The sequence below is a fragment of the Gouania willdenowi genome, chromosome 8, assembly GCF_900634775.1.
Source record: "Gouania willdenowi chromosome 8, fGouWil2.1, whole genome shotgun sequence".
In the NCBI taxonomy this organism is placed as follows: Eukaryota; Metazoa; Chordata; class Actinopteri; order Blenniiformes; family Gobiesocidae; genus Gouania; species Gouania willdenowi.
The window spans coordinates 13,768,319-13,902,627 of NC_041051.1; the positions used below are offsets into that span (position 1 = coordinate 13,768,319).

At 37.2% G+C, this 134,309-nt stretch overlaps 10 protein-coding genes and 1 long non-coding RNA gene across 11 annotated transcripts in view; 5 read left to right on the forward strand and 6 right to left on the reverse strand.

The window, feature by feature from the left end:
• Positions 1-24,711: 24,711 nt before the first annotated feature.
• mosmoa (modulator of smoothened a) lies at positions 24,712-44,958 on the reverse strand. Its single transcript, XM_028456131.1, has 3 exons — positions 43,968-44,958; positions 31,777-31,989; positions 24,712-26,556 (listed from the first exon to the last, which is right to left on the reverse strand). Exons 1-3 carry the CDS (start codon positions 44,071-44,073, stop codon positions 26,372-26,374), a joined length of 504 nt encoding a protein of 167 aa, XP_028311932.1. The 5' UTR covers positions 44,074-44,958; the 3' UTR covers positions 24,712-26,371.
• A 2,845-nt stretch (positions 44,959-47,803) lies between these two features.
• uqcrc2a (ubiquinol-cytochrome c reductase core protein 2a) lies at positions 47,804-62,303 on the reverse strand. The gene is made up of 14 exons (XM_028455059.1): positions 62,183-62,303; positions 59,292-59,396; positions 59,034-59,183; positions 57,850-57,914; positions 57,677-57,733; positions 57,461-57,585; positions 55,101-55,198; positions 54,888-54,945; positions 52,841-52,936; positions 52,570-52,769; positions 51,118-51,198; positions 50,963-51,039; positions 49,634-49,787; positions 47,804-48,473 (listed from the first exon to the last, which is right to left on the reverse strand). Exons 1-14 carry the CDS (start codon positions 62,213-62,215, stop codon positions 48,390-48,392), a joined length of 1,383 nt encoding a protein of 460 aa, XP_028310860.1. The 5' UTR covers positions 62,216-62,303; the 3' UTR covers positions 47,804-48,389.
• Positions 52,111-74,453, forward strand: LOC114468271 (uncharacterized). Its single transcript, XR_003674626.1, has 3 exons — positions 52,111-52,236; positions 71,934-71,944; positions 74,443-74,453. It is a non-coding gene; the product is annotated as an uncharacterized LOC114468271 (long non-coding RNA).
• Positions 63,904-74,352, reverse strand: LOC114468269 (kelch-like protein 20). Its single transcript, XM_028455058.1, has 12 exons — positions 74,218-74,352; positions 73,674-73,978; positions 71,585-71,719; positions 71,310-71,501; positions 69,699-69,842; positions 68,232-68,418; positions 67,870-68,016; positions 67,640-67,768; positions 67,318-67,494; positions 65,969-66,115; positions 65,725-65,890; positions 63,904-64,551 (listed from the first exon to the last, which is right to left on the reverse strand). Exons 2-12 carry the CDS (start codon positions 73,965-73,967, stop codon positions 64,398-64,400), a joined length of 1,872 nt encoding a protein of 623 aa, XP_028310859.1. The 5' UTR covers positions 73,968-73,978; positions 74,218-74,352; the 3' UTR covers positions 63,904-64,397.
• A 1,962-nt stretch (positions 74,454-76,415) lies between the features above and the next one.
• On the reverse strand, positions 76,416-79,837 carry anks4b (ankyrin repeat and sterile alpha motif domain containing 4B). Its single transcript, XM_028455509.1, has 2 exons — positions 79,546-79,837; positions 76,416-77,708 (listed from the first exon to the last, which is right to left on the reverse strand). Exons 1-2 carry the CDS (start codon positions 79,704-79,706, stop codon positions 76,574-76,576), a joined length of 1,296 nt encoding a protein of 431 aa, XP_028311310.1. The 5' UTR covers positions 79,707-79,837; the 3' UTR covers positions 76,416-76,573.
• Positions 79,838-83,440: 3,603 nt separating this feature from the next.
• slc25a17l (solute carrier family 25 member 17-like) lies at positions 83,441-92,064 on the forward strand. Its single transcript, XM_028455694.1, has 9 exons — positions 83,441-83,700; positions 83,889-83,949; positions 85,188-85,254; positions 85,351-85,508; positions 86,136-86,252; positions 86,325-86,470; positions 87,174-87,269; positions 90,242-90,324; positions 90,403-92,064. The coding sequence occupies exons 1-9, from the start codon at positions 83,626-83,628 to the stop codon at positions 90,548-90,550; spliced, it is 951 nt and encodes a 316-aa protein (XP_028311495.1). The 5' UTR covers positions 83,441-83,625; the 3' UTR covers positions 90,551-92,064.
• A 114-nt stretch (positions 92,065-92,178) lies between these two features.
• On the reverse strand, positions 92,179-98,061 carry dxo (decapping exoribonuclease). Its single transcript, XM_028455693.1, has 7 exons — positions 97,989-98,061; positions 96,418-96,865; positions 96,112-96,338; positions 94,319-94,538; positions 94,105-94,240; positions 93,912-94,006; positions 92,179-92,405 (listed from the first exon to the last, which is right to left on the reverse strand). The coding sequence occupies exons 2-7, from the start codon at positions 96,861-96,863 to the stop codon at positions 92,273-92,275; spliced, it is 1,257 nt and encodes a 418-aa protein (XP_028311494.1). The 5' UTR covers positions 96,864-96,865; positions 97,989-98,061; the 3' UTR covers positions 92,179-92,272.
• Positions 98,062-98,433: 372 nt separating this feature from the next.
• On the forward strand, positions 98,434-103,347 carry whr1 (winged helix repair factor 1). Its single transcript, XM_028454346.1, has 7 exons — positions 98,434-98,560; positions 99,891-99,986; positions 100,069-100,211; positions 101,321-101,556; positions 101,674-101,771; positions 101,879-102,026; positions 102,884-103,347. The coding sequence occupies exons 2-7, from the start codon at positions 99,893-99,895 to the stop codon at positions 102,927-102,929; spliced, it is 765 nt and encodes a 254-aa protein (XP_028310147.1). The 5' UTR covers positions 98,434-98,560; positions 99,891-99,892; the 3' UTR covers positions 102,930-103,347.
• A 1,738-nt stretch (positions 103,348-105,085) lies between these two features.
• On the reverse strand, positions 105,086-114,514 carry LOC114467862 (ras-related C3 botulinum toxin substrate 1-like). The gene is made up of 6 exons (XM_028454347.1): positions 114,190-114,514; positions 109,744-109,815; positions 108,564-108,681; positions 108,385-108,447; positions 106,138-106,297; positions 105,086-106,053 (listed from the first exon to the last, which is right to left on the reverse strand). Exons 1-6 carry the CDS (start codon positions 114,222-114,224, stop codon positions 105,923-105,925), a joined length of 579 nt encoding a protein of 192 aa, XP_028310148.1. The 5' UTR covers positions 114,225-114,514; the 3' UTR covers positions 105,086-105,922.
• Positions 114,515-115,296: 782 nt separating this feature from the next.
• Positions 115,297-118,193, forward strand: smim10l3 (small integral membrane protein 10 like 3). Its single transcript, XM_028455541.1, has 2 exons — positions 115,297-115,674; positions 117,352-118,193. Exons 1-2 carry the CDS (start codon positions 115,495-115,497, stop codon positions 117,370-117,372), a joined length of 201 nt encoding a protein of 66 aa, XP_028311342.1. The 5' UTR covers positions 115,297-115,494; the 3' UTR covers positions 117,373-118,193.
• Positions 118,194-126,214: 8,021 nt separating this feature from the next.
• Positions 126,215-134,309, forward strand: part of cyth3b (cytohesin 3b) — a 67,946-nt gene continuing 59,851 nt past the window's right edge. The window contains 2 exon segments of the mRNA XM_028455734.1: positions 126,215-126,549; positions 129,694-129,732. Coding sequence (XP_028311535.1) covers positions 126,531-126,549; positions 129,694-129,732 — 58 coding nt within the window. The 5' untranslated portion in view covers positions 126,215-126,530.

A 134,309-nucleotide genomic window follows, 5' to 3' on the forward strand; every position in this document is an offset into this window, starting at 1 on the left:
TTTGGCAGAATCTTTGACAAACCAAGTCATTAAAGTGAATATTTATTTATTCATTTCGAACAATTCAATACAAAGAGAAAAAAGCTTAAGTGTACATACATTTTTCCATTTGTAGCCTTCATGGCTAATATACGCGCTGACATTTGGGAATAATTCAGAGGCATAAGTCATATCTTTCTGCACTGATAAAAAATAGAACATTTACTGGGTAATTTGCCTTTACTTTAAGGAAGAAACAGTAAAAACAAGGAACATCATCATTATTTTCATTATTAAAATGCTCATTGTAACATGGTATTAAAGTTATTAATCACCTATTTCAAAGCATGCACCTGATTAGTCTGAAGTGAGAAACAAACCGTCTGCTGCTCATTTGTCATTTCAGCAAATGGTGCAACAAAAGCCCTGAGTTACTCCCTCATTACCACTGATGATTACCCACTGCTGCTGTGATTTATTACTTATATTGGAGGAACACCTCTAATATATGTATAAGTATTTATATTAGAGGAACACCTATATATGTATATGTAATTATATTAGAGGAACACATATATGTATATGTAATTATATTAGAGGGACACCTATATATGTACAGTATATGTAATTATATTAGAGGAATACCTATATATGTACAGTATATGTAATTATATTAGAGGAACACCTATATATGTATATGTAATTATATTAGAGGAACACCTCTAATATATGTATATGTAATTATATTAGAGGAACACCTATATATGTGTCAAGTTTGTATGCGTTTGTAACACCACTCCCCAACTTGAAGGGCCAGAGAGGAAGACAGAGAACGCTGAGAACAACTCTGTGCTTGGTTGATAGTTTATTTTAACTGTTCCTTGGTTAAGCAGGTTTAAGCAGGTTGTTAACCTGGACAAAGGAAGAAGAGGGAAAGTTAGAATCAAAGCATAAACAATTTTCTCATGCTGGGATGTTATATTTGCAATTAAATTAAAGAATGTAAGTCTACCAGCACTGTTTTTTTTAGTTAACTTGATCCATTTTCCTGATTTAAAGTAAATGTTTTTGTAATATTAAACAGGATGCTCAAATTATACTCACCTAATAAAGCAATACACAACTAAAAATCAAACCTAAAATGTACTTAATTTATAAATAGTTATAAATCCTTAGTTTGAAATTTACTTGATCTATGAAATATTTGAATTCTCAATTACATTTTCTCAAATTGCATTTATTTATTTATTTTATTAATTAAACTGTAAACACACATTTCACTAAGTGTTAAGTATTAATATCAATCACTTTAAACAAACTATAATAATTTTCAACTTATGACATCACCTGGAACTTTTCTTTATCTTTAACTAAAGACTTACTTTTAATCATTTTTACTTTAGTTATTTAACCACATAGTCCTTTTATTAACTTAAACACTACTCAAATCAAATTATTCTAATAAGAAAGGATGACGTCTCACTGATTTGACCATCCTATCTGCTGCGCAGTTTAGTGCACTGCGCACGCGCACCTGTCCCACATGCGCTGACCTGTCTGTCAAACAAATACCTTCCCCGAGCATTTTATCCAAAACGCACATTAACCAATGATTAACATACCGGTGGCGTCTCTGCTCCTCTCTTTTACACTGCACTCTCGTGTCAGCTGGATGGCTCTGCTCGCGCTGTGCGCCCTGCTGTTCTGAGGTGATGTCCTCTGCTCATTACGCAGCGTCTCCAGCTGATCCAACCCGACCTGATGGTGCACCGCCCTTTTAAGGCCCTGCCCCACGCAACTAGACAGCCCAGCATAATAAAATTATTTACTTTATAAAAAAGATGAGAAGCAAAAGGCGGAAATAAGAAAGTAAATATTTTTAATTCTTTTTTGGATGGTTTGGACTTCACACCTCCCACTTGACCGGCTGGTTTTTTAACCTAAGGCGGTCATAAGTCTTTCAAGTTCCCTCTTGTTCTTCTATTGGTAGTATCACAACAAGACGTCTCACATCCCTGTGGAGAATTATGCTTGGGATTTTGGGATTGCATGTTCCTTTCCTTTGTTCTTTCTGCTTTCCCTCAATTTTAATGATCGGTACCGTATAATTGGGGAAGGTCCGTACGTGGACGTCTCTGACAACACCCTTTTCATCTGTGTTGACTTTTACAACTCTCGCCAATTTATACTGCCCCCTTAGAGTATTTTGGTCTGCAAGCCAAACAATGTCACCAATAGCAACATTCCGTTTTCTGGTGTGCCACTTGTTTCTGACGAAAAGGTTTGGACCCGCGAATTGACACCAATTCTTCCAAAACTTGCTGACCTCAGATTGAATAATTTGGATTCTTTTATATGGATAACCATCAAATTGGAAGTTGCCGGGATCGCCGCGGGGACTAGCTCGTCCCAACAAGAGAGAGTTTGGGCTGATGTACTCTACGCAATCTTCTCGGCTTTGTACCCTAGCATCTATCGGCCTCTGGTTTGCTAGATTTGCTGCCATAAAAAGGAATGTCTGGAATTCCCCCCATGTCAATTCTCCTCTTCCTCCAAGATTGTTGAGGGCTTTCTTCACCACCTTAACAGCTGCCTCTGCTGATCCATTTCTGTTGGGGGAATCTGCTGGGTAAATTTCCCAAAACCATTCTGTTCCATTTTTGGAGGCTTCTTCCTCAATCTTTGATTTATCAAGTTTTTCTAGAAAGGCATAGAGTTCGATGAGGGCAGGTTTTGCGCCTACAAAGTTTGTACCAGGGTCTGACCACAATCTCTGGGGATGTCCTCTCAGCGCAGTGAATCTCTTATAGGCTAGCAGAAAAGCTTCAGATGATTGGTTACTGACAAGATCTGTATGAATGGCCCGAGAAGCCATGCAGCTGAAGACTACTCCCCAGAGTTTTACCCTCTTTTTGACTTCATCTCTTACTTCATAAGGGCCAAAGAGATCAAGACATGTATACTGAAATGGGTTTGCAGGATTTGTTCGTTCAGGTGGGAGGTCACTCATGACTTGTTGGCAGTATTTTGCCCTCATCTTTCTGCAGACACAACATGAGCTTACTACATGTTTAGCTAGTCTTCTCCCTTTAATCACCCAGGCTTTTTTCCTCATTCTCAGTAGTGTTCCTGCAATTCACTCATGATTGGCGTTGTGAGCTTCCCAGGCCAACAATGTTGAGACCCAAGCCTCATGTGATAAAATTGGGACGCAGGTTTTATCTTCATTAAACCATTGTACTCTCCCTCCACACATCAAGAGTCCAGTATTCTTATCTTTATATACAACCAACCTGTTTAAGGTTGTAGCAGGGAAAATTACATTTTCCTGAGCTGCAAGGAAAAGATCTCTCATCACATCTTCACGTTCTCCCGTAGTAAGCACAACTTTTTTGGCACTTTCTTTGAGCGTTTTGGCCTCCCACTTTGGCTGAGCACTACCTTGTCTTGTTTTCATTGCTTGCCATTTTTTTGCGGCACGCCAAACAAGACCAACCACCTTGACCAATCTTGCCAAGCTACTGAATTTCCTCACATCTACAAGGTTCGGAATTGCATGACCAGCGGGCTGTCGTCTGGTTAGGAGATAATATTTCTCTGTTTTTGCAGAAATGTTTTCGGGATACATTTGCTCTGAAGCCTTTGGGAACACCTTTACTTTCTCACTCGTCAATGTGGCAGAACATGTTTTCCTCTGGAGCTTGTTTACCTCTTCCCTGGCTTGTGCTGCAACCTCCCGAGCCGATTTTATGGGCCACTCCTCTACCGGTACTTTAAGGAATTCTGGCCCATTTTGCCAAGTGGAGTGATCTTTTAATTCATCGAGGATGCTTCCTCTCGTGATGATGTCTGCAATGTTGTATTTGCCAGGAATCCACCACCAATCTTCTACTGGGCAAATTCTTTGGATTTCACCCACCCTGTTGGCAAAGAAAGTTTGGTACCCATAGCTTTCCCTTTGAATTGCCCCCAGGATGGTTTGGCTGTCAACTAAATGGAACCATCTGCCTATCTTCATCCGACTTTGTTTCTCCACATACTTTCTCAGCCTGGCTGCGAAGACTGCTCCACAAATTTTGGCTTTGACAGCATCTCCTTTTTGATTGAGGGGTGTCAGCTTGGCCTTTGATTCTACCAATCGCACTTTAACACCTGTCTTTGTGTTCCATCTTAGATAAATCACAGCTCCATATGTCTTATCGCTCCCATCTGAGAATGTGACTCCAAAAGGCTCCCCTTCCCAGTCATTTGGCGTGATACACCTGTGGAACATTATCTGTTCAAGCTGCACGTACTCTTCAAATAGTTGAAGAGCCTTGTCCCATGTTTCACAGTTTAGTTTTCCTGCGCCTGCTTCTTGAAAAGCTTTTCTGACGAGAAATGCACCCTTTTGTTTGGTAGGTGTAACGAAGCCAATGGGGTCGTACAGTCCAGCAATTTGGCTCAAAAGCTGCCTCCTTGTCAGTGGGTTTGGTGTCTGGTCTCTGATTTCTTCTTGAAGAAGATTTTTCCCCGTTGTCATTTTCTTTTTCCTTTTGGAAAAGTTAATTGTTGACATTATGTACAATTTGTCAAGTTCAACATGGTAACCTATTCCCAGAGCTTTGTTATCTTCGTCCCTCATTTGGTTTGGGAGGATGTATCTTTGACTTTCATCTCTCTTTTCTGCAGCTCTCTGGGTCTCTATGTTCAGTTGTGGCCTCCCACTTTGCCTTGATTGTAGCCAGGGTTTGAGAAAGAACCCTCCAGCCCTCAGTATTTCTTCAACTCCTTCTATGATTTTACTCAGTTCTTCTTGGCTGTTGTGGGAGGTTAAAATATCATCAACGTAGCTGTCCTCCTCAAGGACTCTGCGTTCCACCACCATGTGACCAAATGCAGGTAGTCTTGCCGTTTCCCGCATGGCTAACTGGGCAATAGAGCCAGCTGGACGGTCCCCCATGTTGACTCTTGTGATAGCATATTCTTGAACGGGTTCCTCCTCACTGTCTCTCCAGAGGAATCTATGGAGGTGCATTTCACGCTCTTCCAACCACACAGAGTTATACATTTTCTTAATATCTCCTAATGCAGCATACACACCTTTTCGGAATCTTAAAAGGACAGCTCTGATTGGGTTGAGAACATCCGGCCCTTTAAGTAGAATGTCATTCATGCTCAGCCCTCTAAACTTCTGACTGCTGTTCCAAACCAATCGGACCGGTGTTGTAACTGAATTAGGGTTCGGTGCCAACAAGTGACTAACGTACCATACAGGGCCCTTCCAATTGTCAACCATTTCGCTCGTAAGTTTTACAGCTGCTCCGCGCTTCACCATGTCATGGACTTGGGTAGCATATGCACACTTCCACTGTGGCTGACTGCGCAATCTTCTTTCCGTTCTCCGAAAGGTAGCTTCCACAGCGCATTTGTTGTTGGGGAGCAAGGCTGGATCTTCAGTCCATGGATATTTGACATCCCAGTGTGGAGATGATGCATGCTCATCCTCCTTGACATAGGTGAGACCTTTTATTATTTCCAACTCTCGTTCCTCTGCCAAAGTCATCTCCTTTCCTCCTGGTTGACAATTGCCACAGCGACATCCTCCACATTTGGGTTCACAGCCTGCCCCAATGCTATCCCACTTCCACCAATCTAGGAACTCACGACCAGTAGCAGATGTAGTTGTCGCTTCCGCAGTATTTTAGTCCAGGTCTGATCCCATGGTCAGGGTCACCGGTTCACAAATTACTTCACTGTACTTTATTGCTGCCGTTCTCATTGACTTTGCAAAGTGCGTTTTGGATCCACTAGCTGTAACCTCTATGTCCTCAAACAGGTCTGGATGTGCTCCACCTACTGTTTTTCCAAGTGGGCTTTTCCACAACACCAGATCTCCAATGACTTTAAGTCTTTGAGGGGCAAGCCTCCCCTCCCTGTGGCTGATGAGAAGCTCTACTTTTCCAGGCCTCTTTAGTTCTTCCAGCTCGACCTCTGGGAAAAACAGCTTCAGCTTTTCTGGAGTTATGTTTCGATGCACCCGGGCAATTTCATTTAGGCCGTAACAAATGAGTTCATGGGCACGCTCTGTTCCCCTGGGAGTCTTAACACGGACTTTTAGGTGGTAGCGTTTAGTATTGACTTTCATGGCCATGCCTCCCACACCTTGCACGATCAGGGTTACTTTCTCACCTCGTAGCTTCAGTCTACTTGCAGCCTTGTGAGTAATGTAATTTGTGTCGGAAGCAAGATCAATTAGTGTTCCAATTTTTTGGCCAGCATTTGCAGTTACATCCAGTAACATCATGATGACAGGTAGCTCCTTTGGGCTGTTTAGCAACTTTGAACTGTCCTTGATGATTATTTTTGTAGCTCTGGCTTTGTTGCTATTTGTAAATGCTCTTTTGCACTATTCTGGCGTCAGCTGAGACAAAAACTTCTCCTGTTCGTCAGTAAACTTGCCTTTTTCCCTCCTGGTTTTTGTTTCTTTAGGTGCTACTCCAAGCTCTCCCCACGGACAGAGTAAGTAATGATGATCTCTTTTGCAGTCTTCTTTTCTGCAAAGGTAATTGGTTGTGCAGTAATCATCATCCCTATGACACTCAAGGCATATTTTACAGGCTTTAAGGTTTCTTAAAACTTCTCTCTTCTCATGCAGGTCCATCTTTTTAAATTTCCTGCAGAAGAAGATTTTTCCAGGGTGTCGTTCTTCACCACACACAATACAAGAAGCTGCTGTACTTTCACTTTTTGAGGCTTTCGAGAAGGCATGTTTGTTTTCAAAATTCCGCTCATGCCAGTTTGGCTTGTCTGTAACTTTGAGCTGTTCAAGCCTTTCCAAGATGTCCTCTTGATTTTTGAGGTATGCAAGAAGCTTGTCAAAATGATTTTCTGCTGTAACGTTGTTACTCTGATCCACCATGCACATCAACCAGTCTCTTTTTACAAAGTCTGGTAATTCGCTCTCTATCGATTTTATGACGAGTGGGTTGTTCATTGGCCCAGAGTTTCCCAGGTCTGTTAAATCTGTCAGAGCTTTTTCCACAACCTGGATTAGTTCAATCACCTTGCGTGGATGGCTCCCTCTTACCGGTGGGAGTCTATTGAGCTCTTCAAGGATTTCAATGACAATGCTTGATTTATTCCCGTATCTGCTCTTTAAGACTCTAAAAACATCTTCCGCAGTGTTGTAGGATGACAGTCTGAGCCCCTTCGAGATGTTTCCATCTATGCTCTCTAAAAGTTGTATCTTTTTTACTTCTACAGATCCAGAAGGCTCACCCTGTCTCTGTAGGTTTTCCCAGTCTCTTTTCCCCCTGTGGAACTCTCTTTTACAGCCACTGAAGATGGGGCGACTCGTCGCTTTAATCCTTACGGGTTGAGGTACTGGTGATGGGGCCCCTCTTAGAAAGCCCCCTGCTGAAGCTTCTCCAGCAAGTGTTTCTGCTGCAATCCGACGTGCTGTTACAAACTCTGCTTTTCTTAGTTGGAGTCTGTTATTATTTGCTTTGAGGGCGGTTATTCGGCCATCGAGGTCCTTCTTCATCTCAATGGATATCCACCTTTCCCACGCTTGCATTGTATTGGCGATTTCGTCCATATATCCCGCGAGGAGCTTCAGATGCACTTCGTAGCCCTCTAAATTTGTTCCGACAACACTTACATCCCCACTCTTGTTACAGCTTCTCTCTGCATTCAAGATTGCCAACATCAGCTCGCCTTCCCCATATCTTGACCACAGGTTTAAACGGACAATTTCTTGTACTTCTCTAAACTTCGCCTCACTTTCATTTGAGGTCTTTTCAATGTCTTTCTCTAGGTGCTCACCTAGTTTTATTTCTTCATCTTCTTCAGACTCTTGAAACTCAAGCAACAGCCCGTCCCTATAATCATCATTTGCTTCAAGAATCTTGTCAAAACAGTCTTTAAGTTTGATGAACTCTTCTCTCAGCTCTGCTTCAACCATGTGGTCTGCCCCTTTCCAGATACGGTTTGATCAGCTGGAGACGCTGCGTAATGAGCAGAGGACATCACCTCAGAGCAGCAGGGCGCACAGCGCGAGCAGAGCCATCCAGCTGACACGAGAGTGCAGTGTAAGAGAGAGGAGCAGAGACGCCACCGGTTAACAACTGTCAAGTTTGTATGTGTTTGTAACACCACTGCCCAACTTGAAGGGCCAGAGAGGAAGACAGAGAACGCTGAGAACAACTCTGTGCTTGGTTGACAGTTTATTTTAACTGTTCCTTGGTTAAGCAGGTTTAAGCAGGTTGTTAACCTGGACAAAGGAAGAAGAGGGAAAGTTAGAATCAAAGCATAAACAATTTTCTCATGTTGGGATGTTATATTTGCAATTAAATTAAAGAATCTAAGTCTACCAGCACTGTTATTTTTAGTTAATTTGATCCATTTTCCTGATTTAAAGTAAATGTTTTTGTAATATTAAACAGGATGCTCAAATTATACTCACCTAATAAAGCAATACACAAATAAAAATCAAACCTAAAATGTACTTAATTTATAATAGTTATTATAAATCCTTAGTTTGAAATTTACTTGATCTATGAAATATTTGAATTCTCAATTACATTTTCTCAAATTGCATTGCATTTATTTATTTATTTTATTATTTAAACTGTAAACACACATTTCACTAAGTGTTAAGTATTAATATCAATCACTTTAAACAAACTATAATAATTTTCAACTTATGACATCACCTGGAACTTTTCTTTATCTTTAACTAAAGACTTACTTTTAATCATTTTTACTTTAGTTATTTAACCACATAGTCCTTTTATTAACTTAAACACTACTCAAATCAAATTATTCTAATAAGAAAGGATGACGTCTCACTGATTTGACCATCCTATCTGCTGCGCAGTTTAGTGCATTGCACACGCGCACCTGTCCCACATGCGCTGACCTGTCTGTCAAACAAATACCTTCCCCGAGCATTTCATCCAAAACGCACATTAACCAATGATTAACATACCGGTGGCGTCTCTGCTCCTCTCTCTTACACTGCACTCTCGTGTCAGCTGGATGGCTCTGCTCGCGCTGTGCGCCCTGCTGCTCTGAGGTGATGTCCTCTGCTCATTACGCAGCGTCTCCAGCTGATCCAACCCGACCTGATGGTGCACCGCCCTTTTAAGGCCCTGCCCCACGCAACTAGACAGCCCAGCATAATAAAATTATTTACTTTATAAAAAAGATGAGAAGCAAAAGGCGGAAATAAGAAAGTAAATATTTTTAATTCTTTTTTGGATGGTTTGGACTTCACAATATGTATATGTAATTATATTAGAGGAACACCTCTATTATATGTATATGTAATTATTTTAGAGGAATACCTATATATGTACAGTATATGTAATTGTATTAGAGGAACATCTCTAATATATGTAACATAAGGTATACAGCACAGGATTCAACCCAATACAAGACATTAGAAGTGTAGAAAATACCCTAAAGAATCCACTTGTTTGAAGTGAATTGAAGTGAATTTGATTGAAAAAGGAAAGAAAGAAAGACAAGAGGGAAAAGGAAGAAAGAATAAAGAGAAAAAAGAGGAAGAGAAAGAAAGAAGAAAAAAGAGAAAAAAGGTAAAAAGAAAGAAGAAAGAAAAAGAAAAAAGAGATAAAAGGAAAGAAAGAAAGAAAGAAAGAAAGAAAGAAAGGAAAAGGAGAAAGGAAGAAAAAAGAGAAAGAAAGAAAAAGAGAAAGGAAGAAAGAATAAAGAGAAAAAAGAGGAAGAGAAAGAAAGAAGAAAAAAGAGAAAAAAAGGGGAAAAAAAGAACAAAGAAAGCAAGAAAAAAAGAAAAAGAGAATGAAGGAATGAAAGAAAGAAGGAAAAAAGAGAAAGAAATTAAGAAAGAAAGAAAGAAAGAAAGAAAGAAAGAAAGAAAGAAAGAAAGAAAGAAAGAATGAAAGAAAGAAAGAAAGAAAGAAAGAAACTGTGGGGTATTACAAACAGCAGGGGGCGCTAAATGACAATGATTAATAAACAGCTAGTTTTGAATGGTGTGTTTGGGTTTTGTTAAGTTTTATGTCTTCTAGTGAGAAATCAGACCAGATATTAGATAATTCAACAATAATCCTCTCACATGATCAAAATGAAGAACAGCATACACTGTCTATGATAGATAGATAGATAGATAGATAGATAGATAGATAGATAGATAGATAGATAGATAGATAGATTGCGTGTGTGTGTGTGTGTGTGTGTGTGTGTGTGTGTGTGTGTGTGTGTGTGCGCGTGTGTGTGTGTGTGTGTGTGTGTGTGTTGCTTTTAACCAGATTTACAGCAATACTTGTGACATTTGTGTTTTTTTTTTTTTTCTCTTAAAAATATAATGTCAAATGTAAATAGTAAATATTAAATCTAAATGTTTTATCTAAGTATAAATGTTAAATTGAAATAGAAATTTTAAATCGAAATCTAAATGTTAAATCTAAATGTCACAAGTGAAATTAATATTTAGCTAATATGCAACTTTACTGGTGTGGTTTACTGGGATTGCATCGTAGTGAGATTGTATACAGTATGTATACAAATTATTTTTTGCACGAAAAAAATATTTCCATTTTGTGTATTTTTGTTTTCAAAGTGAACGGACATGTGTTTTATTTGTTTATTGGATTAGGTTAGGGTTAGGTTACAATCTCAGTACAGTTACAAACTCAGTAAGTGACACCGAAATGAGCTTTTATTTTGGTATTTACGGTGAATTTGCATATTAGCATGACATTTAGATTTAACATTTAACATTTAGATTTAAGATTCAGATTGAGATTTAGATTTAACATTTTAGATTTAAGATTCAGATTTAGATTTAGATTTAGATTTAACATTTAGATTTAAGATTCAGATTTAGATTTAGATTTAACATTGACACTATATTTTTATGAGAAAAAAATCACAAATTTCGCAAATGTTGCTTTAAATCTGGTCAAACGTAATGTCAAAAAATTCACATGTGTTTTTAAATGTGGTTTGTTGCTAAATGTTGCAAAAAGTTGCTGTTTGTTTTTAGCATGTGTAACTTTACAATCTGCTCCCCATATCTGTCAGGTATTGTTGAGGTTGGAGGCTTTGCATGTGATCAATGCTTGGCGTGCTACCTTTCAGTCTATCGCCCCAGTAACCAATCAATCAATCTGTGCAGATGCACCTGATGTTAGGATGGGATAAAGCTCTGCATCTGAACCCTGAGATGTACAAAACAAACAAAGAATCATAAAACGCACAGCGGGGCGGGTGAACAGTGTGGGAGTGTCTTTGTTGTCCTGTGGCTCTGCCCTCATGCACACACTGCTGTGACACAACAACAGCTTAAATGTTTCATTGAAAGCCAACAACATGCGGCAGGCTTTTATTTCTCTATCCAAACCAGACCTACATTAATCATTCATGTCCAATAGCAGGAAAACAATATATTCGTTGTTTATTGTTTGTGACACTGGGGTCAGCATTCCCAGCATGCAGCGGCCTAGTGTGGTGCTGCTGCTGCTGCTGGAGGCAGCTGAGGACAGAATAATTAGTGGAGTGATGGGAGAGAGAGAGAAACAGAGAGGAAACATAAAAGAAGAAATGGGGAACAAAATGTTCTTCAAGCGTCTCATCAGTAATCGGATGTATTGTTTAACACTCAGGCTCATCAAAGGAAAACAGTTCCATTTCTAATGGTTTCAGAGAACAACTACTACAGAATAAACCTCCCTGTTGCGTTGCCACCCTGCAGGTTTCTCCTTTGACTCAGTGGTAATATTCCTGGCCTCAAGTGTCTAAAAATAAAAGCGTCTCACTCTCACAGCAGGATGCAGCGTGTTCGAACACACGCACACACACACGTACACACACATACGCATATCCTGTTTTGTCTTACACGTGTGTATTTTGTCGTCATCAAGCAGGCACAGTCTGTTTTCACATGTACCCACACGTTCCCCAGTGAGTCGTCAAAAAAACAAGAGTGGTATGAAAATAGATACTGAAAGATGAACCATGGGGACTGGCAGAGACAAACATCGCTCTCTGGGTCGTGAGATCCAGTACTTCTGAACATGTTCCTCCACATCTTCTGCTTCTCCAGCACACAGTTGTTGTCTTTGCTTTTTTTTTTTTTTTTCCACCAAAAGAAACTCTGAGGGCTATACATGATTCAGCCGCCGTGGAGGAATGAACAAGCAGCAAAAAGAAAAACAAAGCTTTCATTGTAACAATTACTATTTCTATTTACTGGGAAATTAGTTCCCAGTTGTGAGACATGACTGTATCACATGAGATGTGTGACATTCCATTGTTCCTTTGTGTTGCTTTGGGGGGTTGCTGTATAGACACCTTGATTTATATGATGGTAAGCCAAAAGGCAAGTGTGAACATCACCCAGCCAATCGCCAGCAACATGCTGGGGTTCGGGGATGAAAAACCCAAGAAGTTATCTGAACTGCTTGAAGTTGGTAGAGAGTCTTCCTAGAGCAGGGGCCTGCAGCCTTTACTCTACAAGGAACCATTTTGCCTCATCTCACCTGGATTAAAGTCCTCCTGGAGCCAAAAAAATACCTTCTCAGTGAAGACAATACAGTGAATTCAATTCTATAAAGTTTAATTCATTAATTAAATTGACATCAAGAAATAAAACAGTATCTTGCATCTTCAAATTCTTACACATCTCAGTTTACATGAGCACAATGTTATATAAAATATATTTTTTATTTATTTTTTTGTTAAGGCCTACAAAAAGTAACTTGAATTTGATAATACATGCTAATTGCTAATTTCTTGCCATCTTACCAGGGATTTAAAACTTAAGGTTCGCCACAGGTGCAGGAGAAGTTGATGGTCTGTAGATGTTGCAGGAGGTGAAGTAGGAAGGTGCTGAGTCATTGCACAACGTGATTTATTTTAGGTTAACAAATTGTTATATCTTGATGTAAATTGTCATGAATCATTAATAGCCTCGGTGAAAAATATATATATATATATACAGTATATATATTTATTTCAATAGTTTTTTTTTTTTAAAGCTATTGGGAGCCATTGCATAAGAGTCAAAGAGCCACATTAGGCTCCAGAGCGACAGGTTGCAGACCCCTGTGCTAGAGCCTGGAGAGCATGGAGAGCAGCATGCTGTCCTCAGCCCAGAACTCTCCCAGCTTCCTTAGAAATACCCTTGTCATCTTTCCTTGAAGCTGATCATCAAAGAACTGGGAAGGTAAAGGTAACAAAAACCTCACACATCTTTGGACCAACCAAATAACGTGACGAGGGTTCACTGCACACATGGTTGAAACAGACATGTCATTGTTTAATGACGTCGGGATGATGTATACTGGGTATGATCAATAGGACAACGATGAGTCAACAGTAGCAGCAGGATGAATTGATTATTTAATGAATCCAAAAATTAAAAAAAAAAAAATGTGAGCAAATCAAAGGTTGTTTTTTGAATCTAACGAAAAACCTCGAACTGAGTGTCTGCAAACAAACATCTTATGATAGTGGCTCACCAGAATAAGAGCCTGATTAAAGAGTCCTTGTTCAAACCAACCACCTGATTGTACATGACTTTAATGTTAATTCTGTTATCTTATGTTCACCATGATGGAGTAAATCAAATTAGTCTTTTTTTTCAACTGGAAATGCGTTGAGTGTTTTCTCTTTTGTATCACATGATGTCACTAGTTATTATGTGTTTATATGTTTGTCTGTTTGCAGGATTAGATGCTAAACAGATTTTGACATAATTTTAACCATTGATAGTCCTCACGCCATGACAGTTTCCATTGCATTTTGGAGGGAATCCGGATCAATATACTGATTCTGTATAAGTATTGAAACTGAAGAATCCCTATCTCTTGTCATGGGCGAAAATTCAAAAATTAATATCTTGGTTCATGACCGATTGACAGATCTCTATGAAAATTGACTCAGTTATGGTTCCTCAATAACTTCAACAAGTTTTGAATCCAGATTGCGCATTTTATTGTGATTTTTCAAAGAAATGGCGGTGCCCATACATTTAGATCTACTGTATTGTTATTAATAGGGGTGTATGTTTCTTTCAAGCCTTTAAAGTATGAATGACCCTGGTACCCTGATGAGAATCACTGATCCAGATAACTGCCATATCTGGCATAGAGGAAATGTGGCACTTGGTGGAGGTTTGTTTTCTTGTTTTCCAATATGATGTTACTTATGATCAGATAAAAATCCAGGATTAACCGAGAGAACAATTATTTGAAGCGTATGAGTTGCAGCTGGAATCTTTTTACGATTCTAACATCTTGGAGCAGCTCCAGGTTTAAACCCAGCAAACCTATTTCCCTCTTTGCCCGACCGTCTCATAGATTACTGCAACAAATCAGTTTGGATCTATTGCTTTATGGTGTCAAGAAGATCCATGGTTTAATTTCTATTTCCTCCTGAAGCTATTGGTGAGAATTTGGAGAGGATTTATTGATGTTTTCTCTGTAAATTGTTTTTCCAACCACTAAAACATGGGAGTGACTTTGATATAGGTTTGATGACTTTGATGTTGCACTGCAGTTCAACCCTCCATTCTGATTTGCATTTTTGTCGAGCAGTCAGCATGTAAGAGGAAGTAAAGCTCTGTTTCTCAACAAATTCACAGTAAGTGGTGGATTAGTAGCCAAAGTGGTGTCCTATAACTTAGAGAAGGTGAATCTAATTCTGATCGCTGATTACGGTTGTATATGGAGGACTGTAGTCTGAAAAGCCCAACATGCATTTTACTAAATATAGGATTGCATGGTTCTATCTCTTAGCTTTTGGATATTCAATCATTTTTGTTACCATAATTATAGTGTGTACTCATATCTGTAGAGTAAGTCCAACAACAAACTTTCCCTTCACCAACAATCAGTGTTTTGACTTTAAAATGTATTTAAAACTTCTAAAAGAAGCAGAACTGATAACAGCTTGAAGGTCATGATGCTAATAATGGCCAGGCTGGAAAGACATTTTAATATATATTTATGTATATTGTAAAGAGCAGTAGTTTTCAAATATTATTTTTGGCTCAAGTACCCCTTTTCTCTTATTTCTGAATCTAAGTTCCCCCTTTGTCCAACTAAAACATTTTAAACGATTTAAAAACAACTATAGAGCATAATATTTGTTCATTTTCCACTCTCCCTCTCTCCCCCCTGTGCCATCGCAGATCCCAAGGAGTACACGTACCCTCATTTGAGAAACACTGGTATAGAGCAAGACTTTTGCTCTTTTGCAAAAACATGTGTGTTGAATAGCACATCTTGTTGGAGTCTTCCTGTTACATTTGATGAAGAGTTGGGCTATAAATGGATGTATTCTAGTGTCTGTTGTGTTCCTCCTCAGCTATAAACAGTCATGTGACGTGTGAAAAACTGACCCTGGGGCCACCACTCAGGTGCAGATGGTTTTTTCTGTCATTTCCAATTACATCTGGTGAGCTTTAATGAACAAGATATAAAGCAGTGTTTGTAAGTGTCAGAGCAACCAACAACATGCATTGCACGTGTACCAGCCAAAACGAGAGAAATAGTCCACTGAGGGTGCACGTGTGTGTGTGTGTGTGTGTGTGTGTGTGTGTGTGTGTGTGTGTGTGTGTGTGTGTGTGTGTGTGTGTGTGTGTGTGTGTGTGTGTGTGTGTGCCTCAATTTTGTGGATTAACTTAAAAGTCCAAATTTTCCAGAACTTAAAAGGTTGGCTGACTGGCTACTTGTAATTTATGACAGTGCTGTATGATTTAAGTTACATTTTTTTTTAAATAATCCCTATTTGAAACAACAGAAATAACACAACTCTATAATTCTTAGCATGTAATTACTTAATTCTATTAAGTTGTACTGAAGTTGTGTTTTTAAGTTATGCTTACTTATAAACAATATAGTTCCATTTACTCAAAAAAAAAAATTAGTTAAATGCTACACAAAAAAGAAGATTGACATAATTAAGATAGAACTTCTATAGCTTCGAATATTAGCTACTTAATCTATTTTAATTACATTGTGGTTAACAGTTCAGTGTTGCATGTTTTCAAATAAGTATTTTGGTTTATTTAAAAATAAGTTTTATTTCAATCATTATCATTCTGCTGTTTAATGTTTTGTAGCGTTTTTACTTTTCATGTTGATTTTAGACCTAAAAAGCATATTGATTACATGACATTACAGCTTATTTTTTGTAATATTCTAATGTTGATATCACTTATAACCCAATATTCTATCAACACCTATGTTTTTTGTTTTTTTTAAAGCTCAGGTTTAATCTCAAACTCTGTGATATCTAGCAACTCTTCCTCTTTGTTCACTCATTCACATTCATCCCTCCTCTGGTTCCCAGAAAGTGCTGTAAAGTGAGTTCAAAGGATCTTTATGGCAGAGCACACCTGGCTGCTGTGACAAGAAATGAATGAGATGAGCTGATGAGGGGATGGTAGTAAAAAGCTAGAGTGTGCAAGCTCATAAAAGATCAGGGAGAAGGCAAAATAGGAAAATACAGCGATTAGTGGCCACAGGTGAGCCATTACACAGGGAGATAAACATGTGATCCATTACTGCAGGAATTAGTTCACCAAAGGGTTACATAATAACATCATTTGTATTAGCAATATAGTGGCAAATATTTATTTTCACCCGTCACATTTATATTTAACATTTTGATTTAGATTTAATATTTAATATTTTGATTTACATTTAACATTTTGATTTACATTTAACATTTTGATTTACATTTAACATTCAATATTTTGATTTACATTTATATTTAACATTTTGATTTACATTTAACATTCAATATTTTGATTTACATTTATATTTAACATTTTGATTTAGATTTAATATTTAATATTTTGATTTACATTTATAATTAACATTTTAATTTAGATTTAATATTTAACATTTTGATTTACATTTACCATTTAACATTTAGATTTACATTTATCAATTTGATTTAGATTTAATATTTAACATTTTGATTTAGATTTGACATTTTAATTTAGATTTGACATTTTGATTTAGATTTGACATTTAGATTTAGATTTAACGTTTTGATTTTGATTTAATATTTAACATTTTGATTTAGATTTAACATTTTGATTTAGATTTAACATTTTGATTTAGATTTAACATTTAGATTTAGATTTAACATTTTGATTTTGATTTAACATTTTGATTTAGATTTAATATATAGCATTCTGATTTAGATTTAACATTTTGATTTAGATTTAACATTTAGATTTAGATTTAACATTTAGATCTAGATTTAACATTTAGATTTAGATTTAACATTTTGATTTTGATTTAATATTTAACATTTAACATTTTGATTTAGATTTAACATTTAGATTTAGAGTTAACATTTTGATTTTGATTTAATATTTAACATTTTGATTTGGATTTAACATTTAACAATTTGATTTAAATTTAGCATTTTGATTTAGATTTAATATTTAACATTTTGATTTAGATTTAACATTTAGATTTAGATTTAACATTTTGATTTTGAATTAACATTTAACATTTTGATTTAACATTTAGATTTAGATTTAACATTTTCATTTAGATTTAATATTTTCATTTAGATTTAATATTTAACATTTTGATTTAGATTTACAATTTTAATTTAAATTTACCATTTACCATTTAGATTTAACATTTTGATTTAGATTTAATATTTAACATTTTGATTTAGATTTACCATTTTGATTTAAATTTACCATTTAACATTTAGATTTAACATTTTGATTTAGATTTAACATTTTGATTTTGATTTAATATTTAACATTTAACATTTTGATTTAGATTTAACATTTAGATTTAGAGTTAACATTTTGATTTTGATTTAATATTTAACATTTTGATTTAGATTTAACATTTAACAATTTGATTTAAATTTAGCATTTTGATTTAGATTTAATATTTAACATTTTGATTTAGATTTAGATTTAACATTTAGATTTAGATTTAACATTTTGATTTTGAATTAACATTTAACATTTTGATTTAACATTTAGATTTAGATTTAACATTTTCATTTAGATTTAATATTTTCATTTAGATTTAATATTTAACATTTTGATTTAGATTTACAATTTTAGTTTAAATTTACCATTTACCATTTACCATTTAGATTTAACATTTTGATTTAGATTTAATATTTAACATTTTGATTTAGATTTACCATTTTGATTTAAATTTACCATTTAACATTTAGATTGAACATTTTGATTTAGATTTGATATCTAACATTTATATCACAAATTTCACAAATATTGCTGTAAATCTGGTCAAAAGTAACAAAGGAATAAAAAAAAATTCACGTGCATTTTTTAAACATTTTTTGTTGCTAAACGTTGCAAAAAGTTGCTGTTTATTTTTATCTACTTTACTTTACAATCGGCGCCCCATAGCATCATGTTCACATATCACATGAACAAACTCACCTCAAACATTATTTAGTTCATAACACTGAGGATTATGTGCTGATGCTGCTTTTACCACAGCAGCTGTGATTTAGATTTTTTTTTATTATTATTCCACACAGCTGAAGTCACATTGGAGCTCCTTTTGATGTTAGCTGCAGTGAAAGGAAAGGAAAAGAACTTCATCTGTGAATGTTCATTTGCAACAAAGAAACATGATGAAAGAAACAGATACAGCACTGATACAGGCTGATCTCATCAATCACATGTTGTACAGATTGGTTCAGGTTCACTAAAGGACTTAAAAGAGTGTTTTATGTTCAACATTAGGATGAAAAATTATTCTGCTGACTTGGTCAATAGCATATATTTCCTGCAAATGGGTCAAGAATACTTGGTTGATGGACTATTATACTATTAATATATATCTATCAAAGCTGTGAGAACACATTTTCACATTAAAATACAGCAAAAACAAGTTATTTATTCCATCATTTGCATCAACATGTCACAGAGCTTCTGTGTTAATGTGCACAATGTTGAGACAGGCTCATGGAAATATATAGCAACTTTATACTATAGATATTGACATGCATTGGATAGTACATGTTGAAATCCTGAATAAATAATTTTGTTATATATATAGCATCATTTCTAAGCTAAAGACACGTTCCATGTTTTAATGGCTAATATATCACATGGTTTTGGGGGAACTTTGATGGAGACACTTTTGGGTAAAAAATGTTGCAGCTGATCTGTTCTTCAATATCTAACCATCAGACATCATCTGTTGAAACTCTTCCTAGCTTTGGTTTTTTTTTTTTACTTCACTTTAGTTCTCTGTGTACAGTTTGGTCTTTGCACTCCTGAGCAAAGTGAGCTTAGGAAATTTCAAAATGTTCATTCATTTTAAACAAGGTGATTATGATATTGTGAAGATGCTGCAAGAGCTGCTGTGACCCAGAATGAAGCCTTTGCATGAGCGTTTTGGTTAAATATTCATCAGCAGCCCTTTTCCTTCTCCCTGCTGTACTCCAGTGCTGTCGTCAGACGCAGGACTGATGTGAGCCACTGAGCTGAATTACTGTGACCTTGTGAAATCCTAAATAGAAACATCACTCAGGCTTAACTGAGCTGCAGGTCACTGAGAGGCTAATGAAGTGCAGGCTTTTTATCTGCTGAAAAAAAGAAGAAAAAACTAATACAGGAAATGTGTCTTATTAGTGAATAAGACAAGTGGTTACGATGGGCCTCACTTGTGTGGAGTTTTCATGTTTTCCCTGCAGCTTTAAATGGAGTGTCCAAATTGCCTGAATGAGGGGAAAAAAAGGTTTAAAATTTGTTTGTTTAGGGCAGGGGTTCCCAAACTTTTCACAGTCCCATACCCCTTCAGATATGTACCCCCTACAACTTCACTTAAAAAACATAATCATGTAATGTCATATACAATGTAGCCCTACAGTGAATTTCACCTATCCTGTTGAGGAAAGTGAGTTCAAAGGATCTTGATATAAATAAATATATATATATATATATATATATATATATATATATATATATATATATATATATATATATATATATATATAATAATAATAATAACTTAATAACTATAATATTTGCATTTCCTGAATGCAAGTGCGTTCAAAGGATCTTGATTGGCTTAGCATTTGCATGAGCACTATCTAGCATTAGCATTAGCCTAGCAATAGCATAAACTGAGCATCAATATTAACATTAGCACAGCAATAGCATTAGTTTAGCATTAACATTAGCTTATCATTAATATGTTCATGTTCATGGACATTATATTTCCATTTAAATGTTCACCTGCACTACTAATCAATGCACTACTGCACTATTATCTTATTATTATTATTGTATTTTTGTATTTTTATTTTATTTCGTTATTATTATTATTATTATTATTATTATTATTATTATTATTATTATTATTATTATTATTATTATTATCTTGTTATTTTATTTAGTTTGCACATATTAGTCTAACTACTCTTCTTTTTTTATTTATTTTTATTTATTCTAGTTGATTGTTATTATTTAATGTTACACTATCTGAGAGAGCACAGGTCACCAAGACAAATTCCTCGTGTGTATTCATACACTCTTGGTCAATAAAGTTGATTCTGATTCTGATTCTGATATTGAAGTAGTATTAGCTTTAACATAGCATTATCATTAGCCTAGCTATAGCATTGGCATTAACCTAGCATTAGAAATAAGCTAGGAATAGCATTAACCTAGCAATAACATTAACATAGCAATAGAATTAGCCTAGCATTAGCCTTAGCCTCACATTAACATTGACTTAGCTTAGCCTAGCATTAGCATTAACCTAGCATTAGAAATAACCTAGCAATAGCATTAACCTAGCATTAACATTAACATACCAATATAATTAGCCTAGCATTAACGTTAGCCTCGCATTAACATTGTCCAAGCATTAGCCTAACAATAGCATTAGCATTAACCTAGCATGAACCTGTTAATAACAATAACCGAGCAATAGCATTAGCCTAGCATTAACATTAACTGCTCTATTTATATTCTAGTTTCTAATGTTCACGTATCCCCTATGACAATTTGCGTACCCCTGGGGTACCCGTACCCCACTTTGGGAACTTAGGGTTTTGGGTTATGTCTGTTGAGCCTTCCTCGATATTTGTAGACCTTTAATTATTAAGTTATATAAGTTGATCATTTCTATGGTAAATGTATATTTTTCTGATACTATTACCGCAAATTTACAACATCGACCTGGATACTTCACAACTATTTTATTTGCTTTTATTTTGAAATGCTACCATATTCAATTCAATTTGAATTGTACATATACAGTATGTTCTTAGTTATTCCCAAAAGATTAGAAATTATTTTTGTAACCCCAGCATCAAAAATACTAATCTAAGTATAGTTGGAGGTCAGGAATCTGAAACCCAATCTCCATCTCAGTTCCTGTGGGAACTCCCCTCTCTCAACGTTATCAATAGCAACGCGCTGGAGTGACATTCAGGCATATGAGACAAAAATCTGAGAATGTGTGTCATGGTTGACTTTAAGCATAAATGTAGAACAAGACAGTCACACCCATGGAAAACGTCTGAATATATACCCTGACATGATCAATACTACTGAACGTATTGATTATTGCTACTTTACACATACTGTACAATTAATAGCGGATATGTTTGTACACTAACATGACTTTGACCTTTATCAGTGGGAGACGTGACAAAAACCACATCTCTACCAGAGAGCTGTTAGATCTAAAACCAGGATGGAGTCACTGTTTTTGTTCAGTGATCACATTTAAATTGAGTCGATTGAAAGCATCTATTGAACTTTTGGTGGCGAAAGTCGTGTCCACAGGAGGATTTTTGTCTACATCCAAGTATATAATCAATAAACACTCATTTTTGCACGACATGCAGGTCTGCCATGAGCACTCAAAACAATGACATGCCAGAATACATGTCATTTTATTAATTAAAAAGCAGCAATACCTTACAGGTTTATAATGAATGGCAGTTGAATACCTTTAGTATATAAAATAGTTGCAGTTTTAATGGTGTGCCAATCATTTATGTTAGGGTGTTTCGCTGCAACAATGTCAGATATCGGTCCGATATCAGCAAAAAAAACCTTTATTGAGGTTATATTTAAGGGTCTTCTAGTTTTATTTAAATATAGAATATTCGTTAAAGGTTAAAATTTATGTAACCCATTGGTTAATAATAAATGTGTTGGATTTTGTCATACCTACTGTTGCTTAATATTGTCACTAGGGGTGTCTTGGTCCGATATCAGTTAGAAAACGAATCTCAGATTTCATCGGACTGCATCTAAAACCTGCGACATATGTTATATTATATTAGTTCAATTGTAGAATACTCTAGATATTATGTTGAAGGTTAAAATGTATGTAATAATAAATGGGTCAGTTTTTCTCATCCCTACTTTTGTTGACCATTGTTCTCTGTTTGAGTAACATCACTTGATCAAGCCTTTTCTAACATTCCACACTACAAAATAAGTAATAAAAGTAAGTATGATTTGTGAGGTTATCGCACCGTATCGGTATCGGCCAACACTCAAGGCCGCAATATCGGCATCATATCGGAAGTGAAAAAGTTGAATCGGGACATCCCTAATTATCACTTGATCAAGCCTTTTCTAGCATTCCACATTACAAAATAAGTCGTAAAAAGTATGCATGATTCATGCTGATATCGTATCGGATCGATATCCACCAAAACTCAAGGATGCAATATCGGTATCGTGTCGAAAGTGAAAAAAGTTACATCGGGACAACCCTAGTTTTATGTGTGTTGTGGATAGAATCAGATTGAAGAGTATAGTTGCACTTCCATCCACTTAAAGCCAATATACAATGTATTGGTTGTCATAGTCAATCAGAATGTATAGCCTCAAAACCAGTAAATATTAGGGGACCAATCAAATAATAAATATAATATAATATATTATGTAATATAAGTATGTGTAGTAGAAGGATCAGCAAAACACAAACTTTTGCTAAACAATAATGTGCAGCTTATAGCAGTCACAGTTACAAAGCACTCTGTAAATGCCATTTATTTTCTCTGTTAATAGTCATCTTAAAGATAAATGAATGAAAGTAATGCTGAGATGCAATAGAAATATATATAGTATTATAATTGTACTTTTTTAAGGGAAAAAAACACAATACAGACAGTGTCAGAGTCACACACCCGAATTTTTCTCTTTTTATTCAGTGATAAATAATTTCCTATGATCACAGGCTTTATGTGTAGACACCCAATCAAGGCAAGAGACAAATTAGGGGGCACACATGGTGCCACCATTAGAAAATAATAAGAAACCAAAAAAACAAAAAAAAAAAAAAAACAATGAGGTAAGAAGTTCTCTTTTCTTTTATACATTTGCGGTGCTTCTATGTCTGTTACCTATACTGTTGAATGCACAGTGCTTCCTAATACACAGAAATCCTGCTTTTTGTGTGTCTGTACATTATGAAACAAAAACAGGTCATGGCACAATACTGAATGGACCAGGTTAGGCCACTGCAGTGTGTGCAGATTAACCGTATACGTCGTCAGATAGAAGAAGAAATGCTGAGCAGGAAAACAGAAGAAAAAAAACGGAAACTAAGACTTATCCACTCGCAGACTGTGAATGACACAACACACACACACATTGATAACCTATGTGTTGCCTTCATTTTTTAGTGTCCATGTATATAATGTTATGAATACACCAAATACTGCAACTATTGGGATCATAGAGTGGGGAAAAACATATATAAATAATTCATCAGCTTCCTGAACTGTGACTTTTAAATTACTTTGTTCTCCAAAGGATGCGATAAGGTCACAATTATACATTTATGCAAGAATTCTGAGGTTCAGAATAAGGCTGAAATAATACAGATCTGAGTGCTTTGCTAAATCCGAAGTTTATGATTATTTCTATTGAGAAATGCTGAGTCAATCTAATATCATCCTACACTTTTTGAGATAAAACAATTATTTATATCCTTTGGCCTACCCTCATTTCCTGACTCAAGCCTAAATGGGCTTATAAATCCATTAAAGCCATGCACGACACATATTAATTTCAGAGCCTGCCTGAAAATAATTTCTTATTAAGCTTTCCTCAGTGTGACAGAAGCTGCTAAAGGCTTATTATGTTCCCTACTTAGTGGCACTGCATTTATAAATTAGAATATAAGCTTACAAAAAATATAAACCTTTAAAATGTTCCGTCTTAAACGTTTGCCAATTAGAAATAAACAAAAAAGTCAAAGCTCAATCACTGAGACAACTCTATCAACTTATTTAGCCAAACATTTGTACGAAAAAATATGTTTACTCCTTATATTTGACCAAGTTAGTTTTTAACTTAAACGTCATTTTTTATCTATTTTTTCAGATTTCAAACATGTTTTCCTTTGTCTGCAGTTACATTGTAGCTTTGTAAAGTCACTGAGATAAAGTAAATGTAATACATTTGAAATATGTGAAGGTTTTGTCTATTCAGGAAGAAAAAATGTATCTCCTAGACATAGAACTCATAGGGACACATGAAAGCCATCAGAAGATGCTTTGAAGCTTTCCTTATGCCAGAACTTGTATATCAAAGCAATCACCTATGAAGAAGACTGGCAGTTGACAGTCATAACCTGTCAGGAGATTAAAAAAAATAAATAAATCCTGAAAAACCTTGTTTGAATAAACGAAACCTTAACATATATTTTTTTTTTTTTAAAAAAAAAAAAAAAAAAAAAAAAAAAAGAAAATGAACTTGCTGGAATTATGCAATAAATATGAGTTGCAGAAGAATATCTAACATTCTGCAAACTAAAAGAAGCTTTTCTGTAGAAATGATATTGCATCAATGAATAAAGTATCTTAAAGAACTGAAAGCCCTCACAAGGACCAGGAAAAATAAACCAATGTGTTTTTTCTGCAATTAAAAACCAAAAAAATAAAGAAAAAGGCAGCTGTGTATCATTCACTGTTGCATCAGTGTGACGTAGAGTTCTGTGTGTGTGTGTGTGTGTGTGTGTGTGTGTGTGTGTGTGTGTGTGTGTGTGTGTGTGTTTCATTCACAGTCCTCCAGCAGCACACCGAGGTTTAACCCCACGCATGGACCCGACCTGCAGTCCCAGTGCTTCGACATTTGCACAAAACACACAAAAACAAAAAAAATCTTAATTAAAATCAAAGAACTATCTCACCATGCTCACCGACTTCCTGTCCGACATTAAAGGAGAATACCACCGATTTCAGCATTTACATTTGTTTTTACACTTTATGTAACTTCACTCTCTACCTATGAAATTCAATACTGTCTATTTAATACTGTCTGTTGATGTTGTGATGCACAGGTTTATCTTCACTCCCCGGCATCCCAGTGGTGTCCATACTAGGAGAATACTTTAAATAACCCAAAGTGGCTCTTTCTGGGTATTACTACAAACACATGAGGCGTGTAAATTCACAGTCTTATAGTTATTGGCAAATGTATATCAGTATGTTGGTGAAGCTGCTGTCTACACTCTGATTGGACGACACAATGCCAGGCCCTACTACGTGAAGTGGCATTCTCCTTAATGGTGCGGGAGCTGCTCTGCTGCTACCTAAGACACGGGGAAAGCACACTTGAGTCTTTCTGTCTTCACATTCACTGTCGCCTGTGTGTGTACGCGCTCTGACGGAGAGAATCACATCTGTTTACACACACAAACACCTTGGGTCGAGTGTGACGTGACGGCAGAGAATTAATCCTGCTCCGAAGCCAAACTTTTAAATAAGAAAATAAAAGATAGAGAGCAAAACCTTAAATTCTCATTGTTCAGTTCAGTGAACCTGAATATCGTGGACTACTAAAAGTGACGGGGATGGAAGGGAAGAAATAAACAAATTCTACCACAGCGGAAAAAAACAAAAGAAACTGAAAATAGCTGCGAGAAGCCAAAAATAGCAACAGGAGTAGAAACGGAGCAGATGTGTGCCGGGGATTTGGCGGAAGGCTGGGAATCAAGTCGAGGAGTGGTTCTAATGGTGCTCAAGAAATGCGCTCCAGCATTGTGGCCCCCGTTGCCATGGCAGCTGCACATTAAGCACCCTTCCCAACAGAACAACAACAGGGAGACGGCCATATTGTAAATCAACAGTGGCAGGGCGCTGTGGCGTCCTCGGCTGCCCTCGCTCACACTCCTCTACGCCTCCGTGCCCGCGTCCCCTTTAGTGTTTATTCATCCATTTTCATCTTTTCCAAGTTCGAGCTCCTCCAGTCCGAGGAACTGTGGTCCACTCGACGCTTCAGCTGAGGCTTGCTTGTTTGAGGCGTCTGGCCAGAGTTTGTTGTTTTTTTTTAATTTTCAGTCATTGTCTGTTGTCTGTAAATCCTATAACATTTTTCACAGCCTCTCGTGGCAGTCCAGAGGCGAGCGCCGTGGTGCCTTCACCCCGGAAGGCACACCTTTCCTGCAAACAGCAGTCCCACTATGGTGAAGAAGATGGAGAGGACGAAGAGCACATACGAGGAGCCCACCACCGTGTTGTTGGGAAGCTTGTACGGCTGACCTCCGACCTCGTTAATGTAGAAGCCTATTGGGAAGATGAGCGCCGCCATGCAGAACAGGATCACTGAAGGAGGAAGAACAGGATATTACATTAGAAAATACTTCTCCAGGACAAGAACAATGTTTGAACTCGTAGCTTGCTGAATATCTCAATGTTACCATGAATGAATGAAAAAACACAAGCAATTATCTTAACCCCTATGCACATGAGTAAGAATGAATGACTTTTTTGGAGTGTGGAAAGGGAGTAACGACACATTCGCGGGCAGTCCCCCCCAGCTGACATACTGTGCCCCCCCCCCGACACACACGCACACGGACACAGACACAGACACAGACACAGACACAGAGACACAGAGACACAGAGACACAGAGACACACAGACACACAGACACACAGACACACAGACACACAGACACACACACACACACACACACACACACACACACACTCTCTCTCTCTTCCCACTACAGGTGAGATTTTTATTAATCAAAAATATCTGATTGGCTATCGCAACTGACTGTGTCCATTCGTACGTACCCTAGAGCTGTTGTTAGGATCAGCCAATAGAATGTGTATATGTCTATGGCCTGCTCTGTCGATTCACAAAACAACGCCGTAAAGAGTGGATGGTTTTTGCCCCCCCCCCCCCCCGAATAAACCCGTTTTCCAGGTAAACCTCAATTCGGAATTACTTTTTAAAGTTGATAATTCCGAATAATTTAATTTGGAATAATTAATTCAGAATTAAAAAACATCATGTAACCGTGGCCAATAAATAAGAAATAAATGACAATAGGCTCAAATGATTGACTATTCTCTCACTGTGAACATTGGCTTCAATAATCTTTTCCTACTTCTGCCTTAATAACACAGTGCAGTCGCTGTAAATTTGACATTGTAAATTACTCATTTGGTTTTCTATAAGAAGCAAAGCGGAGCTCTATTTTTGATCATGTAATGAGCTTTGAGGGGAAGAAAACCATGTGTGTGAAAATATAAAGCACGCCAAAACACGAGAGGCAGCAATAAACCTTCACAATCTACGACACAAAAGACGCAAACCTCAAACAGTCAGACAGTGTTTGCTTTAACTGGACTTGAGTTTTCTACTTTAAGCTCCTCGCGCTACTACGAGTGGTAGACTTTCAAGGAAAAAATGAAAGGTCTAGATAATATAACTTGAGAAAGAATTATTGTGCTTTCAAAATGAAATCAATCATCATGGGAATAAATGCAAAATACTCCACATTAAGGTGTAATCTAATGTAACCATGGGGCATGGTAATGGCCCTCCAGTTCTCCTGCTGACTTTCATGTGGGAACATAATGGACTCACTGGAGGATTCAGAAGTCAGAAGCATCTCAATCCCAGGGGGATCAATTAGCTCAGTGTGTCGCCCACATGCTGAGCGTCATTAGACGTGTAACAGGCCACCCCTCAACAGCAGCGTGCACGCTGAGATCTTCTCCTCAGCGCATGTTTGAAGTGGAACAGAACGCTGAGGGAAACGCATTACGGCGTCCAGATAGCAAGCTTGCACTTTTGTGTATAAGTGATAAATACACTATGTAAGGCACCTACAGTATCCAAGCGATACATTACAGATAACAGTCCATGTAGGATCGTTACTTCAAAACTCCTTCTCTGAGAAAAATTTCAGAATTTTAAAAAATTGTAGAGCACCTTTTGACAGTTTGCATTTAACTACTGTATGACTGCAGTAATGTGATTTAGACAAAGCCCCTGAAAAATATTGTGGAGTCTCATTGAATTTATGGATTTAGAGGGACTGAATTATTGATACTGAAGTATTTGGTATTTTTGTAATTTTTACTTCCCAAGGCAGGTCAATTTAGTTGCTCTGAAGGGCCGGATGCGGCCCCCGGGTCTTATGTTTGACACGTGCTTTAAGTCAACATGACAACCAATCCAAAAATGAAGCCGTCTTCAACAAAGGGTGACACAACAAAATACAGTTGCTAAGTAACCAGTAACACTGGGTGGCATTTAGATTTATTTTGCAACCATAACGAAATCTGTCATTGGCTACGTTTGTTTTATTTGATTTATTAACACCTATATAGTCTTTAAACTTAATTCACACTTATCTAGTCATATAAACGCTTATTTAGTCCTATTAACACCTATGCAGTCTTATTAATGCTTTTATAGTCTTATAAAGGCTTACATAGTTATGAGCATTATTAACACTCATGAGGTCCTAAATTTGATAAACGACATTCATATGATAAGATCATATACACCTTATTCATCCTTATTCATCTTATTATTGGTTATAAACCAGTAAAAATTCATTAAGTAATTATTAGATTACTATGATGGACTGGCACCCTGTACAGGATGTATCCACCGCCTAGCGACCCTGAAAAAAGAAGCAAACGGGTCAGAAAATGAATGGATGACATTATTAGATGATGATTTTAAGTGAAGATTCTGCAGGGACTGATATTGAAAACTAGGGCACAATAATATAAAAATTGCTATTTTTTCTGCCTAGAACCCGTTGATCAAAAACGAGTTGACACCCCTGCTTTAAAGTGTTAACTGACGTCAATCCCTAAAAATAATTTTAATAAGTAGCAATTTTTTGCCACTGCCACCTTATTTTTATGTACTTCTTCAAGGAAAACCATTCTTCTGAACACATGAATAAAAAGAAAAAGAAGTAAAAATGCAGACGAGTAGACAGTCAAAGCTGAATGATGGATAGAGTGGGAAAGGGGACAATGGCTGGCAGTTACCATGGTAACGTATTTACTTTGTGTGCATTGCTAAACAGTGACTTAATGCCATTTGATTTAGCTTATGAAATAAATTTCTTAAATCATATTACATTTGTTCAGAAGTGATCTAACACTGGACTCTGAGGCTGGTGTAAGTGCACAGTAAGAAGAACTGACACACACCAGTGTATCAAACTGATTACAGGAAAAACAATGTCTATAAAAAGCTGTAAATGGACTGATGTGCAGATTTGGTGCAGTGAGAAGGTGAGCTCATGTATAGATGGAAACTCATCAAAATACACCTTAATCTCCAGAATCAGAACCTGCACACGCCCTGATTGATCAGTCAATAGAGTGCAGCCTATGTGAGGGAGGGGCTTATACACGAATTGTTCCAGGAATTAAGGCTGTGCAATTAATCGAAATTTGATTACAATTTTGATTATTGCACGCAGCGATTACAAAAACAACAATCGAGAAAGAGTGATTATTTAAATTATTATTATTATTTTTTAATTATACATACATTTATTTGCTAAATAAAACAAACTCCCACGATTTACGATATCGACAAAGGACAAAGCTTGGCACACTTGAGAAAAAACGATTAATATTAATAACTTTAAGTTGTTTAATGCATGCACATGCAAGCTCCTCCTTCCCGCCCCTCTCAGAGCTAAAGCTAATGCTAGCCTGCAGGACAACACAAGGAAAGTTGTTGCTCGCGGCCTTGAAACATGGCGAAACGCAGCAAAAACACTTGGTAATGAAGAAAGAATAATTTATACTTTACACCTTCTTGTTTATTTGCATTCAAACAATATATGTATTTGTACAAAAGTGAACATGAATTTAGTGTTTTAAGGATTGTATTTACGTTTAAAGAATATACTAGTAGAGTGCCCATCGGACGTATGTATTCATATAGTGGGGGCTTAAGTAGAGTTGTCAATTATGGCCAAATGAGTATGTGTTTGATGGTTGGGTGTACAATAAGGTGTACATACTCTGTAGTGTTATAAAGAGGTATATTTGCGGGTGCAATGTAAAATAGCATGTGCGATTTCCCTGGTTTATCTCTTTTTTTTTTTTTGATGCACACATGCTTTTCTGTTTTTTTTTGGTTTATTTCTATGGGACATGCGCATGATGAATTGATAAATAAAGTTTTCACCAATGCGGCGGTTGAGGTAGAATCTGATAAAAGACATAAATTCGTACAAATAAAAATATCTATTTAGCATTTAACATTTTTTAATGCAGGGGTGCTTATCATGTGTGTGTGTGTGTGCGTGCGTGGGCTCAGTCTCACACGCGTGCGCATCAGCCGTGTGCATGCACTCACTACTCACATCAGGTTGAAATGCTCGTTTTTACATTGTTTTGTACAAAATAAATACCTTCAGTTGACAAATAATCGTTTGAATAATCAGGATTTCAATTGTGACTAAAATAATCGTGATTATTATTTTTTCATTAATCGAGTCGTCCTACCAGGAATATTGCAAAGCGGCTAATACGCTAGCGCGCACTATACCCCGGATAATACGGTATTTGCAAGTATTTAGGAACAAACCCACACAAGGGTGAAAAAGAAACAACCACATTAACTTAGAGCAGTGATCCTCAAATGGGGGTACATGTACCCCTAGAGAGAGTGGAAAACTGAAAAAATAAAACAAAACAAAAAATAATGGGATTTTGGTTTGATAGTGACCTATTCAGAAGGCACTAAATACTGTTTCATTTCACTTCTTTAAAAAATATGTGTTAACACGCATTCATCCCAACATTATGCTATGTATTTGTTTTGAATTATAGTATTATAAAATTATAGTAAAATGTTGTAGTCAGAAAAAGTGGGTACTTTGATTCAGGAATAGGAGAACTGCTAACTTAAAAATCTTAATCATCTTTAAGCCACATAGATCTGTAAAAATGGTAAACTTCTATTTATCTGTATCTATCTAAATGTGCTCAGGGCTGTTGTTCTCCTCAGCTAACAGACCAATCACAGCCCACACTCCTACACAGTCTTATGAAACCCAGTCACAGAGCAAGATATGGATGCCGAGTTATTATAAAATGCTGCACCGTAAAAGTGCATCTACAAGAGAATCTTTTCTAGAAAAACAGAAGGAGACATGGACTGAAAAGTCAAGAGGAAGATTAAACACAAGATCAATTATGAGGCAGAGAAGCCACTGATTTAGACCAACCCGGCTTTGTTAGTCACTGAAACAGCTTAAGAGGAGTCATTAAGTAATCAAACAAAACCCATTTAAATTTAGAAACATGTAAGCACCCACACTATAAACAATGTTCCACACTTCTGTGACTGATCCTGCTCTTTTCTGGCTTCAATGGTCTAAACAAACAGTAAGTAGGTTTGTATAGATAATGAGCCAAAGGTGATCATTGAGAAGTCATACAGGGAGACAGAGAGGACAGACACATCTCTGGGGAGAATGTGCTGACAGGAAGTCTAGTGATAGTGAGCTGAATGCATTCACAGTGTCATCGTCTTGCTTACTGCCAGTGAAGGCGATCCATCGGGCGTATTTGGTGGCTTCTCGGCGCCAGTGTGATGCCACCAGCAGTCCGCAGGTCACTGTGAGAGAGATAATGCCCATGATGATGAAGAAAAGCGTGGTGACCCACTCGGGCGGCAGCCGCGGTGGGATGCAGGTTCTGTCACGTCCGTGGATAGTCTGGCACTGCCGGACCAGTCCAACTGTGAGGGCGCCTGCAGAGCGACACCATGGTTAGTAACAATTTGAAAGCGAGGCAGTTTGGTTTGTAACCTTTTCACTTTGGTCAAGGTAGAATGAAACCGAGTCAAGTCAAATATACACATGTATCAAAGTGTTTATCACTAGTTATAGCTCCAGTTACCCTTCGCTTTCTGTAACAAAGAAATGCAATAACGCAAACTAAAAATAGCAAAAACAACATTTACCTAACACTAAATTTGCTTTCTACATCAAGTACTTATCAAACATTTCAGTTATTCTTCAGTCTGTGGCTGATTCATCATTCATGGACAACTGCGAGTTCAAAACGCTCCAACTTCAATCATCATTACTAAATATAGCACAACTGATAAAAAAGCCCACGCAGATCCTTGACACACTTGTACCTGTTGCAGCCTCACATGGTTCATTTGAAAAATCGCCGACTACCGATGGTAAAAGGCTTTAGCATTTACATTTCCTCTGTAAACATAAATCAAATGGATTCTTTCATGCGTGCAAATATCTTACATGCTGATCGATTTTTTTCTCAAAATGGCGATACACGATATAAATCTTAATATTTTTATTCCAAGAAAGCTAGACCAGAAAGACAATTTTTGGTTAAATTTGATGATGCAAAATGCCACACAGGCACATTTATTAACAAATAGCTGGACAATATATGCCACCTTTGGCTTTTTCTCTTATAAGGAACAGCATGTGTGAGAGTTCTGTAGTCAGAAATCCACCAACTGTGAAATAACAAAAGCAAGAATTTCAATAGAAAATAAGCTATAATATATATCAATATAGGCAATATTATAGTTTTCTGAATCACCAAAATAGAAAAATCAACATATCTTAAATCTCAATATATATATAGAGATATACATACTGCATCATGTACTGTATATGCTAATAAATTTAAAGACAGACTGAGTGATGACAAGATATATGATAAAAAAAAATGAAAGCTTCCACTCCCTGGGAACAGAGGCTGAGGACCAAAGGCACTCTGCCATTTGTTAAGCGTTTCCCACGCAGATGTGATGAATAACAAACACAGAGTCTTTGACAAACTACGGAACCACTGTAAAAATGTTCCATACTCAGATTTATTTTCCTTTCTTAGCTTTAACATACAGAGCTAGAGGCTTCTACCTTCATCATCCTCTGAGTGATCTATGCTAGACCTCTAAGAAAGAAAATGCATGCCTGCTTTCAAAAATATGATACGACTTTGATTCTTCACTATACCCATCCATCATTAATCAGACAGGAAGACAAATGGACTCATGCCCTAGACTGAGTCAAGAGCAAATCCTCTGCTAGAGTGTGAAGGCCGGATGTCAGAGCCAGATCATGCTCCAGCGGCACAGGCACTCCAGAGATAAGCCATTCAATTAAAGCCCGTCCTCAAGGGGATTTTCTACCTGAGTAAGCAAAGCAGCACCGCACGGCTCAGGTCTCAGGCAATAAAAGGCAAGACTATTAGTGAGAGAATGCATGGAGGTGGAGTGCCCATTAGAAAAATAAAAAGTGGGGTTGGGGCGAGGGGCTTTCAGAGCACAATGTTGATGCAGGCAGGTTTGTGGAATGCTTTCCTATAACTTCGTGTTTTAAGGCTTATACATACAACACCGTTTATCACCGAGAGCACCTGCTGAGGTTCAACTATTTAAAGCTGCGAGATATTACATTTTTAATTACATTAAGACTCAGTGTAGGCCTCATTGATCAATAAATAAAAGATAATTTGCATGAAAAAATACGTAAAAAGTTGAAATGGCCTTTTGACAGTTTGTTTTCAGCTCCTCCGTAAACACTCTTACAGCACGTTTCCACTGGTGGTATCGGCTCTGCTTTACTCTGTTTTTTACCGTTTCCATTGGGAAAAATTTCCTCCTCCATAGCACCTGGTGCTGCTTTTTTTAGTACCTCCTTTGTTGAGGTTCCAAAAAAGCAACCCTGGTCTGAAAATGTGACATAAGCAGTTTCGCGTGTCAGGTGTGTGGACCCGAGTAAAGCCGATACCGGCAGTGGGAACGCGCCATTAGACATTGTCGGAAAAGTAAGAAGTAAAACGGAAAGAATGAAGTAAAAACACTTCTGTGCATCAGTCTACGGGACTCTATATCCCACAATGCAATGTGTGAAAATTTTCCAACAATGTTGATGAACTTAAGTGTTTACGGTAGAGGAGATCAAAACAAACTTAGAGTGTCACATTTAACCTTTTACGTCCTTTTTCTTCGAAGCAACTGATGTTTGATTTCTCTATATATGGGGCCTACATTGTGACTTTATGTGATAAAAAAATGTGCATCTCTATCAGTTTTAAGGTATTAATGCTATTCGAGTAATGGAATATGTGTGGACAAGTGGCTGAACAAAAGTGTTCCTGTTACCCTGCACGGTTGGTTTGTACAGGCCATCAACAAAGGAAATCCTGTGGCTGAGTAACGCACAAAGAAAAGCACTACTTTCACATCATCAGCCGAATACTACCCCAGCCCTTCTCTCAAAAAACAATTCACTTCAAAGGCTCCAGAAACAATATTTACCTATGTAGACTCATAAATGTATACAGTCTGTACTTTGTATATTATTGTAATATATCAACTTTTGAAACCATTGGAGAAAAGCCGGTGAGAGGCAGAAAAACTGGAAGAAAATGGGAACATTAGACGACCCTTGATAGCCACAGTTCTATGGGTTAATGACCATTTTCCCTGGATCCTCCGGCCTCCTGCTGTTTCACTGGCTCACTAAAGAATTCCTTTCCAACAACAGGCAGGCACGCGATGGTACACAGATACATGTAATCACTTCAGCCAAGGAGCGTCAACACTGTTGTAGTTAAAAGCAAAACAGATGAATTATTTTTTCACAAAAACAACCACTGATAAAATCCATACTAAAAGCAGGAGTTATTCTGTATCATAGTTTACTTTACTGCAGTGCTAGGGTAAACAGTAACACTCATTAAATCTGTACGTTGATTTTACATCGAAATAGGAAGACAGCATTTATTAATTTTGCTTATGCGTAAACAATCGTGTAGGTTGGAGTTAGAAGCTTTAGGGCACAATCATTAAAGGTGTTAAGAGTACTGATATATCCTACTCAAGTAGAACGACTGTTACTTGATTGAAATTGTACTCAAGTACAAGTACAAGTAAGTCATACACAAAATACTCAAGTATAAGTAAAAAGTAGCTCCATTAAATAGTACTCAAAGTAAAACATACTAGTTACTTTCACCCCCCACGTCTATTTTTGGTATTAAATCTTCCCACGGTTCCATAGCATACAGTAAACATCTCAAATATAAACTTAAAAAGGAAGAGGCCACATCTTGCTCACTTGGAACTTCATTTATTTTTCCACAAAGTAGGGCCGGGACAACGCGTCGACGTAATCAATGACGCTGACGCAAAATATGCGCAAAGATGTGTCGTCCGACCTAAACAAAGATGGCAGCGCCGGAGAATAAGTAGCGCGAGTGGTTCCTCCGAATTTCAAAAGTACAAGGCAGTGAAGACACGCACTCGTTCGTCTAAGGTAGCTGTTCCCCGTAACCCTCGTCCTTTATCCCGGGTGTGACTGGACGGCGAGCGTCGACGGGACACGCATGCATGCACACAATAAAGAGCAATAAACATATATTGCAATGTTAAGGAATTCATGTTTTTTTTCCCATTTGCAATATGTAAATCAACATGTATAAATTACTTTTAGTCAATAAATGGGGAGATAATCGATAACCGAATGGAGTCGAATCGAATCGAACTGGAAAAATTAATCGTTAGCTCAATCAATGCATCAAAAAAGGCATCTGAATAAAATAAAATAAAAGGTTGCTCAAAACGTACAATTATTTTCTAGATAAAATGACACCAATTAATTCATTTAAAAATAAAAACATTCTCAGGCTCCACATATAGCTACATTTATGAACTCTAAAAGAGCGCCATGTCAAATGTGCCATGTGTTTAGCAACAGGTACAAATGCCAAACTGAACGGAAGAAAGTGATAAAATAACCGGCATTCGATGGTGTTTTGGCGCGGTGCATTACGTTTAATCTGGTTGGTCAACTATGATGTGATGCATTTGATTGTTTTCTGGTCATTTAATTTTTTGTAGTTTCACAATGTCTGTTGATCATTTTAAAACAAAAAAAAAATTATAATTTACTCAAAAACGGTTGGTTGAAGAAATGTAACTAATTACTTTTTCAAAATGTTCTTAAGTACAAATAAAATAGCTGATTTTGGAATTTACTCAAAAAAGTACAAGTACCCATCAAAGCAACTCAATTACAGTAATGCAAGTACTTGTAATCCGTTACTTTCACCTCTGACAATCATAAGCTAATTCTGTATGCGTGTATTTAAAAAGGAAGCACATGTGACTTGTTGATAAGACAGAATGATATGCAAATACGCCGACTAATAGCCAGAACATATGCATGGTGTGTATGTGTGAGCGTTTTCGCTGTTTGGCTTTTTTTTTTGTCTCATACAACAGAGATCCCTTTATTTTAGAATGATTTAATCTTCTTATTGAGCATTCCAACACTTTTAATGTATTATTCATATTTTTGATTTATGAACAAGACCGAGTGACAAGACTCTCAGCAAATCAGTTGTTTCTTTCTCAGTTTATCTAGAATCATTCTCGCTGAAGTTTGCTTGTGCCAACAAACAGTGTGAAAGAATGCTGCCATAGTCCTGTCTCCAGAAAGGTACGAAGGCATCCATACATAACACACACTCCCCCGTGTTGTGCTAGTTGCTACATTCAGTTATAATTGGGTAGCAAATCTAAAAACTGCTCAATGACAGGCGGTACAGTATATATCTGCAATAATTCTCTGCTCTCCATGTATTAGGTGTTACTGCTACAGTTTGAGCTCTGCTTTTCTGTAAAAACTACCCCTGTCCTCTTGGATCATGTCTTCTTTTCAAGGAAAGCATTTGTCTTTTCTCGTCAGACCAGAGTTTTGGCAAAAAAAAATACACTTGCAGAGCAAAACTACTGGCACTGCAGCCTTGATTTATAATGGCTATGGCTTGTTTCTTTAAAACACCATCTCTGCCCTTGTGCTTTGAAAAGAGATATCTAAAATAAACCATTTAAAAGGCGGCCACTTCTAATCTATTGTTGATGATCTAAGATCAAGAATAAAAAGGTAGTACAACAGTTATTTGGCACTATTCATACTGTCATTATGGGAAATAAGTGCTTCTAAACTGCCATTACAGACAAAATCAGCCTGAAAACGATGTCTAATGTAATGACAAACACAGACTACTTATTTAACACAGTAACAAAATGCTAGTCCGTGGGTGGGATGTTATTAAGCAGCCAGATAACATTTGATATTTTTTTTTAGCAATGATGTGTTGGGGGCCTGAAAATGATGCAAGCAGTAAGATTTTTTTTTGAGTTTGACAAGGACCAAATGTTGAAGGCTAAAAATGTGGGTCAGAGCTTCGCCAAATCTGCAGCTCTTATGGGAGTCTGCATTTTTCAGAGTATTTTAAATTAAATCAAAGGAAAGAAGACTTGTGAACCAGCAACTTATCACTATTGATTAGGGATGTAGCGATTCACTCAACTCCCGATTCACGATACTGGGTTCACGATACGATTCTCTCACAATTTATTTTACAAAATGGGACTGTAGACAAATGACTGAAAAATATTCCTTTATTTTTTTTTGGGAAAAATTTTCCTTTTATTTTTCATTGTCAAAAGAATCCCTTGATAAACTATTCAAAACAATGCAATTTAACTAAAAATAAATCTTGAATGAACTAAATAAAAGAATAATACAACTGAAGAAGAAGCCTATTAATTTAAATTCTGGTTCTATAGTAAACAATGCAAAACTGCATAATAGTTCTTTTTCTTTTTAAAAGTGCAACTGAAAATGTATTTTGTTTCTTAAAAAACAGTCATTGCATTGTATTTAGGTCAGATATTTGTATGGACCAGCAGAGGGCGCCGGTAACCCAGTGGTCGGTTGGCATGCAGATATTATTGCAGTGAAGAAGAGATGCTATGCTAGCAGACAGAGCTAATAGAAGAACGTGACTCTTACAGATATTCACGTAATATTACAGATATTCTTTCGGTGCTAAAGGGGTAAGGAATAATTTATGAACATGTTTAAGAGTAAAAGGCGGCCAGAAAGAGAGTAGTAGCAGATTCCGCCCGCCGCTAACACTTCTGGACAAGAGAAGGATAAATAGATATAGCGCCCTCTGCTGTTGAAAAAAAAGTACTGCGATTCAATTTTCACAGCATCGATGTGAACCGTGATACCTATGAATCGATTTTTAACTGCCTTATGGTTAATCGTTACATCCCTACTATTGATTAATGTGATGATGGCACAAATGCTGTCCACTGTGGTCTAGCCAACAATAAGCTTTCTTGCAGATTTTTCTGGCAGAAAAAGTGAAAATAAAACAATTGCAGTCTATTTTGGTTTACCTAACTATTACATCTGTACTAATGAGAATCTATCACAATATCGCTCGCACCAAGAAAAGGAATAAGAGGGATTTGCACCTACATACATAACAGTCTCAGTCACATAATCGACCTCAGTAGGAATGAAGCGTTGCCACAATCACAAGAGCCCTTGAAAAACGCTGAAGTCAAAAATAGATTTTGTAAACAAGCCACCTATTCCACTTTGATGCAGACATCACAATTATAATCAGGGTGGTGTGGCAGACATTTGATGGCATCGTTCAGAAGGTGCTGAATAATATTCACTGAAGGGACGAGTATCTGCAGGAGAGCAGTTGTAGGCCGACCTGCTAGAAATCACAGTTTGTCTCACACTGCCACAGCTTTGTGTTGCACTCAGCACAGTAAAACCTGCTTTCGTCACATTGCCCAAAATATCACACGCCGGGTCTTAGTGCTGCATCATAGTCACTTTGTCCCTCTATATCATTTCAAATACAGCAGTGTAATAATTGTCTCTTTGAAGCACTGTTTTTTTGTGTTTATTTGAATTTTGAATTGCAAAAATGCAACAGTAAGCCAAACCCTAGGGGCCTATGCTACAAATCTAGATAATTACATCCTGGATTAATCTCTGTTAGCGGGCTTCACCTAACAAAACATTCCCCGTCAGAGAGAAGCTGTGTTACGATGGTCTATCACGACACGCTAATTTAAGCCAAGTGTTTTCAGCCTCGGTACGTGCGCAATCACATAAACGGGTGGAAATTGCAGTAGGGATGTCCCGATACAACCTTTTTACTTCAGATATGATACCAATATTGCAGCCTTGCTTATCGGCCGATACCAATATTGATCAGATACAATATCAGCATGAATCATACATACTTTTATTACTTACTTTGTAGTGTGGAATGTTAAAAAAAAAAGGCTTAATCAAGTGATGTTACTCAAACAGAGAACAATAGTCAGCAACAGTAGGTTACTTTGTTGGAGTGTGAACCACAGTCACCTATGGATAGAAGTGCTGGAGTGGAAAATTTTATCAGAGAGCTTATATCGGTGATTTTAGATGCAGTCCGATAAAATCCGATATTCGTTTTCTAGTTGATATCTGACCGATATCCGATATCAGATCGGGACACCTCTAGATTGCAGCATCTGACAAATCAATGGAGAACCTGGCAGAGCGACCATCTTTACAATGGAGGAACAGCTTATGATCTTAAACAAATATTATTCATTTAAATCCATGATGACAGCAAAGCGTAACAGTGTTAGTGCAGCGCACCAGGAGCCGGAGCTTTTATACTCGCTCAGATCTGATCCACTTCATAACCTGGTCCCGACCAAGTTAGGTGTTGCTTAAGTTTAAAATTATGAATAACTAAAATCCATAATTCAGACCAAAAACAAACACTGTTACAGAAAAGGCAGGAATGAAAGAACCCAAGCAGGAAGCTGCTGGCACTGTTAATGGGCTCTAAACAGTTAAACTTTATTACAGCACACACATTTTTCTATTCAAGTCGACCTACTGTATTTATCACACACACTGGGATGAGAGCACATTGTTTCACAGTCTGTAGTATGTTCCTGTTGATGCGGTCAGCCTCACTATAGCGTATGAATGAATGAATTAATTAATGACTTCACCCGCCCAGGCATACGAAGACACAGGCTTCACCAACTGATCAGTCCATCAGATATAAATCTATAGCTTTCCTAAAGGACATTAACGTGATTGTTATGGTTCGTTATCAAAGGAGTCAGACGGAATGATGATGTAAAATTAGTTAGGAACAATTAAACAAACGTGGAGATTATTATCGGGTGTTGAAAAACAAACTTCAAAAAGGAAGGCTGCTGCCAACACAGGGTAAAATGAAGATAAAAGAGGATCTGAAAAGAGGTTAGTACTTGATTTTTTTCTTTCTAACTTCAAACGGTGTACCAGGAATCCAATTTTTATCTGAGTTAAGTTTGTTTATTAAGTTATGAGAATATACTTTATAAAGGGTTCACTTCTCCGACACACCCAATGTTCCACATTGCACCTTTTAGGCATTGTTACAACATTGTTATTAAATTAAATGTATATATTTTTACCATTTTAATGTATTTCTGCAATCAACTAAATTACAAACTATTTTAAAAAACATGAATGTTTAAATCTATTCTGTGGCACTCATAATGTAGTTTATTTTTGCTGGTAAAAATTTGGCTGGTGGAAAATCTGGTTGGTTGGTAACTTTAAGAATCTACTAACCACGCTGGCTGGTGATCTAAAAAGGTCCATTTAAAGCCCTGCTACTAACCAACAAAGGGTATAAATAAAGCTTTTTCCTATAATGTTTATAAAAAATATAGTGGCTCTCAAAGTGATAAATGGTATTAAACAGTAGACACTTTTTATCTTATAAAGCCATCAAGAAAGAGAGATTACATACAAGCAGGAAAAGAGAAATAAGGAAAATAAGGAGTGAAAAAGTCACAGCACATCAAAGCTAATAGCAAAATGCACAGACACAACAATGCTGTGGTATAAATATAGCACAGGTTCAACTTTCATTACATGCAGGTACTAAACTGACAATCTGGGCGTTAATCCTCTGGCTGGACCGCAGTCTGCTATCTTTAGAAAAATCCAAAGGAGAGACCAACCTTTTTAATAACATGAAAGCTCTTATTGTTGAATGTCCTCGTTCTGTGTGCTTCCTGTTAGTTTTTTGTAGTTAATTCTGTGTGGACGTGTGCTGGTGAATGATGAACTCTCCCTGACCCAGTTACTAAGCTGTCATCCTACAAAAAGGGAACAAAAGAGTAGCAGCTGTTGGTCAATAGCCTAAATGTGTCTGTCTGTCAGAGACAAATAGAACTGGAGACCTGAACTACATGTAACTGTCCAAGTGAAAACAGAAGCCAACACATGAATAAACACTTATTTCAATCACTGATCACCTAACAGTCTCTTTCTCTGTCAATAGACATCAACTCTGACCTTTTCTGTGTTACAAATCACTTGGACTTTGACAAGGTAAACATTGTGTTATCCTGTCACTTGACATAAAAATAAGGCAGTGGCCATCCGTACAGTTGCCGTATCAATATACCAACATTCTATAAGTACGCAGCGCCCCTAATTGGCCAGCTTAGGTCACGTGACTAAAGGCTGGGATACACTGTGCGATTTTTTCAATCGTTGCACTCAGCTCCAGCTCAAACTGTGCGACTCAGACGCAGAGCTCGAATGTGCGCAGCTCACGATGCATGTTCTCACACTGTACGAACCGACACTCTGACACAATCTGACTGCTCACACTGTACGTTCATACACGGCACGTCGGGGTCTTGTTTCCAGAAATGCAACGTACAAATTAGAGGAAGAAGAAAAAGAAGAACGCTGAAGCGCCGCCATTAAAACAGACGAAGAAAAAAAAAACGGAAGTGAAGAGACGCTCGTGAATCTCAGCAAAAAGAGCTTTAAAAAAGAAAAGTTGGCAATGTGATGGACCAGGAGCTGGCTGGACAGACGTGGGCAGTACAGTCCGTCAATTTTACAGCGGTCCTACGGTGTTCGTGCATGTGCAGTGTGAACGTTTACAGTAAGCCGGTCCGTGGCACTGCTTCAACTGTGAGATACCCTCACGAGGAGCGACTGGATTTCAAACATGTTAGATATCCTCACGACCCTACGATTGCTGATCGTCAGCTGGTCGTAAGGTGTTAATTGCTTCTCGTGACCCCATGTATACTACACGATGCACGACACACGATCTAGCAGAGACTAACACGATCCCACAAAACAGTCGAAAATCGCCTCAAAATGGACCAAAAATTGCACAGTGTATGCCTGCCTTAAGACTTATCCTTATCCTAAACCTAACCCTAAAAATTGTTGCGATATTGGGTTATAACCTAACCCGCTACGTACTTGTACTTCGGTAACCGGACCAATAGCACCGCGGGTTGTCCATACGGCAACCATACAAATAGACATTATCTAAAAATAAGAGTCAGCAATTAAGGTCTAATTTATGTTTAGGTGACTTTTGACTTGACATTTGACTTAATAAATGAAAAATGTGTTGTTCCGGCATAATTAATAAGAATTTCAAAATCTCAAAAGTACAGCTCAAAGTAATACACACAAAGAAAAAGAGAAGCACTAAATCATGCCCTGCAGTGTAAATTCCACAGAGTTATACCGCCGCCAATAACCTGGCTGGTTTCATAGTGTGCTTTTTTAATCATCACTTTACCACAATATGAAACACTTTTCAGTAGCTTGTCCTGATCCTGATAGTTGTAACTGACAGTGTTCTAATGATTAGCAAAAACCAAGATCCTACTGGAAGCCAGTTATATGCTGAATTACGTCCTCCCAATGTTTTATGGATTTTTCTCTAGGTACTCTGGTTTCACCTCCATGAAAAGATGGATATCAGGTCAAGAATGGTCAAAATTCTGCTGTACGGTTATGTAATAATGACCTTCTACAGAGTATTTTTTTTTTGTGCATCAATAAAGATCATATTTAGCCTCACCTAATTGGCTTTGTTAACTGTTCCATTCTGTGTTCCTTTGTCTAATGATGCTTGAGAACAGCCTTTAGTCCATTTAATTATTTGATCCAGTCCATAATTTAATCAATTTACCTTAAATGCATTTCTCTGATGTAGGCCTAGGCAATACATCGAGATTTCTATTTAGGTGATAAAGAAAATTACAATATCGCCTATAACAATACATTTTTATTTTGTATTACAATACTTGTTTTAGGAATCGCTGCTGGTGTTATTTCTCAGAACATGAAAAGCTAAGTTAGATGAACTCACTCACACGTCTGTCTTTTAGCAGAGAAAAAGACTAAACTGATACATATTGTGCAACGGTTTGTTAATAAATGTGTCTGCGTGGCATTTTTCATCAGCAAATTTAACCCAGATTTGTCTTTTTGGTAAGACTTTGTTAATTTAAAAATATTGGGATCCATATCGTATACTGACATTTTGAGAAAAACTATCGAGATATGAGCTTTGGTCAGTATCACCCAGCTCTACTTTGATGACATGATTAACAAGCTGATTTACTGATTAATGGTGGCGTTCATTAACTGTTCTTGATTTTCATGACAGGTAAAAACAGGTAGTTTTTTTTTTTTTTTTTTTTTTTTATCAATTACTAGTTTACTTTATTTTTTGAATTTCTATGTTGTGTGTGTTTCAGTTAATGTTATGTATTATGTATGCTTTGGTTTTTGCGTTTTATTTGGGTTATATTTGATTTTCTGTCTGAAAGCTATTTTTTACATTTTATCTAATCCGTTTGTTGTACTTCGCAACTGTCATGCATATAATATATGATTGATAGATAGATAGTCTGTGATGTAGACCCCAGGAAGAATAGCTACAGCTTTTACAGTAGAGCTAATGGAGATTTAAATAAAGTAAACAAACATAAAGAAGGAGCATTGCTACTGGTTGCCTACTGGGGTTTACCTGCTGATTCCCCGGTGTTTATCCAGTCTGGGTTGGCGATGCTGGCTATTGCAAATATATCTGCAGCCAGAAAGAGGCACCCTGAAATGATCGTTAGTTTATCCATAGTGGAGGACGAGGCGCTGAACGATGAGAGAGGAACAGCGGCGGTGGCTGTCCAAGTGTGACCCCGGCCACGGAGAGCCGAGAGCCGGGGCAGCTTTCAGTCTAGCGTGGTCCCCTTCAACGGCAGCCCGCTGCTGAAGCTCTGCTGGACATTGTTCAGCAACGTTAGCTCCAGCGCGTCGAGCCTCCAGCGACAAAAGGCTCAAAGAGGACCCACAGAAGCATCACATCTCCGCTGCCCTCTGCTTCCAGTCTCTGCGGAGGAACAAAGGCTCTCCTTGATCCGATGCTGTTGTCTTTCTGATCCGTTTAGCAGCAGCAGCAGCCGCAGCGGCATCAGCATCGGGTACAGCTGCGGCTAGCTAGCTAGCTACTTCCCAGATTCGGGCTCGGTAAGCCGAGCTGCGGCCCAGCAGCTGCCCGACGGCCGGGACCGAGACCCAGCTCGCATTTTCAAACACAACGGAGGCCAGAGCAGACTGGAGTCCCCCTCACTGTGAAGTATCCGTGCGTCCCACCCAGCCCTGCGTTGACCCGTCAGGAAAAGGAGAAGCCATCACCCTCTGTTGTTGTTGCTGCTGCTGCGAAGCCCCTGATCTTCTCCGCATCTGGTTCTTTGACTGAGTCCGTTAGCCAGATAGATCCCCTCCTTCCCCCTCCTCTGGTCCTGCTGCTCCGGACTGCGGCGCGTCTGTCCGTTCGTTCCAGTTCCAGAGAGCCACAGCCAGGCACAGTAAACGGGTATTGTTATGGTTTCCACTCGTAGCCCCACCGCTAGCTCAGCCTCCCCTTCTGCCAAATGACATCAGGCGGACACCCCCACGCAGCGTCACGCACACCCACAGCGCGAGCGCACACACACAAAAAGCCCAGTGTCTTCACGTGTTCGCTCTGTTCTCGCGATACGGACTAGAAACTGGGCTCTTGTTGTCACGAGTCAACAAATACTGGCGAACCTAAAATACACCACACTCCAGGGTTGTGGTCAATTACATTATTCAATTACAATAACGTCTTCAATTATCCATGTTTAATTACAACTCAATTACTATGACAGTTACCAGCATTTCTTCCAATTACAATTATTATGTCTTCCCCTGAAAGTCAATTACAATTACTCTCAATCAGGGTTGGGGTCAGTTACATTTTTCAATTACAATAACGTCTTCAATTATCCATGTTTAATTACATTTCAATTTCCATTACAGTGACCAGTATTTTTTCCAATTACAATTATGTTTCCCCTTGAGAGTCAATTACAATTACTCTCAATCAGGGTCGGGGTCAATTACATTATTCAGTTACAATTACCCCTTCAATTATCCATGTTCCAACCATTACAACTCAATTATGATTAAGGTAACCAGCATTTTTTTTTCCAATTACAATTAGAGCTAATATTTCCCCTGAAAGTCAATTACAATTACGTTCTCAATGACTAAAGTTTAAATTCAATTAATCACAATTACCGAGCCTAAAAGAAATATCTTTATAAAACTTGACCGTCCTCCTGTGTTAGCTTTGTGTTATGTGTAAGATATAGAATTGTCACATGGTTCCACAGTTTTGCATTTCATGAAATTGTAATTGACAGTTTTTATAGAATTTCCATCCCAATTACAATTACAGTCAATTATCTGAGCTCAATTACAATTTACTTATGATTAAAACAGCAAGAGGTTTTTTCCAATTACAATTAGAGTTATGTTTTGTATGGACGCTGAGTCTGAAATAAATCTATCTATCTTATAATTATTCCTAATTGTGATTAAATTGAAATTATGCAATTACAGTTAGAATTGACCCCACCCCTGCTTTAATCACAATTACTGAGCCTTGAATAAATAACCCCATAAAACATATATCATTCCTCTTATGTTAGCTTTCAATGTCTTAAATCAGCTGTAAAATACACAAAAAATTATTATCTATCATCTAATTTGTTTGTGAACCTCAAAAGAAATGACAGCCAGTGGGAAAAGTTTATATGAAACACCTTTTAATAATTGTTAACTTACGTACAGTATGTATAAGTAATAGAACTGTAACACATGGTTCCCCAGGTTTGTGGTTAATTTAATTGTAATTTACATTTTTTTTTCTTATAAAATTACAATTACAATTAAAAAGTCAATTATCTGAACTCAATTACAATTTCATTATGATTACAACAGCAACAGATTCTTTTTCAATTGCAATTATCATTACACCATAATTGTATGTAATTATCAATCATAACTGACCCCAACCGCCACAATAAAAATGCTACTTTGAAAGTGAAAAACATATATTTATATATTCTAAATTATAAGAGTTCAAAATAGAGCAAAAGTATGGAGAACAATTGTAATGCAATACATATGTGCTGCTCTCCCCTTTAACCTCTCCATTTTTGTTTTATTGTCATTTGTATACATTTGTATGTATTGTTCATTTTGCATGAATTCATTAAAAGACTATTGTCTTAAAGAAATATTAAAGAATTAGTTAAACAACATAAGGGAAGCATATCTAACAAAGATTAGACCGAGATTGAAGAAAGTCAGTTAAAAATCCAAAAACACCCGTTATAATGTAAAAATACATTAAAATATATCATACTAAACCTTGCAAAATATGCATGATTGCACCTAAATATGACTCAAAATCTGACTCATTTTCAGATCACGTCTTATTCATTCTTTATTGTCGTATCATTTTCTGCAGCTACTGTAATGTAATGTATTGAGTACAGTAGCAGTAGTCACCAATAAAGCAATAGTCCTCTTTATTGCCTCATGTTGATACTGTATGCAACTGTCAATTACTTGGAGCCACTTATTTGAGGATTTGCAATGTTTTGACCATCTTTTGATTTTTCTTCACACAGCCAAGTTACATTAATGCAGTGGCTCCCTTCATTTTTTTTTTTTTTTTTTTTGTTGTGACCCCAGATAGTTTCTAAGTTTTTTGATCATGTTTGTTATACTGTGTTACAAATACAAAGTTATTTTCATACTGATTTTTATTTGACCTAGATTTATATTTGAGAAAGTTAAAGTATATAATACAGTACATGGTGTTTTAATTTGAAAAAAATCATCATTTAAGTTTGCCCCTTCCTGCACTCTATATCTATTTATGTTATATTATTGTCACTGTTTTGTATTATTGTCTATTTGTATTATTGGTGTTTTTTTTCATATTTATATTATTTAATCTATTATTCTTTAAGGGAACTTGGGAAATTTATGTACATAACCATGTACATAATGACAAATAAAAATCCTTAAAGTTGATAGTTTTTTTTTTTTTTTTTTTAAATGTGCTAATTAATAAATTAATAAGTACATGTAAAAAACATTTTTTAAATTATTTTAATCAGTATATTTTTATATTCTATTTTTACTAGACATTTTAGGTGACACCATTTTATGGGGGCACAACCCCAAGATTGAAAAATTGATAGCATTTTTTTTTTTTTTTTTGGAATAGGCTTGTAAAATTACTTTTCTTTGAGTTCTTGAGGTAGAATTTAAAGTGAAGATTTGAAGTTCAAAAGTTCCATCCATCCTTCCATTTTCACACCTGCTTTGTCCTGTTGTCACGGTCGTTGGGGGAAGTTCTAAAGGTAAAGTTCTTAAAGGTCTTAAGTTCTAAAGTTCTAGGCCCCTATTTTGTGTGTTCAGGTTTACACCCAGGTACTGTATAACAGTAGAACTATATATGAATCAGTGATTTTTGACACCAGCACAAGAACATAGCCAGATATTTTATTTCTTTATGTACATTTGCTGGTTTCACAGTCAATTCTATACTCTCTAATCTGCAGGATGCGCAAAAAGACAAAAAATAAAATAAAAGTGCTCTGGAACAATATGGCTTCTTATGCTTTTTAAAATAGTCTACATTTGTGGTTCTGGGTCCCCCTACTGGCTGGGGGATGAAACAACTCTTTCCAATGTTTTTATATTTTCATTTCCACCTAAACAACCCTGGTGTTGTGCATTTGGGGATTAAAAACACATTTACACTCCATACACTCTGTAGCAAAGCTTTTAGACTCTTTCGGAGAAGTAAAATTACAGTGACTGCAACCCATTAATAGCACCATTACTTTAATTTACATAGATATACAGCAAATCAGCAGAAGCCTCACAACATCAACTTTGTTATTTTCTGGTGTTCACACAATCTGCAGAGCCACCTACAAAACACTGGTGACTTTCACTGAAGCGTTGCATGAAGGTCCTTTTTTTTTTAAAATTACTTTCTTTTTCTTTTTATAGCGAGGCTTGGCTTATTCAGCGCGTTTCCAGCTGTTCTTGTGTTTCAGATTCATAATTCATCCACAAATGGTGTATTAATGAGATGTCCACAGGATGCCATTGTCTTCTTACCATCCACAAATTGTTTTGCAGCCTGTAAAAAAAAAAAAAAAAAACACAGACGGAGAAAAACTTTGTTTATAGCTTAATTTTCTGAAAGGCATGGCATGATTATAAATTAAATGCAAAATAAAAAAAATAATTTAAAGTTAGAGATTAAAGGCAGCTATAAATTACAAAAAGAATCACTGTAATCTTAATATTACCAGTACTTAATGTTATAAAACTAATATACAGTAGCTTTTAGAAGGAAAAAAATTCATATTTACAATATTGCCTTTATTAGTTTCACTGTTACCATTGATTATCATATTGAATGATCTTCAGTAAATTAATTTTTTGAAAAACAATTATTCTGAGCCAGGACTTGGTTTTTTTGGTTTGTAAACTAACGGCGTTTCGCAGCAGGGTTCCAGATTCAAGACTTTTAGGAGTTTTTATTGCCATTCGAAATTAAGTTTAAGACCAACTTCACAGTTAATACTATTGAGAGGGAAAAAATGCCACATTAATTACATAAGGTTAGGTAAGAAAATTCTCAGTGTCTAGTGCAGATGTGCAACTGGACCCCAGAGAAACCCACAAAAATACACAAAATTACAGTAAAATACAAAAATTTACCAGCTAAAACAATCAAAATCACTCTAAAAAACACAAAATGAAAATAAAAAGTCAGAAATCTATTAAACAACAAAAAATAAAAACCATTAAGAAAAATCTTCGTTAGATAGGCAATTTTTGTCAAATTTACATTTCCACATGTTGAAAGTCCCGCTGCACACGCCACTGTTGTGTAGTTGGTTCTGCTGTCGTGATTGTACAATGTTACGGTAAATTATTAGAAAAAAAATGTAAAAACAAATTTTATTATTTATTTTGAAATGTGAGACTAATTACAAACATAAAACCATACTTGCGTGTTAAAATTTAAGACTTTCGAAACAGTGATTTAAGATATTTTAATGACAATTAATGGCTTATTTTTAGATTCATGAATTTAATGCCTTTTAAGACTTTTTAAAGATCTGCAGGAACCCTGTGTAGTATGTTACACTTATGTTATTGTGACAACAAATGTCAAGGTATTCATATTTGTAAACATAAAAAAGAAAAAAGTTCTCCAACATTAATGTTTAATGGTTTTAATTTTATTAATAAATAAAATGAGGGCATTCACATGTTGAAAGTGCTCACCTTAACCACGTCTGCCTGGGTGATTGCATCTACACCCTGGAGGACGGACTCAGGGGCCTGGTACGCTGCAGTGGAGAGAGCCTGAGCACCGATCTCCTCCATCAGGCTTTCTGAGGTCTCTAATGACATCAGGTACTCTGCTTTCACCTGGTTCCTTTAAACAACACAGTCAAGCACAACTAAATACTGGTGCAGTAGTAATCAATCAATGTGACATTAGAGATCATCAAGTGTGCCATACTAAACTGTTTAATCATCTCACCAGGGAAATTACAATTACCTCGACTGACTTTTTTTCTAATTAAAATGACTATTATTTCCCCCTGAAAGTCAATTACAATTACATTACCAATGACAATGATAAAATTCAATTACAATTAATCACAATTACTGAGCCTTTAGTAAAACAGCCCATAAAATGCAACCTACCTCTTGTGTTATCATCTCTTATGATAACAGGTCAGTTTTGACCCATGTCTTAAATCAGCTGTAAAATACACACACAAAATTATTTATCATCTAATTTATTTCTTTTGTTCTGTTTTTGTCTGTTTTGTATTGTAAAAAAAAATGCAGTGTACTTTTGATGACAGCTGTCTGTGGAATTTACATTTTGTTTGTTAATTAATGCAACAAAGTATTAAAAAATAATCACAAGTTGTTTCTCATCTCTTGGTTACCTTGTTAGGCTTCCTTATCCATGAAAACATTGGTTTTAATGTTTTTGGTTTGGGCGTCTGAGCCTTTTTTGGTCAGTTTACCACTAGATTTTATTTTTTTTTAATGCTATATTGATCCTTAAGAGAAGTGACAGGTAAACCTGATAGGAAACATATTTTAATGATTATTAACTACGTATGTGTAAGCTACAGAACTATAACATGGTTCCCCAGTTTTGCATTTAAATTATAATTGACAGCTTTTATAGAATTTTTATGCCAATTACAATTACAAAGTAAATTATTTGAACTCAATTACATTTCAATTATAAATGCAACAGCGACACATTTTTCCAGTTACAATTACAAGTATGTTATAATTCTAATTGATCATCAATTACACAATTACATTTATAATTGACCCAAATTCCGACTTTGGTTTTGAGCAACAAATGTACATATACAGTAATTGTAATTGAACTTTTGAGAATTGAGAATGTACCGTTAATTTACTTTCAGGGGAAAATAAATGTGAGCTGTTCATCTGAGTGAATATAGAGAATAGAATTTAACACTTTTTTTTTTTTTGACGCTATGCTGTGGCTGAAAAATTAAAAAGGATACATTGTTTTTTACATAATATACAGTATATGACAGTTAGTGAACTCACTTTGCTCGTGTGATGTCAGCCTCTGAGACACTGCCCTCTGCCACAGCCCTCACCTGAGTGACAGCAGCTTTGATCACCTGCACAAAGAAACACAAAGGTGACTCTATAGAAAGATACGCTGAATAAAGCGACACGTAGAGGGAACAGGTAATCACCTCTCCTGCTGAGTCAGCGTGTGCGATGGTGTAGACACCAAACAGGCCAGAGTCAGAATAAGAGGAATTAAAGGCAGTGGCCTGAAAAACACAGGTGAGACGGCCATCAGGCATGGTTAATATGCAATTAGTGAAGATAAGTATTGTTCATAAGAACATAATTTTTCTAAGTTTAGCAAACCAAGAAAAGTCATAGTAAGAGATGTGCATTAAAGCTGCACTACCTGAATCTAGAACCATGACAGAGGGGCATGGCTGAACTCGAACCGTAAATCCCGCCCCCCCCACTCTGATAATCCCTCCCAGTCTCTTCCTCTGGAAGTGCGCGAAGTCGCACAAGAGCGCTGAACGTGCACACGCATAGGTTGACAATCTGAAGTTGCATCCAAGCATCTCTTTCTTTTCTTCCTTTGATTTGATCTTTTTGGGTTTTTTAGCAGAATATGCAGTAACAATAAGCGCAGTGATCTTTCCTAGTGGGCGTTTTCAGCAACCATGCTTTACTGAAAACAAGTTTGCACCGTGCACGCGCTTCACTATATATCGTGGCAGCCAATGAGGAGGCTCCTTCGTGGGCTCTGCTCACCCCACCTTTCTCTAAATCCTGTGATTGGAGCTGGAGAGGTTTTGTCTTCTGGGGTTTTAATAATTAAAATGCTTAATTATAAGGCACAGACAGCACGCAGAAGTATGATTTTTTCAGAAATGATTACTTTTACGATATACTATATGATGCTAATAAGTATCTTTTTTTTAAATTAAATAAAATATTTTGGGTACCCCAGCTTTAATAGAATATGTCTGACATATGGCTGAGCAATATGGACCAAAACCCATATCTTAATATTTATCCCTAAAATGCCAATATATGACATTAATCTTGATATTTTTTAACTTAAAAATGTACCAAAAAGACAATTCTGGGTTATATTTGCTGATGCAAAATGCCACACAGGTATATTTACTAAAACAGCTGTACAATAAGTTTTACATAAGTCTTTTCTCCTCTAAGGGACAGCATGTGTGAGTGAGTTCTGTAGTGCAGCTTGTTTAGGGAAAGGACTGGGTGAGGACGCACTCACTAATCCATCCAACTGTGCTTTTTGTTCTGTTCTAAAAGTAGTGAAAGCAGTTACTCTTAAAACGAGTATTAATACAAAATAACCAATAAAATAAAAATATATAGTTATAGGAAATATTGTAATTTTCTGCATCACCATATTAGAAATCTCAATATATTACCCAGCCCTAGTCTGACATCGTAATTTAAAGGAAAAAGTTTCTGAATGTAGTTCCTCTGCATCAGAAAAAAATGAAGAATAAGTCTGAAATCACTATAGTGCAACACAACGAGTAGCAGACAGGAACAGCTGTACGATAAGGGTTGAACTGCACTAAATAAACCTTCTTGTCCTGCTTACACAACATCATCCTTCAGTCTCTGGTGCTTACATCAAATGGCTGTGTGGTAGCTTTGGCAATACCCTGGCTTAGCTTGCTGGTGCTGCTTGTGCCCCTTTTCACATGAGGGCCAGCACCCAGAATCCTTTGCAGCACGCTAAAAGCATTAGCCTCAGCACTTCCCGTCATTGCGGCCTCACTGACGACAAGCGAGTGGACCAGGTCGTCACTGTTCTGCAGTCGCATCTCACCTGCAAACAAACACGTCCGTCTGAGTGTAAAAGAAATTATTCATCGACAAAGAGTGAAAAGAAGCTTTTACCTCCACGGTACACAGCTTTAGCTCCAGGAGCTCCAGGGCCACTGCGGACACTGAGGAGACCCTCTCCCACCTGCCTCAAGATGGAGTGATTTACACCTGAAGGACAGAAAAAAAGATTCATCATGCAGCACAGGGAGCAACAGCTGCATCTTATTACATTCAATTATCGCTGTGGTTTAACCAGGGTTGGGGTCAAATATAATTGTAATTGCCTATTTGATAATTTTAAAAATCTGTTGCTGTTGTAATCATAATTGGATTGTAATTGAGTTCAGATAACTGACTTTATGAAAATTATGTAAAAATTGTCAATAATAATGTAACTAAACTCAAAGTGGAACCATGATACAGTTCTATGTCTTACACATACGTACCGGTAGTTAACAATTATTAAAATATGTTTCATATCAACTTTTCCCACAACCTGTCACTTCTCTTGAGGATCATTTTACCATTTAGAAAAAATATATTAATCTCGGGCAGAGATGGGCAACTCTATCACAGCGAGGGCCACAAAAATGTGATTGTATCTGATCTAAGGACCACATGATCAACAATTACGTTAAAATAATGACCAATCAGAGCATTAATACAGGGGGAAAAATGGTTTTGTGTTTTTTTTGTTATTGTCTTAATTCGTGGTTTTAATGTTATCTCAGTCATTTTCTGTGAATCAATATTACAAATTTGTAAATAAAAAGAGAATCAATAATAAAAATGCTGAAATATAAAGAGAATCAATGATGAAAAAATATACAAATGTAGTATATTCTTTTTCCATTCTGTTTTTGCTTTTTCCATTTTGCTTTATCTGCTTTGCTATTGCTTTTTCTGTTTTTTCCATTTGCGTTTTGACATTGCTTTTACTTCATGACTCAAGCAGTTGGTAAAAGCAATGTCAAAGTAATGACTTTCGGTCCAGGCTGACTAGTTAATACCTGTTCACACGATTCCTGCTTGCAGTCGCTATGCATTAGCAGGCTCAGGGAGTAACGGATTACAAGTAACAGTGTTACGCAATCAGTATACAAAAAACATGTAACTGTAATCTGTGACAGTATATTAAAAAACGTGTAATCAGATTACGCACACTGTGTGTTGATGCACTGATGCATATTCTGCTTGCTTTTAAAATGTAATCCCTCGAAATAATCCCCGTTTTTATAAAAAAAATAAAATAAAAAAAAAGCAACCTGTAATCTGACTACACGTTTTTTAATATACTACTTTTGTATACTGATTACGTAACACTGTTACTTGTAATCCGTTACTCCCCGAGCCTGCTAATACATAGCGACTGCAAGCACGTATCGTGTGAACAGGTATCAACTAATCAGTCTGGACCGAAAGACCCGCCCACAGTCATTACTTTGACATTGCTTTTACTGACCACTTGAGTCATGAAGTAAAAGCAATGTCAAAACGCAAATGGAAAAAACAAAAAACAAAACAGAAAAAGCAATGACAAAATGGAAAAAGAATATACTACATTTGTATATTTTTTCATTATTGATTCTCTTTATATTTCCACATGCATTTCCTTTTAATTTCGGCACTCCTGTGATTCCATAGAGGAGTAGCAATTTTAACTAGTGTACACAAGAAGAAGAACAAAGTGAGTGGTGTTTTAATCAGGTAGTCCGGCCTAAAAATTAGATGACAGATAATATTTTTAGTGTATTTTACAGCTGATTTAGGACATCAGAAATGATAAAAGAATGCGAACACAAGACGAAGGTTACGTTTTATGAGCTTATGTATTAAAGGCTCAGTAATTTTGATTAATTGTAATTGAACTTTAGTAACTGAGAATGTAATTGACTTTCAGGGGGAAAATTGGAAAAAAAAATGCCATTCAGCATATTCGTAATAGAGTTGGATAATTCAAGATGTAACTGTAGTTGAAAAATATAATTGATCCCAACCCTGTGTTTAAATAACAAAATAAAAATCAGCACCAACAACGAGAAGAAACACGTGTATTAAAAGTCAAAGGTATCTGAAAGGAAAGCAGAGGAAGAGCTGTGATGAAGCCACGTAGACTCACCGAGTCCAACAAGAGCCATTCTGCTGGTGGTGAAATTGTCCTCAACAAACATCTGAAGCTGCAGAAGGGAAAACAAAGGAATGTAAGAGTCAAATAAAGTGTGATATCAAAGGAAGTCAGGAAGAATGTAATTATAAGGCATTATAATCCTTACAATTACATTTAAATATGATTCATTACATGAAAAAACACAGAACAAAACTACATCTCTACCTGCTGAGAGGAGATATGGCCAACCATGTAGTCTGGGCAGTACAGAGAGTTGGAAAGCGCATTTTTGTACGCTGCTTCATGCAACTTTTCAATCACAGCTGTGGGAAAACACAACAAGACTGGATGAAGAATGGTTCAAATGTCCATCAATTGGTAAAGGGGCTCCATTGAAAACATGGCTGATGTTAGAAAATAATTAACTTATTTAGAATTAAGCATTTCATTAGTGTTGAATAAATAAAATATTCATTATCCAAAAAAGGAGCAATTTTAACAATGTTTGCTACACTGCTGACCCAGAGTCTGCATTCTGCTTTTAAATGGCCTTAACCTCAACGTCATTTTATAGAGAAACACACAACCTTTATTTTCAAACATTGATGGCGACGGCACTCATTTAGGTAAAAGACAAATTTATTGCCTTGGGAAAATCACTACAAATGCTTTTCAAGACCGTGTAAAGCAAATTCAGCCATTTTCTTCTAAACACATTAAATAGGTCATAAATGTATTCCTTAAAACATGTAAAAACCCATTTAACCATTTATAATGTAAGCTAGGCTTCACAAAATGTGTTTCAAATTTCTGTGTTCAAGATTTAATGGGTGGGTCAGAAATCATAGCTGCGTTATGTAACGGAGCCATCGTTAGCATGAACCCGGCCCTGCTGCTGAAGCACACCAAACTTCCGCGGCCTCCAGCGGGTGCAATTCAGCCCCTAGCTAAAAACAAACCACATATTTGGACTCAGGGGAATAAAACGCGTTCGCTGGTGCCACATTTTTTATTACATGAGCACTTTTTTTGCACCACAATTGTGTGTTTTGCCTCTAGCGGGCGCAGTTCTGACTGTACCCAGAAGAGATGCACATATTCAGACTCGGGTGGAGCAGACCTTTCCGCTGATGCCTCGTTTGGCCCGATCCGAGCACTTTTGGAAAACCAATGGGAGAAGCACTATGGATGTGGGAGCCACTTTTACGCTGCTCTCTCCCATAGACACAGTACAGGAGGCGGCGCCCTTCCCGCATGTGGGCGTGGTTCCAGCACTTCTAACAGACCCGCCCCCAGCGTCCCAGAGCAGAGAGAAGTGCTTGTTTTTCCATGATTCTGAGACCTAATTTTATATACTTAGCGTTTATTTTTCATCTTTCAAATTAGGCTCAGTGGTCAATGACACACGTTTCTGTGGTGTGACAAACTCATAACACACATTTATTTCTGCTTTACACTGACTTTAACCACTCTCAGGGAGAATACCAACAAACACTGACTCCCATTGAGAAGATAATGAAAAATGTGAATGTGAGAGAGGAAGAGATGAACAGATGCAATTATCTGAACTGCTTACATATAGACTAAACAGCAGTGTTTTCCTCTAGCAAAACAGGCACTTATTATTATTGGATTGTTTGCTCCTACTTCAGGGTTTCTGCTGAAGTGAGCCAGTCATATTTTTTTTTTTTTAAAGGATTTTTTGGGCTCTAGTGGCCTTTATATGACAGTTGCTTGATAGGAAAGGGATCAGAGAGAGCAGGGAATGACACGCAGCAAAGGGTCCCAGGCCGGGAATCGAACCTGGACCGGCTGCAGGTGAGGAACTACAGCCTCTGTACATGGGGCGGGCACTCAACCCACTGAGCTACACAACACCCCGAGCCAGTCATATTTAATGCTTTTTAATTCCATTTTAAAGAATAAAATAAAATGTAATGTCATGACAGTGAACAAGAAAAATTACACAGGGTTTTTTATGTTGTAAAACATTCATTTTATATGAAAACTGCAGCTACAAATATATCATCTTTAACATATCAGAACCTCTGGAGCTGGGAGAAAACTTATATTACACAGGACAATGACCACGAGTTCCCCTTTAAAGCATGTGCCTTATTTGGTAAAGTGAATTAGCTCATTTTTAAAGTGTGGGGAAGAGTCCGAATTTTAACATGTAGCTAGTTTTTGTCTAAATTAATTCAGAAATGTTTTCATTGGACGCGTATTGTATTCCACGATTTCTAACCATTTTTGCTGGAATTTACATTTCCCTATTTTCCTTCTATTCCTCCACCTAGTCCAGCCTGTTGGCCACATTCAGTGTTACGGCAATTGTACCCGACGAGCCAAAAATAACTATCAAAATGGTTTCACATGTTTACGTAAATGTACACACCTGATGAATCACAGTTTATATTCATAGATTAAATGTTTTTCCTGCAAACAACAGAAAAAGTTTACTCCCTTAACCCTAACTGCTCATGTTGTACGTCGCTTTGGATAAAAGCGTCTGCTGAATGTAAAAATGTAATAAAAACCATTATTAATTGATTTAAGGCCTTAAAGCTTTTTAATGTACTTACATATCTGAGGACACTGCTCAGCCAAAGCCTTGTCAACTTTCACTCTGGACGTCAGCTCATCAACCTCCCACGGCCGGAACTCCTGCGCAGTGGTCACGTTGACGAGAAAGTCCAATAGTGAGTCTCTGGAAAACGCACGAGATGATGAGAACACATAGAGGCTGGAGTGACCAAACAGATGATCTATAGATGAACATAGGAATAAGTCTCACTTACACGTCGTTCCTCAAACACTCTGCACTGAAGACCATGGTCTCTCTAGATGAGGTCACACTGCATCAAAACAAAAACAAATGCTTCATCATGGTGTACAATGTTTTCACAACAGGACAACGACTCTAAGTGTGCATGTGTGCGTGTGTGTGCATGCGTGTGTGCCCACTCGTTACCTCAGGCTGCCGCCCATTGACTCCACACTGCGACACAGCTTGAACGCAGACACACCTTTTGTCGTCTATGAAAGCAAAACAGATGAGCAGATGTGCTGAGTCATTGGAAGGAAACTTTATTTTTAACTTTATTTTATTAGTATACCCAGGGCCCTATAATCTCCACGTTAACACAATAGTGGGCAGAATCACGAAATCGACCACTGAAAACGGAATCCACAGTTGAACGTGGAAATCAACAGAAAGTGGATGAAACGCCGTTAGGGGAAATGTTTCAAGGGACCACTCATAAGGTGCACTGTTTTTGTCTCACCATTATGGTCTGCAATGATGTCATCAGGACAATTTAAATGAAGTTCATCAAAACGTAATCAATAAACCTGCTCAGATTCAGTACATCATTGATCCCTGAGGGGGAAACTGGGTGACATTAACGCTGCTCTTATACATCTTTATATGACATAAATCATTAAAAAGGAGGAGTCAAAATAATCCATGTCAGTACAGTACTTTTAATTGTATCTTACTCATTATTTTTCAATTTATTTTTTTACATATCATACTTAAAATCCTTTAATTTTCTCAAAAATCGACAGTGCGCCTTATAATCAGGTGCGCCTTATGTATGAAATTAACTACTGTGCTTCAACATACTGAACTGAAAAAGTGAGTGTATTCTGTATTTTATGTGTTAAACCTGAACAATGTTGAGTTATTGTTAATGAGTTGAATAAATTTTATTTCGCTTAATGCATCTTAATAATAATAATAATAATAATAATAACAACAACAACAAACCGGTGCACCTTATAGTCCGGTACGCCTTATGTGTGAAAATAGACCCAGTCAGACCCATTCATTGATAGTGCGCCTTATAATCCGGTGCGCCTTATAGTCCGAAAAATACGGTACATTTTTGTTTATTTATGGTTTTCTTTTTTATTAGTATTTATTTTGTATCCTCACAGGAGTTAAAAACTACTATTTTCTGAAGAAATGTATTAATATTTCTAAAAAAAAAAACCCCCAGAATTAAAAAAAAAATCAAAAATGAATGAGGAAAACAGAATTTGGAGAAAAAAATTAAACGAAATTTGGAAAAAAAATAAAAATGATATTATAGGGCCCATTTAATGCCAGCTTCACTATAAGACATCACTCCTTCACACTCAAGCATAAGTTACCAGATTGGCTGCCAGACGCAACACATGAGAAACTCCCTGGCTCTCCAAACCCTCGTAGCGACTTCCGGCTTTTACGAACACGCCGACACTGGACATCGGGGAGTAGTTCTCCAGCGATGCGATAACCAGACCGTTGGGGAGCTTAGACACCTGAACCAGCACAGAACAAAGGAACAAGACTTTAGACGTCAAACTATAAATTGAAAACAGGACTAAGTCATGTCATTTTTCAGTGTCTTTATTGAGACCAGCTCTTACCTGCACATTCTGAGGAGTGATGGGTGCAGCAGCAGTGGACGTTTTTTGCAGCGCTAGAGGTTCAGTCAGAGCATCAGTCCTCCTGGCTGCAGCGTAGCAGCGTTTCTATGAAAACAGCGACAGTAATATTTAGCATAGTTTTACTGCCTTTGGATTCCAAACACGTGAAAGTAAATGTCACACACGTGACGTACGTAACATCAACACAGCAAGATCAGCTCTGATCCAAATCACGATTCTCTAAACCCAGGAGGTTTTTGGTGAACGGTGAATTCAAGTTTAAGAAGAAGAACAATAAACATGACCCCCTAAATGATACTGTTGTTGCTGTTCGGATTGTTCTGTAGTTTTTATTTGTGCGATACAACTGTATAATTGTGTGACATTACAGAGCTGTTCTAAACCCTTTGATAATTGCTGTGAAAAATAAAAATAGTTGGGATTTTTTTTGGGTTTTTTTTAAAATTGAACATTACTGTCAGATATTCAGATTAGGGCTGGGCAATTTTGAATCAATTTTGAATTTTTTTTTTTCAAATGCACTTAAATAGCTACATATTTTATAACATATAACATTACAAAAATTAATAAACTCTCCCCTTAGCATCTCAGCATAGTGCAAATAAAAAATTAAACATGCCTGTGGCACACATATAGCCAAAGGGTAAACAAATGTAAACAAAGAGGGGGCTGGCTCACATCGCGCTAAGGAAACCCACAAGGACAGAATGCGAAAAAAGTCCAAAAAAAAACTGTGTTGGAAAAATAAAAAAATAATAATTTTAAAATATTTTAAAAAATAAATAAAATTTAAACTTGAATTTGCAAAATAAAAATCGTTTTTTTTCCACAAATTTGAAAAAAATCAATTTTTTTGCCCAGCCCTAATTCAGATTGGTGATATTTTTTATTTTTAATAAACACAACAGTGGCAAATTCCTAATGTAAAATATTATTTGAAAAGGAGGTTTGGGAAACGTAAAAAACAAACTTATTGCATGGTTTCTGTGTGAGTATTATATTGCATTGAATGTTTTCAAAATGTTAATAAAGTGCTATTGTTTTAGTTAGGAGGTGTAGAAAAAATGAAAGGGGTACGATTAGTTCAGTTTATACTTCCTACTCCTTTTCCTTCGTGTAAACTGAGATGCAAGACACAGTTTTGTTGTTTTTTCTTGATGTTAAATAATTTTATTTTAGTTTTTAAGTTGTCATTTATATGATTGAAATAAAATCAATGAAATCAAATATCAAAAGTTTACTTAACATGCCACAGTTCACGTGAAATAACTAACGTCTGTGTTTTCCAAACAGACTTCAGACATTGTATCGTATTGTACACAGCAAATATATAAACATATGCTATTATAGTACTCTGTATATGTAACTGCTTTTAGATTTGCTTAGCATCCCAGCTTGGACCCGAGTTAGGTTGAGGTTATTATTGGAGTTTTAAACTACCATTTTATTTTGTTTACCAAGTTGTTTTGTCTAAACTACGCAGCAATGGTGTAACGTCAAATGCATTCATAATATAAGCAATATACGACTTTGTTTGCCTAATACTGTATTTATACAATATTGTCATCAGGTTTTCTGATTTGATCAATAAATTCCTCACGTAAAGCAATTTCTATTTCACATAGTAATTCCAGACACTGTCCGTTTTGCTTATTTTGAATTAGGGGTGTCCAGATCCAATATTGATATCGGTCCGATATCAGCCAGAAAACGAATATTGTTTTTTTATCGGCCTGCATCTAAAATCTCTGATATATATATTAAATGTATTCAATTGTAGAATACTGTAGATATTATGTTGAAAATTAAAATGTACGTAACCAATTGGTTAATAATAAATGGGTCAGTTTTTCTCATCCCTACTGTTATTGACTATTGTTCTCTGTTTGTATAACATTACTTGATCAAGCCTTTTCTAACATTACACACTACAAAATAAGTCATAAACGTATGTATGATTTGTGCTGAGGTCGTATTGTATCGATATCGGCCATCAGTCAAGGCTGCAATATCGGTATCTTTATCGGAAGTGAAAAAATTGCATCAGGACATCTCTCTTTTGAATGGAAAACTTGACTCTACATTAGACCTGGGCAATATATCCAGATTCAAGATATATTGAGTTTCCATTTTGAGGATATAAAATACTCATTTTAGGATTCACTGCTTTTGCTACTTCTTAGAACTTCTGTTTATTACTAAGTGTGCCTGTGTGGCATTTTGCATCAACAAATTTAATCCACAATGGTCTTTCTGGGAAAAATATTGACATTTATATTGTATATCGCCTTATATAGAACAAACACTGAGATAAGCATTTTGGTCCGTATTGCCCAGCTCTACTTTACATAGTATCCAGTTTGTCCACACACTGAGCAGCCTAGAACAGTGTCCTGAAATGACCCGCTCTGATACATAACACCCCGGCCACACACAGCCAGTCATCAAAGGCCACGGTTACTTTATTTTTTAGTGAACCAAGCTATGAAGCACACAGTTGTCTGCTGACTGTCACTGTAATAGAGACGGTCATTAATCAAACACACCTAGTTCACAATAAAGTAGTGAATGACCTTCAGGTTCCACCCAGTAGAGCGTTATGTACACACATACAGACAAACTTAACCATTCACTTCTTTATCTAGTGGCTATAAAAGGGTATGTAGACATTATGATGAGACGTCAGCCATTGACTCAGCTGTTATACTGTTTAAATCTGCCTGTAGTGAGAAAAAACCTGCATTAGCTGCATATTAGCCGGTTTGTCCTGCAGTGAGCTAACAGCTAACCATAGCTTCACATTTAGCCGCCATGTTAAAGAACAAACGAGCAGCACAGACACAAACAACAGACACAGACCACAGACTCACAGAGAAACAGCTCAGAGAGCGGACTCCTCTCATGTTTCTGATCCTCTCCTTCAGATGAACTGAAGCACAGTGATGGCGGCAGACTGACGTCCTTCCCACAATGCAACGCGCGTCGAGCACGACAACGTGCTTCCTTGTGTTGCCAGGTTGGGCAAAAACACATTTTTTTTAAGTAATTTTTGAACGATTTCATATCTGAAAATACAATCTAAAAAATAATAAAGCAAATAATTTGTTAAACATGATTGAAGAATTTACACTGACAGGAAAAAACATAGCCCTCTTTAAATCTGTATTCTACTGTACCTTTGATGTATTCCCTTTAAAAGACCCCATGTATGTATGTTTTTTATTTTACATTTTTCTTCATGTATTTATGTTTGTTATTTTTTCTCTCGCTTTATTTTGCTCCTCTGTGTAGAGATTGAACTTGTGGGTTTGACTTTAGTATTCTATTCTAACTTCTGTTATTTCGAACTTTGTATGGCATGCAAGTGCCTTGTTATATGTATTTCGTAACCAAGTTCTATTTAATTAAGACAAATACTATGTATTAATTTGAGGAAAATTTAAGGATTTTGTAAGAATCTTGTGGGAACAGTTTAACATTGAAAATGCAATATAGTATACACACGAGGAAAACTGTGAGCCCCTGGGTATATTCAGTATCATTTACAAAATGTCATTTTTACTTTCTCCTGCAGGCCAAAATGGATGCTCCAAAGGACCAGATTTGGACCCCCGGGCCATGAGTTTGATGGGCATCTGAGTTGAGCATAGTCACTTGAGATGGGACAATACACAATACGAGACAATATTGACCAAAAGTTTAAAAAAAGAAAAAGACCACCATGCGATTAATTTATTAACTCTGAGCATACTTATATATTTTATGGGTATAACCTTTTTAAATGAAATAAAATCTAACAAACATTAGTTTCCCATCTATTTATAGTGCATATAAAATAACACAAAAACAGACTGACAATTCATTCCAATCCTGTTTAAAAATAAAATCGTCAATTTTCAAAAAAAAAAAAAAAAAAAAAAAGTCTGTGCATTAACTTTGCATAACATGCTTCATCATCAAACTAGAACAAGAACACAGCCTAGAAATGGACATGTTGTTTTCCAACAATATTAGCATGTCTAAATGTTCTTAAGACATTGACGATGTCTCCTGCTGTTGAAAAGAAGCTTGGGACATATGCAGCAAGGATGGAAAGGTATACTCAATATCATGATACCATTATTATATATGTTGAGATGTTTTAATATTCCAATATCTGTTTTTGTTTGATACTAACTTGCCTTTTGGCATCATTGTAGTTACTGAAAACTTTAAATTTCCCACAGGATTAATAAAGTATATATCGCTATCTCGTGACACAATATATAATCCAAGACCAAGTGGCCACCGTGTTTCCTGGGTGATCCAGCTTTCTTTCTTTTTTTTTTTTAACTCCTGACTGCTCGACAAGGACTTACTAAAATTAAACCTTGATTATTCTATAAAATCTCTTGATTAGGCTAGCAATTAAAATTCACTACAGGTATCCTGTCATTTACACGTTTGAGTTAATCTTTAATTTGGCTGACTAACCTTAACCCGAGGGAAACGCTATCACTCTGAGAAAAGTTATTTCCGTAGCAAAATCATGTCAAGCTTTAGGATGTACATTCACCTTTTTTGCAGAAAGAACTGAAGAACCTAAACCGTAAAGAATTAAACTTCTTTATTACAAGCCAATGCAGCTAAAATTGCAATGTACACGATACAAAAATATGCTTAACATAACACAGGAAGTAAAGACAACTTACAATTGCAAGATGGCTAACAGATTTTCACAGGTTTCCTTCGAAAATGTTAGGCCAACAGGATGCTTTCACACAAATGTTTTCCTTTAGATTCGTTTGCTTTTGTTTTTTTTTTTAATCTCTCATTGTTAATAAACCTTGAATAAATAGCTACATCACAGGACAATACAAAAATACACTACATTGGCAAGGAACGTCTTCAGTCGAGGGTGCCAGAAAGAAAAACAAGCTCACACCTCAGTGTCACCTGTTCAGATGTGGTTCACAGTTGCCAGTAATGCTTACACAGGCATTACATACAACAGGCTTTTTTCAGTCTGCTGGCTTCCACAGTTCTGAGCTTTTAAGTGCACCATAAGTTAATGGGAGTAACTGTTGTACCACATGAACATGGATTTCAAACGTCACGTGTGGTCTCACAAATGTTTATGTAGAGGTCCTTCCTCAGCTGGAGAGAGACACAGCTGAGCCAGCTGCGACTGGTGGGCATCTCCCCAACGATTTCCCACGTGTCCGTGTCATCACAGTACCTCTCAATAGTGTCATGATATCTGCATGTAAAAGATGAAAAGCATTAAGTTACTTTGTCATCAAAAATACCCCACAACTACTGTTATTTATCTTTAAAATAAAATCATTCTTAAGCAATGTCCGTACTTATTTTTTTCTATAGAATCAGGTTTACATGCGTTTTTGGTCATCTCACTTTATTGATCAACATTTTATTCCTAATATTAATTGGAAGTGCATTTTTATCCAATTTTATTTTCCAGGAAGTTTTTGTGCATTGAGAATTTCTTCGTTGCGTAAGCCCCGCCTGGCTGAGTCTTTGAAAATTGTAGAACTTAACATTCAATTTTCAGTCAACTGCAGGAATATAAAGCCATCTTTCATTTTAAACGATATACAGTAGAGGTGTAAGGATACACCCAACCAATGATTTTAATCCCACGTTTTTATTTTAAAGAAATTCAAATCAAAGATTGGGACGTAATGATGCACTTAACTCCTTTAAATTTCATATTTTGAAGAAAAAAATAAACAGATAATCAAAATACAAATTCTCATATTAGTTTGATTTAAATAAAAGAGTATTTTCTTCTTATAACCTCATTACAATCTTTTTAACTCTTAAACCAAAATAAACTGCACTTTTTTTTTTTTATTTGTCACCATGTAAAGAAATGTTTTTTTTAAAACAGAATAAAAATATAAGAATTGTAGAACTGTTTCAAATCATAAATGCAGTATAGAAAAAAAACAGTTTGTGTGTGTGTGTGTGTGTGAGTCGCGTGTGCGTGTCACTCTGTGCTGACGGTTCTGGTTTAATTACGATCGTTACACTACGGGCTCGGGCTGTGTTCAGACGTTGCACGGTAAATCAGGTGATCCGTTTCTATTAGCGTGAGACAGAGGCACATGGATGCCGACTCGCCTCCATATGCGCACAAACGGACGTGAATAATGTCTGGTTGAAACGGGCTTGGGCTTAAAGAGACATTGGCTACATTCCGGTCAGACAAGTTAGGGCCGGGTCATCTTTTTCTGGCCCAATTAAAGCTCTTCGTCAGCCCCTATTGTTTAAGCAGAGGTTCAATGCACAAACTGTGCTGTATCAATTTGAATCCGGATTGTTTGCATAGATTGTCAGCCAAATTAGGATATATCCTTACATCCCTAATATACAGTATATTTAAACTTTCTCCGTAGTCTTGTGTGCTCACCTGTCCCAGCCTTCCTCTCCTCCCAACACGTAGATCTTTCCATCTACTACAGCAGCTCCAGGTCGGTAGCGTCGCTCCTTCATGGGAGCACACATGGTCCACTGGTTTGTTTTAGGATTGTAACATTCCACTTTGTCTGTATTCTCAATTGAAGCATGCCATCCCCCTAAAAATAAATAAATGAAAATAAGTCAGTAGGTGTCTCTTTCATTCATAACCAATGACAGTTAAGATTGGGAGTTACCAATGACGTAGAGCTTTCCTTTAAGCGTGCAAGCAGCAGAACCAGAGCGAGCAATCTGCATAGGAGCAATTTCAGTCCAGACGCAAGTTTTCGGGTTGTACACTTGTGCAAGGTCTGTGCCGTCCCCGTCCTCTAATACGGCACCACCTACAGGAAACAAAACACATCTGCAAATTTACTACCTCTCCGTCAGGAATGCCAGATTTACTGCATGTATGCAGAGGTGAAAGTCACAGATTACAAGTACTGTAATTGAGTTGCTTTTATGGGTACTTGTACAGTATATTTCTAAATCAGTACGTTTCCTTATGTACGTTTTAAAATAAGTAAAGTAATTCATTACATTTCTACAATTAACTGTTACCGAGTAAATTATTATTTGTGTTTTAAAAAGATCAACATCACAGCCGACCAATCAGATTAAATATCGTGCACCATGCCAAAACTTTGAATGCTGGGTATTAGAAGAAGAATTAGCTACTGCTGCTTATGTGGACTACAGTGAACGGTATAGGAGAAAACACCATGAGAGAGAGGCTGATGATGGTGAAAATCCCTGGTCGCATCTTTCTGACATATTTGCATTTGAACATAGGAAAGGTGACAGTATCATAATGCAATGTAAACATTGCCTACCCAAGCAAATAGATGTTGCCGCATTCAGGACTTCTGCATCAAACATGTAAAGGTAAGAAACACTCACAGCTAATGTTGAGCAACAAATATATAGACTCGCTCCCAGGATTACAACAGTGTTGGACACAAGAACGTTTAAGTTGTTGTGTTGTTGAAATAACACAAGTTGTGTTTCTTAGTTTAAACAGATGAATGTAAAATTGCTGTATTCCAGGCAACCAGACTCTGTTAGAAGAACGTTAATTTTGCTTGCATTGCTCGTCAACTGCTGCCTCGTCACTTTTCATTAGCTAAAACCTTAATTGAGAATGTTTCTAACAGTTAATTTAAAAAAAAAGAAATAAAAAAAAAAAAAAAGAATTGTACATTTTGACAAAGTTATATACAGATGTCTGTGGAAAATAAATCAAGCTCCAATTGTTTTAAAGTTTAAACATGAGATGTTTACTGTATGCAATGAAACCGTGGCAAGACTTACCAAAAACAAACATGGGGGGTGAAAGTAACTAGTACATTTTACTTTGAGTACTATTTAATTGAGCTACTTTTTACTTGTACCTGATTGTAAAAGTAAGGCATACATAAAATACTCAAGTAACAGTTCTTCTACTTGAGGACAATATATCAGTACTTGTTACACCTCTGCCAGTCAGTTGATGGATTTAAAACTAAGGAGGACAAACGTGCTTGTGTGTGAATATCTTAAGCCCTACCGGTAACATACAGCAGACCGTTCAGGGCTACCACAGCAGGACTAGTAACAGCCATTTTTACTGATGCTGTAAACTGCCAGGAGTTGGTGCGAGGGTTGAAGCACTCCACGGTGTCGAGCCGAGAGCGTCCCTCCCAACCTCCCACTGCATAAACAAAGCCATCCAGCATCACGAGGCCTAAGAAGAGAAAACTCAGTGAGCAGAAACAAACCCTCCCCCCAAACACTTCATTGTTTAGCCCCTACTTTAAAAGGAAATTAGCTTGTGCTCTGTACAAAACTCCACAATAAAAAAAACGGGGCCAGCATATTGACAGTCTTACCCAACTCAGACCGAGCTACATTCATGGGGGCCATCTCCATCCAAGAGTTGAAGCAAGGGTTGTAACACCACATCTCTCTGCTGGCTGAGCCATCAGGAAACTCCCCTCCTGCCAAATAAAGGGTTGAATCTGCAGCAGAAGAGGGAAATGTTGGACAAATTAAAGATCTTGGCACATATCTGATGTAAACGTGCTTGGAACCGTTCCCCTTTATTAGGACTGAGTCTCACCTGACACGACCAGCCCATGTTTGCTCACAGCAAAGGGAAGAGATGCCAGATTCCTCCACTGATTGGTCACAGGATCAAAGCTTTCCACACTGCGCAGCACCACCTTGTCGTCCTCTCCTCCGACTGTCACTATCACATCAGCTGTCCCTGTTACCATAGCAACAAAAGGAAATGAGCCATTGACTTAATGGTTGAAAACAAAGTATTTTGTATGGAACCTGGTTTTACTTAAAAGGTTTCTCTACTACGACAGGACTATTCAAATTAACGACTGCCTTTTTTTTTTTCAAACATGAGTTTCCCTTGCAGGGAATGAAAAACAAAACAAATAAGCGAGTGATATTGATATAGATGTACTCTACCCAGGGAACTGCGAGGCCTGGCTCTGGGACAGTACAGCTCTCCTCTACGGTCCTTCAGCAGCAGGTAGTCCTTGGCCTCAGAGATGAGCCTCTGACAGGCCTGGTTCTCCTTCACCACATCCAGAGACTCGATAACGTCATGGAGGTAGTAAGGACTGATGAGAGGAAGGCGGATGTGCTCGAGGACCTTCAAGGAAGAAAGTGCTGCTTTAACTCTCTATTACATTATCTTTGTCTCTTTAATTTCTTGCAGGAATATCGACTCTTTTAATCCACCAGGTATAGATTAATAATATATACAATACATTAAACTTTGGCTACAAACATTTGAGAACAGTTACAGTGCTCCTTTTGAACTTAAACAACTTGATACAAAACTAATTCAGACATAAAACAAATAATTCTTCAGTAAAAAAAGAACATATTAACCAAAAGTACAGCTGCACTTGTTATGTATTTAAACGGAAAAGCTTTAATTAATTGCCTTTTTTTTTTAACATTTCTATAAATGGGACTTCAGAGACGCCGTCCCCTGGTTGTTACATGTCACGTCATCAGCCGTGTGTGTGAACGTGTGAAAGAGCAAACTTAAAAAACATAAATAAATAAAAAGAAAGAGTAAACTAAAGACAACGATTAGTACCAGTCCAACTCCCATAATTGATTACTTGTTATGAGGACATAAACTGGCGACGAGGTGTGTGTGTGTTGTTTTCAGAAGAAAAGTCCGTGCAAGAAGGAACTTTTGCGCAAGTGTACAGAACCCGGAAGCGAGTAGCGTAGCAACAGAGACGCTACAAACACAGCACCGAGGACAGCAAACAACTATATGGTGGAAGAAGCTCCACTTGGTGCTAGCATTAACACAATACACAGGACCTGGAGGAGTTTATCGTTACGTATTTGTGACGTAAGAGGAACCGATAAGCAGAATTGAAATACAAGCAAATCAATGATTCCTAGGAATTGGATTACTGGGAACCGGTTCTCACAAAGAACCGGTTTTCAATTCCCATCCCTAATTAACAGTTTAAACAACAGGAGTTACAAGTAAGAGATTCTCTAAAAAGTGGCTTAATACCCTGTAGTTATCAAATCTTAATCCCATCACACATTCTAAACAGTATTTCCAGTAGTCCAAAAAGGATGGAGAAGTTATAATCCAAGTGCAAAAAAAAAGGCAGACAAAACCCTGCAAACAGCTATAAAGATTCAGTAAGTAACAAGTGTCCTTGTACCTGTCCGTGCCCAGAGGGAAACAGGCTCATGAAGCAGCTGTGAGCCATGATTTATGGAAGCCTTTTAAAACCAACAGCTGCTGAGTGGAGGTCTTTTTCACACAGCACACTAAACTTTCAACTCTGTGTCTAGTAAAGGATGATTTGGATTACACGCCTGCAGCTCTAAACATACAAAATTGTGAAGCTAATTAGATGATCCCAGTGTTTTACTGTAAATTAATCTGACCTTTTCAAAATTCTGCTTCCGAGAAGGACATTTATTCAACCACAGCAACGCAGCCTCGAAAACCATCTCTTCTTTGGATACGTTAAGAAGGTCACTGTCCAGGATTTCTGTCAGTTTGTCCACACAGAGAGACAAAAACTCATCCTGGGAAGGAAAAAAGGTATGGATACACAGATTTTAGTGAAATATCATCAGAGACAGATCACATTTCTAATTTTGTTGAGGCCAAAACATTTTACAGATGCAGAATTCAGACTGGCCACACTGGCTGCTCACTTGGGAGAGTGGGTAATCTGTGCTAATCCCTTTTCACACATGAAACCCACGACAGTGCCAAGTTCAATTATCTTAAAGAGGCACAGAGGACATGCGAGGAGGAGTCGCATTCATGGCAGCGCAGCCTTAAAAGTGGCAGAAATGAGATGAGGGGGGTGTTAGGGTAATTCAGTTTAAAAAGTAGGAACAATTAGTTTAAACTGGCAAATAATGGGGCATGACAAAGCGTGGCAGTGCTTAAAATGGCAAAAAATAAGAATGAAATACGGTGAAAAGAGCGAAAAAAGTGACAATAATGGGTCAACATTGTGACATTAGGTGGGAAAAGCAGTGGAAAGGGTTTATAAGCGTCAAAAATGTTTTTAAAAAATGTGCAGAAAAGGCCTTACATTTTGATAAAGTGGCAGAAATGGGAGTAATGTAGCAAAAATACATTAAAAGGAACAAAAACTATGGCAAGAAAAAGTGATGAAAATAGGTTAAAATATGACAAGTTTGGTGTAGTTGCAGAAAAAATGGGCTCAAATTGCTGCCAAAATATTCTTAGTTTCTTGAAAGCATCTGGCGACCTGACCCCAAGGTTGAGAATCGCTGCTCTAGTAAACGACACCTACTTTTCCTGACTGATAGTAGGGGTCAAATCTAGCACCCAAAAATAAAATACAGTAATTCAATTCTTCATTGGTTTGAACCAATGATAATTAAACAATGAATGATAAAAGAACTGCTGGAAATGTCACAATGGCTTTTAAAGCTGTTGGAGATGAACATTTTGTATCAGCCAGAGAGCGTAACGTTGTTGCAATTTGTTCCCAGTATTCCCTGTGATATCACCTCACTCAGAGACATTCCACTTCGTCCGGATTCTGATTTTTAAATGTCAGCCATTGTGTTGTGGCACCTTCCATTCAGTGAAAACACCAGAAATGAGTTGGGAAGTCACCTTGGCAGAGTTTTTTGGAGACAAAGACATGAAATCATACTAAGAATAAAGTTAAAAAAACAAAAAAAAAAAAAAAAACACTTCGATGCAGCCGTCTACGGGACTCCACATCCCACAATGCAATGCGCAAAACTTCAATAATATCAATACACGGAGTGTTTATGGTGGAGATGGAAAGTAATTTTTGAGCAGCAATTTTCCTTTTTTTGTTTTAGCAAATTCATCTATGAGGCCAACACTATGGATTTATCTGATAAAAAAAAATGTCTCCAGCAGCTTTTTTATTTCTGCCAATAAGTTATAAACCAACAAGGACCAAAAAAAATAGGGAAAAAAAGTCACAACCCGATGATCAATCTCAATATTGTAGCACAAAATGTTTAGTGTCTCACCTGCTGACAAACCGTGCTGAAGTGGTCAAGAATGTAATCCATACTACGTCTCTCAAGCAATTTACATGAATGGGCTTCTGCGAAGCAGTGGATTCCCACACAGTTCATCTCATCCATCTGACGCTCCATGAAACGACAGCAGGCCTCACGCACGGCCATCACGTCCAACAGATTAGCAGCTGCCAGCAGCGCCTGCACCACATAGAATGAAAGACTGAGCGTGCAGCTGCTGGAGGACGTGCACACAGAGGATGAACTTCTGTCTGGGACTTCACCTGCACATTGGCTTTGGAGATGTAAACTTCTGATGTGTAGGCATAGCTCACCAGCATACCAACCATTTGTGGTTCAACCCCGTTTATGGCTACACGTTCCTGCTTGGACTCGATCAGGTCTGTGGAAAACATCGCCTAAAAACACAATGAAGACGTCAACACAGACAAACAGGACCCAAATCTGTTTAGTAAAGCACATTTACAAATGTTTAGGTTTAAACCAGGTCACGAAGTGTTGTTGAACTACCATAGTCCTTAATGCATTTTAACTTGGAAGTTGATTGCACTTAAACATAATAAGAACTTTTATAGCTGCATGTGGTCATTTTTTTTTTTAAGAACTTAACAGAATAAAACTCAGTTATAGAAGTAAAAGTTTAACTTTTGACACTTGGTTTTGATATTAGTAGTTTGAGTTACCATTTATTTGTTTAAAGCAAATTTAAAAATAAACTGTATTTGATTCCAATTTTTACTTGAATTTTCTAATTACTAACATCACAATATTAGGCCTGAACAATATATAGAGATTCACGATACTGTATACAATTTCAAATATCTTAATTTTATGGATTTATTTTGTATTAAAATACTCGTTTTAGGAGTCGCTGCTTTCACAACAGCATAAAAAGCACAGTTAGATGATCACTGAGTGCATCCTAATAACCCAGACCTTCTCCTAAATAAGCGACACCACAGAACTCACACACACATGCTGTCCCTTAGAGGAGAAAAGGTCAGAAGTGGCACATATTGTGCAGCTGTTTGTTAATAAACGTGCCTGTGTGTGTGTGGCATTTTGCATTAGCAAATTTAACCCTTTCTGGTCAGACTTTGAGTTAAAAAAAAAAAAAAAAGAAAAAAAAAAAAAAGAGATTTATATCATATATCACCATTTTGAATGAAAATATTGTGATATGAGTTGTGGTCCATATCGGCCAGCCCTACGCGATGTATATCATTGTTTAATATCGGGATGTATCGTATTGTGACATGCAAATCGTGAATCGTATCGTCAGATTCAGGGCAATGCACGCCCCTACTAGGAACCACACAAAAATTAAAAAGTGGGCATCATTTTTGGACTACTGTACATGATGCTTTTTAATGCTAGAAATACCACATAGTATAGTTTGAATGTGTTTTAGTTACAACTCCAGCTTTGGATGCATTGATGCATAATTCATCAATGTTTTTAATAGATTTTGAGAGCCAACAGTGAACGTTGGAGAGTGATGGCAGAGGTGAAAGTATTCATGTTACTGTAACTGAGTTGCTTTTATGGGTACATGTACTTTTGAGTATATTTCTAAATCAATAATTAGCTACATTTTTACCAAAGTTACTAAGTAAAAAAATTTTTTCTTTAAAATGAACATACATTATGACATTACAAAAAAATTAAATGCTCTGACAACAAATGCATCACATCACAGATTAAACATAATGCACGGCTCCAAAACAGCATTGAATGATAAAGCCTTTTCTAACATTCCATACTACAAAAAAGGTAATTAATGTATATATGATTCATGCCGATATCGTATCGGATCAATATCAGCCGATATGCAAGGCAGCAATATCGGTATTGGATCGGAAGTGAAAAAGTTGTATTGGGACATCCCTAGTATTTTATGTATGACTTACTTGTACTTGAGTAGAATAAAGTGCTGTCCCGATCTGATATTGATATCGGTCTGATATCAGGCAGAAAACGAATATCGGATTTTTAATCGAACTACATCTAAAATCTCCGATAAAAGCACTCAGATAAGTTTTTGTCTCCGCCCTCAGTTTTTCCCACTATATACTGACAATAAAAAATAACTGAAGTCAACTTGAATTGCTGACTATTGTTCTCTGAGTAACATCACTTGATCAAGCCTTTTATAACATTCCACACTACAAAGTGTGTATGATTTGTGCTGATATCGTTTCGATATTGGTCAATACTCAAAGCTGCAATATAGATATCGTATCAGAAGTGGAAAAAGTTCTATCGGGACATCCCTAGTGGGATATATCAGTACTCTCTACACCTCTGACTGATGGTGTGATCTGGAGCCCATAGTCAGAGAGCCTGGAGTACCTGGAAGTAGGAGCTGAAGGAGGCCAGCACTATGCGGTGACAGGGGAACTCCTGACCCCCACAGCACAGCGTCACGTCGCAGAAGGCGTTGTTGAGCCTCAGGCTGTTCAGGCCTCGTAGAACGGTACCAGGGTGGCGGTTCTCCAGGAACATGTAGTCCTCGCTGCTCAGAGCGGCTGGGGGAGTGGTGGGGCTGGGGTTGACCGTCACCGTACGCTCGTCTTCCAGCGCGGGGAAGTTGGCGTTAATTGAAGCTAGCAACGCGGACCTTGCGACGTGTATTTCAGCATCCATTTCCAGCAAAGCTGAGAGAGAAAACAACAAAACACACCCACACGTTTCAGACTTAAATGATTGAGTAAAAAGTGAGCAGTTGTTTTGAGCTTCAGGAGGCTACAGTCACAGACTGAGCCTCTAATGAGGCTTAGCGGAGACACACAGACGGGTCTCCGGGTGAGCTCCACCTCAGCACCACCACACCGACCGAAGGTCCGGGTACAGTGACACAAACACAGAGGGGAAAACAACCAAAGCCACACATTACCTGAAAACCATAGTCGTGACGAGCTCTCCAGCTTACAGTTGTGCCTGCCTCAGCCCTAGATCAACGGTTTTCGCCAAGAGGTCGGGGTTGCCAGGTACAAGGCATGGTTTCCCGCAATTTAAGCTCGTCTATAAACTGCATCCGCGATAAATAAATGCAGGCGGCAAAACGGTGAACAAATGAAGTAGCTTTAACTCACGAGCATTTCTAAGATAATCAAGAAAGTTAAACAAATAAATAAAAATAAAAACAGGGGGGGCAGCTCTGTAATGCAAAGGTTGTTGTTGTTGTTGTTGTTGTTGTTGTTGTTGTTGTTGTTGTTGTTGTTGTCAACAACACACATTACATAGCCGATACGTGATTTGCATTGGAAAAGAAAGCTGCTGCACGATAATGAATGTTATGTAATGATGCAATATTGAAGTAAAACAGTAAGAGCTTTTGAAAACATTCAAATAATAAAAATTAAAAATAGCATGATTCTCGTCACACTTTTTTTCCCCTCCTAATTTATGTGTTTGTTTATTTATTCATTTGGTTGTTTGTTTTACCCATGCCTGCATATGCCGTCATAGAATAAATAAAGATAAACTTAATTTGACTTGTATTTTCATGCAAAAAATATTGTAAGACATATGTCATGCAAAGTTGACCTAGGCAATTGTGGTTTAACCCGACTAAGAATTTGTTTATTCATTCAATTCAAAATCTATTTTAATTCAACAAAAACATGTATCAGATATGCACAATCTATAGGCGGGAGTGGATGATATACAAAGTTTACGAGGCGTATATGATACAGAGCTTACGATATTGATACGAGACAATATTTTTTTGGTAAGGGGAAAAAAAGATACATATATTTTAAGAAATAGCCATGCTTTTATTGAAGTCAATTCTGGCCATACTTACATAATCAATCTGGATATGATGACCTTTTCAACTCAATAAGATTATTTAAAAAAAAATCAACAACATAAATAAGACACATTTTCCCATTTAAAGTACAAAAAGTGTCACTCTAAAAATAGAGAAAATAAAAAAACAAATAATATCATCATCATGACATTCTTCAAGAAAAATCTTGTGACATTTTGATAGCATGATATCTTGTCACACAATATATTGCCGAACCCTTAGCACATCCACATGAATGTGTCTGGTCTAGATTTATGTATTTATCTTTATTTATTTTTCCAAATGTGGAGCTGCCTGAACAAACATGTTTGCTCATTTGGTGGAAAATAACAATTATTATCTGCAATGATTATCTATTCGCATTCCTCTATTTTGATAAAGATTTGTACAAAGCTAATTTCAAACTTGTCCAAATAACATAGATTTGTTTTCAAAGCAGATTTTGCGGTAATCTACTTCATCTTGCAACCCTTTGAATGGGTAGCTTCATCTTTGAATTATCACTGCTTTTAAACAAGCCAATCTAAACAGCCACTTGCTTTTATTAATAGCTACAAAACAAACATAACAACTACAACAAAAAACAAAAACTAAAAAACAATGCAGAAAGTTATTTATTTAAGTTATTATTATTTTCAAAGGCTGAAAGACAAAAAACTGTCAAAATGTTTATTTTTGGGGGGTGTTTATTTAAGCTTCAAGACATTTTAAGAAGAAACAAAATATACATTGGTGGATCAACATTTCAATTATAATTTCTACATATGGCACTTTTGCATAAATATTTGAAGATGGATGGATGGATGGATGGATGGATGGATGGATGGATAGATAGATAGATAGATAGATAGATAGATAGATAGATAGATAGATAGATAGATAGATAGATAGATAGATACAGTAGATAGATGGATAGATAGATAGATACAGTAGATAGATAGATAGATAGATAGATAGATAGATAGATAGATAGATACAGTAGATAGATAGATAGATAGATAGATAGATAGATAGATAGATAGATAGATAGATAGATACAGTAAATAGATGGATAGATAGATAGATACAGTAGATAGATGGATAGATAGATAGATACAGTAGATAGATAGATAGATAGATAGATAGATAGATAGATAGATAGATAGATAGATAGATAGATAGATAGATGATAGATAGATACACTACAAACATAAAAATGCACATATCTTAAAAATAATGTTAACCCTCATTATTTTTCAATAATAAAAACAATACTTTTCCTCATTCTTAATTTTTTTAAATATTTTTTAAACATTTTTGGATAAAAAAGAAATCCAACTTTTTTTATTAGTAAATTAAGAATATAGTTTTAAATCAAAATTAAAGTTTTAAAAGCAATTTCATCGAACTGTTTAATAAATTACAAAAAAAGATTTGATTAGTACATTTTAATTAGAATTTACAAACAGCTGTCTTTCATGGTACCAGGAGTCTCCAGTGTGTTTCTCCTGCGAGCAGCAGCCTCTAAGATCTTCTTCCTGGGTCCCAGCTGGATGCGAATGCCTTTCAGGTCTTCATCCGAGCAGAGCATCAGTGCCTCCAAGTCCAGATGTTCTCTGCTGAAGGCCGGAGCAAACTCTGTCAGGGAGATGGCCGACAGAAACACATCCAAAGGAGAGGTATCATCGTCATCGTCCAATCCCAGATCTTCTTGATCCCATGGAAGGTCAGCATCACCAGTGTCTCCAAAGCTAGCAGCATCTTCCTCTGTCTCAAACAACTGGTTTTGAACAAGGTAACCCAGACTCTCATTGTTCCTATTTGGAGCATCTTCAGACTCCAGCCCCATCTTTTTCATAAAGATCAGACCACCAAGACCAGGCCGATTGAGGATGGACTGTTTGACATGACCTGGTTCTTCTGTGCCATCATCATCATCATTTTCGTAGCTTTCATTTCCTCCCTCCAACACGGCCTCGTCCTGCTCACTGAAAACATCCAGAAACTCCGGCTTCTCGGATGCTTTGTTGTCTTGTTTGAGGAAGATCACGTTATCATCTCCTCCTGATTTCTGTGCCGTGCCTTTATCTTTTATCCCAAGCTTCTTCTGAAGTGTACCTTTCATTCTTGCAGAAAGAGAGTCAGATGTCTTCGCAGCAATGAGCTTGGAATACTGCTCGTTGACACTTTTAATCGTGCCACCGTTGGCAAAAGTCGGTGCCATGCTTGCCTCCGACACAGACCCAGGATTGCTTGCTCCACGTTGCATTTTAGACATCTTGCTTTGGTGTTTCTTCTTCACCCCCTCACAAAGTTTCACACGTTCTTCTGCTTCTTTCACAGCTTTCTTCTTCAGGATTCCAACCTTCTTTGGGTTTTTGTTTGTTTGCTGTGAGGCAGCAGCGTCCAGATAACGCACGCAGTCCATTCTGTCACGAGAGGCAGCGACGTCCATGGCTGTGTGGAAATCATTGTCCAGTGCAAACAGGTTGGCACCAAAGTTGACCAGGAAGCTGAGGATGTGCATGTGTCCGTTAGCCGCTGCAAGGTGCAAGGGTGTGTTCCCCCAGATGTCACTCCTGTTAGGATCCCCCCTGTGTGGCGCACACAAAGAAACAACATGTATAGATTTAGTTCTATCTTTTTACATCCCTCTGATCAACATGTTTAGAAATGCATTGATTGCCACAGTCTTATGTGGAGATATTCACTTTGATGATCATTTCTGAGAGAAAGCCTGAAACTATTTAGACCAGTGGTTCCCAACCTTTTTTGGATCGTGACCCCATTTTTATATGACAAATTTCTAGCAACCCCAAAGACTTTTTTGAAAGTGTCTATTCGTACGGTTGCCGTACGGACAACCTCCGGTGCTATTGGTACGTTTACAGAAGTATACGTACGTAGCGTCTTAGGGTTAGGGTTATGGTTAACCCTGTATCGCAGCAATTTTTAGTGTTTGGTTTAGGTTTACGGTTAGGTTTAGTCTTATTCACGTGACATAAACTGGCCAATGATTGACGTATCATGTGACCTAAACTGGCTAATGAGGGGCGCTGCGTATGGACAGAATGTCGGTATATTGATACTGCAACCGTACGGATAGCCACTGCCGACTTTTTTTCTAGCATTAGTTTTTAATCATGTTTGTTATACTGTGTTACAAATACAGAGTAACCAGGATTTGTACACAAAGTGACAAGGTGTGCCAGCTCAGATAAGTTCATACTGTTTTTATTTAAACTAGATATATGTATAAGAAAGTGAAAGTACACAATACAGTTGATTAACATTGTGTGTTGTGTTTTAATTTAATATATATATATATATATATATATATATATATATATATATATATATATATATATATATATATATATATATATAATGTTATTCAGTAATTAATGGTATTAATTGATACACATTTCAGGTGACCCCATTTAAATTCCAGGCAACCCCACATGGGGTCATGACCCCAAGTTTGAAAAACATTGATTTAGGCAGTGGTTCATTCATTCATTAATTTAGTTTAAAAATTAATCTTGACTGTTGATTATTCTATGCCTTAGTCAAAAAGAACATGCAGCCTCATATAGAGTTAGCTGTTAAATAATAGAAGCAGCAATATTTTCCATTGTGTTGCTTTTACTAAAATACCTTATTAAAATATGTTATTATGGCATAAAATAGGATAATACAGTGGAAGTCATGTATACAATTCACACATAATGAGAAAAAAGTAGATGTTATATGTCAATATTTCTCTATCAGTAAAGTTATCTATTTTCATTGTTCTATATAACGCCAATTTAAAGAAATAAATATTTTCACAAAGTTTTTTCTTTGACATGTTCTTTCACATTTAATCAGTAAGCTATTGGGGTTTACGGTCCTTCACTCCCGTGTCACATTATCACTGCAATAAAGGCTTTGATAGCAGTCTGAATGCATTGAGTTATCACAAATCTTAGCCTACGTCGACAGTGAACAAAGCAGAAAATACTGAGATATGTCCTACTAAATAACCCAGAAACATACTGTAGATGCTGGTCTTTTGTTGTTTTGGATGGAGGCAGGAGGTGGAGATTGGGAGGTGGGGGGTTGAGAAATAAAGGACTCCTTTGTGTCACAGAATGGATGGATTCAGTTCATTAAAAATGTGGCTGCACTAATGGGAGAGAGATAATCAAAGATGGCAACTAAGTTTTTGCTCATGAAGTTTGCACAAACAAAAAAAAAGTTCTCCTGTTCATTGTTTTAGCTTCTTTTTTACACACACATTTTGAGTAAATATGATTGTATTTAAATGTATTCAATTATTCAGGATAAAACTCCATGTTTATAATAAAGAGCGTGACTAAAACCCTAGTTTGACACGTGGAAGTAAAATGATGGAATTGGTTTAAAGAACAGATGATAGAAATGTCTTACTCTCTGCTACATATAAGCTGAAGAGCATCCACATGTCCATGAAAAGCAGCCAATAAGGTGGGAGTCATTCCATCCTCATCCGCAGTGTTCAGGTCCTTCCTCGTGGCTTCTTTCAGAAGGTCCAAATATCCGTCCACGGCAGCTTTGTGGTATCTCGACATTTTTTTTGGCTGAGCAGAACAGAAAATAAGAAACCTGTCACTTTATCCTGTTTGTTTCCCCCCCCTCTAACATAGGCTGAGCAGAGGCGACCACAGAGCTGAGCAAACAGAGTGATCACTGGGCGTATCAGCAGCTCAGAGCCATAAAGCAGAAGCAAAGTCCAGTTTACTGTAGTTGTCAGCAGACGCAATATTACATCCAACAGCCCAATCACTTTCTTTCAGTCTGTTTTAGTGGAATTGTTGAAGCAAAGGAAATTGATGTTTTGGATTATATTTTATTTTGTCCTACTTGTCTGCACATGCTGTCAAAGGTCAACACTATATATGAAGTGCAATCTTTCTGTGACAGCAATGCAAGTTTTATTATGATTTTTTTTATTGCATAATTGTGACCAACACCAGCCCTCCCTGAGGACGGGTAAGAAAAACTTTATTAGAGGGAGAATATAAAAAGATAGGGCAGTGTTACACCTAGGTGAGGGGGAAGGGAACAGGGAAGAGGGAGTCAGGGTAGGACGATGAACGGGTGCGGAGGAGTTGACGATTTTAAGGTGGGTTTTTGATTATCTTTGTCATTCTGTGTATACAAATACAAAGTAGCCAGGATTAGTGCAGAAAAAGCACCAATTCAGATATTTTTATACAGAATAATCTATCTATCTATCCATCCATCCATCCATCCATCCATCCATCCATCCATCCATCCATCCATCCATCCATCTATCTATCTATCTATCTATCTATCTATCTATCTATCTATCTATCTATCTATCTATCTATCTATCTATCTATCTATCTATCTATCTATCTATCTATCTATCTATCTATCTATCTATCTATCTATCTATCTCTCTAGTCTGTGTGTGTTTCTCAAATATCTGCGTATCAGGTTCAAATTGACCTGAGACTTTCAACATGGCTGCTGCTTGGTTCAAAGGTGTGCAACATCGGATTTGTTTGGACTGCAATGATACCGTTCGTGGATTATTTCATAAAATTGACTTAAATTTAGCTCAATTCAGAGCAGTTCATTGTTGAAAGGTAGTCTACAGGAGTGACTGCACAAAGGTCTTTTAAAAACGACTAAAGTGGGTCTAGTATTTAATTTAAAAAAAAAAAACACCCCGTAAATATTGACCAGCAGGTGTCCTCAGTGAGCAACGTTTGTAACTAAAGTGAGTAATGATAATAATAAAAAATTGCGCTCGCTTGTGTATGTGTGTGTGTGTTAAAGCTCCCATGAAAACCATCCATGAAAAAGCTACTTAACCTCCCACTTTCTATAGCAAGATATACTTCCTACCGGCAATGCACTAGTAATAATAATAATTAAAAAAAAAAAACTAGATTTATATTGGAGTAAGTGAAAGTATAGAATACTGTTGTTTGAGATAATGTGTGCTGTTTTAATTTCTACAGAATAACAATTTGAAATGAAAAAATATGTAATTTTAGTGGTTAGTGTTGCTGAACAGTTTGACAGAGATAGTGGAATTACATCATGCTTGTCTATCTATAATAGGTTAACTGCACTAAACTTGATAAAGTTTTGTTTGCTCTGTACCTTTGCCCTTAAATAAACTGGCACGTGTCCATCTTATACACTGCCTTGAACTTTGAGTAACCGGGGACACGCCCCACTGCTTCTTGCCTCTAAAGCGTACACTCAAATATGGTCGTATTTATTGTAAGATGATGAAATTGTAAAATTTTGTGACATCCTTCTGTCACCAGCTGGTATGTGTTTGGTTTTTTTTTTTTTTTTTTTAAAAAAAGAAAAAAGTAATATAGTCTATATATTAACACTCAAATCCCATTTCATGTAATCTCATTCATCTGATCAGTTAGTGAAAAGCAGAGGAAAAAAGTAGTATCGCTATGTTCTACTGGTGCCAAATTGGGTGGCTACAACAATTCAGCAAGTAAACAAATAAATTAGGCTAATCTGAGACTAATTTGACTTTCTACGATAAAAAAATTTAGAAGGGTGACTTTGAACACTCTAAAAGACTGTCTCTGATCTGCCTTTAAACAAGAGTTGGCAAAACAAACTTGCCCCATGTTATGTTGTGTTGTGATTGTGTCTAGCACTGGATTTTGTTAGCGATGTGTCTATTATATTAAAGGAGAAATGTGACTCCTATATTTACACATGTAGTACACATGTCCAGTGACACATACATGTTCATTGTAAGTATTTGGACAGATAAGTTTACATGTTTAACTTAACTGTGTACGTCAAGAGCCAGTTAAACATTTTTATTGATTGATTCATTATGTTTTAATAATCTTACAATGGGAAAATTTACTTGTTAAAGCATTGAAAAAGAAAAATATACAATAAGAAAATGCTAAATATATATATATATATATAGCAGCAAAAATAAAAATAAAAATAAAAAGGAATGCATACAATACAAAAAAGCAAAATAAAAATTATTATGTCTTGCTACAGCAGCAAAAAATAAAAATAAAAATACACAATAAATACTAGTATACATACATATAAAAAATATGTGGCAAGTGGAGGCCTTGCATAAAATATTAGAATAAAAGTTAAAGTTGAGGTCTCTCCCATACATAGCACTGACACCACCACCTGTGTAAAGCAGTGGTTCTCAACTGGTCTCACCCTGCGACCCAATTTTGTCACCGTCATTAAATCGCGACCCACTTTTCTGTTCATTTTTTTTAAGAATTCAACCAACCAAATGTATTCTTATTAATTCATATTATCTTTATTTTAAACATGAATCTTTATATTTGCCTGTGCAACAAGCATTTCACAACAGGCCTGTCAAAAGAAAAGTTTCTTTCAAAATAAAAGACAAGTCCAACCCAACATGAGAGACATTAAGTATTTATTTATTTTTGACCATCTGTCCGCGACCCACCCAGTACAGGTCCGCAATCCACTTGTGGGTCCCGTCCCACCTGTTGAGAATAACTGGTGTAAAGCACAGATTGAGCACTGTTGTAATGGACTACCTGTGGGGAAACCACGTAGCGTATGGAGGTAGATTTGTGTCTTCATTATTCAATTTTTTAAAAAAACCCACTATTGTGATAAAAAAAAAAAAACTTTTTCAATAAAAAAGTGTTCCAATGCAAAATAATATTTGAAACCCTAATAATTGCATTTGAATGCTTTTTTTCTTTGATTGAAGTAAACATTTCTTTGATTGAATAGTATATATTATTATTTTTTTTTATTTAAGTCAATTTCTTTTTGTATTTTGGTCATAGGGGTAGTACATTTCTGTATTTATTATTAAATTAAAAAACAAAAAACAAAAAAACATTTCAATCAAAGAAAAAAAATTCAATCAAAAAATATATTCAATCTACGAAAAAAAAAGTGTTTAAATGCAAAAAATGTTTTTGAGCCCCAAATAATTTGATTGAAAATATACATTTTTAATTGGAATAAACATTTTTATTTTTTTGTGTTGATTTTATTTTTATTTTTTATTTTATTTTTTTAAATAATAAAAAAAAAAATCTTCCTCCGTAGTAGGCTGGTGGGTTTTTTGCATAAAGTTCACTGAGGGAGTAGGGGATTCATTAAAAAATAAATAAAATAAAATAAAATAAAAAGGCAAGTTTTGCCCAGTCGTCATGGATAAAACGCTGACAGTCTCTGTAAAACATTGAACAGTAGATGGCGGTAATGAGCAGATTTGTGAAAGCCAACTGCCAAAAAAAAGCAACCAGAAGAAGAGCGCCGACCAATCATCGTAAAGTGGGAGTCAACATTACATCTGTAGTCCACGGTCTACTTCTACCTCTTCTCTCTCTGTCACACTCCCAACATGAAGTTATTGTAGTGAATATTTTCTTCTTGCTCAACCTTTCCGCTGCTTGTCAAACCGGACCGACCGCTTCGTGTCGTCCCTCAGCAGCAGATTGATCAGAGATGTCCGGTTCTAGCGGCTCAGCGGTCGGCCTGCTTTCATATGAGACCCTGGTTCACGCTGTGGCTGGAGCGATGGTAACTACCGATAACCACTTGAACTAAATCTGCTATATTCTTACCGTGTAGCATGTTAGGTGGAGAATATATTCTTTGAGTTTGCATAATAATAAAAATAATAAATAACCGATTCCCTGGCTTTGTCTGAGTGTGTGGTTTCATTGTGCAGTTCCACTGTAATGATAACTGTTGTGCTGATGTTCCAGGGCAGTGCTACGGCCATGACAGTGTTCTTCCCTTTAGACACAGCCAAGAGCAGACTGCAGGGTGAGTGTTATCACCTTACACACTGGTCACAGTCCTTTCATTTAAACCTTCCACTGACAGCTTGTACAGCTATATTTGTTAACAATAGATAATCAATTATTTATGTGTAAGTGGGGTAAAAACTTAGACAAATTCCTTCTCTTTGTCATTTGCACATTTGTTGTGTTTTTCTGTTGTTGTTTTTCCTAATTTATGTCTGTCCTACAGTTCTACATTTTGCACTATTATCCTATGTTGGTATTTATTTTTGTTCTTAATGTCTGCGCTTTTTTATTGTATAAAAATGTGATGCTGCAACACGTGAATTTCCTCTCAGAGGATCAATAAGTGTATTCTATTTTATTCTATTCTATTTAGTAGTGCTTAAGTCTTCATGATCACTTAAAGATTGAGTAAATCATTTGTCTTACACCTCTACTGTAGATATTATGTTGAAAGTTCAGATGTATGTAACCAATTGGTTAATAATAAATGGGTCAGTTTTTACATCAAGCCTTTTCTAACATTCCACATTACAAAATAAGTCATTATTTTTTTATAAAAAGAAAAAAAAAAGTAATAAAAGTATATATGATTCATGCTGATATCGAGTCAATATTGGTATTGGCCGATACGCAAGGCTGCAATATCGGTATCATATTGAAAGTGAAGAAGTTGTATCGGGACATCTCTAATATATATATATATATATATATGTACAGTATAATACATATAAATGTAGGTCTTATAATACAGTATATCACTCTGTAAAATAACTAGTTAAGCTACTTTTATTGTGACGTTCCACTGGATGAATTCTTTATAAAACATCATTTGTGTAAAATAAGAATACTTATTCAACTGGAGTTATGGAAAAAGTGCCATATTACTTTTTTTAGATATGTGTAAGTCGATAATATTGGTTGGCCGATAACAATCTCCAATCTCTAATCCATATGTACTGTTCATCACAGTGCAAACACTCACACACACCTTACAATACGGTCTGTTTTATCTTATCGTCCCTTATTTTAGACATTTGCATTAATAACTTCTCTCAAATTAATTAATTTGCTCAGTTGAAAGCAGACTCACTAATCAGGACTAATGAAAACAATAAAGTTTGTTTTAAAAAGTTGAAACTGTTTGACCGAATTAGAAATAAGCGTTCGATTAGTGCTAAAACTGCTTTTTGAAGAATGCTAACAACACTTTGTTGCTTCTGTCCTGATTTTCTTCACCACGTTCCCGGTTTCCAGTGGATGAAAAGCGGAAATCAAAGTCAACCCCCCTCATGCTGGCCGAGATTGCAAAAGAAGAGGGTCTGTAAGTAAAGATTAGGTTTAAACTTGCAAACAGATGCAGTTAAATCTCCATCCCTGAAGTTGAGCTCATTCTGGAAACCATCCCATTTTCTCCCAGACAGTCTTTGTACCGAGGATGGTTTCCAGTCATCTCCAGCCTCTGCTGCTCCAATTTTGTTTACTTCTACACCTTTAATGCACTGAAGAAAGCTACGGCAGCAGCTGGTCCAGGCGGATCCCAACCAGGCAAAGATCTGCTCATGGGGGTGGCAGCAGGTACGAGCACAGAGTGAAACCACTTCTAATGGTACGTTCACACCAAACGCGTTTCAAAATCGTGCCGTACGCCCGTAGTTGGACGCTTGTGGGAAGAGAGCGCGTTTAGGGGAGGGGCTTCTCTGTTGCCGCAGTTACGTTCATAATTCACCCCGTGACTGTGAAGTGGTGGGGAACATTATTGTGTTGAGAAGGCGGTGTTTCTGGTCGGTTGTGTTTTGGTGAAACTCAGTGTGTGCACTGTGATGTCAGAGGGCTATAGAGAAGTGTGGGTGAATTTCTTTTTCATTATTCTGAATTCGTCACGGTTGGGGAAAGCTCCTGATTGGTCGACGCACTGCGATATGCCTCAAAAGTTCAACAATCCCAACTCTAGCGCCGGCCACGTTGGAGGCACCAGACACAAGTTAAAAGCTTGAAATCTCAAAACGTGCATAAAGCTTCAAATTGCGCCGCACAGCGGGACCTCTCGACGCTCCTAGATTGCGTCTACCATATATTGTCTATGTAGACTTGACGCTGTTGACCCGTTTGGTGTGAACGCACGATTATTCATGATCCCAGTGGATCAACGTTTTTTTTTTTTTTGTAGCATTGGGCCTTTGACTATCATCACGTTTCATACAGGAGTGGTGAACGTGCTCCTGACGACCCCCATGTGGGTGGTGAACACCCGGCTGAAGCTGCAGGGGGTGAAGTTCAGGAACGAAGAGCTGCATCAGACCCACTACAAGGGCATCTATGGTATATAGAGAAAACTGGAAGCTTTTACTTTATTAAAATGTCACAGCTTTGATGTTATTGTTTCTTTTTCAGATGCTTTCTGTCAGATCATATCCAACGAGGGAGTGGGAACTCTGTGGAACGGCACTCTGCCTTCGCTCATCCTCGTCCTCAACCCAGCAGTACAGTTCATGTTCTATGAAGCCATGAAGAGAAGAGCTGGGCAGGGTGGCAGAAAGGTGAGAGTAGGGCTGGGCGATATGGACCAACATTTGTCTCAATATTTTTTTCTCAAAATGTCGATATACGGTTTATTTGCGTTTTTTTTTTTAACAATTCTGAGTTAAATTTGCTGTTGCCAAATGCCACACTGGCACATTTATTAATAAGCAGCTGTTTAAAATGTGCAACTTTAGTCATTTTATCCTCAAAGGGACAGCACGTGTGAGTGAGTTCTGTAGTGTTGCTTGTTTAGGGTCTGGGTTAGGATGCACTCAGTGATCATCAAACTGAGCTTTTCATACCCCTAACACAAGTATTTCAATTTGTTTAAAAAAAAGCTTTAAATACAAATATATCAATATAGGCGATGTTGTAATTTTCTATATCGTCAAAACAGAAATCGCGATTTATCTGGACTCTCGATATATGGGCCAGGCCTAGGTGAGAGGTCACAAGCAGCACACTGCGGTGCTAAATACTCACTAATGGCCCCTACGCAACAAATAACTTAATTTGTGCAGGTACACCTGGGAGAACAATATTTATATTTATCCTTCTTTACTTCAACAATGCCTTCCTTCTTCCATCAACAGAAAACCAACTCTTTCACTCGCCCTACTTTTAGGATTTCCATAGAGGAGAACAACAACAACAACAACAACTGACCTCAGAGCCGTTACAGAAATAATGACTTGGGTAAATCTTTATCTCCCATTACAGATTTCTTCAGCACAGATCTTTGCCATTGGTGCCATAGCGAAGGCCGTCGCTACCACAGCAACGTATCCTCTGCAGACGGTTCAGGCCATTCTGAGGGTAAGAGCGGATGGAGTTACATCTATTTTTGCATTCTGACTAGCATGAGCCCTTTCTACTGGAAAATCTGGGACACTAAATACCAGCGGTGTGCAGTGCTATGAATCTGACGATAAAATATGATTCGTGATTTCCATGTCGAGATACGATATATCTTGATACTAAACAATACGATATACATTGCACTATCAATAATTACATATTTCACCTTTACAAGTACAAAATGGTATGAAATACAATTTATTTAATTTTAATAAACTTGCGAGATCAAGTCAATGGTAACTAGCTGTAATTCAAGTACTAATATCAAAAACAAGTGGTATGTTTATCAAACTGTGAAATTCCATTTTTCAGAAAAGTTTAGCTCTTGCTTCTATATATTATATATTCTATATATTTCAACATGAAGTTTTTTTTGTGTGTGTTTGAATCAATCAAGGATAAATGAAAAAGGGACGCCACTGGTTTTCTATAAGAAACTTTGTTTAAAAAAACATGTAAAATTATTCATCTGTGCATGTAAGGTGAACTACTTGCAATCATCCACCAGCTTTAAAGCCTAATACATGTGCACTTTAGGCCAGCGATTCTCAACTGGTGGGTCGGGACCCAAAAGTGGGTCGCGGACAGCTGGTCAAAAATAAATCAATGCTTAATGTCTCTCACGTTGGACTAGTCTTTTATTTTGAAAGAAGTGTTTCTTTTGACAGGCATGCTGTGCAATGCATGTTGCACAGGAAAGTATAGAGATTTAAGTTTTAACCTCTTCATCCCCAAGGGACCCGCCCGCGGGGGCAGCTCCAGCTTCCGTGACTCTCACGGGTCTCAATGTTGTAAAGAATGAATGAAATCCCACATTCTATACCTCTCTGTAATTCTAAGAAACTATAGCAGCTCAAACTGTAGCCACCCCACATTCAGAACACAACACACACACCAAGCCATTATGTTCAAAGAGGGAAAAGTCGACAACTCGGCAAACTCAGATTTTTCCACTGCTGTGAGTCACAAAATGAACACAAAGCTCAATAACAGCCTACCTGAAACTACAGGCCGAGCTGAATCCACTGATATACAGGTCGGGTATGTTGCATACCAAAACAACGCTGTAAAATCAGAAAATACACAGCGGAAAAAGTCACCAATGATGACAAATTGTGTCTTAATTGGTTGTTTCTTATCAAAAGTTGCTCCAATGTGCATAAGTCGACCCTGTGTAAACTCCAAATGGTTCAAAATGCTGCTGCCAGACTTTTGACCGGTACGTCCAGAACATCACACATTACCCCGATACTTTCCTCCCTGCACTGGCTCCCTGTCAATTTCCGGATTGAATATAAAATACTGGTTCTAACTTTCCGGGCTTTGCATGGCCAGGCTCCTCTATACATTTCAGACATGTTGTGTCCCTACACTTCAGGACGCAGCCTTCAATCCTCAGGTCAGGGTCTACTAAGGTTCCCAAAAACCAAATTTAAAACCAGAGGAGACCTGGCGTTCCAGGCTGCAGCCCCCAGACTCTGGAATGGTCTGCCCCAGTCTCTCCGGGAGATGAACTGCGTGGACACTTTTAAAAAACATTTGAAGACTTCGCTTTTCAAAAAAGCTTTTAGTTAACAAGATTTTATTTTTAATTTTTACTGCCCTTTTATGATGCTACACATGTGATGTAAATGTATGTTTATTGTTTCTGTGTACAGCACTTTGTGATTTTATCTGCGAAAAGCACTTTATAAATAAATACTTACTTACTTACTTATAAGCTCTGAAAAGCCCGGTCCCATAGTGTTTGATATCAAGAATTTCTACAGGTTTTGAGCTTTAAAACGCTGTGTCAAGCATTCTGATTGGTCAAAGCACTGCTGAAAAACACCCATGTATAACGGCATCAAAGAGTGGAACAAAAAATAGCATGGCACAGCAGAAACCGGAGTAAAAATAAATCTCTAGGTTTTTTTTTGGGAGGACTACAGATTTGTGTATTTAAAACATAATTTATTGTCACTTAGTGTCATATATTTCCAAAATGTCACAGAATCTGTAACCACTACGGGTCCTACTTCAATCTAAACAAAAATGAGAAGCTTAGAAAAATGTTGTTTTCCCTCACCACAAATCTGAAGGGGGGGGATATACAGTAGGTTTGAGCTCCGTCCGCCCACGCGTCTGTCCTTCCGAGTTAAAGGGGACAGCTTTTCTCAGAAATCATTTAAAATACGATAACCAAATTCGGTATGTGGCTTCAGGATATCAATACCTTGATGGAGTTCGAAAATGAGAAGCGCTCAATTGTTTTTTCCGGAGTTATTGCCCTTTTTCGTTTTTTTTACTCTGTTCGAGGTATCTTCAAAGGGGACAGCTTTTCTTAGAAACCATTTAAGATAAGATAATTAAATTCGGTGTGTGGCTTCAGGGTATTAATACCTTGATGGAGTTCGAAAATGAGAAGCACTCAATTATTTCTTCCGGAGTCATTGCTCTTGTGCCATTTTTTTTACTCTGTTCGAGGTATCTTCAAAGGGGACAACTTTTCTTAGAAACTGTTTCAGATAGTAATTTAATATTCTCATGTGATAATATTTTCTTATGTATACATCTAAGTTAGATTGAGGACATTTATGAAAAGGTTGTGAGTTATAATGAGAACAATGTGGCGCGGGATGTTGATGATGTTGTTTGTTATGGGTATGTAATTTTCTGAGAAAAGTGGCTGGAGTTTAAGAGGTTAAAGAAGATTATATGTTGGCGTTTTCAACAGCTGTTTTTGAAAAACTAAATTTGGTTCATTGAATTCTAAAAAAAAAGTGGGTCCCCGTGGCAAAATGTGGGTCCCAGGGTGAGACCAGTTGAGAACCTCTTCTATCTTCAGTGCAACCCTGCTTACCATAATATCATTATGCTTGCACCTCAAGGTTACCATTGATGAATTAAATCTAATGCTGTCTCTCCCACCGCTTTATTTCCTTCACCAGTTTGGCCAGTACAGGAGTGACGGTGAGGGAGGTGTGCTGGGAAGTCTGTCCAACATCTTGACCCTGCTCATGGATCGCATCAGGTGAGCACAGCTGCCAACCAGCATGTTACCCAGGAGCCGTGAGGCCCCGCTGACGCGCATGTGTTACGTGTGTCACAGGAGGAACGGCGTCCTGGGTTTGTACAAAGGCCTGGAGGCCAAGCTGCTGCAGACGGTGCTGACCGCCGCCCTCATGTTCGTCATCTACGAGAAGATCACTGCTGCTACATTCAAACTCATGCGTTTGAATAAGAAACTGAAGCACTGAAACACAAAAAAAGCATTCCTGAAGACTAAACTGCATGAATGGTGCCTAATGATGTGTTAATGCTGCAATCACTCACACACACTGTAATAATAATTGGACTGGTGGCCTTTAAGGATACTGATCAGCACACGTAACCCTAAGCAGAGCCTTTGACATAGTTCAGTTATCTTCACGTCGTAAAGGAAAGCGGATTATTGTCTCATAATCATACCAAATGAGTTACTGTGTAACAGATTGACTTTTAATGCTAGTAGGAGTTAGGACACCAGGCTTAAAATGAATGTGGAAACTGAATGAATGGTTTCATTTGCACTGAAATAAGAAATCAGGAGGTGATTGAATTTCAAGGACCAAACATGTTTTAGATCATCAGAAAAACTTTGACTTTTAGTTTTCCTGTGAAAAATCAATTAGGAATCCTTTAATAAAACCACCACTAATCTACATTCCCATGATGGTTAACTAACTAACCAAAATTACTGAACATGAATTCAAATGTTTAAACAGTGGCTCTGAAGGTCCTGATATGTGTTCACTTTAAAAGTCTCAGTGAGCTGTGATTCATGGTTTAACAGTGAAACTAATTTAGAAAGTGAAACTTTCACGTTGGTTCAACGACCAAATCCTAGTTTGACATTCCCGTAATTATTCATTAACAGCAATAACTGCGTACATTTTCATTTTTTTACCAATTGTTGTACAAATATGGTTAATTCAACCCTATTTTGAATAGCTCTACTGTTGACATTATTTTAAATTTACCTATAGTTTAAATGTTAAATAATTATAAAGGATTTTTTTCTTTTTATAAAAATATGTTTGCCATTAATACATTTACTGAGGGAAAAAATAAATAAATCCAACTTAGTCCATTCCAAACTTTACATTAAACTAACAGGCTGAACAGGGTCTACTGATGTGCTGGATTTGGTTTGTGAACCTCCTTTTTGATACCACTGCACTCAAACTAATTTTTAAATTCATCTTCAGACATGATTCCCAGCGATTCAGTTTATGATCTATGCTCACAGTGATGTTAACAGGGACATTATTTATGGTTTGTTGATCTCATCCAGTGCCTCCAAACTCATCCTATGTCATGGAAATAGTGATCAACGTGTAATGACTTGATCTTTAAACACACAATGCACTAAGTCATGAGTATTATTTTTTAATCTCAATAGCAGCCTCTTTCCTTCTATTGGTTTCTGGGGGTAGACTGGGACCATCAAGTGTCCCAGTTCCCTTGATGCTGACTGAAGTGTGCGTCCATTCTGGCCTTGTTGCCATTCTGTTTATTTTGTTGTCTGAATGTGTGCTCTCAAACAAAAGGGAAGAAGATGCTTTTAATTCAAAGTAGAAATGACACATTTACTAATTTAAAGCTTAAGTACCAGCCTGGTTAGTGGATGTGTCATAGGGACAAATGTTAATGGTTTACACTTATGACTTCTATTTTGATTAAAAAAAAAAAAAAACAAAACAACTTTTCTACTTCTGTTCGTATTATAATACGGTTCATTCACGAATGTTGTCCTAAGTGCATCTTGTTCTTTTTAATATTTGTGTAAATTAATGCTGCAGTACTGTTTAGGATATCAATTTATTGTTAAAACAAGATGACAAAGTTCAGAAACAATACAGCCTGTTTTATTTAACAGATCTCGTAGAATATAAAAACAAAGGTACGATCGTTCTATAGTCCATTGATTGTCCTGTCATTCAGGACTGGTGGGAGTCTTCGGTCTTTGTCATCTCTTCAACAAACCAGTGAGGGAGGAAGGAGTACTGGGAGTCCCTGTGGACGGAGTAGGTCACATCTCTGCGGGGCTCCCAGGAAAAAAGATAAACCACACTGAAATAGACAAATTTATTAAAAAGCAGTGCAAAGGTAATAAAACCGGTGCAGAAAAATCTAAATTAAGTCAAAGACACTGTGTTTTTGACTTTATAAAATAAGTCCAGCGTGATTTACCTTCAAACAATTGATGGAGTTAATTAACATCTGATCATCCTGCTTGTTGTGATATTTAATCCTGGTCTAGAATGATAAAAGTAATGTTTAATTTGTCCTGTTTTCTAACCTTGAACTTCCATGTAATCCTGCTTTTATGCGTTTCTTTATTTCTGTGTCCAACACTGTTTATTTGTATTAATATTCATCATCTCTAAATAAATAAATCTAAAAACAATCCGAACAGAAATGATCTCATACATGAACAGAGCAAATCTGATCAACTATACACAATAACCGAGGTGAAAATAATTAAAAATATATTGTTTATGTTTAAAGGAAATAGAATGGTAGTTTTCTGAAGGTCTGGAAAGAGAACACACTAAAGACTGTCGGAGAAGAAATGGCAATATAACAATGAATATAGTCTCATGTGCATGTTTTGTTGCAATATCATGCATTTACATGCAGTTTTTCACCATAAACGGATGGGCAAAGAGACGGAAATGACAGTTCTTGCAAACAATCTGCTACAAGACTAAACCTTTACTGACATGCATATCTACAGCTGAGAAATATAAAATTAATAACAATTGTTAACTCCATTAACTGTATTAAGCTGGTTTGTCACCATTTTGGGAAGTTTAAAAGCCAGCAATGACATCTAAATTGCGAAAAGCTGATAAAATGGAAAGAAAATGGAAATGGATCCAATCTGTAACAAAACTGAAGAAAATTTGAAACGGAAAAATCTCAGACTCTAGTTCACCTTACAGCAGTGTTTTTCAACCTTGCGGTCATAACCCCATGTGTGATCGCCTAAAAATAAAATGGGGGTCGCTGAAATGTCTAGTAATAATAAAAGTTACTGATTAAAATCATATTATTAATTTTCTAAAATGACTATACTACTTCAAATTAAAACACCACAATCCCAAACAACCGCGTTCTATACTTTCACTTTTTTTAAAAAAAATACAAATCTAGTTAAAATAAAATGCAGCATAAAACTATCCTGTCACTTTGTGCACTAATCCTGGCTCCACCAATACCTTCAACACAGAATAACAAACATCAAAAACTGTTTTTTTTTTTAAAAAGTCTACGGGGTCACCAGAAAATTTATAATATAAAAATGAGGTCATGACAAGAAAAAGGGTCAAAACCACTGCCTTACTGCAAGACAATGTCAAAAATTATTTCAAAAATATTGGAAAAGACGAGTTCCTGAATCAATAGATTATGCAATAAAATAATAAGAGTCTGGCGATTAATGAAAATAGCTAATGTATAAAACCGATGTTATGAGGAAACTGTTTATAAAACCCTATTCGATAGAGTTTTCTTAAAAAAAGATATTAGCAGTATTTTTGTAGTTTTACAGTTACGGAGTTTCTTTGAGCTCACCTATGACTGTCTTCAGTCGCTACACGCTTCACCAAAGACAAGAAATCACAGCAGAAGTTCATACAAACTGTTGGCTTCCAGCAGTTGTATTCATTCTGTTAAAAAAAAAAAAGTGAGAATTTTAAGTGTTTTCATTCATCTTAAACAGTCTGAGCGGTTTTATTTTTAAGTAAGTCATGACGCAATACTGTACCTTAATGAGTTGGGAAATCTTAGAAATGAGGAAAGTCTCCACTGAAACAACAACTCCGTCCTGATCTCTGAAACCTGCCACGACACGCGGGACCCCCGGGAGGAAGGACTGAGCCCACCACTTCAGCAGTTTGAACCTGAGGACCAGCAGAGTCACAGAGTTCATACGACGATACCAACCCCGGGATGAGTGGATGATTTTCCACTTCAGCTACCGGTGGAAGTTGCTGCGTTGTTTGGGTGTGCAGATCTCTGCGGAGGTCTTTAACTCCACGTAACAGGCGGGAGGAGGGGGTGCTTTAGGGTCTCCATCACGACAATCCACCTCACCAGAGAAAAGGAGTCTGTGATCGGCCAGCCGGGTTTGTACCACGGTGCAGAAGGCCTCATTAGTGTTGACCACTCCTCCTGAATCAGGTAAACTGTGGAGATTATCTGCAGGATGACACGGATCATTAAAGAGATTGGAAAATGGTTAAAATGTATCATCATTATAAATAATGCAGTGGTTCTCAAACTGTTTTTGGTGTTCTGCCCCCCTTTTGCATTGAACTGACAAGTAGTAACATCATATTTCATAATAAATCACAAATTAAAAACGAAGTTAGACTAATTACCTGCATTAAAAAAACCAAATGTAAAAGTGCCGTAAAAAAAAAAAAAAAGGAAATTCAGAGCAAGGATGAAATGAATTGATAGTTTCAAGTTTCATATTGTAAATAACATATTTCATAAATTAATCAAAGGCTAAATTAAACCAATCGCTTGCATGAAAAATTTAATGAATAATATTGAAACATTGTTTGCACTCTGAGCCATCTTCAATACCCTTGCTGAAAATCTCACGATACATGGCCCCATTCATTCTTTCCTTTACATCAGTCATCCTGGTCCCTTGCAGAGAAACAGCCCCAAAGCATGATGTTACCACCCCCATGCTTTACAGTAGGTATGGTGTTCTTTCTCCTCCAAACACGACAAGTCAAGTTTTTACCAAAAACTTCTATTTTGGTTTCATCTAACCATATGACATTCACCCAATCCTCTTCTGGATCATCTAAATGCTCTCTAGCAAACTTCAGACGGGCCCGGACATGTACTGGCTTAAGCAGGAGGACACGTCTTTTGTTACTTTGGTCCCAGCTCTCTGCACGTCATACACTAGGTCCCCCCGTGTGGTTCTGGGATTTTTGCTCACCATTCCTGTGATCATTTTGACCCCACGAGTTGAGAACTTGCCTGGAGCCCCAGATCAAGGGAGATTATCAGTGGTCTTGTATGTATTCCATTTTCTAAAAATTGCTCCCACAGATGGTTTCTTCACACCAAGCTGCTCACCGATTGCGGATTCAGTCTTCCCAGCCTGGTGCAGGTCCACAATTTTGTTCCTGGTGTCCTTTGACAGCTCTTTGGTCTTGGCCATATGGAGTTTGGAGTGTGACTGTTTGAAGTTGTGGACAGGTGTCTTTTATACTGATAACGAGTTCAAACAGGTGCCATTGATACAGGTAACGTGTGGAGGACAGAGGAGCCTCTTAAAGAAGAAGTTACAGGTCTGTGAGAGACAGAAATCTTGCTTGTTTGTAGGCAACCAAATACTTATTTTACAGAGAGATTTACCAATTAATTCATTAAAAATCCTACAATGTGATTTTTTTTCCTCATTTTGTCTCTCATAGTTGAGGTATACCTATGATGAATATTACAGGTCTCATCTTTTTAAGTGGGAGAACTTGCACAATTGGTGGCTGACTAAATACTTTTTTGCCCCACTGTATGTAGGTACATTGTATAGTCGAGATTGGAAAAATGGCCAACATTGATTAAAAAAAACAAGAACAGAAAAACAAAGTACGGGGGTCACAGGGTACTTTTTACTTGTACTTGTGTTTTTCATGCATGACTTACTTGTACTTGAGTACAATTTCAATCAAGTACCAGTAGTTCTACTTCAGTAGGATATATCAGTACTCTTTACACCTCTGCTGTTATAATGGCTGATATTTACCTGCACACGTGTATTGCTCAAACTTGTAGCCCCAGTACATCATCTCCTCGTGCCTCTCTGTGCGGTTCATCCGTTCCCTTTGAGCAGCTTCTGTCTCCACCTCACTGATGTACCACGTGCCTCTGAACCTGGTGACAGCCAGCAGCCAGCCCTCCTTGGTCTCATACGGAGTGGTCAGCAACTTGGTCAGATGGCCTCGCCACGTCACAAAGTCCACACCTAAATCACTGGGACGAGCAGAGGCTGATCATAGAACCAACAGGAGCAGCCATGACAAGAAATGGTTAGCGAGCATTTAAAACGTACCGTGATGAATCCGCAGGCAACCTCGAGCTCAGTTTTGATCGGTTGGCTTTGATCCATCGCAGAAGGTGGTCCAGCCTTTCCTTGACACCGTCGTCTCTTTTCAAAAAGCGGTCTTTGTATCCATCCCTGAGGTTAAAGTTCGGGCTCCTGTCAGGTTCTACGTAGAACCTCAGCTGCCTGCTGTCATTAAAAAACCTCCGGTGGGAGTCAAGGGAGAAACATCCCACCTCCACGGGCTGTTTGTACACAGGAAAGCCTCGGTCATAGAGTTCTCTCCTGGTGCACAGAGACTGGGAACCCACGGTGTTCTGTCCATGGTGTGACACAGACTGATGCTGGTGATAATGGTTTGGTTTGAAGCTTTTATGTCCATGATGAGATCCTTCACTATCATCCCTCTCCCTTTTCGCTGATGACTGTCGGCCGTGGGATCTGCTGGGGTTCATTCCTGGTAGAAACAGGACAATTTAACAACCCAAAGAATAATATAATGTACATGTAGTTCCTTCCATCAATGGATTAAATGTGATTTCACACGTTTAATAATTTTTAAAAGAGACAGTACTTCCATTGCTAATACTGTGCACATTTTTATTCAGTGTGCTCATTTACATGAGGTGCATACATCTGATATGGTTATGGGTGTAATTTATGATCTGTTGAACTGTATTTGGTGGTGTATTTAGGTCATGTTTGTAAATGCTGTGCATTGATGTAAAACTGAGGAAGTTGTTGCATGTTATCTTGTTTGTTAGTGAAAAAAAAAAGTTTTTTAAAATTTACTTGTTAATACATATTTACATATTTTATAGAGGTGTCCCGATCTGATATTGATATCGAATATCGGTCCAATATCAGCCAGAAAACAAATATCAGAAATAGTAAGAAAAGTATGTATGATTTGTGCTGATATCGTAACGATATCGACAAATACTCAAGGCTACAATATCGGCATCGTATCAGAAGTGGAAAAAGTTGTATCGAGACATCCCTAGTATTTTATCAGGTGTTACTAATACAACAAAGCTAAATGTACATGATTATGATAAATATCAGGAGTCTACCATCTCTTTTAAGGTAAATCATTCACTTGGTGGTGAAGTTGTCGTTTTTTTTTTCTTTTTGATTTTTCAAACACTTTGTTACACAATTTGTCAATTCAAACTTCACTCGTAATACTAAAGCATTTGGCACAATCGTGTTAACATGGCCTTTTAAAGCAGAGATGCTGAAAGAAGTGTGTGCATCTGCGCTGCTTGGTATGTCAGTGAATCTGTAAAGGTGCATTTATAACTAAAACCTTTTGTATTTAAAAACCGCATTCCTTGGTTACGGATCCGTGAACCGTATTTTTGAAACCTTTTGTAGTTGGTACAGTAGTCACAGAATTGTGAGCGAACCTATGAACTAGCATAAACACACACTGATCCCACGCTATAAATAATAAAAAAATATCTGCGTTTAGGAACAATTATAACATTTAAAATAGACCTGGTTAGACAGTCACAATCTCTTGTAACTAAAAACTACAAAAAATAGTAGATAAAAACTAAGAAATTAAGATTACGAACCGTTTTTAAGGATGTTTATCTTAGCTAGCTTCAAAACCCACTGAGAATGCTTCTTCCGCCTTTTTGTTGCCAGATAATTCTAATGACTTCCCGCCCCAACATGATCATTAGACTATATTATTCTCACTAATCAGTCATAACAGAGTCAGCAATTATTAACTATAAACACACAGGTCATGTATCGTCTACTTGTTGATTAAAGCCTATCAAACAACTTTACAGTATAGCACTGCTATTTATGGACCTTATACATACAACTAAATTTTTAGTTACCAAGATTTTATGAAGAAATAGATACGCAAGAACGAAACTTTGATATATTTTTTTTAATTTTTATTAAAATTATACTATTTTATTATAAGTAGTGCACAATAACAAAAATGTTTATAACTGGTGGAATCCCAGCAAAACCGAGAATCTTGACCAACTTGGCAACATCAGATCCGTTGTTTACGTCATTTCCGGTGGTATCTTTTTTATCCACGAAGAAGTTGGAGTGTCAAATGTCTAATGTTGGTGCTTTTTCACCGGTGTGAGGTCGAATGGAAACATACTTACCGTAATTCTAACAGGTGAGGACTGTTTTTAAACGGCTTGTCTCGCGAGTAGCTTGTGTGTTAGCATGAATGAACGGAGTCTGGTCAACAACCGAGCTAGTAGAAGCTAATATATTACATTTAAACCCGAAAGTTAGCAGCATTTTATGAAGCAGGTGCTGCGAATTAAACCAATTCAACGTATGTGGAAAGTGTCACACTCTCTAAAATCAGTTAATAATATTGTGTCTGGATGTATCTGTCCAATAACAATGAAATTGATTTATCTTATATTATGTATTTGATGTTTGTAGTTTTATAGTTGAATACATTCACTCTGATCAATCATTATATATTAACTTATTATAACCAAAACATCTGTCTTTATTTTCCATGATCACTATCACTGACTGTACCATCATTATGGACAATAAGACTGGGACTACCGTACCCAACGGAATACAGTACTACATTAGGACAATATGTATAAAAGAAATCAACTTATAGGCCAATGGAGAAACAGCTATTGCACATTCCCATATATTGCATATTTCAAGATTGTTTTGTTCCTGTTTGTTGGTTTAGTCCAGATGTGTCAAACTCAAGGCCCCCGGGGCCAAATCCGGCCCTTTAGAGCATCTAATTCGGCCCACAGAATGTAAAAATTATGGAGAAAACATGTATTATTGTGTAAATTACTAAATGATCCAGTTGTAGGTGGACAAATTCAGCAATTTAATAAAAATCCACTTTATTTTTAAGGGCTTGCATGATATGACTTTTGTTTATAGGCAGTGGCAATCCATATGGTTGCCGTATCAATATCACAAACAGTCTATCAGTACGCAGCGCCCCTATTTAGCCAGTTTAGGTCACGTGATAGGTCAGTCACTGGCCAGTTTAGGTTGCGTGACTAAACCTTACCATAAACCTAATTGTAAAAATTGTTGCGATATTGAGTTATACCCTAAACTTAACCCTAAGATGTTACTTACGTATACTTTGGTAACCGTACGAATAGCACCGGGGGTTGTCCGTACGCCAACCGTACAAATAGACACTTTCTTGTTTATTATCACATAAATGCAGTCATTTTTAATTTCAAATTGTGGAAATAGCTCAAATTTTTCACACACACCCCTATAATCTGTGGCCCACTTGAGATCAAACTGGTCTGTATTTGGCTCGTGAACTAAGAAGAGTTTGACACCCCTGGTTTAGTCATAGTGACAATACAACCAAAGCTTTGCTCAGTTTATCCAATCCTGATCATCAGGTTTTGAATTCACCTACCGGTACTTGTGTTGTGAACAGAATAATTATGGCCAAGGATTGTTGTAATCATACTCTTTCTGATCCTGTGCAGGTATGAACAGGAAACGGGCTCTAATTTCAGACACTTTTAGGGTGAAGAAAAGAAGAAATGAGACCAAAACGTTTGGCGTTGATATTAATGGTGACGGTAAGTTGGACTCATCAAGTGAATTTGGATACGTTTGTGGTGAAGTTAATAATAAAGGGTTTATGCTTGTTTTTATTGAAAGGACTGACTGATGTCAAATCCAGCCTGGAGTATCTTAAGACACTATTTCCCAGAAAGCTTTTCAATGATGCCTTGCCTCAAATCATGCTTAAGCACCAGCTCTACAGCATCCACAGTGACAAGACTTTGGTGGACAAGGAGGTGGTGAGTAGTTCCCATTCATCATTCTTTAAAGTTATTGTATGTTTAATCATTTTAACCATCATTTATCTTAGTTATCTTATGTTACATATGTATATAACAAGACATGACAACCTCCTTCTGCCTCTAAACTTTTTAGTTGCAAAAATGAAAGACAGTTCCAATGTCTGAAGCACATTTAAAAGACTGTGTTGCTTCCATCACATATTTGGTTTAAACAAATGTGTTTGATCACCGTGAAGAATTCAGACTGACATCATAACACAGCCAGCAAATATAACACATTTCCCTAAATTATGCATTTTAAACTGATGATACATAATAATTATGATCAATTTAAACTTGTCATTCTGAAAAATCTTATATAATTAAAATAGTCCCCATATATATATATATACATATACATATACAGTGTTGGGTAAGTTACTGTAAACTTGAAATATATTTATTACTAGATACTGGAATAAAAATGTAGTATATTTGTATTGCAATCCTACTGTTTTTTTAAAATGTAACTGAGTTACGTTACTTTGAGTTACTTTTTGGTCCAGAACACTAATCATATCACTCTGATAGTGTTCGACTAACATCGGCCTAAGTTTTGTTTCAAATACTTCTGCTGTTTCAGGAGCAGAGAGCTCTTTTTTGTTCCCCATAAGTTATATTTAACTATAATGATCATCTTTTTTCCTCAAATAATTGCAAACAGTGTGAAAACAAAGCAAATATGCACTTAAATATGCATGTAACTTGAGTTACTTTAATTGTAACTAGTAATATATTACCACTTTTCACTTTTGTAATGAGTTACACTAGTGAGTTACTTCAAAAAGGAATATATTACTGTAACATATTACAAAAGCAACCAGTTACTCCCAACACTGTATATACTATATATATATATATATATCTTTTTTAAAGTTCTATTGTTTTTGTCTGTTGTTTATTGATTACTAATTGAGCCTCCAATAAAAAGCATTTTGAGATTTCTAACTTTTCCCTTACTGTTTATCCATTTTTTATCTTTTAATGTGTATAATTTAGTAATTTAGCAAAATAAATAAATGCTGAGAAATGCCTCTCGGCATTTTTTTTTTTTTTGTGGCACTCAGAGTAAACTGCGTGAAGGAGGAGAGCTGCTCATGTTTCAGCTGGGATTCGACACCGAAGCGTTCGGCCTGGTTTTTACTTCGGACTATAAAGCCAAAGTGCTGGCAGGAGAGGAGGGCAAGGTGACCCGACCAGTGGTGGAGAAGTTCCTGGAGAAAGTGGTGACTTCTTGCACTGAGCTGAGCTTCAGCAAAGACAAGATGCTCCGAGAGTTCTTCTTCACAGACTCTGAGATAACGTAAGGAGGAACTCCCCCGTGTGCTTTTGGTTTTTAAGCTTCTACGGCAGATTAGTAGAGTTTTCATTAATTCATTGGAACCCAGCATATACTGTACTTTCTCTTCTTACCCCTCAGGCAGCTGGTGAAGTCTGGAGTCCTGACTGTGAGGGATGCAGGCAGTTGGTGGCTTTCCATTCCAAACTCTGGAAAATTCACCAAGTACTTCATTCAAGGTTGCTTTTAATCATGACTCATAATCATATTTTGTTCTTGATGTTTGATGTTGTTTTCTTGATCACAAATGATCTGTTTTTAACCATCGCACACTGCACTTTTTTAGGCCGTAAAGCCGTCCTCGCCATGGTGAAGAAGTCCAAATATGGTGAAGTCCTGCAGTCAGAGATCGAGGAACGTCGGACAACTACGCAAGTGAAATTCCACATGAAATACCACATTTGTGACATAGTCGGAGCAGAGCTGGTAGAGAGGTAAATATTAACCAATGCAAAGTAAAAACAAGTTCATATTCTGCTCTTTAAATATAAACGGTTTCACCTTAGGGCTGGGCAATATACAGTATATTGAGATTCAAGATATATCAATATTTTTCATACATTATTTTGTATTAAAATACTCATTTTAGGAGTTGCTGCGTTCACTATTTCTCAGAACAAAATGAAAAGCACAGTTAGATGATTTCTGAGTTTGTGCTAACCCAGACCTTCCCCTAAACAAGCCACACTACAGAACTCACTCACACGTGCTGTCCCTTAGAGGAGAAAAAGCCAAAAGCGGCACATATTGTGCAGCTGTTTGTTAATGAATATACTCCTTTTGTATATTTTGTTGTCCTATGTATTATTTTTTATTTTTCAGTATTTTTAGATGTCTTTTTGAGCCATTTTGTGTATTTTTGGTATGTATGTTGTTCTTGGATATTTGTTGTCCCATTGTGTATTTTTTTCTCCTTACACACACACAACTTATTCTTTATTTTATCTTAAAGCACCGTGATGTTGTTTTAGCCTGTGTGGCAATTTGCATCAGCAAATTTAACCCAGAATTGTCTTTCTGGTAAGACTTTATTTAAATTAAAATGATCGGGCTTTACATCGAATATCGGCATTTTGAGAAAAAATTTCAAGATATTCATTTTGGTCCATATCGCCCAGCCCTATTTCACCTTTTTGTTATAGCGAATGGTAAATGTGTGTTAATGACACTAGCCTTAAAAACAACCAAATACAGTACATTAGCTGAAACTAATCTGTCCACGAGTATATGCCAAACACTTGGAACAGATTTACTGAATACTCTTCTTTTTTTTTTTTTTTACCGTTTCTAGCATTCCTTCAACTTCAGGAGCTTTGCTTCGGTTTGTGGATTCCTGAGGCTCCACTCAGCCTGTGGAGTGAAGATAATTGTCATTATAGTATTTCACATGGACTGTCTGTGGCACCTGTGCCAAAACATTCTTTGTTGCTTAATGAAGTGTCAGTTTTCTTGACATGTTTATTTAAAGTTTGGTTCTCTTGTAATGATAAGAGAATGTTTTTAATCGCTCTCGCTTTTCGATATCGGTCGCTAATAGGTGTCAAACAGAAAAACAACATATTTAACATTTAATGGTTAAAGACCAACATTTGTGACTGGGATACGTAAAGTGCCTCAAACTATTGTATTGTTGTAGATAGATAGATAGATACTTTATTCATCTCCAAGAGAAATTCACAGTGTCTCAGCAGTTAGTCTGAAATGTTTGTTGATTTACATACAATAAAAACAAAGTTATCATCAGTCACTTCAAAATGTTACACTTTAATTTGTAATTGAACCATTTTGTTCTCACCTTAAATCATCCATTTTCATATTGTAACATAATACAATCGTGCATTAATTGCACAAAATTAATCAAATCCACTTCTTTGAATACATTTAGCTAAATCTTTTATAAATGAATCATTTAAACGCGGGATGTGAATTTAAACCATCCTTTGTGCTAAAAGATGGTAGTAACATGAGGTTAACCATTTGACAGTGGTGTGGGAGCTGTCTCACAGATATGGGACAGATGTAAATATTAAGACCCATCATCTGTGGTGTTCCTTTAAATCGGGGGGTGTTTCGCCATTTGTAACACTAGATACCCTCATCAAAGGTGGCCTGCTACAGGGTGATCAAGCATGAGCTTACGTCCCATCACTGTTTTCCACTCTCTCTTATCTGCACCTTTGAGCCACTTCACACTCAGTCTGTGCCCTTCAATCTTTTCCTCCCTAGAAAGTGTCAGCTCTTTTATCTCTTCCTTTGATGTTCTTTGTTGCAGGAATCCTCTACCTGCATTTCTGTGGTTGTAACTTGTACCAACCTCTTCAGTGACTAAAGTGCTGATGCACTGCAAACAAAGTAATGGATAAAAACCTGACATCACACGTCAAACTTAAGTTGCGGGGGCCAAATCCGGCCCTTAAGAGCATCACTTGAGAAAGTAAGAGAAAAAACATGAAACATTTTGTAAATTACAAACTAATTCAGTTATAGATATTGCAGCCCCTCCAAATATATATATAAAAATAAATTAAAATCCACTTTATTTGCAGAGCTAAGATTTCCAGCTCTTATATCGCATCACGGCAATAATTTTCATTCCCAAATTGTTGAAAGAACTCTTTTTCCAAAATCCAGCAAATTTTCCTCAAATTATGCCTTGCAATTTCCCAAAACCAAGGTAATTTAATTGAAGTTCCTGCAGGGAGTGGTATACTCTCATACTTTATTATTTATATATCATTTATACCAGGACACAATGTTGAATTTGCTCTTTTTCCACCTATAATCTGTGGCCCACTTAAGGTCAAACTGTTGGTGGTTTGGTCCCTGAACTAAAATGAGTGACACTCCTGCTCTACATCAATGTTAATCTTTAAGTCAGTGAAATTACTGGTTTCAGGTGAGTTTGTCACACCACCCAGTTGTAAAATGATGCAACTGCAGCAAATTCAAACAGAATGTGAGCTTTAAAAGATTTTATTGACTTTTTCAAAAAGGTGACATTAGCTTTTACCCATAAAACTAAACAGTCACAACATTGGCTTGAATTAAAGCACAGCTCGATGTATGAGTACAATACCGATCAGCAACATGTACTTAGCCCCCCCATCTAGTTCAAATACATTTATTGTAAATAGGCAACAAAATATAGCTGTAGCGGTTCTAATCTTAGTTTTCAGTATATGGTGCACATACATGCCATCAGCATTAATTACAAAAAGCTATGCTTGCAGGGTGGAGGGGGTAAAGAAGCATTAATTGTAGAGGTAATAACAAAAAATAAAAAGATTATTCATAGTGTTAGTTTAACAATACAGGGAGTGAGTGAAACCTTTGTGAGGAAGAATACAAAAAAAGTAAAAAGATGAGTACACTGTATACGACATCATAACCGACAGTAGGTGTGTTACCGTTATTAGCAGGTGTAGGTGCTCATCTATGATGCTGCTTAGCCAGTAGTGATGCTAGTAAAAATAAAAAATAAAAGTGTGCCACATTAATATGTAATCATGTTTTAATCTTTGTGCTCCAGGGTGGCCTCACCACTCAGACTGAGGGAATAAAAAAAACTACAGAAGAAAAAAAAATACCATCAAGTTTACAGGAACGATTAGAGCCCAAATGCTTACAATACTGGATCGATTGTGTTTTTCAAGGATTATCAGCACTGTTGGTGTAAGCAGACCCCCACTTTGAACTTTCACTATGATTCATGCATCCTTTAACATGTAAAAAATGAATGACAACAGGACTGGAGGAACTCAGCTGGCACAGGGTTTCATTAGAGGTGATACAGACTTTGAAAGTGGCACGTCTGCCTTCCTGAACACACGGTGAAGTTGAGACAATCACTGAGCTAAATGGATTAGGAGAGAAGAATATTGGCTGGAAGCTGGAGATGTGAGCAGATGAAACTACAGGTTTACATTACAGCTAAAACACAGAGTGTATTTGGTAATTGGTCTTCAACTCAGCCGGGATTGTAAACAAAACAAAAGGACGACAACCGGTGGAAGAACAAATGAGACATTCCACGGTCCATTTTTACAAAACATCCAATCCAATGGAAAAGGCCACAATATGTTTAGATTCTTATCTATACAGTATACATGGATAGGAAAAAAAAACAAAACACACACTAGGGTCTCTGAAAGTCTGTCTCCCCCCCTCGCCTTAATCTGATTAGTATCATTTTAACTGTTGTAGCTACTGTGGAAGGACAGAATCTGACGTACATTGTTCTTCTGTGTTTCTGGATTGTTCCCCCCGTGTCTTAGCCACCCTCACCACTCGTGCTCATCTTCCCGTGTAAAAGGCTCCAGTGCAGGAAGTCTTAGAGCAGCGTGCACTTCTTCCCCTTCTTCTTCACAGGCGGAGGGCAAAGGACGGCCCGGATGGCCTCGTCGAATACAGTTTTAAGGCCACGCTGAGTCAGAGCTGAGCACTCCAGGTACTTGACAGACCCTGAGGAAAACACAAACACTTAAGTCTCAACCCAACTTTGTAACATCACAGAAAAAAAAAAATACGACAGAGTGAAGCTGGTACCAATCTCTTTGGCCATGGCCAATCCTTGAGGGTAAGTAATTGGAGAGAGCTTCTTTTCCTTCAGCTTCTCCATGGTGTCCTTGTCATCCCTCAGATCCAGCTTGGTGCCCACGAGGATGATGGGAGTGTTGGGACAATGGTGTCTAACCTCAGGGTACCACTGCACATACGCAACACAAATTGATTTGATTAGAACCTAATCGTTGTTTCCAGCTGCCTGATGTTGATCACAACGCAACACAAAATGACCAATGCACACAAATACAAACTCCAAAACACAACACGACACAAAAGCAGTCCAGTAAAAATCCACGAAGAAGAGTGGCGTTAACGTTGGTGTCGGTGCCTGATCCTTTCCTCACCCTTTACCGGGCTGCTTTTGCGTCGTGAGCACTCGTATGTGTGTGCACTTCCTTTTTGTGTTGTGTTGTGGCATTCGTCATTCTGTGTTGTGTTGTGGCTCTCAGGGCGTGTTTTGTTGTGTTATGAGCTTTTACGGCCACCGTACTGATGTGTCTGGAGACGACACTGACAGGCAGTGAGTCTAAAAATAAACCCAAGGAAACAGGACAAGCACAATGATTTCCTGTTTGTTTATCATGAACACAAGCTTCCTCTGGATACACTAAAATGACTGATTGTTAGAAACAAGTTTTACAAGCTACGTCACCAAATTAGCTCTTTAACATGTGAACTCATTCAGTGCCAGCCATTTTCAGAATTTCTACCCCCCTCAGTGCCAGCTGTTTTAGAGCATTTTGACTAATTTTTAAAAACCCACAGAATATTTTGTACTATGACAATCACCAGATTCTGAAAGATTAAAGTCTCTACTTTCATCAGATAAAATAAATTGTTTGTTGTTTGTAATCAGCATTGAATAGAGAAGTTTTACACAAATCACCAGTTTCAGAGTAAAAAGCTGAGAAAACAGGCTTTTTCTAAAAAAAAGCAATTTTTTTGACAACACAGACAAGGCTTTTGATAGCAAAATGATTATTATTTTGCTATCTGGCTCACAGTTAAATGTTTTGCTCACTGGATTTTGTACCTGCCTCATCTCACCTGGATTAAAGTCCTTCCGGAGCCAAAAAAAAAAAATTTCTCAATGAAGACAATATAGTGTAAAAAATTATATCAAATAATGTTATGCAAAGAAGAATGTATTTGAAGGGCTAATTGCTTGCCACATATCAAGCATGGAATCTGTCCACACAATAAATATATTTATTTTCTTCCAGAAAAGTCTTTTAGTTGATTTAGTTATCTTACCAGAGATTTAAAACTTAAGGTAAACCAAAGGTGCAACAAAAGCTGAGGGTTTGTAGATGTTGTAGGAGGTGAAGTAGGAAGGTTATTATTGCACAATGTCATTTATTTTTAGGTTGACAAATTTCATGATTTTTTTCAAGATTTTATTTGGCGTCAATGTCATTAATCATTAATACCCTCTGTAGGAAAATAATTCTTTATTTGAATATTTTTTTAAAGCAATGGAGAGCTATTGAAAAAAAGTCAAAGAGCCACATAAGGCTCCAGAGCCACAGGTTGGGTTAGCTGTCAAATTAATATTGATGTAGTATGATGTTATATCTCCAAATGAGTTTGGAATGTTGATATCATGAAGAGTTCTCGATAATATCACAGTTTAAATTTACAATATACAAGTACTTTACTGAAAGTCTGGGTAAAGTAATCATTAGTTTTAGTAAATCTCACAAAACCTCTTAAGCCTAAGTGTGTGTTTAATCAGGCCACCATTCACCAACGGTAAGAATGGATGTTAAAAGTACTTCTAACTGCCAAGCTTTAGTACATTTATCTAATTCTTAACAGAAATTGGCACAACCTATGACAATCTCCGCCATCTGAATTTCCTTTTATTTCTGTACACCTATTCCCGATGACTTTAAGTTACTTTATAAAATATTCATTGGCTGTACATTTGTTGTTTACCATGAGCTTTGGATCTCGGTGGACAATAAAGTTATATTTCAACAGGAAAAAAACAACAACCCAAAAACAAAACTTTTTCTACAAATTACTGCTAGGTGACAATTACTTTCCACTCAGTTTAATGGTTGTTTTGTAGTCTACTTGGTTATTAAATTATCATTAGGTCACCTGTGCAAAAATACCTCTAATTCTATCTTTCTGAAATAACAACTACATTTCTCAGTCAAAATGAGTGATTCAGTATTCAAAGACAAATCCTGTTCACGTTGCATATTCCCAGGCGCTGCTCACCTTAGCACGGACGTTTTCAAATGAGGCAGGACTCACAAGCGAAAAGCAGATGAGAAACACATCCTGAAAAGAATGACAAACAGTGATGTTACCACTCTGTTACTAATCGTTCCAAGTTCTAAACAAAACATGAAATGATTCTATCAACAGCAGTGTCCACAGAACTCTGCCAGGCTTACCGTCTGCGGGTAGGAAAGTGGGCGGAGTCTGTCATAGTCCTCTTGACCTGCTGTATCCCAAAGGCCCAGGTTCACTGGTTTCCCATCTACCATTACATTGGCAGAATAGTTGTCGAACCTAGCGACAGTTAAAATGAAGCAATATCAAGCAACATAAAATAAGAAGCGAGATAGTAGGGCTGGGCGTTATGACCAAAAATGTATATCACAGTATTTTTCAAAATTCTAACGGTCTTACGGTATTTTTTTTCTTCATGGATAATCAGGTGTTCACAGCATTTTCTACTGGTTGTGAGAGGAATTATTGCAGTAGATTGACTTATGATGGTCTATTTTACTGTTATGATGAGTGAATATTGCAGAACAATACCACACTAGTAGTAATACAAGTTTACAACAGCAGCCCAATGGCTCTTTAGCTTAGCTTTAGCATTAGCTTGAGTTCTAGCTTTAAATGGTGTGGTGGTTTCTTATGGTGAATAAGGAAGCGTTTTGTTTGCAGCTCCACCAGGAATTATTTCCGCGTTATAGGAATTAAAAAATTGTGATCCTTTGCTCTCTTTTTTTGTGCATTACTGCCGACATGCTAAGCTAACCGTGCCTCTGTGTCCGTGAGTGTTGTTCTCCTGTAGCAGAGGCATGCTCACATGCAGCTTCAGAGCTTTCAATTGTGTCTTTTTTTATCCATTTACACGTATGATTTACACTGTAACTAACACCAGAGCGCTACTGTTTACCTTCCTATTTAGAAGTGCAACGTTGAAAAGGGTCTGGTCTGAAACGCAGCGCAGAGTAGCGTTCCGAAAGTTGTGTAATCAAAAACACCGGTACCGCGGTATATTAAACATTTATGTAATAAAAATATATACCGATATTCGTATGAATCGGTATACTGCCCAGCCCTACGAGATAGATCCGTTTGATTTTCCTCTGATTTTTCAATATTTTTAAGTGAACCAAACAAAGTTAAAGTGCCTGCAGAGCCAACTCATGCCAAAAAGACAATAATTCCTTGTAAAGGAGAGCACGCATCCATCACTGTAGCATTTCTCATCATCCAAGAAAAAACAAACAGAACTATGCTACCATTCTAACGCAGTTGCTGTGTGGAAAGCAAACATTGACAAATGATGGGCAACATGCATAAATAATTTAAATAAATCAACAGAATGGTACTCACACAGTGGGGATGTACTCTCCAGGAAAGGCATTGGTGGTGTAGCTGATGAGCAGGCAGGTCTTACCCACAGCTCTGGAAGGAAAATGCAAGTCAGCCATGATTATTAATACCAAGAAAATGATCACAATTACATTCAAATTGTAGATCAAATTACGTAGTGGAAGCCTGATGGACAATGATCAAATTGTTTTTTGGTTCATTACAAACTAGGGTGGGTACCTCACGATACGCGATACAAATCTCACGATAACGATTATTTCACAATATGACGATACTGCAATTATCAATATATTGGTCAGAAATCAATCTACGATAATCTATGACATAACAAGAAAAAAAAAGATTAAGTGAAAAAATACAATTTTTATTTTATATCTCTGAAAGACAATAAATTGAAAAAGTGTCCTATGTACAGTGACACTATTTTAGTGCAACATTTCTGTAAATAAGTGTCAACATACCAATGTAAACGAATAACTATCTCCAATAGTGCTTTCTGTAAACAAAAAATATGGTATTTCTTACCAGTGACACCATTATAGTGTAATATTCCAGTAAACAATATATCGGTTCCTTCAACAAACGGTGACAAAATTTCTATGAAGACCTACCTGAACATTTTAGTGAAAAAGCAGAAAAGGTTTTGGAAGAAAAAAAAAAAAAAAAATCAATAATTAGCACAAGCATAATCGATCGTGCAAAAAAATATTGTGATATATCGACGTTAGGGATGTAATGATTAATCGTAAGGCAGTTGAAAATCGATTCATAGGTATCACGGTTCATATTGATATGCTGAAAATTGAATCGCAGTACTTTTTTTAAACAGCAGAGGGCGCTACCTGTTTATCTATTTATCCGTTTCTTGTCCAGAAGCGTAGGCGGCGGGTGGAATCACCTACTACTCTTAAACATGTTCATAAATGATTCCTTAACCCTTTAGCACCGAAAAAATATCTGTAATATTACGTGAATATCTGTATAAGTCACATTTTTTTATTAGCTCTGTCTGCTAGCGCATAGCATCTTTTCTTCACTGCAAGAATATCTGCATGCCAACCGACCACTGGGTTACCAGCGCCCTCTACTGGTCCAAACAAATATCTGCTGTAAGTACAGTGCAATGTTTTTTTAAAGTCCAATTGTTAAGGCACAAAATACATTTTTAGTTGCACTTTTAAAAAGAAAAACTATTATGCAGTTTTGTATTGTTTACTGTAGAACCAGAATTTAAATGAATAGGCTTCTTCATTTGTATTATTACTTTATTTATTTCATTCAGGATTTATTTTTAGTTAAATTGCATTGTTTTGAATAATTTATCAAGGGATTCTTTTGACAATGAAATATAAAAGGAAAATAGTACAGTATTTTCTAGTTTCCCCCCGAAAAAAAAATAAAGGAATATTTTTCAGTCATCGTTTGTCTACAGTCCCATTTTGAAAAATAAATCGTGAGAGAATCATATCGTGAACCCAGTATCGTAAATCGTATCGGGAGTTGAGTGAATCGTTACATCCCTAATCGACATATCAAGATATCGTCACACTTTTATTACAAACAATGCCAAATTTGTACAAATGTGTGTCAGATTATGAAATCTAGATGCAACTTGTTTTGAAGTCAGACTTCTCACCTATCAGATTAGGAGGACATCAAATACTTGACTATTCAGTCACGGGTTCATGAATGACTCTGCTGCTGTGGTATTTACCACACCCATTTAGAGGAACCGAGTTTACCTCCCACTAATTGTTACGTGAATTAATGTCTTTCCCAACTCATGCAATAGTTCTGCTAATCTGTTTGTGTTACAAATCAACACAGAGAAAAAAAAAAATACATAAAATGTGTCTCAGTTTAGCTGAAAGTTTAGACCTTGAGGATTATGACTCGCCTGATGCTCACTTTTTAGTACACTGGCCCCATATGGCCCAGTTTGGTCTGAGCACACCATAATATCCACTACCCAACACCAACATGAAATAATCTCTGTGTGCAAAGTCCATGAACACTATATAAAGTTTTATCTTAACTAATCATGTATCCTAACCTTACACAGAAGGGAAAGTAAAATCTATGTCCATGAACCAATTGTAGCTTACCTAGGTGAACCACGACTTCCAGACCACTGAAAGCACTTAGTCATAGATAACGCGCACTGACAATATATTAATAATATATTATGTTTTACATTATGACCATTCTAATTGTTATATTACCAAAGTTTCTCCAGCCAGCTGGACTGGAAGGTTTAACTCGTGCTTTTAACCAATGCTAGCGTTGATGATTCTGCATCACTTAGGTGATTGTTCATAACCCTATATAGGCTCCTGTCATTACATAACATAGCATGGGAACGATAGAGTCAGCTCTACTGTTTACCAGTAAATGTCTGACCCAACTGTAGTGATATCTATGTGCTAACAAAAACCCTGTTGTGTAAAAAAGCCCGTGGTAGAAAAATCAAACTGCAGCCTCAAAATGAAAACAAAAAGAAACGAAGTGTCTATTGATGCAGAAACGTATAAATAGCCCCCGGGACTATTGATACGAAAACTTATGTTTTCTACATAAATGTAATGTGCCTGTGGTCTAAGGTGCCGCACTCAAGAATCCTTCCTTCCACTAACGTGGGTTTGAATCCCGCTTTTGTCATATATTTTTTTCATTTTAACATATTTAACACAGCAAATTCCACTTTTAAAAATACATATACAAAAAAAAAAATAAACAGTTAAGGGTATTTCCTGGGTTAGGGATAAAGCTAAAATAAAAGGGTTAGTAAGGTAGCTACAAATAAATATGAGCTAAAGTAAAACTGACGTATGCATAGACCGGCAGTCTATTCATACGTTTCCGTATGAATAACCACGTCCAAAAACAAAATACATTCGCCTTTTAAATGTATGTCATCTGCAAAGGCTAGACAGACTCATAAAACATGGATCATGTGGGATTTTTATAGATGTATCCATAACAATATTAACAATTAGCGATTATTTTTTATATAAAATGTAAATAATATAATAATAATAAGTGTATATTTTATACCAGGTATTCTAAACCAATAGAAATAAATAACTAATACAGACTATGATTTCACAACACCTAAAATCATAAATCCAATACATTTATTTTCCAAAGCAATTAAGAGGGATTTTTAATCAAAAAGAAAAACTAAATGGTTTCCTTGGTGATAATAGTATGTAATAGGAAGTGTCTATTGATACAGAAACGTATCAATAGCCCAAAGGACTATGGGTACATTTTCTGGACCTTTTCTCTACATAAAGCGTAACAATAAGTGCCTGACTCAAGAATTCTTCCTTCAGCTTTGAATCCCGCTTTTATCATATATATACTTTTTTCATTTTAACATATTTAACACGACAAATTTCACCTTTAAAAATACATATCCGAAAAAAATAAATATTTTATGGTACTTCTTGGGTTAATAAAATAAACTAAAATAAAAGGGTTAGCGGGTTGCTAAAAATAAATCTGAGCTAAAATAAAACTGATGGAACTTTAAGTCATGTGGTGCACCTATCACGTCACCTAAACTGGCCAATGAGGTGCGTTCCGTATGAATAGACTGGTCTGTTAATACGTTTCCGCATCAATAACCACGGCCTATTTAATAACAAGTGGTGCATTATCAAAAAATAAAGGTTCAGACAATATTTATTTAATACCTTTTGATTAAAACAAACTACACTGGTTTTATTGAGACATTTTCTGTGCATCACACTTATGACTTTGATTAAGTTCTAAATTAAACGATTAGATAGGCAGAACATTGTTGCTTAACAGTCCAATTAAAGCAGATGGGTTAATGGATTATAAAAGAGCGTTATCTATTTAAATACTAGTTACTAGATGACACATAAACCAGTAACTGTAAATAATGAATCAATGACAAACGACCCACAGACCTAAACTTCACTATTGTGGGAATATGGTTCAAAACACGTTATCTTGAAGGATTTTGTGCACATTTTGAAGTCAAAGTGTAAGATTTATTTCTAAAAGAATGAGAAAGCTCACTACTAGTGTCCAGCATTTGCTTTGGTTTTCTAAGGCTTGGTCAGCTGATTATTGCTGTGTCAACTCAAACAATTAGCCGACATGTAAAAACCTGTGTCACAGATTTAACAAACCTCTGGAAAAACAATCAGTGCAGTAGTATAATGCATCATCCGTGGTTCCCTAATCTATTCAAATGAAGAACAAACAGTTGTATTCAGATACCAGGGCTAACCCAGACACCTATTTTATTATTTTTTAACGCTAACAGGTAGTTGGAGCCTGGCAGCTAACTTCACCCATTCTGAAACGTCAGATTTGGACCATTATTAGCGTGTTAGCGAAGAGACTGTAGGTCTGGGAATGGCTTTAAAAGAAAGGCACAGATAAGAAGAATGTCAGATTGTTTAAACTCACCCGTCTCCGACAACAACACACTTTATGGCCTGCATTGCGCCGCAGCTAGAGGAATGCTAAGTTAGCCCGGGAGCAGCTAAGTTAGCTCAGGTCCTTCTTCCTTTGTCCGGACTTTGACGCTGATTAAACGGACTCAACGGCGGCCTGTGGATGCTGGAGCTGGGCGCACTGAGGTGTAAATAAGCCTTTGCGTAGACTTACAGGAACTTATGTCGCACTTTAACCTGGTCTAATGATTCCCTCACTGCATTCCCATGCTTTCGCTGGCTGAGCTGGGAAGCAAACAGCGGCCACCACCCCTGAGGAAAAAAAACAAGTCCGCCTCTACCAGCAGGTGGCGCCCCGGAGCTCAGAGCTACTACTACCATCGTGAGACCACAACAAGCTGCTGTCTATTGATCTATTTATCTAATGATGTAATAAAACACACAAAACAAGCGTGTACTTAAATGCACATGACGATATGTCTGTGTTTAAGAACAAGTCACTAAAAAACAACGAAGGCGGATGATTTAAGGTGCAACACCGAATAAGGAAGTGACGTCAGCATTACTAGACGCTTTACTACAATGGCTGAAAGAAAAACACCTATTCCCTCAGTATGAACTCGCAGGGATTCAATCACAAGGAGATAGATTATATGAAATATGAAAAACCTGAGGGTTAATATATATCAATCGAAATTTATAACCAGATAATTAGTGACTCGTGAAAACATTGATGTGATGCTGTTTGTCTATGTAATGAAAATGATCATGATCACCTGATGCTTTGGTCACCTTGGTTTTTAAAACATTAAGATTAATAATACACAAAAGTATTATGACAATACGCATTCATTATTTATCAATTAGTCTGATGTTATCATTAGCATTAACCTAGCATCCTACTACTCATTTTTCAACTATGTAGCTTGAAAGGGAAAATGAAAAGTTGAAAGGTAAATAGTTTAAAAAGTTGAAGAGTTCGAACAAAGCTAATACATAGCAGTATCCAGAACATATTTGAACCGTTTGAGACCAAACTTGTTGGTTTCGGGTGCAGAATGCAGGAGTAGTTAGAGCTAGACGGAAGAAGAAGAATAACTATAATAATAAAGTAGAGTGATGACAATAGTGAGGCTGCTCTGCATCCTCAATAATAAACACTGACAGTCCAGACTCGGGGCTAAATATCTCAGCTCTCTGGTGTTACATTGTTTTCCTTCCTTCTGGTTGCCATAACTGGAAAAAGCGTCGGGGCCGTGTGGACCTGGACCAGCAGACCCAGTAAAGCCACACACACCTCCGAGCTGACGGGACTTCTATGGCGGGTCTGTTCCACTTTGTGCTCCGGTTTTCGGGCTCGGCTGGTCGGACTTACGGGGTGTTTTCCAAAGGTTTGACTCGGACTTTGATGATATTTTTTAACCTGGCATGGAGGCTGAGGATCCGATTTACCTACATCTACCTGGTGGCATCCATGATGTTCAACGTCAGGTTACAGGTAACAGTGAAACATGTCATAACAGCGACTACATGTTGTCATCTGACAGCAACAGGCCTGCGGTGTTTCAGTTTCATCTTCACATTCAATCTCAGTTCAAACAAAGCAAAACACCTGCAGTGTGAAATCAATGAATCCGTATTTAAATATCCAGATGAAACTATTTGATTACCCCTGTCAGGTAGCTGGACCCCCTTTGTTTATCTCTGTGAACAGCTGACTGTCCCCCCCCCCTCCCACCACCACATTTAAACCTGGTGTTGTGGATCAACCGGTGACCATGTTAACTAATGAACTTGCACTAAACGGGTTTTGCCAGGTCGGGTTGTCAGATAGTAATTTAAAGTACTGAACAATATTTATGCTTTTATTATAGGCGTTTTTAAATTACCAAATGTTTCTAAGCAACTGATAAAAAAAAAAAAAAAAAACATACTTTATTGCTGAAGGCATTAAATGCAATAAGAGTAAGAGTTTGCTCAAAGTTAGTGATATTTTATTATTATTATTATTATTATTATTTACTTTTCGTTTAGTGTAGTAGGTATATAATGTTTGTTATTAGTAAAATGATTTTGGTTGTAATAACTTTTCTTATTTTGTTTAATTTTAGGGCTGAATCTATCTAATCATTTCATGTTTGAGTATTCTATCAAATATTCCATTGATTAATCAAATCATTAGATAAAATATACTTTTTCTTAATTAAAGCAAAAATTTTAATCCTACATCTCAAAATTATTTAACAATGCCCATGAATTCGTTTTCATTTTTTTGTCTTTTAAAGATTTACGTTATTCCTTTGATATGTATTATGCAAAGTATAAAAAAAAAAGCATATTAGTTAGGGATAACCCGATGCACCTTTTTCATTTCCGATATGATTCGATATCAGCATGAATCATACATACCTTTTTATTTTTTCTTTAATAATAATAATAATAATAATAACAATAATAATAATAAAAAAAACTTATTTTGTAGTGTGGAATGTTAGAAAAGTCCTGATCAAGTGATGTTACTCAATCAGAGAACAATAATCAGCAACAGTAGGTATGAGAAAAACTGACCCATTTATTATTAACCAATTGGTTACATACATTTTAACCTACAGTATTCTACAATTGAATAAAAGAAATAAAAAATGAATTGGGGGGGAAAAAGAAATATTGGAGAATCTGGAAATTTGAATCCGATATCCAATATTTGATTTAAGGCTAATATTGAACCGATATCGGATTGGGACACCCCTAATATTAGTAGCAACAAGAAGATTCCACTACGCTGATGAATGCAGGCATAGTAAAAAAGAAAAAAACCTTAATAAATAATTATTATATTAAGTAGGCCTTGGCAGAAAACAAATATCAATCCTTTTATGTAACTGAGGACCTCTAGGAATTTTTGCAGCCCTTTTTGATTTTATGTTGTACAACAAGCAATAGTATGAATTGATTATTTTCTGCTCCCTTTTGTTTTTTGTCTGTATGCTATGTTGTTGTTTATTAAATGTGTAATGTTCCTGCTACAAACAGAATCACTAATTTTATCAAGACTACTTGACACAGGTAATTTTTTTGTAAGTTAATTTTTCACACTTAACACAAGGATGGAGAAGCAGAGTACAGTGTGGGTGGAGTTAATGGAGGAACTGACAGCCTCTTCATCTCTCTGCAGGTCCACATTGAAATTCACTGAGTGTGCACCGGGACTGAAACTATGAACAATCAGCACTGCCATGTTTTAGCCATCGACGCAGACACAGACTCCTCCCCCCGAACACGCTGCACGCCATCGTAGTGGAAGACGACGTCCAATTCCACATTTCTTGTTTGACAATGCAACAAAGTGACCTGGGTGTTAGTTTTCATCACCTGTCGTCACGTCAGCCCAGTGCCTTTGCAGCGAGGAGGAGGAGGAGGAGAAGGAGGATGCTGATTTCAGCAGGATCGTGTGTGAACAGGGGGTGAGAATGTGATCCAGGGTGAGCGGGAGTAGAACATTTGATTCAGGAGCCCATCAACAATAAAATGAAGAATTTTACTCAGTCTTTTCTCTAAGTGACAACAGCATGGATGTGAATGTGAAAGTATACGATTGCTGTTATATAACTTTGTACTTCCCAGTTATTACTTCTCACATGTTCAGTGGTGACATCTCCGAAAATCCCTGGAGCCATCTCAAGTTTTTATCAGGAAATGACTTCACTGCATGGCACTCACGAGCATGGTTTCGTCCCTGTGGCTGGGACACGTCATCTGCGGTACAAGGTTTTTAATTTAAACTACTGTTTTGGGACATTCAAACAGAGGATTCACTTTGACATTGTCAGACTTCTCGTCACTGCAGTATCAGAGAGAAGTCGGAGCACGTCTTTGTGTTTGTACGCTCACTGTTGTTTACCTGCTTTTTTAAAAGCTGTATTTGTTTCAAGTTTTAATTTCTGTGAAAATGTCGGTGTGTGTGGTGTAAGTCATTAACGTGACGGTGTGAATGGTTGTACGTCAGAGGAAATTAAATGAATGCAATCACTGAACTGCTCTTTTAGTTTGTGTAAACATTTGTTATTTATGTTGACAAAAAAAAATAAAAAATAGATGGAGATTAGGTAAGAAATAAAATAAATACACCTTTTTTCATATTTAAGTCACTTTCACAATTAAATCCTTATAGAATAATAATTTCCACATGTGCAACACTTTAAATTATTTTTTTACACAATTGCAAAATAAAACATTTAACAAGTCCAACATATAATAACACAGATATAAAGAATTGCTGAGTAAATTCATGTGATAGCATCTATAAACATACAAAGTAATGTAAGTAGTCCTGCTTTTAAAACTGAATTTTTGAAATTTCTATTTAGGAAACCTTTCAACTAAAACCGTACAGAGGATGTCAAGTCTAAGAGAGTCTTGTTTATGATGATGTATTTCCAAGTATTTATCACGATAAGAGCAAATGACCTGTTTGTTATACAATAATAATAATAATAATAAACAATCACTGACTCATTGTTTTAAATCAAAACTCTAATAAAAGATAAACTAAAAAATCTGCAGATTAGGTTCTTAATAATCAGTCAAATCATGGGCTAGTGATGTTAATCATTTAGATACTTTTTGTCTGTATATATATATATATATATATAAACAGCAAGAAGTTGTAAATATACTAATGATTGGGGTTTGAATTTGAGTAATTTGAATAGGGGTGTCCCGATCCGATATTGATATCGGCCCGATATCAGCCAGTAAACGAATATCAAATTTGATCTGACTGCAGAGCTGCCAAGCCTCACGCTTTGAGTGTGACAGTCACGCTATTTGACACATTCTCACACCACATGACACACTTGAAATTTCTCACGCTTTCTCATTAATTTCTCATTCAATACTCTGTTTTTTTCATGATAATGAACTTTGGTCCTCGCGGCTTGCCGTAGTTCGAGTAACTCTGATTGACTGACCGAGATAACCAATCCATGTCTCCTTGTGCCTGAATCTAACCAACTACGGCAGGCATCACACAATAATGAACCAATCAGAAGCAACGTAAGGCGGGTCTTGACGAGCTGGTCTCTAATGACACCTCACACAACACGAACCGACTCGTCGACATGCTTTGACTGCATCTAAAATCTCCGATATAAGCGCTCCGATAAGCATTTGTTGTTGTTCCCACCATGTACTGACAATAAAAAATAACTGAAGTGAATTTGAATTGTTTGCACTTTAAAAGTATAATGTAACAACACTTGATCAAGCCTTTTCTAACATTCCACACTACAAAATAAGTAATAAAAGTATGTATGATCTGTGCTGATATCAGATCGGATTGATGTCGCCAATCGGCCAATGCTCAAGGCTGCAATATCGGTATTGTATCGGAAGTAAAAAAGTTCTATCGGGACATCTCTATATTTGAATATATTTTGTGAACACAAAAAGACAAATTCAGCCACTTCCTCTCCTGGCTGATATTGTGTCGTAGTACCATGTGTCCACATGGGGGAGGTATTCATTCATCTTCTGTATCTGCTTTATCCACTGAGGGCTAATGGTTTGTATCCCAGCATAAGATAAGCACAAAGCAGGTCCACCATGGATACAACACCAGTCCCTCCCAGTATTAACACATTAAGACAAACAAACACATTTATGTTCTCTTTTACTCCACCGACTGATTCAGAGACTTTCATCCACCTCAAATTTTGGACGTTAAGAGAATGGCCGAGTACCTGGAGAAAAGGAGAAGGAGAACATGCAAACTCCATACACAGAGGTGCCAAATGGAAACTAAGAATCAAGCCCATTTAAAATCACAGAAAGGGCCAAATATAGTGCCGACTATACACATCGTCAGAGAATAGTACAGACATTCCTGACATTAATTAATTTGATGCATATTCTCTTAGCTTTTATTTTAAAAATTGATTTATGATTTGGGATATTAAAAAAAAAACACTATTATTCAATTGCCTGATTTGCCAAGTATAGCTTAAGCAAATCTTTGCACTTTTCTCTGAGTGCTCCTGCTTGATTTATTTCTGTTATTAGTAAATGAACATTTAATAATAAATTCACCATGCAGCAGAGCCCCACAAACTGCTGACATCGTCTCTCAGCATAAAATGTCCCCAAACAAAAGTTATCCTATAACCAGCTGCTGGTGCCCTAAAATCATTGCAGGTTTCCATGGCAACTGCATCTCTATTTGACAGACAAACCTTTCCTGCGTGCCCCCCTTTTTCTTCATAAAAAAAGAAGAGGATTTGCATCTTTGGGATTTGGCCGTAGGTAATATTTTAATAGGGTTATCATGGACAACAGATCTATAGATGGAGGTTAAGTCGAGTTATCTTTACCCTCTTTATGCCAACCATCATTTGTATCCTTATAAAGTGGCGGTGGGGATGGGGGGGGGGGGTGGGGGGTAGGAGAGATTAAAGAGTTTTAGCCTTTGGCATCTGCAGCCTCGTATGTTTTATTTGATTGAGTGTGAAAGAGTGATAATGCTTCACATAAAAAGGGCTGGTATTCAATTAAAGCTGCAGTCAGTGCCGTATGTGTACACATAACCCACTTTTTAAGATTTTGTGTTAGGACCCCAGCTATAAAATTATAGCTCTAGTGAATCTATAACCTACATGTTGCTAAAGAGGCCCTTTGAGTCTAAGAGGAGGAAAACCAGAGTTTGGGAACCATTTTTGTCGACAAGTTTAGATTATTATTCGTGACAATATTGGTCAAACGTGACATTAATTCCAGCATGTTAATTTAGTCTTCTTTTTAAATAATATGCTATGGGTTTCAATTATACAGTCAACTTTTTTTTCAGGAAATTTACTTTTATCTTTTAGATCAAAGAAGATCAAAGTCAATTTCCGTTTGTTGAGCACGAGCCATATTTAGCTTTAAATATTATGGTAAGTTTCAATTTATCATGAAATCCTGCTAAAGTTGATCCAATTAGTTTAGTCTAAATGTGTACAATAATAATGCTTCTGACTGACACATCCATTTCTATAAGACACACATTTGTGTGTTTGTGGCTGTGAGGAGGCAGTATTACAATGCAAAATGTAATCAAACATTAATCCACACAAATTTGGCTTTGATGGTTTTTAACTCTGGTTAATGCTAAACCCTCACACCCTTACTTTGAGGTTTTGGTTAATGAGGATTTTTGCCCATTAAAACGTTTCTGAGTATAAATCCTTTTTTTTTTTAATGATCTCTGAGCACACCAGGGTGAGTTCTGCACTATAAATGCTGCTGAATGGAAGGTAAGGGTATATACAGTATCAACCAGGATGAGATCAGGTGCCGAGATGGGCTTCAATTTGACCTGAAACCTGAATCAAAGGCGTGGATGAGAAGAGGAGGAAACAATAAAAAAGGAAGTGGGGGAAATAAACAGGAAGAGGAAAGTGATTTAACCAAAGTTATGCTGTAAGCTTAAAATAGATCATACAGGGGAAAAGGGCATTAATTTCCTATTTTGAGAAGTGTTAATGTGACATTTCACTGTTTTCATTCATACGTGCAAACTTTCATTTTTAGTGGTGGCCATTGTTCAGCATCCATTTGTTGAAGAGCTGAGAATCTCTACTCGTCATTCATACATGCATGGATGACAGAGTTAGTGGTCCATGCCCCATAGGTCCCCAAAATGGGGTACGCAAATTGTCGTAGGGGGTACGTGAATAGAAATTAAGAGTGTGACAACATTAGAAACTAGAATATAAATAGACCAGCAGTCAGTAGCCTCCATACATTGCCATAAATGACACATTGGCCATAAGACTACCTTTTTGCAGAAAAACCATCTCATAAAAAAAAAAACACAAATATGTCGAGAGCTACATTGCTTTGCGTTTGCCAAACATCTTTAATGCCCTTTGCCAACATGTACTTGACTGAATGTGGATTTTCAGGTTTGAAAAACATAAAACAAAATATATGGGTGAAGAACGATTAAAAACTCTCCCAAATTTAGCCAAACAACCTTCTCTTTAAAGTTGTTGCGACTTTTATTTCCCAGTTTCAGGGTGAAGAATATATACTGTATGTATGTATTACTGGTAAATGTTTATTCAACAAATGATTGGTAGATTTTTTTTCTTCTCCCAAATAAAATCGATTGTTTCTCACTAAAAATGCCAGTAAACTAATGAATTAAATAAATCCAGTTTTATTGATGAATATGATGTTTTCTTGTGTGCTTACAGATTATTATTCTTTTTTTTACTGTATATTATTCCTCAACAGGATAGGTCAAATCCAGAATTTTTTTTTTACTGTGGAGATACATTGTATATTACATTACAATATTATGTTTTTTAAGTGTGCAGGAGTAGGGGGTTCATGGCTGAAGGGTACAGGACTGTGAAAAGTTGGGGAACCAACATGTTACATAGCAATTCACGGTGATATCTTCTATTATTTCCAATATTTGACTCTAAAGCTTTTCATTCAGTGGGAGCAAAAGGTCAACGTTGAGCTATAGAGGCTTTATGGGACGATTATGCTTCTATCCCATGTTTTTGTTTGATCCTCCATGTTGCCCCCCCACCCCCCTATGTTTAACTCTTCTACAAGCTGCTATGTGGCTTTCTGACAAAATGATCACGTTATCGGTCACTGAAGCTAAAAGCCTTCATTTGAGGGTTGAACTCTCCCTTTTTAACCACCATTGGGTTCCCTTATTCACAGTGTGGACAAGTCTCTACATTCCAGTCCACATCCACACATTACTGCCATTATAGGCTTAAGTATACGTGTCCTTGGCTCCAGAAATTCACCCCATGCTTTGCCCTTTCAGTCCAATGGGGACAGGAAAGGTGGTCAAGGGGAGCAGCGCTGGATATGAAAGCAAAGAGACTGAAGGAGGAAATCCTGCTTCTCGCCGCTTCCTCCGACCTGTCACACACGCAGGCCATCAGCGACACATTAACCCCGCTGACCTCCACAACAGGAAGAACATGTGAGACCTCGACATGTATTCAAGTTTTGGAATACACATGAGGTCGAATTTCAAAGGGAATCCCGAAAAGTTTGTGGAAACACATCTTTTTCTTTCTCTTCCCCAAAGGATTGTTGACTTTACCTGAATTGGGTTGAATTTTTGAGCAACATTGAAATAAATGATGAATAAAGGTCATATCAAAACACCTGAAGTCGGGCCTCATGGACTAAATACCTCCAGCGGTGAAATATGAGTTGAAATAAGAGTTCTTTTGATTTCACAATAAAAGGAGGGATTTCCAGGGATACTGAAGACAGCGAAACAAAGGCCAGGAACACGTGGGCGTAGCTTAACTGTAATTATGTGTGATGTGTTCAGGAGTTTAAAAAGGAGGAGGTGATTGGCTTTGGGACATCGCTGTGGTGACTGAAGCATACAAAGTGGTTTGAATGCTCAATCAGGTCACATGAAGTCGGTCAGAAGCACCACAGACGTTTCCAATGGTGTTCGGCCGAATCTGCCAGACGTGCTTCTCCCTCGAGGCTCTCACAAGGCACAATCCTGGACACGCTCATTTCAAGCCATGTGGGGGGTTTGGGTTGATTTATTAGGATTTGAAACAACCCAATAAAACATATGATATTTTGTCTGCTTTGAACTGACATCTCCAAAATGTAAAAATCAACATCTGCAGGTTTTAATTGACTCGCCACTGATAAAATTTTGACCACTCTGATGTTCCTTTCATACCTCGTTGGAGTGACATTTATGTGGAATACGTTACAGTCAGTGCGTTTGTTTGTGTGTGTGAGGGAGACTAAAGAATCCTAACTGCTATTAAAGGAATTCATTCTGTTTGACAGGGTTAGCATTGATATAAGTGAACAGCATAGCTGTATTTGTCAAACTCTATATTCCCCCAGTGGTTGCAGACACGCATTCTGCATATGACCCATTTTCAATTGTAACACATAAAGTATTCAAATCAGGGATCGTTTTATGTGTGAACTGCTTTGGATCAAACCAGCCTGTGCGTAAAGTCTGAAAATCAGAAAAAAAAGGAGAAGAAGAAGAAAAAAACTCTTTTTGCTGCCCTTACAAAGAAAAGGATCTCTTTGATTTCCTCTGCGGTTGGTGTTGCTGGTTGGTTCTTCACCACAAGAATAAAAACAAGTAACAAATAAAAAAACATTTAAAAAAAAAGAGGACTTTACTCTTTGTTCAGTGGTACACATCTCCGACTTCCTCTGAAACACATGGTTATCTCTTTACAGGCACTGCTTCGTGCCAAAGTGCAGAGAAAACAAACAGCAGCACAAGCCAGAACCTCAAACCCAGAGATCCCATCAACCCCCACCAAGGAAAAGAACACAATTATCCACACTGCTTTAATTCATCTCTCTTTTGTGCTCATTCAGAAATAACTGAACCATTCTGGATTGTGCAGGACTGAGGAGGTTTGGTTGATTGAATGAGAGAAAGACTTATTCCCTCCTGCTGTGACGTTTCAGAAACTTCCAAATGTTCAGGTCTGCTTGTGAAATTCATTGAAAAATAAAGAAAACCTCTTTATTTCTAGTTTTGACGTATGATGAAAGGGTTTCAGATCAAGTGTTGAGGTTTGAGATGTTAAAAGAACTGATCACATGCTCTGTGACTGAAGAGAACCTTTGTATTTAGAAGAGAGGACCGAGACATAACATTTGTCAAAGAGTGACACCTATGAATAAACAAGTGAATAAATTAAAACATCTGTTCATGCTTGACCATTGCAGTAATGCACACAGGAAGTGGGACCCCCTCCTTCTCTGTGAAAGCAGGAATGCCATAAGTGAAACCATCTGGTATGCAGAAACAAGCTCTGAAAATATCTTTCCGTGCATTTGTCTGAGCATCCCGTCCCACAGTGCCATTTCATTCACTAACCCGACGGCTGTGCCTGCTTATGTAAGACTCCTGACCAACTGTGCACAATCTGAGCATATGTCATTATTACTAGGACTGCAAACAGTGTACAAGCCTAATGAGCAGCTACATAGCTTAACTGATAAATAATATATTAACAACTGAATCCTCTGTCATATTATTAAATATGTATTCCACATTGTTCATCTTTGAACCAGACCTCGATCGGTAGGAATACCTATATTATATTTAATAAAAAAAAGAAGAAGAAGAAGAAGAAGAAGAAGAAGAAGAAGAAGAAGAAGAAGAAGAAGAAGAAGAAGAAGAAGAAGAAGAAGAAGAAGAAGAAGAAGAAGAAGAAGAAGAAGAAAAAAAAAAGCCATTTTGGGAACCAAAAAGAATAATGTCACATTTTTGTTTGAAAATACAGAAAGATGATGAATATAAAAGAAAAACATAAACAATGACGAGTACCCTATATAGGCATATACTCTACTCATTTGTATGAGCCCATAAATATTTCGAAAAATGAAAAAAATACTATGTATGTGTGTGATTGCACAACATATATAGTCCAACGTATATGTGTTTTAACATTTAATGTTCAACATTGACAGTGTCAAGAAAATTCTGTTATCATAAAACAATCCACGGATCGATTAGAAGACAATTAAAGGCTATTCATTACTCATTAATCAATCAATTTCTTCTTCTTCTTCTCTATTAATTTGTTTCATTTTGGTCTTGCACACTGCCGTGAAAAAAACAAACATTAAAGTTGTCTTATCTTAATTATTGTTGTTTTTTTTTTTAGATGCTTCATGTATTAATTAAATAAGAAAATAAGAAAAATATTAAACTGATGTGCAAGCGTGTGTGTGTGTGTGTGTGTGTTTGACATCCTGGACAATAGCCTGGAGTCACGTGAAAGCTGATCAGGCCTGAATGCCGGAGGTTGTGTAGTTGATCCAGGATAGGATTATCACTAGTGTCAAGTTCAACTGGGACATACAAACTACTTCCTGTTTGGTATTTCAGAATTAAAGAATAAAATTTGGCGTACAAGGCGCTGCAAACCAGCTTGAGCGTCACTCTTTTATTTTGAAGAGCACTCTACAGTACATCCGGTATGGCAGTGAGCTCCCACTGGCCGCTTTGACGCACCAGCGTGAGCTGGTCCCCTGTCACTCGTGGAGTGAAGGCGCATTTGGAGGAATAACGAAAACACGCCTGGCCACAGTGTGCATAGGCTGATGCTGACGATGGACTGACCCACGGACGGACTGACCGAACCGCCTTATCTGCGTCTGTGAGCCACAAATGGACCCAGTAGTTCCCAGTAAAAGAGGCTGCCAGTGAGACAACCTGTGCCGCCAAACGACACCTGGAAATTAGGACGTCACATTCACCGCAAATTAGACCTTTAATCGCACGCCGGAAGTTTGAGTGCACGGTGTGTTTTATTATTGACTGCAACCATGGACGAGGATAACCAAGGTACGGTTTATTCACTGTGGTTATTAGCAATGATGTAGGAGAGTGGACATGTGTGTATATACAGGATCATTGTAGTAATGTTAATAGTAGTAGTGATGAAGATAAGTTGCCTACAGTTCACAACACAGTCCTCACTGTGATATTGTATTGGTATGATTTCAGCACTTTCTTGTGCCATATATTTGTAATGAATGAATAAATTATCAGTAGAGTTGTGTAGATGAGGATCACAACCTGCCCCATACTCTGATCCACCACCACTGTGCCTTTGCGCAAGGCTCTTCACTCCCTAATACAGGGGTGTCGAACTCATTTTAGTTCTAATCTCACGTGGGCCACAGATTTTCTGCAGGAAATCAGTAGTTTCAACATTATTGTGCCCCACTTTGCACTTCTACATATACATGAAATAGAAAATATATAAATGGTAAATGGATTTGATTTATATAGCGCTTTATCCCTCCACCGAAGTAGTGTGAAAGCTCATTTGCACTCACATTCACACACCAATGGGACTGAGCTGCCATGCAAGGCGCTACTCAATCACTTGGAGCAACTTTGGCTTCAGTGTCTTGCCCAGTTTAGGACCTGCCTTTTCCCCTCTCCTTTCCTCCTGCTCTCCAACTTTTCATCTAAATACAGGGCGCTACACTTGTATCCCGCCCCTGTCCTCCCATCTTATATGTGATTGTCTTTTCATGATTCTTGGATGGGATGAACCTGAAATGTAGTTTCACTGCTCTGTTGCTCTGTAACATGTGCAATGACAGAAAAAGTGGATTCTAAGCTGATTCTGATTTGACAGGTATAGGCTGGTATTGAACCGTCAACCTCTCAATCAGGAGACGACACCATACCACTACCACCTGAGCCCGGTCTAAGAAACGGACCATATCCAAGCAAATAGTGGCAGTTATCAGTCCCAATAGGATCTTCACTTTAAATTTCCTTTTTTTTGTGACCAATCGCTATTAATTTATTTTCTCTGTTTAATTTTTATATATTTCATAATTTAAAGAAAATTTAAGGATTTTGTAAGAACTTTGAGTTACTTTCCCCAACAGTTTAACTTTAATAATGACTGCAATTGTGCGATATAAGCACTGGGAAAACTGTGAGCCCCTGCAAATATTGTCGAGTTTGTGGGCCAAATTGGATTGGATGCTCCAAAGGGCCGGATTTGGCCCCCGGGCCTTGTGTTTGACACATGCCCTAATGCCTCCTAAGTTCTGTGCACTGGTTTATTACCAAAGGCAAATTTTTTATATCTATGTTAAATTATATGGAACTCTAATTCAGCTCAAAGGCATTGTGTTAAGGGTAGAAAAGCTTGACCTTCTCTGAGGCTGACGATAAGCTTTGGTCAACTGGCCTCATTGGATTAATGTGGGTAAGTGACAGTGCACTCCTGTCATCATTAGAAACTGTGCCAGTGCTGCAGACGGTGCCAGTGTGAGTGTATGCAGGTGTCATTCTGGATCTTTGGAAAGGGAGAACAGCTTTTGCAGACTGTTGGTAAATAATGTAAGCTGCATTGATTTAAATGTGCAAAATAAATAAATAAATAAATAAACTAAGAAAGAATAATTACATTACATTTGATCCCTTGTCTACTCCATAGATTTGTACTAAAGTGAAGAATCTGCATCTGAACCTGCTTAGGTAATCTCCAATATATGGCTTAACAAAGGAAACATCATTTTTTTTTAACTTCAATAAGTCTTTTTTTAAGTGTTGTTTAATGCAGTGGTGCACAGTTTGTTTTCTAAGTAGTAATGTTGTCCCAATCTGATATTGTGATATTGGATATCGACCTGATGAAACTAAGAAAAAAAGCAGTATTGGATTGTATTGGCCTGCATCTAAAATCTCTGACATATGTATGTATTTTTAAAATCGATTTATTGAGGTTACTTTTCAGCATCTTCTCATTTATTATCTATTTATTCTATTTAATAGTAGAACATTCTAATGTTAAAGGCTAAATATATGTAACCCATTGGTTAATAATAAATGGGTTCATTTTTTCATACCTACTGTTCCTGACTGTTATGTTAAGATTTAATTTATTTTTTATTTATTTATTTATTATTTATTTATTTATTTTTTCCTTAGGGAGGGCTGGTGATGGTCACAATTATGCAATAAGATAAATTCATTTATTTAATTGCAATAACAAAACATGCATTGCTTTAAAATATTGCACTTCTTGTAGTGTTGACCTTTTACAGCATGTGCAGACAAAGTAGAAAAAAAAGGTTTATTATGTTCTGACAACATTTTTCAGGGAATTTAATTTGATCTGCTGACATGTTTCGACCGCCAACTGTCAGTCTTCTTCAGAGGCATCTGCTGATCGCTTTGATGTGGTCGAAACACATCAGGAGATCAAAGTAAACTCCCTGAAAAAAGTTGACTGAGGAAATAAAACCTTAACATAATAGTCAGCAACAGTAAGTAAAAAACTTGTATTGGGACACCCCTACTAAGAGTTTTAGCTTTCTTTAGTGCAGGCTTATTGTGTCTTACCACCGTCGCATCAGATTTCATTGTCAGTCTTGGAAAATTTGTGGAAAATGGTCGCATGATCTTGGAAATGAATTGATAAATCTTTCCACAAACCTCTTGCAGTCTGCTCATGAATTCCTGGCATTGCACGCACTCGCCCCCAAACACTGTTCATTTGTCAGGTTTGCATTCATTCAAGATTTAAAGAGGATCAGATCGTCCCTGATACAAGAATGATAATGAAATCCCTGTGGCTTTTTGTCTATCAGAGGGGCTTCATTTAATTATAGATAATCAATTGCATGCTACAGTTTTATTCAGGTTGGTGGCTCAAGTGACTTTCTCAATAAAGCGTATGAGACAGATGTAGGCAATGTATGACTACACAATGTATTTTTTAACCAAGTGAGACCATAAATAAAGGAAACTATTGAACATTGATTGATAAAGCTTTGGGTTTTATTGCTCAGATCAAGACCTGTGACTTTTCTTTAGGTCTTTCTGTGTTGTCTTGAACTCTCAGTGGGATTGTCTTTAGACGGTTAATCAACCCTTTTGGGTAATTTCCCCCTGGGATCATCCTGTTACTTAAGAGACTTCACGCCCCAAGAAACTGTGCTTGTCTCACTTCTGTAGGGCAGTGGTCCATGCTGACTTCTCGTAGAGCTGCCGGATGTGAGTAATTGCTGGAGTGCTGCATGCTTAGTACCTGAGCATAAAGCTGTCATTGTGCTGGGTTTGGACGGCTTGGCCTGTAGTGGGAGTCAACGTCACTGTGTCCCCACTGACAGACATATAACACATGCAAAGCTAACCACGGCTAGCGGTGTAAAAAACTAACAAAAAACTACACACTTACTGACATCTGCACCCATTTAAGTCTTGTTTTGCTCTGGCAGATTTTTTTTTGCAGAAGTTTACACCATTCTAGGCTTTAACCTAGCTTTGGAGGACTTGATTGAAACATTACAATGAATTAAAAACTTTAACAGACTTATCAACCTGCCATTCTTTAAAGGCACACTGTGTAACTTTTGGAAACTAAGGGCGCTAGACCTGTAACTTTCACGTCAAGTGCCCCTAGTGGCCACAAGCGCCGCAGCACTGTCGCAAAAATCAACAAACAGTCAGTCGGGCCAGCCTCCCTTGTCTTTTGATTGTGTTTGCAGACAGTAGCTTTAAGGGCTGGGCACACGCCGCGGCGACAGTCGATGGGCAGGAGGAGCTGCCGCCACCACCACTGCCCTCCTTTCCCCTCCACTCGGCCTTCCTCGGCGCGTCGGTGGCAGCAAGGAAGCCGGGTTGCCCATCCCCTCCAACCCCGGCCGACAACGGCGGCGAGGCCAGGGAGTAGGGGGGAAGCGCCACCGACGCGGCAAGGCAGACCCACTTCTCCGGCGGCGGGGAGAAGAGTGTGACGGTGGCGGCTGCTCCTCCAGCCCATAGGCTGTAACCGTGGCGCGAGCCCAGCCCCGATTTTCACCCCAGCCCTGAGAGCCAATCCCTATCCCAAAGTTATGGATCTGACTTGCCAACTTTCCTTACTAAAGAATCCACGTTTAACTGAACTATCGCGGCGATTAGTGCACCATTAACCCAACACGAAACTACCATATTGTTTTTTTTTGGCTGTAAACAGAGGCTAACTTATTTTAGCTGCCCACAGCAATGGCGTCGGGTCGGGAAATTCCCGTATGTTGTGACGTCACGTGGGAACTATATATATCCGAGCTTGTGGTCACGTGACTGCCGTAAAGTGAAACATTCTCCAGGCATTCAGCAGGTCACATGACCTGGTGAAAGACGGTCCGTCTCCTTCAAACTTACACGGGCGGTATTTCAAGAGGAAGCTCCGCTTTGAGCATTGATACTGTCAAGTTCTGTATTTGCCTGAGGAATCATTTAAAATAACTCATATGGGTCAACTCTTTAGTTTTGTCAGTTTGGTGGGAAACCTCGTGCCACCTGTAAACCAAGCACCAAACATTTATTTCAACAGTGGCCAGAAAGCCAGAGGTAAGTCACGCGAGATGTTCTGAGAGTCACATGACAAGCTGAGAAAATTCAACATGGCGGCTCGCTGCCGTGACTAGTTTACCGATCCTGTTTACGTGCACATACTAACGATTTTTACCGTTAAATCAACGCCACCAACGAGAGCCGACCACGCGCCCTCTCACCAGCCAGAGTGGAGGACCTCGAGGACTTCATAGATAGATATTACGCTGAGTACGTGATGGAGTCCGGACCAAAAGCCAGTACATCAGGTAAGTCGGCGAAGCGCCGGAAAAACGATTCGGCCACCGATACATCAGACCTCGAGGTAGAATCCCACACGGAACTCCTACAGACCATAATTAAGAGGCTGGATGTGCTCGACTTACTGCACCGAGACGTTCAGGAAATGAAAGTCAGCCTGGAATTTGCCTATCAACAAATCCAGGACTTACAAAAAGATAATCATGATATCCATTCGGCTTTATCTGCGGTGAGCTCCGAGGTAAAAGAGCTGAAAAAAGAAAACAAGTTTCTTAAAGAATCAGTCCTGGACATCCAATCTCGTAGTATGAGAGACAACGTAATATTCTCAGGTATTCCAGAAACCCCCAACGATGACCCACATGCTCTGCTGAAAGACTTCATGTCGTCGGCGCTTAAAATCCCGGCAGAAACCGTGAAAAACATCACATTTCACCGTGTCCATCGCCTCGGACCACGGAGAGGAAACCGTCCACGTCCCATCATTGCCAAATTTGAGCACTTTCAACAGAAGATCCAGGTTAAAAGTAAAGGTCGGGAACTTAAAGGTACGCAATTCGGCATGAATGATCAATTCCCTCGGGAAATAAACGAACGTCGAAAAACCCTGTATCCTATCTTTAAAGAAAACCGACAGAAAGGCAAAAATTCCAAACTGGTCGTAGACAAGCTTTACATAGATGGCCAACTGTTTAGGGACTTAAACATCACGCCCTGGCTCTACTGAGAAAGACAAATCTAAAAATAATAATAATAATGAAGTTAAAAAAAAAAAAACACAACACAGGTGTTATGTGAGTTAACATTGAAAGGATAATTCTCCACTTATGGTGAAGCTAAGGTAGCATTATTTTTTTAAAAAAAATTAAAATAAATATATATGTTGTATGTGTGTATGTATATATCTGTACATTAAAAAAAAAAAAAAAAAGGGCAAATAAAAACAATAAATACATTTAAAAAAAAAAAAAAAAAAAAAGTGTGTATGTATGTGTGTGTGTATGTGTATGTATGTATGTATACATATGTATGTATGTATGTGTGTATATGCATGTGTTTATATATGTATGTGTATGTAGATGTGTGTGTATGTATATGTATGTGTGTATATGTATATATATATATATATATATATATGTATGTGTATATGTTTATGTGTGTATGTGTGTGTGTGTATATATGTGCATGTATATGTATGTATGTGTGTATGTGTATGTATGTGTGTATGTATATATGTATATATATGTCTATGTATATATGTATATATATGTTTATATGTATGTGTATGTATGTATGTATGTATATATGTATGTATGTATGTGTGTGTATATATATATATATATATATAAATAGAGAAAATATATATAAAATAATGATAACTCCATAAAAAAAAAAAAAATAAAAAAAAAATATATGTATATATATATATAACAATAATAATAATTAAAATAAATAAATACATAAAGATAATAATAACACTAAAATAAAAACATGGAAGGTATATATAGACACGTATGTGTATGTATGTTGTATGTATGCTACATATTGGCTTAGATTTTGGTAAACACTTTTTGGGCACGTACTCTCTCACAGGGACACTCTCTACCCTCATGTCAACTCACTCGTCTCGAACCCCTCACTCTTTTTTTGTTTCACACTCACTCAACACCCACAACACCCCCCACCTCCTATACCTCCTATAATTACCCCTTGCTCCTTTACTCTTTTGATATTGGTTGTTGTCATTGTATGTTTGTGCTCTTCACTAACCTATTCAATCCAGTCCTTTACCCCGTGGTGCTATCGCATGATAAATATGTCTCCTCTTCTTTCTTTCCTTGCATCCAAGCTTTTTACAACACAGTGCACAAATGCTCACAGATTCTCACTTATGCTCACACCTGTAATGGACTAACACTCACCTCACTCTATGTATCAGTTTACAGTAACTTCTTGGAATGTGCGTGGCATTCGCTCACAGGCTAAAAAGATTAAGATATTTGACTATGTATCAAGATTAAATGCAGACATTGTCTTCTTTCAAGAAACTCACTTACTTAATCAGAAGAAAAATCCCTGACAGATTCAAATTTTAACAAGATATATAATTCATGTTTTAATTCCAGACAAAGAGGAGTCTCGGTTCTTCTCAACAAAAGGTTACCCGTTAACATAATCAACTCCGTCATAGACCCAGAGGGTAGATATATTATTATCAAAGTAGTAATCTATAATAAATGTTTCACAATTCTTAATCTATATGCCCCCAATAATGATGACCCTGATTTTTTCCATAGAATTTTCTCAGAGCTTTCAGACCTTTCTGCAGACTCGTCTCTAATCATCGGAGGTGACTTCAATCTGGCGCTCAACACATCATTGGACAGATCTAGTAAGTGCTCAAATACAAAACCATCTCGATCTGCTAAAATATTAATGGATTACATGGAAGACCTTGGAATAGGAGATGTATGGAGACTGAATAACCCAACTAAAAAAGAATATACCTTCTTCTCCCCTGTGCATAAATCCTTCTCCCGAATTGACTTTTTTCTTTCAAATAATTCCATCGTACATAAGATGTCCTCTAAAATACATCCCAATAATTATAGCGTCATGCCCCAATATCCCCACCCTGCAGTGTGACTCTAATCAGAAATATCCCTCTATGGCGCTTTAAAACACTTCATTACTTAATGACAGTAAATTTGAAAAAATTATAAGAAAAGAATGGGAGGACTTTCTATGACAACGACTCCCCGGAAATATCACCGTCCTTACTCTGGGAAACTGGCAAGGCTGTCATTAGAGGAAGATTATATCATACTCTTCTTTTAAGAAAAAACAGAACAGATGGCAGAAAAAACACTTGAAGAAAAGATCAAAAAACTTACGGAAGAATACGCAGCTAACCTTCTGAACTTTTATGGGAAAAAACTCCAAATACAAAACTTAATCTGAATATCATCTATCTAAAAAACCGACTTCATTTT

What these genes read in the sequence shown, in the direction of transcription:
- mosmoa (XM_028456131.1), bottom strand. Translation starts at nt 44,073, where the DNA reads ATGGATAAACTAACGATCATTTCAGGGTGCCTCTTTCTGGCTGCAGAT. An exon ending in AAACACCGGGGAATCAGCAG is followed by an intron (nt 31,990 to 43,967) that starts GTAAACCCCAGT and finishes GTCGCTCTGCAG; the next exon opens with GCGCCCTCACAGTTGGACTG. An exon ending in ATGGATCGCCTTCACTGGCA is followed by an intron (nt 26,557 to 31,776) that starts GTAAGCAAGACG and finishes TTCCTCCTTCAG; the next exon opens with TGATCCTGTTCTGCATGGCG.
- uqcrc2a (XM_028455059.1), bottom strand. Translation starts at nt 62,215, where the DNA reads ATGAGAGGAGTCCGCTCTCTGAGCTGTTTCTCT. An exon ending in GCCATATCTCCTCTCAGCAG is followed by an intron (nt 54,946 to 55,100) that starts GTAGAGATGTAG and finishes TCCCTTCTGCAG; the next exon opens with CTTCAGATGTTTGTTGAGGA. An exon ending in CCCAGGCAGACGTGGTTAAG is followed by an intron (nt 48,474 to 49,633) that starts GTGAGCACTTTC and finishes TTTTTTTTACAG; the next exon opens with GCTGCAAAACAATTTGTGGA.
- LOC114468269 (XM_028455058.1), bottom strand. Translation starts at nt 73,967, where the DNA reads ATGGATGCTGAAATACACGTCGCAAGGTCCGCGTTGCTAGCTTCAATT. An exon ending in ACATGGGCTGGTCGTGTCAG is followed by an intron (nt 67,769 to 67,869) that starts GTGAGACTCAGT and finishes CTTCTGCTGCAG; the next exon opens with ATTCAACCCTTTATTTGGCA. An exon ending in GGAGAGGAAGGCTGGGACAG is followed by an intron (nt 64,552 to 65,724) that starts GTGAGCACACAA and finishes TTTTACATGCAG; the next exon opens with ATATCATGACACTATTGAGA.
- anks4b (XM_028455509.1), bottom strand. Translation starts at nt 79,706, where the DNA reads ATGTCGAGATACCACAAAGCTGCCGTGGACGGATATTTGGACCTTCTG. An exon ending in CAGCTTATATGTAGCAGAGA is followed by an intron (nt 77,709 to 79,545) that starts GTAAGACATTTC and finishes TGCGCCACACAG; the next exon opens with GGGGGATCCTAACAGGAGTG.
- slc25a17l (XM_028455694.1), top strand. Translation starts at nt 83,626, where the DNA reads ATGTCCGGTTCTAGCGGCTCAGCGGTCGGCCTGCTTTCATATGAGACC. An exon ending in CGGTTCAGGCCATTCTGAGG is followed by an intron (nt 87,270 to 90,241) that starts GTAAGAGCGGAT and finishes TTCCTTCACCAG; the next exon opens with TTTGGCCAGTACAGGAGTGA. An exon ending in CTGCTCATGGATCGCATCAG is followed by an intron (nt 90,325 to 90,402) that starts GTGAGCACAGCT and finishes CGTGTGTCACAG; the next exon opens with GAGGAACGGCGTCCTGGGTT.
- dxo (XM_028455693.1), bottom strand. Translation starts at nt 96,863, where the DNA reads ATGAACCCCAGCAGATCCCACGGCCGACAGTCATCAGCGAAAAGGGAG. An exon ending in TGAGCAATACACGTGTGCAG is followed by an intron (nt 94,539 to 96,111) that starts GTAAATATCAGC and finishes GTCATCCTGCAG; the next exon opens with ATAATCTCCACAGTTTACCT. An exon ending in AGATTTCCCAACTCATTAAG is followed by an intron (nt 94,007 to 94,104) that starts GTACAGTATTGC and finishes TTTTTTTAACAG; the next exon opens with AATGAATACAACTGCTGGAA.
- whr1 (XM_028454346.1), top strand. Translation starts at nt 99,893, where the DNA reads ATGAACAGGAAACGGGCTCTAATTTCAGACACTTTTAGGGTGAAGAAA. An exon ending in CTTTGGTGGACAAGGAGGTG is followed by an intron (nt 100,212 to 101,320) that starts GTGAGTAGTTCC and finishes TGTGGCACTCAG; the next exon opens with AGTAAACTGCGTGAAGGAGG. An exon ending in GGAGCAGAGCTGGTAGAGAG is followed by an intron (nt 102,027 to 102,883) that starts GTAAATATTAAC and finishes TACCGTTTCTAG; the next exon opens with CATTCCTTCAACTTCAGGAG.
- LOC114467862 (XM_028454347.1), bottom strand. Translation starts at nt 114,224, where the DNA reads ATGCAGGCCATAAAGTGTGTTGTTGTCGGAGACGG. An exon ending in TGTGTTGTTGTCGGAGACGG is followed by an intron (nt 109,816 to 114,189) that starts GTGAGTTTAAAC and finishes TTTTCCTTCCAG; the next exon opens with AGCTGTGGGTAAGACCTGCC. An exon ending in GGAGAGTACATCCCCACTGT is followed by an intron (nt 108,682 to 109,743) that starts GTGAGTACCATT and finishes AACTGTCGCTAG; the next exon opens with GTTCGACAACTATTCTGCCA.
- smim10l3 (XM_028455541.1), top strand. Translation starts at nt 115,495, where the DNA reads ATGGCGGGTCTGTTCCACTTTGTGCTCCGGTTTTCGGGCTCGGCTGGT. An exon ending in TGTTCAACGTCAGGTTACAG is followed by an intron (nt 115,675 to 117,351) that starts GTAACAGTGAAA and finishes ATCTCTCTGCAG; the next exon opens with GTCCACATTGAAATTCACTG.